At 43.0% G+C, this 121,896-nt stretch overlaps 2 protein-coding genes and 1 long non-coding RNA gene across 6 annotated transcripts; 2 read left to right on the top strand and 1 right to left on the bottom strand.

The window, feature by feature from the left end:
* The first annotated feature begins 249 nt into the window (after positions 1–249).
* Positions 250–4,704, top strand: LOC123363602. The gene is made up of 3 exons (XR_006576826.1): positions 250–330; positions 1,607–1,767; positions 4,596–4,704. It is a non-coding gene; the product is annotated as an uncharacterized LOC123363602 (long non-coding RNA).
* A 17,165-nt stretch (positions 4,705–21,869) lies between these two features.
* Positions 21,870–31,259, top strand: C1QL3 (complement C1q like 3). The gene is made up of 2 exons (XM_045005772.1): positions 21,870–22,881; positions 28,463–31,259. Exons 1-2 carry the CDS (start codon positions 22,294–22,296, stop codon positions 28,640–28,642), a joined length of 768 nt encoding a protein of 255 aa, XP_044861707.1. The 5' UTR covers positions 21,870–22,293; the 3' UTR covers positions 28,643–31,259.
* Positions 31,260–31,427: 168 nt separating this feature from the next.
* PTER (phosphotriesterase related) lies at positions 31,428–60,264 on the bottom strand. 4 transcript variants are annotated; one of them, XM_045005768.1, is made up of 5 exons: positions 60,186–60,262; positions 42,945–43,426; positions 40,209–40,474; positions 36,436–36,576; positions 31,428–32,295 (listed from the first exon to the last, which is right to left on the bottom strand). In XM_045005768.1, the coding sequence occupies exons 2-5, from the start codon at positions 43,374–43,376 to the stop codon at positions 32,085–32,087; spliced, it is 1,050 nt and encodes a 349-aa protein (XP_044861703.1). In that variant the 5' UTR covers positions 43,377–43,426; positions 60,186–60,262; the 3' UTR covers positions 31,428–32,084. The 4 variants fall into 4 exon arrangements, with proteins under 4 accessions (XP_044861703.1, XP_044861706.1, XP_044861705.1 ...); XM_045005771.1 differs by lacking the exon at positions 60,186–60,262 and adding an exon at positions 59,940–60,052; XM_045005770.1 differs by lacking the exon at positions 60,186–60,262 and adding an exon at positions 59,421–59,856.
* Positions 60,265–121,896: the final 61,632 nt, after the last annotated feature.

The raw sequence follows: 121,896 nt of genomic DNA, 5'->3' as shown, positions 1-121,896 counted from the left end.
AAGCTCCTTCACTGGAATTCTGTGGGGGTCATTTTGCCTTGCAATTTTGGGGATGGGACAGGAGGAAGGAACAGAGGAGTGGATTGGCATCTTTCTGCTAATAACATGCATCCATCTAGGGTACTTATATACCCCCCTCCCCCCCCCAACCAGTGTAGTCTCTGATCACCTCACAATCATCAATGTACTTGTAACACCCTTCACAATAGGCAAGTGCCATTATCCCCATGTGACTTGCTCAAAGTCACCCAGGAAGTCAGTCGCAAAGCAGGACACTGAACTCAAGTCTCCCATATCTTAGGTTAGGGCCCTGACCACACCCACCTCTTGGTAGGTCTAACCTAGGTTAGCCGATGATCTGGCCATGCCACAAGGTTTCCCAAGCTTTCACTGATGGGGAGGTTGACTGGAACTTAAAAACTCTGTGGGGATGAGGGGTGGGAAGAGGATTTATTTTTTTTTGGTGCATTTTGCTGGTGAGTGGTTGGGAAGAAGGAATGTTAGTTGATGAATTTTCTGCACAGACGTTAGTCCAGTAGAAATTCTGAATGAGTTTTTCAGATTTGTACAATGGCTACATGGGGATTTATTAAATTGCTCTGCTATAAATAGCAGTCCCTGTGGATTTCTATTCAGAAATATGAACGTATATTAGTGGTGCTTGAAGAGTGAATTAACTAGTGAGAATTTCCCTCCTTTGCTCTGCTTTCAAAGTCTTACCACCAGGGAGTCACAGAGATAACCCAGTCCTTCCCAGGGACTCCTTTGCCTCAGAGGTTCTTGGCCTTCCCATCACTGGATGATATGGGGCGAGGAGAACACATCCTTCCAAACAAGTCCTTGAAAATGCTGGGAGGTTCACCAAGCTGTTTCCTGATTTCCCTTCTCCAGTACATTTTTACAAGACAGGCAGTGATCTGGGCCCTAGAAATCAGGGCTAGCCATAGAAATTGGGGGAAGCCAGATATATTACCCACCTGCAAATGTTTAGTTTCTTCCTTGCCCTCTCCTCCTGCCAGTCACGTGACCTTCTTTTGTTCATTCTTTTGGAGAGAGGCTTCTTAAACTATGGGGGAGATTTTCAAAGGCACAGCAGGAAAGCCGGCACTCAATTCCTTTTGAAAGGCAACAGGAACTGCACGTCTTTGCACCTTTGAAAATCCTTTCCCAAATCAACCAGTATTAACCACAGTTTCAATGGGAGTTGGCTCAGGCCATAACTACAGCACTCAATCATCAGTAACTTGCAGTGTGTTCTCTCTACAGGGGGGTCGTGGTGAATACAGCCAGGGAAAGCAACCACACTTTTGCCCAGCTGCTGATCCTGAACTCCTGTGGAAAGACATCTGTGGAGTTAGGGAGAATGCGGCAACAATGCTTGCACTCCTTCCATCCACAATCTGCCTGATTTCCTTGCTCGTAACTGCTATTATTGGAGGGAATGATTTGGCCCATGCTTTTTAATTACCAGCAATTTGACCAGGCCCTCAGCTGGTGTAAGCTGGTGTAGCGCCATTGGAGCTCTACACCAACTGACACCATGTGAGGATCTAGCCTATTACTTGTAGCCACTAACTAATGGGGACAAAATTAACCTGTTTCACAGGAACTTGAAGGAACTCACAAAAACATCAGCTTCTACAGCGGAAAGGCCAGATCACAGACTGGCTTGAAGATTCTAACCAGTATCAGGCCATGTTCCAAGCAGACATAACTCTATGTGGATTAACACCACAGCACAACTTGGGAAAGGGCCATGGGTCTCAGGTAACTGTAGTCCACATTATTATGCTTCAACCACTGCCCATCAAGCTAAACAATCCTTGTTCCCTGCAGAGAGACTGTAGCTTATATTTGTCATGAAAACACAATGGCAAGAAATTCCATACAAGAGTGAGTGATGATAATTGGAAGTAATTTCAGCTGTGCAGACATACAAAAAAGGTAGACTTTAGTAATTCACTGCTTTTTATAGTATAAATAATCTCCTATAAAACAATTATTATAACTGCAGTCCAGTGATTTTTTTTTAATGTTACCTTAAATCAGTTGCAAACTGAGATAATCAGTTTCTAAGTCATCAACGACTTAGATGTTGGCATAGAAAGTACGCTTATTAAGTTTGCAGATGATACCAAACTGGGAGGGATTGCAACTGCTTTGGAGGACAGGGTCATAATTCAAAATGATCTGGACAAATTGGAGAAATGGTCTGAGGTAAACCGGATGAAGTTTAATAAAGACAAATGCAAAGTGCTCCACTTAGGAAGCAATCAGTTTCACACATACAGAATGGGAAGAGACTGTCTAGGAAAGGGTACGGCAGAAAGGGATCTAGGGGTTATAGTGGACCACAAGTTAAATATGAGTCAACAGTGTGATGCTGTTGCAAAAAAAGCAAACGTGATTCTGGGATGTATTAACAGGTGTGTTGTGAGCAAGACACGAGAAGTCATTCTTCCGCTCTACTCCACGCTGGTTAGGCCTCAACTGGAGTATTGTGTCCAGTTCTGGGCACCGCATTTCAAGAAAGATGTGGAGAAATTGGAGAGGGTCCAGAGCAACAAGAATGATTAAAGGTCTTGAGAACATGACCTATGAAGGAAGGCTGAAAGAATTGGGTTTGTTTAGTTTGGAAAAGAGAAGACTGAGAGGGGACATGATAGCAGTTTTCAGGTATCTAAAAGGGTGTCATCAAGAGGAGGGAGAAAACTTGTTCACCTTAGCCTCTAATGATAGAACAAGAAGCAATGGGCTTAAACTGCAGCAAGGGAGATTTAGGTTGGACATTAGAAAAAAGTTCCTAACTGTCAGGGTGGTTAAACACTGGAATAAATTGCCTAGGGAGGTTGTGGAATCTCTATCTCTGGAGATATTTAAGACTAGGTTAGATAAATGTCTATCAGGGATGGTCTAGACAGTATTTGGTCCTGCCATGAGGGCAGGGGACTGGACTCGATGACCTCTCGAGGTCCCTTCCAGTCCTAGAGTCTATGAATCTATGAATCTATGGGGTTATTATGAAAATTACACCTCTATTGTCCCTATAGAATCAGACTTTTTCAACCTTCTCTTCCACAAAAATCTCTTTTTAACAACAATCCTGGGTTATTAAGAATAGGCTAAATTCTGCTTGCCTTAATTGCCCACTGGGATGGGGCATATGAGGAAGGCAAACAGAATTTGGCCCAAGTTCTAAAACCAACGGCACAAATATTATGACTGGTATCTTTTAGGTAGTACAAGATTTTGATGTGTTTGAGGCACTAAAAAGAGATTAGCAGATGCTAGATGCCAGTACAGGAGCTTGATGTGTTACCAGGGCTTGCCTAGCATTTTCTGTTAGTCTTTAAGGTGCCACCGCACTCCCGGTTGTTTTTGTGGCTACCCCCTGATACTTGACACCTAGCATTTTTGACATTGTACGGACTGAGGAGTGATTGATAACAACAATAAAAAGTGTGATCATGTAAAAGTTACTTTAAAGGGACATTGCTGAGCAGTTCAGCTGAGATTTTGTGCCTCCCTCACAATTATGACAATATGGCTGCTGGAGAATACTTTCAAAATTCTAAGGGATCTACCTATTTATCTCGGTACTTACACAGGCCCTCCATGACCACAGTATCTGAATGTCTGATTGTGTTCTGTGTGGGAAATCCCCATTGAAGTAAATGGAATTATGCAGACAAAGCACATCTTGGGCCCTAATTTACTGACCTCTCGTCCTCTCTGGCCTCTCTGACTCCCACATTGCCCTTGTCCCTTCTCCCAAACCTCCCAAATGCAGCTGCCAAACGTTTTTTCCTTACCCAGCAATCTGAGCGCATTGCCCCACTCCTTGCATCCCATTCATAGATGCTGTATTAAGTTTAAACTTAAATGCCTCACCTTCACGACTCTCCACACCTTGGCCTGAGCCAGCAGCACCTCCTGTTTTACATCCTCTTTCTGCTCTGTAAAAGCACCAGCCTCAACACTCCATTCATCTCTTTCTCCTGTTCCTATCTCTAGGTATTTTGCCATGACGTGCCTACATATATGGTGACTTACAACCCCAGTTTGTCAAACCACCACTCTCTTGTTTAAATCCCTCCTCAAAACCTATTTCTTCCATGCCCATAAAAAGTGTTTATGGATGCAAAAACCCCATCATAAGCCAAAGTCTCCCCTGTCTTTATGTTGTATGGTGCTTCTCATCTTCTCCATGTCCGTCCTTTAGATTGTAAGGCATGGGTTCTCAAACTGGGGGTTGTGAGGTTTACATGGGGGGGTCACGAGCTGTCAGCCTCCACCCCAAACCCTGCTTTGTGTCCAGCATTTATAATGGTGTTAAATATATTAAAAAGTGTTTTTAATTTATAAGAGGGGGGTCGCACTCAGAGGCTTTTTATATGAAAGGAGTCACCGGTACAAAAGTTTGAGAACCACTGTTGTAAGGTCTTCCAGGCAGGGGATGTTCTGTGTGTATTTTATAGTGCCAGTGCTCAAATAATCTTTGAAAATTCACATCTGACTGAGATCTGAGTGTGTACATGTGCATGAGTTATTTATTGTTCATACCATTGTACCAGCTTGTTATGTTTCTCTTGCAGTTTGGCCAGCCAGCCAGCAGAAGGAGCACAAGTTAACATCAAAACCTTATTCATAGAGATGTACTGGCTTCATTGATGCCTTTTGTGCATGATGCTTTTTTTATGACACCACATACATAAACAAGGACAATACTTGTTTAAGAATCAAAGTAAACAGCAATATTTTCATAATAGACAAGAAGGTGGGGTGGGGGACGGGACATAGGAACATTTTTGGAGGGAGGTGAAACTTTTGAAGGGAATAAAAGAGAAAACCCCGGAAAAGGAAAAATAAAACACTTTTAAACTCCAAAAGACAATGCAGTGTCCCGTAAAGATTTGTACGAACATGTGGCTAGTGTGCATTCTTCTCTCAATCACTGCATATGTCCTCTTACTAATGTTACCAGGATAATGCCTGTTAATGTGAGTTTGCCTGAAATCTGCCAGGTTTACTCTAAATAAAATTTGCCAAACTGGTTTTGTGCTATAGTTTGTGAATGATCCCCCTTGATTGGACATTTTGGCGTGGCTAACATTTCTTTGTTTGCCTCTGTCTCAAAAATTGTTTTTTATTATTCTTTAGACTTTGTGCAGCACATCTTCATGGGTTATAGTAAATAAAAATAGGTTGCAATTAAGCAAACTTGTTAACAATTGTTATATCTAATTGTATTGGTTGTAGTGCACATGTCTGGCAAAGTTTCCAGAGAACATAAGGGCATGCTTGAGAGTGGAACTATAGTGGAACTTTTCCCTTAGCTGACATGCTAGCGGACTGTTTCGGGAGCAGCAAGACTAGGACGCAAGTGCCAGAAGTGCCATTTTGTGTTTTGTTTGTAGCAATATATTTATTTTGATTGGCACCCAACTGGGTTTTTCCCCAAAACGTTTGAAGAAAATTGATGAAGCTTGGTTTGAGTTAAACAAAAATTACCCTGAACATGGAACCATTCTTTAGCAGCACCACGGTTAAGGTGTTAACCAGGGTTTTGTTTCACAAGAGAAAATTAGAGCTCAGCAAAAGGACTCCAGTGAGAAAAGGTCCATGTGTCTCTTGCTCCTGTTTTTCCCCTAGCTGTAAACAAACAAACAAAAAAATCAGAAACTTTTGAATCTTTCAGAAATGCTCATCAAAAGACTTGCAATTTTCCCTACAAAGTCCACCCTGGCCCCTAACCTGTCCTACCAATTGACAATGCCAGTAGGCAAAGACTGATACCTTGGAATGCAGAGAGTATATCAAATTTGGCTTTCACTATAGAGAGGCAGTAGCTTCTCCATAATACCAGGAACAAAATCTTCTCAATACACAATTGAATAAAATCTGTAACTAGCATACTGTAATGGCTTTTGCATCCATCATGCTGCAAACATCTGTCAAACAGTAGTTTACTCATCATACAGTCTTTCTATAGGTTTCAGAGTGGTAGCTGTGTTAGTCTGTATCAGCAAAAACAACAAGGAGTCCCTGTGGCACCTTAGAGACTAACAAATTTATTTGGGCGTAGGCTTTTGTGGGCTAGAACCCACTTCATCAGATGCATGAAGTGAAAAATACAGGAGCAGGTATAAATACATGAAAGGATGGGGGTTGCTTTATCAAGTGTAGGGTCAGTTTAACAAGATAAGTCCATTAATAGCAGGATACCAAGGGAGGAAAAATAACTTTTGAAGTGGTAAGAGAGTGGCCCATTACAGACAGTTGACAAGAAGGTGTGAGTAACAGTAGGGAGAAATTAGTATTGGGGAAATCAAGTTTAGGTCTTGTAATGACCCAACCACTCCATTCAAAAACCAGTAGGAAAACACTTCAATCTCTCTGGTCACTCAATAACAGACCTAAAAGTGGCAATTCTTCAACAAAAAAACTTCAAATCCAGATTCCAACGTGAAGCTGCAGAACTGGAATTAATTTGCAAACTGGATGCCATCAGATTAGGCCTGAATAAAGACTGGGAGTGGCTTGGTCATTACAAAACCTAAACTTAATTTCCCCAATACTAATTTCTCCCTACTGTTACTCACACCTTCTTGTCAACTGTCTGTAATGGGCCACTCTCTTATCACTTCAAAAGTTATTTCTCCTCCCTTGGTATCCTGCTGTTAATTGATTTATCTCATTAGACTGACCTGACAGTTGGTAAAGCAACCCCCATCCTTTCATGTATTTATACCTGCTTCTGTATTTTTCACTTCATGCATCTGATGAAGTGGGTTCTAGCCCATGAAAGCTTATGCCCAAATAAATTTGTTAGTCTCTAAGGTGCCACAAGGACTCCTCATAGTCTTTCTATAGTGATTCCATATCCTTTTAATTACCCACTGAGAAATGACCTATCTTCTATTATTACAGAAATCCTCTCAACTGAACTAGAACCTCTAGAATTGCTTTCTTGAATGCTTATAAAAAATCCCACCAATGGCCAACAGATTTGCTGCATCTGTGGAGACCTCCAAATATAGCCGAGGTATTCTGAACTGTATGCATCAAAGTGATTTTCTTTTGGCCATTCAAAATCTTTCTTGGAAATGCAGCTTGCTTGGGACGGTTCTCATCTCATCACTGTCACAGCCTCTGCATCCATGCAATAATTCTGTAGACTCGTCTCTGCAAAAAAATATATATAAATTGTGTTTCACTAGCAAGCTGTCAAAAGCAACTTCTTTAACTTACTATGGCAGGCAAGGAACTGAATCAGCTTTATTCCCTTGCAACATTTTTGATATTCTGTTGGTGTGTCTAAGATTTTTTATGTCTCACCACATTGAAGTTTCCATCTTAGCAGTGAAATCACACTCACAGATTTTTACAGAAGGCAAAAATGTGCCCTCTTCTGCTGTCTGTAGTTCAGCTGAATATTTTAATCCCGTGTTTCTGGAATATTTCATCTCTTTGGATGCATTTGAAGAGGGCTTCGCTATATACTTGCACATTTATGATAAAGAGCATTTGAGATGCTTTGTAACAAGAATTTAAAAAAAACAAAACAAAAGAAAAACAGTGTAACCATGGAGGAAAGACAATAGAAAAAGTAAAACAAACCTAGTATTACCTCAGAGAAACAATGTGACAAGTATGAATAAGACAAACTAAACTGGTTACTACTACAGTGACAACAGGCAAGGAACAAACACTGATTACATTTTCAGAAAATCAAACACTAAGAAAATATTGGCAAAAATTGGGGTAAAATGGATATTAAAGCAGCTGATATATTTTTTAAATAAAGCTGCTGAACTGAATAATTCTTACGGAAAAGCACAGTAAAGAACTGAGGAAAAATGGAAATAAATCAGAATACATTTGGCTAAGTCACCTAGCTTCAAAAATTAGAGAATACAAACATTGTAAATACTCTAATCCAGACAAAATACCTAGGGGTAGAACCTCATCTGTTATAAACTGGGACTCAGCAGATTTGCACTAACTAGAAGGGGCCCCTAGAGGATAATCCAGTGCTGGCAGAGGGATGGACTAATTGATCATTTCCATCTCTGTGATTCAGGACGAACGACAATTAGAGCTGTGTAACCCACCAGCTCTCACTGCTAAATTATTTGAAATAAACTTTGTTCACATTCAGGTTACACTTGTGAACCAACCTGGAGTGGTTTGGCCAAGCATCGTTTGTGGCTGTCCATAGAGGTATTTCCATTTTCCCCTGGAGACCTACAAACCTTTTCAGGCTACTGGTCACGATGTACTACGTCTCTGGAGGTGGTTCTAGGGATAAGTCACAGGGTGTTTTTTCTGTGTGACTGGCAGAGCCTATCCCTTGTAGCAAGAGGGTGAATTCAGTTTGGCAGCAGCCACATTTGGCTCTGTTAAAAGAGAGGCTGCATTGTAAGTGAGGGATTTCCTTAGCTAACTAGAAAAAAATGTGAAAAACACCTTAACCCAGTCTTGGGCCTTTGCCTGTCTGACTTTGGCACATAGTCTCCTACACTTACTGTTTCTGTAATGTCTCTGGGACTTATTTGGCCTGACGTGTGTGTCTTCTAGCTTTACAAGGGGAAATTTATTTTTCCAGTATATTATCCAGTATATGATGTTATTATTATTGTATTATATTATCCAGTGTAATATTTTTGAAAGAGCCCTACACACTGCATGCCCTCTTAAATCCCTCAGTTAGTGGGAAGTTGTCTTGCTTAAACACAGAAGTTGCACTGAATTAACCAATTAGAAACCAGTTTAGTAAATTGGTGCATCCCCCTTGTGTAGATACTTAAATCAGCGAGTGCCTCATCTCAATTTAGCTGAAGTTAGGAAGGAATCTAGACTGATTTAGTTAGTACAATGCTTGTTTGCAAGGTGAAGCCTTAGTGTTAAACATTTTGCTTGACATAATTGTCTCCTAGTTTCATAAAGGGAGTTTCTTTGTGTCACCAGACTAACGCACCTATAATTTCTGACCAGGGGGCTCTGGAGAGAAGCTTTAGTACACAGCATGTTTTACCAGCTACAGTGTCTATTACTACACCTGTTGCACTCTCTCATGCTTTATGGTTTTATTTCGGTGAACAACAGACATATTTGGCTGTTCCTTTATACACAATGATCACTTTTGCATTGGCCAGTGGCACTGTCCCTCTTTTCCATGCTAGTTTCTATTAAATTCCATTTTCTGATGCTGAAGCTTCTATGGTCTGTTGCTTTGGAGAAAGGCAATTTTGATTCTGCAGCCCTGCCTATTATTTTTTTAAAACCTCGATTTGCTCATCTATGGTCCTGAGCTTATTTACGTGCCATGCGTTGGTCACATTCAGAAATTCTCTGGATACATGTTATCTACCTCCTACCTATTTGCCTACCTACCAAAATGGTCCCATCACCATAGAATCTGAGTGTCTCACAAACAATGCTGTATTTTTCTTCAGAGCAAGTCTGAAAGGTAGGAGGGTATTCCAGTGGAATCCTGCAAATTCACACACATTTAGAGGCAATAGCTATGAGGTTTGTAATAAACCATGATTGCAAGCATGGGATTTTGTGCTCCCACAGACTGATATATGTGTGTGACTGCATTGGCACCATTCCTGAATGTAGAGCCAGATCCTCAGCTGGTACAAATTTGGGTATCCCAGTTAGTGAATCTATGTCAGTTTATACCAGGTGAGGATCTGGCCTGTGCAATTGGCCAATCATGTGTGAACTGGACTGATGGGAAAGTTTGCACAATGCTTCACCAACTGGAAGGGTCTATTTCAAAATCAATGGGGAACGCTTTGGGTTTTCATGGCATCGCTGGAGAGTGAATACTGTTACACATGCAGCTGGCATTTCCCCCCCTAGACCAAGCATAGCATTTCTTTAACATGCCCAGTCTGCAAGAGCACAAGGCATGCCGCATACCCTAGGCTGTGGGTGTTACGTTAGAGCAGTGTGCCTTCCTTGCACCAGTGGGGAGGCCCATCCTACACATATCTTTAAGCTTTGAGAGCCTGCAAAAAAGCGCTAGCTCTAAAGCATAGCAGTAGGGAAGAGATATACTAATTACCTTGGGTAAAGATGCTCTAGGTCTTTGCCAGTTTTTATCAAAGCATAAAAAAGCAATTATTAAAATTAATGCAATTTACCATGTGTTATACTTCTAGCAAAGCTATTTTTGGCTAGGTTTGCCATCTGTCCCATTCAAAGAGCTCAGCCCCAGACTTTTGCTCTCTGTCCCACTTCCCACGTGTCCTTCAGAAACTATATTCCTGTTTAAAGCAACACTCAAGTAGTTTGGGCACAAAAGCTAAATTACCTGAAAATTGCTATAATCTGGTGAGGAAGGGCTTCTGCATTCCAAATACCGATTGAAAAAAAACAAAAAACCCTGACTGCCCCAAGAGACTTAAAAAAAAAACCCTCACAAAACTCCTAGCCAGAGTCTCAGTAAATTAAACCTTGCAATACTTTTGCATGGTGTGGAGGAAGCCATCCAGCCAGTGGAGGGAGCACAAGTTAACTAATACATCGTATTCAGAGAAATGTGGTGACACCGTCAGCTAGGCCTGACAAAACTGCAAAGCTGAGCTATTGTGCCATGCCTCAAAGAGTAGGTGACTTTAAGGGGGCTTCCTGATCCTAGGCTGCTCCCCTGGGCTGGAGTGCCCCTGGCGTAAATTAAACAGCACTGGCGGGGGCGGGGGCAGGCTGAGTTACGGCAGCCTTCTTGGAGTTCCCCACAGGCCCCAGTACTGCCCAGCATCTCACCAGTGCTGCACTGTAGGCCCAGCCCTGATACCCCCTTCTGCTCTTAGCCCCACCCCCCGTGCCTGTACCCTATGTTAGGGTGTGTGAGAAGATTCTAATGGCCTTACCTTGTTTTCCTCAATTTCTGTGCCAGGGAAATCACCTCCCAACCAGATCCAGGGCTTTTAGAGCCCTTTATGCCACTCTGGCTCTTTTGGGCAGTGTAAAGGGGTCAGAGCCTGGATAAGAAACTCACCTGAAGTGTTTTTAACCTATGAGTCTAGAACCCCAGGTTGATCCTACACATTTTTGTGTATAAAAGAATCCAAGCAAATCTGTATTTTACACTCTCTTCCAAATCTCCTGCCTCAGAGCAGGTGGAACAAAGTGTATTTATTTACCTTGTTGACTTGACTGGGGTTACGCCAATGGGCAAGAGGAGAATTTTCTTGCAGCATTTAGGGCCTGAGGCATTCAAGATAGGATAGCGTTTGTGAGTAAGTCTTTAGGAGACACTATAATGAGGAGAGGGTGGAAAGCAGGGGTGGAAGGAGATAAACAAGGTATTGCTGTTGACACTGGTGGTGGGTACCCCATGTGTCTCCTCCTCCTACTCCAGAGGTGGGAAAACTACAGCCCGTGGGACCGTCCTGCTTGGCCCTTGAGCGTCCAGCCAGGGAGGCTAGCCTCCGGCCCCTCCCCCGCTGTCCCCCCGCAGCCATGCTGCCACGCGGGCAGAGCCCTGGGCGGCTGAGCGGCACACTCCTGCTGAGCAGAGCGGCAGCGTGTGTAGCTCCGGCTGGGCGGCATGGCTGCCCGACATGCTGCTCTGAGCGGCATGGTAAGGGGGCCAGGGCCCGGGAGTTGGATAAGGGGTGAGGGGTCCCAAGGGCAGTCAGGGAGCAGTTGGATGGGGCGGAGGTTTGGGGGGGGGGTCGGTCAGGGGACAAGGAACAGGGGGGTTGAATAAGCGTGGGAGTCCCAGAAGGCCTGTCAGGGGGCGGAGGTGTGAATAGGGGTCAGGGAATGGGGAATGGGGGGGATTGGATAGGTGTGGGGTCCCAGAGGGCCTGTCAGGGGGCAGAGTGTGGATAGGAGTCGGGGCAGTGAGGGGACAAGGAGTGGGGGGGTTGGATGGGTCAAGGGTTCTGAGGGGGGCAGTCAGGGGACGGGAAGTGGGAGGAGGCAGATGGGGGTGGGGGCCAGGCTGTTTGGGGAGGCACAGCCTTCCCTACCCAGCCCTCCATACAGTATTGCAACCCCAATGTGGCCCTAGGGCCAAAAAGTTTGCCCACCCCGTCCTACTCCTATCTCAGTACTTCTCTCTATACTGAATCCTTTCCTCCATGCTTCAATTTTAATAAGAAACTTTCAGCTAGAGAGAAAAGGCCTGTTAAGTTTATCCCTGATGTACCTCAGCTGAAGTCAGTGGAGTTATCTGAAGGAAGAATTTGGACCAAGTTATCTTCAAAGCACCGATAATTCACCTTTGCCTGCAGTACTGCCCCATGCCCCAAAATACTAATGATTCCAGCGGCAGGCCGAATCTCTGCACTGTATTGTTCCTTGCTTGGCAACACCTCTCCAGTAAATAAGTTGCAATCATCACCACAACATCGTTCCTAGAAAATCTGCTTTCCAGAGCCAGCACACCTGGCAGTGACCTAAGCTCAAGACATCTCTGTCACAACTAGGGAAAGGTCATGGAAATCATCATAACCTCCCTACCGGATGGTAACTGTTTAGAGGTAATACATTTCCTTCCCCAAGGTTCACTTGTTTCTGGGCTGAGACTTACAGTTAACAAAGAAAACTGGCATTTATCAGAACTTGTATGATCAATGAAAATTCTGCCCGGTTCATGCTTTCTTTGGCACATGTTAAACTTGTCGAACAATTCTTGTCTGCTAAAGTTAGTTTAAGAATCACATTAGTGAGTTAAAGCTAATGACTTTGCAGCATTCAGGCCATATTCTGTTATTTACACCAGTGTAAAGCTGTTTCACTAATTGCTGGTGATAAGACAAGACCTTGTGGGCGTCTATTAGAGCAGTAGAGTGGCTCTTGTGTAAGTGGAAACAGAAACTGGTGCACTATCAAATAATTCAGTGATGTGACTTCACAGTCACACCAGTGTAACTGAAGGCAATCACAATAGTGTAGTATATTGTACGGCATGTTTTTGGTTATAAATAATACAAGACAAGGTGAGTAGCTATTTAAGATGACCACAATCCATAGCTTTCTGTTATGATTCAGGCAAAAACACTATGACTTAAAGCCATTGTATGAAGGGAAAATTCCAGTTGAGTATTTCCTGAATGAGGAGTATAATATAGAAACCTCATTGGCCAATCAGATGCCTCTTTTCATCCAGCTCATTTTGAAAGAGCGTGTTAAATGTATGTGCTATATTTTAATGGTGTATCTGCCAATCTTAGGTTACATCCAAGCACTTGTTTAGGGTTATGTGAGATGGATTGTTTTATGTGATGTGTTCAATGTACTTTGTTATATATTTATGTATTGGGATAAAAAGTCACAGTGCCAGCCATATGGTTAGTCAACATCATTTACCACCTTATGAGGAGAACACCCTTGCCATTTTTGCTAATGTAGAACTTGAAATTTCCACAGGGCACCAAAGGAAAGTCCCTTTAATAATTGGAATACTGTATGTCTCGACCTTTGAATTAAATAGGCCTGTTTCAAGAATAAGATGAGCCAAAGCATCTTTATATATTACTTTTGCCAAATAGAAAAAAATGATGAGAATGAACAGTTGTAAATGTACAGGTAGGTTAAGAATGTACACTATTTATCATAAAATGATGATGATGTTATCCCATATTCTAACTCCTTCTGCACTTTTTTTCTTTTTTGCTGCTTGTATGAATGTAAATCAAAATACAATTTAAAAAACAAAGAAAGACACAGAAGAAACCATCTACTATCAGGTAGTCTATTAATGTGATCCCAGAAAAATATAATGATGACAAACTAACACAATGATATTGTTGTGTGACTCGATGCTCGTTGGTGAAAAGTGAGGTCCTGAAAACATCCTAGTTAAATGAATATGGGATCAGTCCCTTTCAAGGGCAGAAGTTGTTTTTCAGCTGTGTTTATGTGGGTTTTGTCTGTGCATACAATACTGAATCCCCTCTGTACTTCATATTTGTCTATATTCCATGTAAGGACTTCCGATCCTGATTCTAATCTCATTTGCACTGAGATGTAACTGCACTGAGTTCAGCAGAGCTACTCCTGATTTTCTATCAATTAGTCCCTATGAATCCATATTGTAATGCAGAAAGACAGGGCCTGATCCTGCAGTGCATTGATCATGCTCGACTCTCATTGGACTCAGATGCTCAGTACCTTGAAGAATCGGGCCAAATGGCCACCGTACGGCTGAGCTGCACATCTTTATTTTCCAGGGGCTGTTTAGGTTCAAATACTGTCTGCTTGAATTTTTACAAATATTAGACAAACAAGTAGTTAGAAATAATTGCAATTTACGGAATAAATTACACCATTAGTGACTCTAAAATTAATAATCAAGGAACAACGGGGAGAATATATTGAGTAGGTGACAGAAAAGAAATAAACCTCTTGAGCAACTTGCCACTCTTAGGATTTTAATTTTGAGCTTCCACTCCCAGCTATCCATTCTTATTGCCCATCCATCAAACTCCTGATGACTATAAAGGACCATAGTATGCAGTATATCACTCCACAAGATTGCTAGGCTGGGATAACAATGGAGAGAGTCTTGCAGGTTTCGAGGAGGTAGAAGGAAACAGCAGATGACAGTATGGAGAAGCTTGTCTCTCCTTTTGCTTTTCCTTTTCCTCTGTTTAATTGTGCTGCCCTTCTAATCACCATTTCAAAGATACCCAAATTCTTACTCGTGATCAAATCATCTGAAAATCTCCCCTCAACTGCCTTTAACAACTGATATAACTTTTAATAGAAGTGCAGCATGATTTATCCCTCTGCTTATTCCTACAATTTTAGGTTTTTGGGTTTAATTTTAGTAGCATGTAAGAAGCATTTATCTTCAACTTACTATTTACAGAGTTATAAAAAATGTTGCAGTTGTTACTTTCACTGCTAGCAATATGGTACCACTTGAATTAATGCTGGCTGCAGAGAACTGGGAAATATCAGTATTATTTTTGTATGAATATTGTGCCTGTCTCTGTGTGTTTGTTTATTGGGTTATTGATGTGGAGTTTGATCAAAAGGGGGCTGTTAGGGAAGGCTACACAATGGTCCAGATAAGGGGGTCTCTGAAACACAGTAGCCAGGTTAATAGCTGTGAAGAGGTGACCTGCTCCACCCCAAACCTGGGGACACAGCTGTATTGCCAAGGCTGAGAACCTGGAGAGCAAAAGACACTGATCAGTTAAAAGGGCTGCCCTGCAGAAAGGGAGGACAGAAGATGTCAGCAGCTGCAGGAAGACACAGACTGCTTGAGAGTCAGGGGTTGCAGCAAGAAGGCTGTATCTTAATGTATCATGTCTAGCTAGGGGCCCACCCCAAAGAGAACTGGAGGCACAGGTCTGTCACTTTAAAGGGGGCACGTGGAGGACTAGAAAAGGGACTCAGCCGGGGCAGCCAGCCCAGGGACTGTGACACTGGCCTTAGGCAAAGAATACAACCATTGAACAGTCTAAGTGTTGCAGGAGCAATCATGCTATACAGAAAATGATTTAATAATTGGATGCATACTTGGAAGTGTGTTGTTTTTAAAACATACTTAATATGTTCACTGGTTTTAAAAATATTCCAGTGGCTCATTGTAATTTTCATGTGCCTCATGTCAACATTATATTGTACGCATTAGAGAGTTCTGGGTGGGAATTAAGAGGAGAATATAGCTTGTTGACTTCCATTTTAGAGTAAAAGCAGAGATGGAAGCAGTAGGAAAATGGTAAGTACAAATTTAAATGGGGAGGGGAGAGCTACAAGAACTGACTTTTATGTTTGCAATTAGCAATTTAATTTTTGCAATACATGAGCACAGCTGTGGTTATGAATGTTTATATATGGTTAGTTACTGATCTTTATGCTTGCAATTATCAAGTTATATGTGATCATTTAATATCCTTAAACTTGGCCAGCTAAATGTTCACTCTTTAACTTCTTATTTGATTAAGACTGATTTTATATGTGCAGTAATCATTTTATATCTGCAATAATTCATCAGTCAAAATACTATATACATGACTTGAATATAGATCTTTCAGTTTAAAAATTCTTCCCCCTCCTGAGTAACTAGTCATATTTTCTGATCTTTTCAGATTAAAAAGGAAGAGAGATGTTGAATTTATTTGCAATTTCCCCTCCCTGTCAGTTGAGTGACAGCCCTCTTTGAACTCAACCCTGATTTTGATTTGAAAACTGGTTGTAATCCTTTCAAGATTAAACTTAATTTTTGCAGATTATTCTGATATATACATTCTTCTGGTACCAAACCCACCCTGCTTGATGTGTCAAAGGTCATTTTTCATTGTGGTAAAATTTAATCTGGAGGATTTTTGACCACAAAAATGTGGCTCAAATCTTAGAAAATATCTTGACGACAGAAATGCTAAATTAAAAAGTTTAGGGGAAATGTTGGGCAGAGCACCAGGATTCCTAAACACAGAAACTGAGTACCTTTGGTATACAGAAAATCTAGTAAAGTTAAAAAATCCAGTGCACAACTTGCATCACTACAAATATATTATCCACTCAGGTGAGCTGATTACTGATTTTCCACCAACATTGAGCGAAACAGTTCTTTATCCACCAGATGATGCTGTTGAGTGGCACTGGGCCTTCCAGACTCAAGATACCACAAATCTGCCAGTGCTGAGATTTTACAGTGATGGGTGAAGCATAAGACTGTAGCAAGAATAGAATAGCCCAGAAAGCAGAACTCAGGTACCACGTGTGATAGCTTGTAGTGGTACCTCTAGGCCAACCATTCAGATGTGCTCCTTTCCCCTATTCACATTGTATTTCAAAGTACATATTTTGAACCCGGTTCATTGTTAGTGTAAGTGCGTGTAACCCTTTGGGACACCCCAGCACTGACTTTGACTCCTAACTTTAAGATTGAAATGTATCCCATTAAACCAGCAATTGAAAGATACAAACCAACACAACTTTATTTTTTTTCTTACCTAAAATGCTTTTTATGGTTTCTAAAGCATTATGTGTTAAAAATAATATCTGAACAAAAGAGAAGCAGCTGTGGACAAGGAAGAAAAGCTGTGGCTTCATAGGTGATTTCAAATATAATCATGGTGCTCAGTAGAACATCAAATCAACTCCTTGTTTGGCACATGCCTCATTCTTACTAACTCTACAGTGTGCAGGGCTGCCTTATTATCAGAACTTTTTCCTAGCATGGTCTTCTGGGCCTAAGACTTTACATTTAGCAACAAGGAGGCAGTTGTAGTCCTAAAGTAGCCAGTTTGTTGCTGGCCATATTTCCCTGTCTTCTAGCTAGTGAGTACCTAGTCTGTTTTCCCCTTTCTTGTTACCCAAGTGTTGGTATATCCTCACAAGGAGATGTAACATTCAGCTTATGCTTTACACCTTCGAGCCTCTATAGCAACGTTAACCAACCAGTCAGTAAGGAAAAGAGCTGTAGGTAGGTTGCTGCAAATGGCAGGAGCTGGGCGGGGGGAAGTCCAAGTTCAGGCACCAGCAGCAGTATCCTTGTGTGAACAGTAGGCATCTAATACCAAAACAGAGAGATGGGGGGAAGTGGTTAAAAAGGTGAACAAGGCCACAGGAGGTTGTAAAAATACTTAGACAAAGAAATGTAAGAACGAACACTGTTGTAAGGCTAGCAACATCCAATGTAGGTGTAATGGGCTAAATTAAACATGGGCTGTCAACCCAGACTTGTAGTCTTACCCTTGGAAGAGCAGCTAATAAAGTAAGCACTACTCAAGCCTTAACTACAGCATATCAGTGCTCAAAAGTACCACGCCAGGAACACACACGCCAAAGGATAAGTAAGCCAAACACATCTGATTTTTCACAGTGCCTTGACTTTGTTCTAGTCTCAGGTTGTTGGATCCTTCAGGGTAACGTTTGGCCCCTTTGGCTCAGTCTTACCGCTCTTATATGTGGGCATTTTTCTGTTAGAAAGGAAGGCTGGTCTTGTGGTTAAGGTACTGGGCTAGGGATTAGGCTCAGGAAAGGTGGGTTGAATGCCCCACTCTGCACAAAGTGGCTTTGTGCTCTTGGACAAGATTTCTCTGTGTCACCGCTGAAAAGTCGAGGTTAATAGCTCACAGACGTTCTGAGCACAAACGCCCTTATAATAGTTTGGAAGTAGTTCGGTACAGTGGTGAGGTGGGCTATACGAACAGATTATTTGCCATACTCAGTACTTTGTCTTGTTTGGGTTTTATTCATTGTCCCTCCTAATATGAAAAACTGCCCTTTGTCAACGGCTGTAGTTTGAAATCGGCCTGTTGCCTGACTCTTCAGTGCCTCTTCCCACCAAGCCTGAACTGGTCTCTCTCTGACTGTGGCCTGGTCTACACTACACGTTTAAACCGAATTTAGCAGCATTAAACTGATTTAACCCTGCATCCATCCACACAATGAGGCCCTTTATGTCGATATAAAGGGCTCTTTAAACCGATTTCTGTACTCCTCCCCGACGAGAGGAGTAGCGCTGAAATCGGTATTGCCATGTTGGATTAGGGTTAGTGTGGCCGCAAATCAACGGTATTGGCCTCCGGGTGGTATCCCACAGTGCACCATTGTGACTGCTCTGGAAAGCAATCTGAACTCGGATGCACTGGCGAGGTAGACAGGAAAAGCCCCGCAAATCTTTGAATTTCATTTCCTGTTTGCCCAGTGTGGAGCTCTGATCAGCACGGGTGACGATGCAGTCCCAAATCCAAAAAGAGCTCCAGCATGGACCGTACGGGAGATACTGGATCTGATCGCTGTATGGGGAGACAAATCTGTTCTATCAGAGCTCCATTACAGAAGACAAAATGACAAAGCATTTGAAAAAATCTCCAGGCTATGATAGACAGAGGCCACAGCACAGTGCTGTGTGACAAGCGTAACGGAAAGCCAAAGAATCAAATGGACGCTCATGGAGGGAGGGAGGGGGTACTGAGGACTCCAGCTATCCCACAGTCCCCGCAGTCTCTGAAAAGCATTTGCATTCTTGGCTGAGCTCCCAATCCAGGGAAAAAGAGCGTGAAATGATTGGCTGCCATTGCTTTCACGCAGGAAGGATTGAGTGATGACATTTACCCAGCATCACCCGCGACACTGTTTTTGCACCATCATGCATTGGGATCTCAACCCAGAATTCCAATGGGCAGGGGAGACTGCAGGAACTATGGGATAGCTACGGGATAGCTACCCACAGTGCAACGCTCCAGAAATCGACACTAGCCTTGGTACATGGACGCACACCACCAAATTAATGTGCTTAGTGTGGCCGCGTGCACTCGACTTTATACAATCTGTTTTACAAAACCGGTTTATGTAAAATCAGAATAATCCCGTAGTGTAGACATACCCTGTGATATCCCACCTTTGGGTGAACTGTTGCTGTGCCAAGCAGACCAGGAAGAGGACTTCAAAAACACGAGGAAAGACGACAGGAATCTGAGAGCTGAATTGGTATCAGAAAGCCTTGATTAGCAGGAAAGAAGAATGACAAACCTTTTCCGTTTGTATAATCTTTCGCCCTAATGGCTAGGGAGAAGCACTGATGGTTATGTGGACAATATTAAATGGGGGTGGTCAGTATAGACAAGGACAATGAGCATCAGCAACTGTGTAACCTAATAATAATAATGAAGCGATTTGAACCATTCCATTACTTGATAAACAGAGGACTAAATTCTGTCCTCAGCTACAACTGTGCAACCAACCCCTCCGGAGACCAGTAACATACCGAACACCCCGCCCCCTCCCAAACATGTTGTGGAAGTGCTGAGCTATGAGTAACTTTCTGGATGGAAGGATTGGGGCCTCTCTATATCCAGGGCTGTTCTAACCCAGAGGAAGGTGATCATTGTTATGTGCAATACTCTTTTACATATACGCACCAAGCTCACTGAATGGTCCCTGACGAACCACACATAGGCAGGATGAGCATTTAAGATGATCTATTCATTTATTCATTTATTTATTTTGCAGCCTGAGGCACTTGGTGTGGGGCTTTACAAGCAGCCCTGGTCATGATGCCACTGGGGCTGGGGAAGAATGAAGCTGAGGCTGCAGGGCCTGCAATAGTTTCCCACTGACCTATAGCTCCTACCAGAACTTTTCCTGGCGAGGAAGGCAAAGCAGACTTGTATAGCCTGTCCTTTGGGAGGAGGCCACTAAACAAGTGAGCTCAAGCTGACTTCCAAAGGGCCGGGGTGGAAGCTCATAGCTAAGGGAACTGACTAGCTTGTGTCTTTGCCAGATAAAGATTTTTTTTTTTAAAGTAGAACGGTGACAAAAAAACCGAAAAGGGGGAAATATTTACAAGGGCGGGAGGCGGCAGCTTTATCAGCAGCCTGCTGGGGAGATAAGCAGCCTGGCCGGCCCATCTCTGCACCGCTTGGACTCACTCGCTGCCTTCCAGTCTCCCAGGAAAGAGCAAAAGGAGCTGCTGACATTTCGGCTTAAAAGGAAGAATCGATGAATCTTTGTTTCCCACCGCCCGCCTGTTTGACCTTATTGTGTTGCGGAGTAGAAAAGAAAGAAAAGGGAAGGGGTGGGGGGAGGCGATCCGTGCTAACAAAATCCCAGACAAGATCGCAGCCCCGCTGATCGTGGCTGGAGATGGGATTATTTGGTTGTTGTCTTAGTTGCTGCCGGGGCTCATTTCGGATTCTCGCCCCGCTGTAACAAGTCACACGCTTTCCAGCTATCATCCCCGCATTGACAGGCAAATGTCACCCGCCTGTGATTGACGTCCATTGCTCCTGCATGCAGAAGTATGATTTGGGAATCAATTCTGCTTACTTGTTTAAAGGGCGCTTTGTGCAGCTTGTAGCTTTGTTAACTTGGTAACTTGCTTAACATCCTCTGTGGGGAGTTGGCCCCAGTGTGACATGCGGGCTGGGCTTTCACCTACCCACTCAGAGCAGAGGTGCCCACCAGCCCCCAGTGGGGAGAGGAGGGGAGAAAGGGACCCTGCCATCAAAACTTATTACCTGTCCCTGTTTCTACCCGGGACAGCCCCTTGCCTCGAGTCCTGGGGTAGGCTGATTTGCATGAGCGGGAGCCCTTTTCACAGGCTTGGTTCCTTAAAACTCCTTATTGTGAACCAAACGGGAGCTGGCTACAATGTGAAGCAGCCTTGGACAAGTCACCAAGTAGATCGTTTAATTTTAATTCCAAGAGCGAGGCATTTCCCACGAGCTAGTTCTAGGGGTGTCAGAAGGAACATGCCCGTGCTCTAAAATCCGTGGGAGCAGCTAATCTCCTTTCGCCTGAGCGGAGGGAGGTGTGGTTTCAAATAACTTTCACTCGGACAATCAGGTGAAGTGGGAAGCCTGGTCCTTGGATGAAAAGTGATATTTCCAATCCCGTGCTAATGTGGCGGGGGAGAGCTCGGGGACCCATTAACCAGGAGGTGGGGGTGACCTTTCCGTCCTAGCTCGGTGACCTGCCAGGTCTCCAGACCCTGCTCTTCCCCTCGGGCTGCTCCGGAGAGACTCTCGGCGCCAGGGAGTGCTCACGATTTCACTGTTCATCCGTTTGCAGGGAGGGAAAAATCCCCACACTGGCAGGGTGATGCCAAACTCGGTGTGAGTGGGAAGAGCGGAGCAGCTGCTGGAATGAGATGCCAAAGCAGCTCCCCTTTCCCCTGCGCTTTTGGGTGCCTATAAATTGCTTCGGCGCCTTCGTCAGCCTCCTCTTCTCCTGGCAGGTGGCAGGCGGGCAGGCTCCAGCGCTCACTCTGTCGGCGGCTCCGCACCCGGCCAGCAGCCCCGCAGAGCGCCCGCGGGTGCGCGTTGCAGGAAGGAAGCAGGAACCGGCGAGGAGGGGACCGGGCCGCCGCCGCGCGGGGGGATTTTTCCTGCGCTCGTGCAAGTTTCACCAGCCGGCGCTGCCTTGGGAGACTTGTTGTCGCTGCAGAAAAAAAGGAGGGGGGGGGCAGGAAAGCGGGGCGATCGCGAGGGGCGCGAAGAGGCCGGCGCGAGGGAAAGTTGATTCGAAGTGGCACCGTATGCAGAAAAAAAAAAGTCGATCGCCAGCAGGAGCATAAAAGTGTGAGCGGCTCCGGCGCGGGGCGGCAGCTCCCTGCGCGCTAGAGCAGCGGCAGCCACAGGTGCCCGGGGCTCAGACTTTGCCTTGCGGAGCGGCCGCGGGCGCTTCCCTCGCCGCAGGAGCGGAGCCGGGGGGCTCGGGCCCGTCGGGGTGTTTTCGGCTCTGAGGAGGTCCCCGCCAACCAGCAAGATTTTGTCCAAAAGCAGGCAGGAGGATCGCCCTGCGCTGAGCCGGCTGGTGGGCAGCAGGCGGCGGCTGATCGCGGCCGGCGCCCTGGGGGTGGTCATGGTGCTGCTGCTGGTCATCCTCATCCCGGTGCTGGTGAGCTCGGCCGGCACCTCGGCGCACTACGAGATGCTGGGCACCTGCCGCATGGTCTGCGACCCCTACGGCGGCACCAAGGCGCCCAGCACGGCGGCCACGCCCGACCGCGGCCTCATGCAGTCCCTGCCCACCTTCATCCAGGGGCCCAAGGGCGAGGCCGGCCGGCCGGGCAAGGCGGGGCCCCGCGGGCCGCCCGGGGAGCCGGGGCCGCCCGGGCCGGTGGGGCCCCCGGGGGAGAAGGGCGAGCCCGGGCGCCAGGGCCTGCCGGGTCCCCCCGGGGCGCCGGGGCTGAACGCGGCCGGGGCCATCAGCGCCGCCACCTACAGCACCGTGCCCAAGATCGCCTTCTACGCCGGCCTCAAGCGCCAGCACGAGGGCTACGAGGTGCTCAAGTTCGACGACGTGGTCACCAACCTGGGCAACCACTACGACCCCACCACGGGCAAGTTCACGTGCTCCATCCCCGGCATCTACTTCTTCACCTACCACGTGCTGATGCGGGGCGGCGACGGCACCAGCATGTGGGCAGATCTCTGCAAGAACAACCAGGTGAGCGGCCGGGGCCCGGGGCGGGGGGAGGCCCGGGGGCATCAGGGACGGGGTGGGAGTCCGTGGGCATCAGGGGCCCCGGCGGGAAGCCCGGGGGCACCAGGGGCCGGGGGAGTCCGGGGTTTGTATGGGGGGGGGAGCAGGGCAGACCGGGATCGGACATGGAGGGGGGCCCGAAGGCAGAGGAAGCAGATGTGGGGGATCCCGGAGAGGGGCGACGCGGGGAAGCACCGGCGGGAGAGGAGAGGAGAGGAGGGAGCGGGAGCCCGGGGAGAGGCGGGCCCGGGAGGGGGGAGAGGGGCACCCGGCGGGCGTGCAGGGGGTACGCAAGGGCAGGTCCCGGGGGAGGGGCGGTGTCGGGCCGCTGCGGGGAAAGGCCCCGAGAGGAGGCCTGGCGGGGAGGGGAGGACACGGGACTGGGGGCGTTAGGATCCAGGCGGCCCCGGGCTGGGCCTGTCCCGCCCCCTTAGGGCCGATGGGGAAACTCCCCCTTGGCTTCCGGGGAGGAGGCTCGGGCCCTGCGGTGACCTCGGGGGAAAGGGGATTATTACAACGTCCCTTCTCTCCCAGCGAGTCAATCCGGCTTTGCTCCGGGGGCCCTGCAGCGGGAGCAGGGCGGTGCCAAACCTGGGCTCCCTTTGCCCTCGTGTTCCCCACCCAGCCCGGCCGCCCCGGGCACGTCTGCCCAGGAACGGGGCGCGAGGGAGGCCGCCGCCCCGGCCCAGCGATGCTCTGTAACACCCCGTAGGGCGCTGAAGTGACCGCGCTTGCGGCGGAGTGAGCTGGAAACAGCCGGGGACAGCGCCGTGCACAGCCGAGAGACTCTGACGAGCACGTGGGGGAAGCGATTCCCTTCTGCGCTCCGCCCCCACCCCACCCCGGGGCGGCTGGGGCCGGGAATTGCTCCTCTCCCTGGGCAGCACGGCCTCAAAATGGGGGGGTCGTGGCGGGGAAGCAGATCTGAACTGTACCCTGGGGGGCTGCGATCAACCCCCACTGCCTGCACGGATGCTCCTCTCTCAAACGCCCAGCCCGGGAGGCACAGAAAGGCGGGGCCCGAGGGGGTGGCCGGAGAAGCCAGACGCCCTGAGAGTTTCTGTGAGAAGACACAGGGCAAGGGATTGGGGAGACGCGAAATACACGGGAAGCCGACGCGCAGTAAGAGTGTAATGGGAACAGGCCCCGCTGGGGAGGGGAAGCGCCCCCATCAGCAGGAGACCCGGCCACTTACTCATTCTGCTAAGAGCTAAGTAACCACGAGACAATTCGCATCTCCCGCGTGAAACATGCAATAAATAGAAACGACCGGACACGGTACCGGGGCGATAGGCTGGCAGCTAGGGGCTTTTAAGGCACTGTTGACAGAGCAGGTAATTTATTATTCTGGCATAATTCCCCTGTTAAAGAACTTTTATAACTAAGAACATTAATATTAGCTACAGCCTCCCCATTAGTACTTTCTTAGGTACAGAGAGAGCAAGAATTGTGGCTTTCTTCCAAAAATGTAACAGCCAAAGCAAACATGAAACAACCCTCGTTTTTAGGGCTCAGAGTCTGGGATTCGCCATCTTTTTCTCAGGAACACCGAAATATTCGACATAAGGAAAGCTCTTGAGATGTTACGGTATGCAATACAGGGAACTAATCCATTTGAATTAGTCTGAATGCTGCTACTGCCGAGTTTGTGGAAATGTTCCCTGTAACTTTGCACCTCTTTCCTGTCCGCCGAACGAACACACACACACACACACTATGCTACTATAGTTTCTAAATACTATTTATATGAACTAGCGCACAGGGAACCATACAAGCGTTACTACTGTCCTACAAGTCATTCAGTATAACTATAAACTGTTTCCTACCCCAGGACTATTCTGGGACTAGAAAGAGAACCGACACCGTACCTGAAAATTTCTATACCACTATGTAAAGAATTTCCCTCTAGTCAATTTAAAATGTTGCAAGGCTGATGCTGTCAGCTAACAGAAAGCGCACTCTGCAGCTTTGCTGCTCTCTGTGCAATAAGACCCTTGTCTAACCCATGTGCTGGGTTAGTCCATTATTTCTTGGCCTGACAGGGACAGGGATTGTTCTCATAAAGCTGAAATTTGGGATTCCATGTCACTATGCCATGGTCACTATTCCGTGTCGCTTTTCGGATTAAAGTCCCCTCCACCCCCCTTCTGAAAGGCACAAAAATTAAGCTTAAAAATGTTTAACACTCCTGTCCAGCGCAATCTCACTGTACCGTAACCAGACGCGAGCCGTTTCACTTAGGCACTGTGGTGAATGCAGGCGCACAGATGGAAGCATCAAAGGCCAGTAAATTAATCTGATATGCCACTTAACCTTTTGTTTATGGTTTCTCAGAAGTACTGTGGAATGGAGTTATGAGGACGTCAGCGGCAATTAATTAAATTAGCAAATGTCGACCATAAATACTGCGTCTGCAGCTGAGCCCGCACTATTAAAACAGTGTTAAATTGTAGTACAACCGCGCTGACTTCTTCCTATAAAAGCAATGCTGTGTATAGTCTATAGTGAGTCTACCGTATCTGCGATTAAATCATGAGCCTATATTTGGGTATTAAAACGTATTAAGTATTTCTCCCACTACCTGCTAGAAGTAAAATAAAATACCACTACAAAGTGAGGCATGCAATGAGAAAACCTAATTATAGATAGTAAATTGAGCCTGAGACTAACCGAAAAGATCCCAACAATTAATAAACTGCTTCAACCCCCTAGAATGACTACACAGACAGAGCTCACGCTGAATGAGAGTCTTGTGTACAAGGGATGTTAATTTTTTTCTTATCTTTATATGTAAGATGAGAAGTGGTGGTTAAGCTTAAATATCAGGACTCGGTTTATTTGAAATTAATTAGTAGTTTTAGTGCACGGGTGCCTTTTTAAAAGTGTGATTTATTCGTGAAACCCTGGTGGGTGATGCAATATGATAGTTAACTTCCTATGGTATTTGTGAAAAACCCTGGACATTATAAAATGAAATCGTTAAAAAGGGGTCTGAGTCCGCCCTAGATGGTGTTATATATTCAATAGTATTCTCTAAGGGGGGAAATTGCTATGGGGGAGAGGGCATGATTTATAGGAAAAATCATCCCAAAGCAATGTATATTAGGAAGCTCATGGTCTCCAGTGTAACACATTGCCTTCCTTAATAGTTATAGAGCTTAAACACAAGAAGTGCTGAGATCACATTGCAAACACATACCAGCTAAGCAATTTCAGTGTCCCAATGTACCTTTATAAAATGATGAGGTGGGCAGTCATGCAACTTATAAAATGGATACTACATTAATGGTTTAATTTTGAAATACATTTACACTCTTAGGGCAGTACACTTAGGAGTCTTCTGAGACTATTTTCATAGGCTTTAAAAAGAAATTACATTGGCTTTCCCAAACAAAAGAAGAAAAACCCTTAAGGGTAACACACTGGACTGTGGGACCAAGTTAATGCATTGACAGGGCTTTGCCGCTATACACAAATTAATACAATCTGTTAGATTATTTTTAGGTTCTCAATGTCTAAATCGTTCTCTCAGTACAGCCAATAAGTACTCCTAGAGTCTTAGCAATGAAATGTCCATTGCTGTAGCGAATGTTCGTCACCCATAACGTCTTCATAATGAACACCTTTAATGGTAAAGCCAATAGCACAAATAGTTTGTTATTGTACAGCAGATATACTTATTCATAACAACACAGGTATAAATATTAGATATATCCAATAAGTAAAATTTAATTGTGCCATGAATGGAATGTGTGGGTGGGTGGGGGTAGTAATTTAAACAATTCAATTTACCAATGTGCAGGGCATTAATTCCCTAGAAAAATCATTTTGTTTCACAGATATTAAAAAACAAACTAACTGTGGCCACATATTTATTCCCTCTTCCTCCATTTATAGTAGCAATAACAACCTCTATTTTCTATGGAGGAGTATTTCTGGAGTTAATGGCCCAAAGCCATCAATTCTGCCCTGATGGTCATTAATCCCTAAACAATGTCCCGTGCCTTGATAGTTATTGCTGCAATAATGGTCAAAACAGATCATCTCAATAAACAATTATACATGTGAACCAATGACTCCTATATTAATGTATTCCTTTAAATTTGCACATTGTTATGCAATTATAAACCTTGTAAGCTGGTCTCACCCCTGCTAGGTGATGCACAGAGAATTTTTGCTGCTTAAGCTTCATAATGAAATACCTTGAGATCTAGAGTGCTAAAGAGCCTTCCTTTTTAACATTTCAATATTAACGTGGGATCATGCCACATGAAAATTTAATCTGAAAACCTATCATTTAAACTTTAAAAGGGATGCATGGAAATTCTGGACTTATAGATCATTTTTTTTTCAATTCTGAAGATAAAAATCCCACGTATTGTAAGTCAAGTCATGCATTATTACTTACTTCTGGTTTGCAAAACCACTAAATCACTTACTGCTCTGTATAACTATTCTAGAATAGGGCCAAGCAACAAAGATGATGTGCTATACTAAAATAAATCACATACAAATCAGTTTAAATATTTTACAAAGCAGAACTAAATTATAGTTAAATGATTTGAAGGATTACCTTTACTTGAGAATGCGACATTATATTCGTAGCTCAAAACTGACATACAATTTGATATTGATTATAAATTCCTTTCAGTTTGCTAATAAATTCCTTTTTCTTTGCTAATTATGTCAAACTCAATTAGCAGCCAAACAGTAAGAAGGGAGAAATGTTTGCGTTAAAGTAGTATATTCAGTTTTTAAAAAAATCAAATATCTGAAAACTCCATAATTCATCTTAAAGTACATGCTGATGTAATTTTAAAATTTGTATCTTTTAGACTGTACAGGAGTTAAATGATTAAGTGAAATATGTGGCAATAACAAAATTTCCTACTTTGGATTGGATTGTTTACCCACTAGTATTTTTTTGTTCTTCAGCATTTCATTTAGATTTTGATTATTTATTCAGAGATAAATCAACTACAAGGGTTTAAAGTTCATTGGCAGCAAAATATTTTATTTCTGTGTTTTTGCAACACAATCTGGTAACTATTATGATCAGAACATTTCTGAAAAACTCTACCTTGATACCTGGGGGTGACAGTGATCTCATGTCAGTTAAATCAGGAGTAGTTCCACTGGAGTTAAGAGTTACATCAATCTAAAAGTGGAGTGAGCCCATAATCAGGTCCCTGGAGTCTAGCTATTTTTTTTTTTTTTGAGGGGCGGGGGGAAGTCCATACGAGCAAAATAGCTGGAGATGTGAGAGTGAGCAGTTTCGTATTACTCAAACAAGCCATGTGATAATGATTTGAGTTAAAGTATTTAGCCTACTTCCAGGAGAACTTGCTGCTACACTGTAAACCATTTCTAGCAACGGCAGAAATAGTGATGATATTATTAGGGGAAAGCTGAGAGGTGTATAGGCACCTTTAAAGTGGCACTGAATGTGTGCAATGCCTTCTTAGGCCATGTTTTAATTACACCATGCAGGAAGAATGTCCAAGTTTCGTAACCAAACATTTATGTTTGCTTTTGTTTTACATAGGTTCGAGCTAGTGCAATTGCTCAGGATGCTGATCAGAACTACGACTATGCCAGTAACAGCGTGGTTCTTCATTTGGAGCCAGGAGATGAAGTTTACATAAAATTAGATGGAGGAAAAGCACATGGAGGAAACAACAACAAATACAGCACATTTTCTGGATTTATTATTTATGCTGACTGATTATGAGTCAAAAACTAAGCTTGTTCTTCTAAGAGATGGATTCATGTGGCAAAAGCCAATGAATCAAGAATCCAGCGGATACTGACCGTGGGACACCTCAGTAGTGGGGGAAAATCAAATGCTACCTGACTCACATCTGTATGACACAAAGAAACCTTAGATTAAAAATATATATATATATTTAAAGCAAGTTAAACAGATGTGTGATCCACTACCGCCAAAGCAAATACTTCTTATTGTTAGTGTCGATGTGAATGAAGTCCTATATAGATCACAAATTTTTATAGGAAAATCTAAAGACACTGAATTATTTCTTCAGTATATATGATACTTCGATGTATTATGATCTTGCTGCTTTATCCATACGTCAGCTTTGGTTCTTGTGACTTACCCGCTAACTATGATGCTAGGAGTCCACTCATAGTGAGGAATGAGTTTACAATAAAAGGAAGAGGTAATTGAAATGCTTCTTCTCTCCAAAGGAATTGTTTGCCTTGTACTTTTGTTATCCTTCTATCTAGAACTAGAAACTAATAAGTTTAAGCCTTAACTCTTAATTTCCCTGCTTTGTGAGTGTAGGTCAGGCCACCTGTTTGTTTAGTTTAAATTTCCTTTCCCTCCCCTTAATTGTATTCTAAGAGAGACAGACAGAAGAAACAATTCAAAGAAAATATAAGAGATGATATAACAAACTGCCTATATTTGGACCAAATCCTGGGTCCACTGAAGCCAATTGCAAAACTCCGATTTGGCCTTTAATATGTAAACAAATTAGGCTCTTAATTTGTAAACATGTGTAAATACATATATTTAGACAATTTAACAAACCCATTCTTGATGGTTTGTTGTGTAAATACTATTTTAGCAAATCTAACATCCACACTCCCAGGCCAGGCCAGGCCAGAATAATTTTTTTGCTGCAATTAGTCTTCAGTGTAAATCTGTAGTTACTACTTTTGTTTAACAAAAGATTATTTATGACTTGACATACTACAAAGAGTCAACTGGAGTCATTACATAGAACATTGTGAGAAAACCACTGGCCAAAATCCTGCTCTGCTTATTTATGCAACCAGTCTTGCTGAAGTCAGTGTGGATACTTGCATGAGATTGGGATTTGGGCCCCATGTAATGATGTCATCACACAGTACCTGTTACAAGGTATTGCATTAATTTGTAGTATGGTGTGACTGAAATTAACAGATAAGCATATTACCAAATATGAAAACCAGTTATGCAAAGAGAGAAACAGATTTTCAAATGCAAAAAACTGTGTATTAAAACCTATTTTTCTTATCTATATCTATATCTATATATATCTCTATATCTCAAAAAGGCTTACTCAGTATAACAGACTAATGGCTTGGAGAATTACATTGTAAAAACATGCTTTTCAGTTATAGTTCTACAAAAACCTTTTACAATCAGTAATAGCAGCAATATCAGTAATACCTCTATAAAAAGGAATTTTATTTAGAAATTATGTTTTTGTTTTTTTAATTGCTCCCATGTCGATACTTGCAAGTTTAAGTCTAAAGCAAAATTATAGCAGGAATACATAACAGAACCTTTACAGCAGGGTCAAAATAATTACAGAGCTTCCTATTGTAATGCTGATGCAGTATAGATCTTAGGTTACATTCACGGCAGAATAAAAATACTATTTGTATAAATTGCTATGAAGTAGTGAGAAGCCAGACCTAGTTTTTCTGTTTTACATAATCTGCCACATGCAACCTTCTCTAATCTACCAAAGGAAGGGGACAAACTGAGATTTGTCATATACTAAAGTGTCAAATATCTGCCATAATTAAAGAAAAATATTTTCCCCTTTGATTTTTTGATAACTTTAAGATAGAGATTTTAAAGATAGAAAAATCCCCCTAAAAAGCATTTATTTACATGATTAAGGCATTTCTTACACAGACCATATCATTCGTCTGGTCTGTTCCTCCTTTGGACAGCTGTTCAATTAAAAAGACATGATGTGCCATCAGTCTATGCTCAATAAGAGAATCTCATATGTAACATATCTTGGTTCTCAAGAGGGAGAGTTGTGCTTCATAACTGCCTTTTTTTTCTGTTCCCTCATTATATCACATCAGTTTGGTTAAACATTACTAATCTCATTGTAAAAAAGACAACAACCCATATTCATGGGGTGTACTGATTATATGCAATATATTTTATAATGGACACATAGTTGACTTCACATCTACTCATATCACAACTGCTTTTATTGCAGAGGACCACCGCTACAGAGTGGTTGGCAGCAAAGCCTTGGAGATTTCTCATATAGGTATCAAATAACAAGGTTTCAAGCAAAAAATAATTTATAACTAGCAATGCACATTCACCAAGAAGTGACCAGGAATACTTCATTACCACAGGACATCAAAAGCTGGACACGTGAAAGAATAAGCTGTTGAAATGAGATTGCCATTGCTAACACACAATCTTTTCTTTGGATAAATAAATATCTACCCCTGTTTTGGTCTAGAGGAAAGACCAAATATTTAAATGAAAAACATATATAAGGCAAACATTTCTTTTTTGAATCATATCTTGACAAACTGATTTGTAAACTGATTAAATGATGGCCTTTGTTATAATTGTAACAACCCATTAAATTGTATTATGTAATATATTTGCACTTGTGGATTTTCATCTTTTCAACATCAAGCTGATTTGCATGACATTTCATATTTTCACTTGCAAGTTTCCAAAAGTTCAAATCAAAATTTAACATAATTAAAAAAAAAAGACTTCTAAAACATGAAGTTGGTAGTGGTCTACAAATTGCTTTATTAAAATCTATTTTCCATGTATTCTTTTACATTTTCATTTAAAAATAATCTCTACAAGTTGTTAATCATGAGAGATGCAGTACCTTTTTTGAAATCACGTTGTCTTCCTTCTGTTATTCTGTTTTCTGCAGTAGCTATTTAAAAATGCCATATTCTTTTTCAAGCATTAATTAAAGAACAGCAGGATAATTAACAGGATCATCAATATTACAAGGAACGTCAGATTGCTCCAGAGGGGGGCCATTTAACTGGAAACATTTTGAATTTCTTCAAGTAGTTAAGCTGATGCATCTTTAAAAAAATTATAATCCTGAATGATAACTAACCGTAGTATTAAATCTGCTCTTTGGAAGCAGATATTTCAATATTTACTTGGAAAGATTCTGTAGTTGTGCTCAAAACAAATAACTCATTCAGGACCAGATTATTAGAGGTAATCAGATGGAGATATAATACACAACATTTTTTGTTCTAATTAAAAAGGGAAGTGATTATCTGCTCTTTGAGGGGTCTTATGAACATCACACAAGTTTTCCTCAAAAGAACCTAGCTTTAAAATGACCACTCTATTGAAACAAATCTGAATTTTTCTCAGCAAGCTTCACATACAAGATGTGAATATCTAATCATGAGCCCTATTTAAAAGTCAGCCACTGTTTTGGGTTCTCGATCAATATCTTATCAATTATATTTTGGGGTATGCCTCTTGTTAGCATTTTAGGAACAATGTTTTTGAGGATATGTGAATATCCATGACCTCCATATTTCATCAATCGATTCTTAGTGTGCATATCATGAGCAATTACAATTCTGTCTTCATAGCCTTCATCAATTAACATCCGGATCCTGCATAAAAGTAAATACAAAGTATGTCTATCAGTTAAGAGTTCATACAATTCTGGAAGTAATACAGAAATAATTAGTATTTAAATATTTTACAGGGACATACCTCTAGTCTGTATTATAAATGAAATGAACTATTTCAGGGTCTTTAAAAGAAACAAGCAGACATGTTTCTCAAATATACACAAAAGATTAAACTCTCCTAGATCCACTTTAGAGAGAAGAAATCCCTTTGGAAGCAAGACAGTGTCACACATCTGGAACGATGGGTGGGGAAAATCCACTTTGCCAGGATTTATTACACTGTTTTGCAGTCCTACTCCATCAGTGGTAAAAATCATGGATTTCAACAGGAGTAGGCCCGGTCCACAAGACTAAACAATCACTTCCTACATACAGTGTTCTTCAAATGATCATTTAACAGGGTTAATTCTTGCCTCTAACCTAATACAAACCATTTCCACAACTGTAAGAGCTCAGTTGCATTTGCACACTTTTTTTGAGGGACTTCCACAAAGAAAGAACATGGTAATGCACAGGGATTAGATAATTTCCAACCATGGGTCTTTCAGCTGAAGAAGCAAATCTCCTGAAGGATTTTTGCTCACTCTAAACAGCCCTTCTTAACAATACTGGTTTATTATTCTGCAATCACACAGGGAAAAGCAAAACCACAGGTGTAAATGGCTGTAGCCCTGCTGAAGTCAATCAAGCTTCTGAGGATCTGACCCAGATTGTTGAAGTTTATTCACAGAATAAAGTATGGGTGGATTACACAAATATTAACATTTCTTTAGTGAATTTCCATCTGGAATAACTGGGCTACAGACATTTCAAGTCTTTCAGAGTCACCAATTTCCATGAAGACAGATAACATCCCACCCTCAGCAGGTTATCTATGGAGAAAGTCAATTAAATGGCTAGTCTAGCAGCAGCTGTCTTTGCTAGTGCTGAAAAATAAAAAGTAATGTCAGCAATATCACAGGTGTAAAGGGCTAATTCCACAGTCCCTGTAAACAGATTTTGCACAATCAGAGAGAGGGCCAAGTTGGGACACACGATAAGCAGGTGGCTAATGTCTTTCCCTCTGTGGGTGAAGTTTGACTGGTGGATCTACAAAGATCACCTCTTCTGTGGCAGTGCAGAAGCAGCTTCATGAACCTTCCTCCATCCTGCCAGACTCTTCCAGTCAGCAGAACCACTTTGGTTCCACTCCTTTCAGCGTGCTCCTTCCACGCTTGCAAAATGCGGAGGGGGGCATGATTTGCCCCCTAAGAGAACAAAGGTAGAATTCTGCTGGCTGATATACCCTAATGGTAAGCGCCTACTATATCTTAAGGTTGTTCAGCATGCTTCTCTGACAGCCTCTACTGGCACAGAAGTGACTGTCAATGTGTTTTGGCCAGGTGTAGGTCTTGCTGCGTTAAGAGGCGACAATGTTACCAAGAATCCTGAGCTCCCACTAGCTTGCAACATTAAAGTGGAAGAGATGAATATTAGCAAAACTGGTGTTTGTTCATTGCGTATCATTCACATAAACCTTTCGATTCTACCATTTTTATTAGCACTTTGCAATTTTGATTTTTCATTATTTGAGAGTGCTTTGATCCCAGACAAGGAACATTGTATTATTTTGTCATTAGCAATATGAAAGTTCTTACTGTCAGCTTGGGGCAGGGGAGGGCAGGATTTATACAGAAGATTGGTTATAGGAAGATATGTGCATGCAGCTGGGTACAAATCATAATCAGTCTAAATCTGGTAAATAAGGTATGTTTTGGGACTTAGTGCCAAATTGGAGGCTTTTCGTTAAATACACATGCTAACATTGTAAATACTGTAGGTCTGCCACAGTGCAAGTACGTCCTCCATCCCGAAACTACATGCCAGTGCCAGATTGTGTACTTGATAGAGGATAAGATGACAGTGGCTGGATCTGTAAATCAAAATTTAGTACTAACCAAACCACCAGATCAGAGCAAGGAAAACCAGATAAAAGAAAGAGTAGGTAAGATGTGCCATAACACCCCCCCAAACCAATGAATAAACAAAAATTTTGAAGGAGATTATGTCAGAGATAATGACTGGGTCAGTCTAAGATCCAGGCAGTCCCAGAAATACAACTTCCCCCACCCCATAACTTTCCTAAAAATTGACAATAAATCTACGTCTGTTCATTAAAAAATAATTTTCAACATACTCTTTGCATAAACCTATATTATATATACATACACATACGTATTTATAGCTGTATTTGTGTGACTAGACATATACACGTATGTAAATTAATTCATACGTAAGTACTGGATCTGAACATGAATATGCTTGAAAATGTTCTTCTCTTTGAATACTTGTACAAACAAATGTAGGGGTCAAGTTGATACGTATTACTTTTTGTGGAATACAAATCAAATGTCAGCCTATTAGGAATCTGCAGAAAAACAGGAGGCTGCCATTGTCATGATGTTTCAAACGTGAACACACTGAAAGTACAAAAAACAGTTTAATGGCATTTCCAACTCAAATACACACACACACACACACACAAAACCAGAACAAAAGGCAATCTTGTAGTATTTCTTTTTATAAAAAGCCTGCTGCCACACTCATTCAATGCCAGGGAGCTAAGAAGGAACAGCTGTGGCTGGGTGGAGGGTATATTATGGATGAGACAAAAAATATTACCATGATTAAGGACAGACACATTACCCGGGCCCAGTAGAGCAATCCTTTTGGATGCATAGCTCCCAGTGTTTTCAATAAGAGTTCTACATGCAAAACAACTGCAGCACTGGGTGAATGTTTTGCAAGCCTATGTTAGAAAGGCCAAGTGTGAAAAACTGTTGTTACAACAGAATACGATTTGAGATAGCGAGTGCAAGACTGAAAAGCAATATATATAGAGAGAAGATTTCCTATTGTGTAAAACCAGAGATCTTTCAGGCACAGAGAAAGTCAAGTGCAGAATCAGACAAATACTTGGCAGAAAGAAAAGAGATAACAGTCTGAAACCAGACAAGAGAGACTGTGCAGCCAATGTAACAGAGGCAGCCCAGGCAGAAAAGTAATGTCCACAATAGGAGTTAAAGCTAGAAAGATATTTCCTATATTTCATCAAATGATCAGGAATCGTAAAAACCTTCTCATCAAAAAGTGAGGAGAAAAAAGTGTTTCTGTCCCTGGGAGAAAGAGGGGATGGCATCTTGTGATGTAGCAATCTGCCACTCGATTAGGAATGACACTGCTGACAAGTAGACACAGGGGAACCCACTCCAAACACAGCAGGAAGCCCCAGCCTGGGCAGATGGTACCCACCTGAGACACATACCTCAGGGGTCTGTCTCTTTTGTAACCTCTGGCAACACTTATACAGTATGCTATGCTAATACATCTCATTGAACCAAACTGGTATTGGAGACACTGATTAGAAGGAGGGAAGAGAACAAGAAGAAGTGAACATGAAGATCATTAAAGAGTTTTGAAGAGAAAAGAATTTTATCCCTTGGATAGGGAATGTGGTGGTGGTGGGAGAAGTGATAGAGGGCCCAGCGGATAAACAGATCATGCTGCACAGTGGAAGCAAAGGGGCAAATGCACCTTTCATGTAAGCAGCTGCAGCTCCATTAAGGCCAGTGGTGAATTTGGGCCAAAGTCTTTTACCCATTTATCAGACATTACAATTAGACTAGACAATGGATAGTAATAACACCTAATACAGGGATGACTATAAACGAAGGCCACACCTTTATGTAATCACATTTAATCCCTCACTTTGGAGACCAGGATGCTAAAAAAAAGAGCAACCACTGTACATGGTGATATTCAACTATTATACATACCTAGCTAGGTAAGAGACAGGGCTATATTTATTGTACTAGATGGAAGTACCAGCAACAGTAAACTACCATCATTTAGCGTATTGGTATGAGCAGTGAGCAGGACCATTTTGTGATGCATTTGAAACCTGCATACCAATAATTTTCATTTTCAGTAGCTAGCAGTCAAGTATCAAAGGGGTAGCCGTGTTAGTCTGGATCTGTAAAACCAATATGTCTGTTAGTCTATAAGGTGCCACAGGACTCTGCTGCTTTTACAGTAGCTAGCAGTGTTATTGTTTACACTTCATTGCATTGCACTAGGTACCTTGCAATTCTTTCATTGTCACTTGGCATATCACTTTCGGGATGGAAGTGGTAATAAAGCAATTCTGTACCAAAGAGGTCATACTCTAAGTAGCATCCAAGTTTAGCAAACTCCAGCAGTTTCTTCTCATCAAATATAGTCCTGCAGAAAATACAAAGCACAGTGTAAATGTGCATAAACAAGTCATCATCATAACACATGTTGGAAATGGTTCCAGGGCACCATGTTATATGGACTAAAGCATTTAAATATATCACTGGGGGAAATCTTACTTCCAAGGAACTAAAATATTTGATCAGGTTCACTGAGAAATTGAGCTACTGTTTGAGAAATTTAAGTTGTTAAATAATAATAAACCAACATATTATTCAGTCTTTTCCCACATCATTTGGGGATTCCATGCCTGTTAAAATATGTTAACATGTAGCATAACAAGTGCAATTATAATGAACTTCAATGAGAAGAAAGAACCAAGACACACATGCTTGATATCAGAAACTGTCCTGTCACACTCATGAGGAAGGAAGGTTTTGCTGTTTGTTTTTTTTAAATTCAGAGGGATGTTTATTTAAAGCCAACAGACTACTTATGTGAACAAGGACTACTTGCCCAAAACAGAGGTATCAGATCAGGCACTACATATAGGGCTCATTTAGTCCATTACTGAAATACAGATATATTTTGGGGTCGTCTTCTTAGCATATGTGCAACATGCTTCAGGTAACATGTGACCAGGATTCATCACTGAATTTGGTCTGCTGGTTGGCTTCCCCGGCGAGGACTGGGTACTGATGGGGAGTGTGACGTGAATGCTGATCCACCCCCTTCCCTTTGGGGTAAAATGCTGCAAATGTTTAACACACAACACTACGCACTGGTTTAGGACTGAAAACCCTACCCAACAGAGACTAAAGATAAGGTAGGCAGAGTGTAACGGCTCATACTGGAATTTCACCAAGATTCCCTAAGTTAACATCCCTATTCTTGCAAAACAATGTAATGGCATCTTGAAGTAGTCAAGCCCACAACTAAAGCACAGCACATTGCTGGAGCACCAGTTCAGGGGGAAGGGTGACAATTGGTGAACTAACGACTTCTGGCATGCAAGCAAGTCCTCCTTCGAAATGTCCTCTCTGAAGACCTCCAAGTAGGTTCTTCCATCTGTGATAAATTCCTCTGAATGATGCATTGTAAATCTACTGATACACTCATAAGTGAACTTTCTGCATGGAGGAAGCTTTTTTGGGAGGGATAGGGAGAAGGGGGGAGGGGCAGAAGAGAAAACATTTAACAAAAAGCAAAAACAGAAAGTAAAACAACAATTTACTTTGCAAACAATGTGCTCTATTCCTTTATTATAAGCACAGATATTTGCATTTAAATAAGAATGTTCACCTACAGCTTCTCCTTCTTTTTGATGCCACAAAGTCATTTTTCTCAGTTTAATTACATCATAGTCTGTTGCTATGGAAATGACTGATGTCACAAATTCAATATTATTACTTAACAGCAGAATCAAGTAGGAGGAACAGATGGGCTGAGAAAGAGAAAACCCTTGTTCAGACAAGCCTGTCACCAGCAGGAGTCTCAGTATTGTCAACTGTAATTAATAAAAACAAATTATTTTTAAATACATTTCACAGTTTACACAAGATAAGAGCTGGGCTTTCGAAGTGCAGTGCAGAAGGAGGAGTGGCTTACAGTGCCAGCCCTGCATAGTCCAAGGGGCTGCAGTAGCCAAGAGAATGAAGTTAGTTCCAGCGCAATGCCAAATTTCATAGGAGTAATGTCACAGCCATGAAAAATTATTTAAAAACAATTGTTAGTGGTGGGCTCACAGGGGACTATATATGTTATGATTATTAACATATAAAGCATTATCCATTACATACCTTCATGACATATACACCATTGATACTGTAACAGTAGCCATGGGTACCAGTGAATGTTCACCCCGTCATGACAGGGCACCTTTGTAACCTTAATCCCTGATAGGTGACAGTGGCCAGGAAATAAAAAGTTGACTCTTCCCAGCCTTCCTGTGTATCACATTTTTATTACAGAGCCCTAAGATAGAATGTAATAAAAAGCTGTACTGGAAAACTTGATGTAACTAGCAGTATAGAATTAACCATTATAGTCCTTTCCTGACATCTAAATAGTACTGTTATGTGTTGAATGAAGATAGGCACAAAGTTTAACTCTACATGCAAACTTCTAAATTTAGGGGATCTGGATACTCCAGTATAGAGATGGGCCTAAGATGCTAAATTCACTTCTAGATGCTGAGCTGTATTTCAAAATTTGAGGTCATTCAGATCCTGTGTTCCGGTGATGGCCCATCCCCACCCCCAATGTAAGGATATAATAAATATCAGAACATGTCATGAGTTGTATCAATGGCTGTTCAGCTGATGCTGCACTTAGAACTTTGTGGCCCTGATTCTCCTCTTGCTTATACTGTTGGTTTTTTTTCCATCAGTGTAACTCTGTTCAATTAAATAGAATCACGTCTAATTCACACCAGTGTAAGTGAGAGGAGATGCAAGCACTGTTTAAAAACAATTTGTTTTGCTACATTCTATCGAAGTGGTTACAAAAGTCCCTGGCACTGCCCGTGAAAGTTGTTGAGCACTCTTGTATCCACAGATTAGGTGGTTAATATGTTTTTTAGAAAGTCCAAGAAATAAATCTACAGAAGATTAATCACATATTAATACATGAAGAGAGATTGTGTGATGTATATAATTGATTTTTTATTTATTTTTATAGCAATTTTAAAAATTAATCAAATGTACCCAAAATGTAGATGAATAATTTGGGGCTCTGGTCTATATACAAACAATCTGTACTTGAATTGCAATGTTGTGGAACATGTAGTCGACAGGAATCTTCAATAAATGTAACAGAGTTGGGTATAATTTATATGTCTATATTACACCCTTGATGGGGACAAACAATTGAATTGCTGAGAGTCATATGACCACAAATAGTTTCCATTATTCAGCAGCTAGCCACATTAATCAATACTTGGACATTTGCCAAACGATCACCAGTTACACAAGGTCACATAAACCTGCTGTGCACCAAATGGACTGTGTTTCTCAATTCAAGGAGCAGGATACTATCTCTTCCCCGCCAGGTCTGTGTTGTGCTTCTGTTTTTGTTTTAAAGGGGGCTAACATATCGCTCTCTGTAATAAGACAGGACCTATCTAAAATCTAACTGGGTTTTTTTAAGCTGTACTGCTTTAAATTGGTTGCAGAGTCTGAAGAACTTGGTTTGGGGTCTGATCCAGAGTCCAGTGGAGTCAAAGGAAGTCTTTCCATTGGCATCAATGAACCCTGAATCGGGTCCTTGGAAGCAACCTGATTTTTAAAAGGGACGAACACCTAGGAGCTCTCACTTAAATCAGTGGGACCTGCTGAATGTCCAGCACTTTTGAAAACAAGGCTACTTATTCAGGTGTCTACGTATCGACATAGGATCTGACTTTTTAAAATCTTGGCCAAGATTGCTTGTAGACTAGAAGCCTGATCCAGAACTTCTTGGATTTCGTAAGCATAAGCATTATTGTGTTCTTGAATTCTACATAAGCATTATTGTATTCTTGAAATCACTAACCACAAAGCAAGGCTTCTTGTAGTGATATCTGATCACTGGATAAACCCAACTGTTTGAAGCTGCCATGTAATTCCCAGAAATTCCACTATCTCCAGAGAACACATCCAGAAAAACCATAGACGTGATACCAGGATAGCGTATTAGGTTACCTGTCAAGGTGAGACATGACTGTTTTTGAGATATCCACCCCAGTTTCCTGCAGAATGCGAATAATCTGGAAAGGGGCATCACTATTCCTGCCAGGATGGATTATAATGGGGCAGCCCAGCTGTGACTGAGCATGCGCTGTTGCCTGCAGTACTTTGTTTTCACTCTCCATCAGAGGCCATGAGCAGCCAATTTCTCCTACAACACCACACTTGATGTTGGTTCCATCAGCTCCACTGAGTATCTCGTTGACGATAATGTCTGTAAGCTAACAAAAATAAAAAGGAAATCCGTTTGTTAATGATACTCTTTGTGTTGCAAAGTATCAGCTCTGGTCTACACGCAAAGTTGCACGGGGTCTAACTAATGGTGTGATTTTAAATCTGTTTAGACAAATATATCCACCTTTGTGTACACACTCTTACGCTGGTTTAAGCTTGGTTTACCCTGTGCCAAGTGCAACCTAAACCAATATAAGCCAGGTTTAAACCAATACCAGAGCGTCCACACAAAAGCTTGCACTGGCTTAACTAAGGGCTGGTCTACACCCAATATTTGTAATGATTTAAACCTATGCAATGTCTGTGCTTAAACAAGGCCTCAAGGTGAAAGTTAATAAATATCATATTAGTAGAGAAGGGACAAAACTGTACATTTTTTTAAAGTTTGGGGAAGATTCTAGTTGTCAAGACCTGAGGAGGAACCATCAGGCCAAATCCTGCTCTTAAATATGTCAGAGTAAATCTGAAGTAATTTCACTGACTTCCCGATTGTAACCAAGAATAAAATGTGGCCAACAATCTTTCAGGGTGAATTTTTTTAAAGCAGTCTGTAATTCTGCAGGCACAGATGATGACATGTAGACACCTGCAAATATGGTCAGGTAGTTAATCTTCTTGATGCCATTATTTGCCCCCACAAAAACAGGTGCACACTTGTGTGTGCAAAACTGAGGTTGAGGACTTTTAAATATCTGGCTCTGAATGTTTAATATGGAATCATGATTTCAGGGCACACTAACAATTAAGTAAACAAGGAGAGAAAAAGGTCTGGCAAGGCTAACTTACTGTATTAACCTAGAAGCTAGTACCTTAAAACTAGAACATCAGCAAACTCCATGTCAAGTTTATCTGTCATTCATTCTTACTCATTCTCTCCCCCAGACATGGACACATAACACAATGGGGTAGATCCTCAGCTGGTGTAAACTGAAGTTAATAGAGCTATGACAACTGAGACTAGCTGAGCATCTGCCCCAATACTTCTGCACTGTAATTGTAAACCTTCCAATTCATGGATACAACTGAGCAGTTAACAAGAATGGGTAATGGGCAACAGAATACAGTTCTTAGAATTCCTTATGGCTGTCTGAAGAATACCATTTGTGTTGCGATGTTCCCAACATGGAGCTTACCTAAATCTTGTCCAGTTTAAGCAATCATGGCACGGATTGCTGGAGACACTAAATCCCTTCCTCGCTTAACTACTGCTAGTGTCAAAACTTTCCATTTATTTAACTGTATCCTAACAAAAATGTCCATATCAATGTCTCTATGGAATCACTGATCATTTTTCATTGATCAGTCACTGCAGGCATCTACATTCAACCAGGTACCTGTCAACATCCTGAACTGATTAAGCATTGATGGAATGGACTGCAGACTACACTGCACTCTGAAGAACAGCTTGAAAGCTTGTCTCTCTCACTAACACAAGTCGGTCCAATACAAGATATTACCTCACCCACCTTGTCTTCAACACAGCTTCAACAACACTGCACACTGCACACACTGCGCTCTCTCAGTCACCAGTGGTCCATGGACCACAGTTAGAGAACTTTTACCCTATGGATCTATTCAAATTGGCCCACCTATTGAGAAATGGCACCAGTGCGAATGATTTCGGGCTGCTCTTCAGTTGACAAAAATGATTAAGGTCAATGATGCTAACCTCAGTGGAAGTATGCCAGTTAACACCTGCTGAGTATCTATCGCTGTGCTTTTAAGATTAATTTTACTCTTTTGTAAATACAGATGTTTTTAGTTTCAGCTCAGATCAGTACATTCACACTCTTTGGGCTGCACAGGTCTCTTCTGCCTTGGAGAGTTCCCCCTCCCTTCATCATATCAGCTTAAAAACAGCGGAGTGGATATTTATTATGGTGAGATGTAGGTATCCCAGCCATGCTCAGGACCCCATTGTCCTAGGCATGTACAAACACAGAGATGGTCCCTACTCAAAGACTTTAGTCAGACAAAGGGTAGGGAAAAAGGATATAACATACAGGCAGAGTAAACAGGGGGATGGGTTGCAAATAGCTTGTCAGTGCCACAATTATGTATTTACCTCCTTTTAAAAAACCTTTTGGGTGTTTAGTTGGGATGGATTAGCTGAAAAGAAGGACAAGGAAAGTAGAGGGGACATTAGACTATTTCCATCCCGATATTTTGTAAAAAGGAAGAATTTTCACAGCTGTGCCAGGATGCTGTACCCGTGGAGTCATTTTTCACTGTTAGGTCATAATAAAACTCTAAAAGAAAATGGAAATGCTGACAGATCAGAGTGGCAATACTGGGTGCAGATACGATTTACACAAACACAATTATCATTGTTTGCCCAGATTTTCAAGAAGAGTATATTTGGATTTTTATCAAGTTGTGCTTGACCTGTCACTGATCTCCTATCATCTGTACATTATCAGTTGGGCAGTATTTTACTATTCACTTGTTAGTACTTACCTGCTCCACTGACATAGCTTGTGTCTCGGAAGAATGAGTGGCATGCACATAAAACCCAGCCCCAGCAATAATGTGCACCCCGGTTTCCTCAGCAAGCTTCTTTAAAGTCTTTACATCTCGGCTGATACCCATGGTTGTGTTCTCCACTACAGTCCCACCACCTGCTGCCTTATAGTGTAATAGCTCTTCCTTTACAGCATCTGTTTCCTGACACAGAAGAAGGTTCTCTTTATGGCTGTAGGGATTCTGTTTAATCCAAAACAAGTTCTTCATCTCAATGGGCCCATCAGACAAAGCTTCTTGGCCTGAAGAAGGCGGGACATAACAGCAGGTGTAGTTCATTGTCAAGTGTTCATGGGTCATGGTGCAGCCAAGCTGACTTGGCTCCACAAGGCCCAACACGGTCTGCACTTTACCACCCAGGGAAGGCATTTTTCTTCTTATTTTAAAAGGAAAGAATCCAGATTCTAAACAAGCATTTGCTGGAAAAGAGGAAGGGAAATAAAACATGAAAAAAGTTGAATAAAAAGCAATAAAGCACCTATAAAATATAGGAATTTCATTCCCAATGCCAATGTAGATTGTTCCTTACAATATATTTTTAAACGCTTTGTCCAGTCTAGTTTTAAATGGAGTTTCCTTTACTCCCTTGTGGGAAACTATCCCACAGACTTCCCTAGCAGGATATTCAGCCTACATTTTCCTTTTGAACCGTTACTCCCAGTTATCCTCCCCCGGATCGCTCTTATTGTTAATATTTAGGACAGCTGTTTGGAAAGTGGGGGAAAAATCACAAACATGCTTTGCTTGCTTGTAAGGAAAAAAAAGATTAATAAGTGTCTTTGCACACTAATATCCTACAGGAACAGTGATAGACAGAACTTGTAAGGAGTGTTTCAAACAAGGAAAAGATAGCAGACTTGCCTACTAGCTCAGAAAGGGGGTGGCTCTCAAAAGAGCAAAGAGATGGTAGTAGGAAAGGCAGAAAAATGGAGTATGGTTGCTGGCACTGTTGTGCTGGCTGAAGTTATGTCTACACTACAAGCTAGGGGTGTGATTCCCAGCTCACGTAGACATATTTTCCTATCTCTCATCCCAGCTTGCATGCTAAAAACAGTAGGCACGGTAGCACAGGCAGCGACAGCACATGCTAGCAGCCCTGAGTTCAAACCCAGCTGAACTCAATGGGTATGTACTCTGGGCTTCTAGCATGCGGGCTGTGCTACCACAGCTCAACTATTTTTAGCGTGCTAGTGCAATGAGCGCTAACATGAGTACATCTACGCGAGCTGGAAATCACACCCCTAGCTCATAGTGTAGATGCAGCCTAAGTGAAGAAAGAGCTGTGTGATGGTGGGGAGAACCAATATGAAACAAGATCAGATACGTAGGCAGGGGCATAGATACGTAGGGACCTGAGGGCAAGGAAAATAAGTTTAGACTTAATGGAGCTGATAAAAGGGAACCCTAAACAATTCCTCTTTGACTTTGGCATTTACACCCATAGCAGTTATTGTAGTTCTATTTGGCCCAGTTCTTTCACTGTTTCTTCATTAGTCCATGTCCCCTCTAGACCCTTTTGTGGCTGTGAATTTCACCGAATATTTGCCAAAACCTTTCTGGTGTTCTGAGCCACTTTAGGCAAGGGCCTATGTAACCGGCAGAAAGCTGGACCTGACTTCTGCCGGAAGGACCCCTAGATTCTACAGCTGGCTGGAAATTCAATGGCAGATCCAAATACATTCCAGAATGGAATTTTTTATCAGATTACGTAGGGAAATGAAAAATGCAATTGGCACAACTATGTTTATTTTCTCGTTAACGTCAATTATTTAAAACTGTTCACGCACTTTCAGTTTTCAGGGTGGTGCAGATTTTCACATTGACAAAAAGCAGCAGCATTATAGAGGTTGTCAGGGGAAAAGCTGGAGGTTTTGTCAATTAGGCTGGAGGCAGTTGGGGCTTTTGGCACCAAACGTGTGGAAGGAGTTTTGGAGTTGGGATGGAGTCCACTAGTTGCGCTAGAGGAGAAAGGTGACATTTCCATTACTCACCCCCTGAGCCATCCAGTACCCCAGCAGCATTTCTACCATATTTAACACCCTGTCATGTCATTGTCTGACACTATTTGTGAGTTCTGACCCTTGTGTCCTAGTCCCTTTGCTCTTTGATTGTCATTTCTAGTATGGTGGTTGGCATAGGAAATAATGCTAAATTCAAAGTTAAATTTATATCAAGATATTTACAATGTAAAAAAATTCTCATTCCAGTTAAAGGAAAACATCACACTTTATTGTGGTAACACAATATCCCATTAAGACAAATGTTTCCTTTTTAATAGCAACCACTGTATGTTCATTTAGGATTCTCTGCTCCCCAGCAGCTGTCACATTTTGTCAGCTTGAGCCACCAGCTGAACATACTTGGCATCAAGGCTGAATATTACTTTCCATTTTAAAAAAAAATTATTATCCTCCAAGATTGAATATACCCTTTCCAAGCCCAGGAATATGCCTATGTTTGGACACCTTGTTTGCCCTACTGTGTGAAGATTTTGGGGGGACAATCTCCACCTATTTTAGTAACCTGAGGTCAAATTCTGATCTCAGTTACATTGGTGTAAATGTGGAATAATTCCATTGCAGTTCCTCTGGATTTACAGTAGTGTAACTGAGAGTGAAATTTGGCTCCTGAACAGCAGGAATTCCTACAGCAGAAATTCAGATCCAGTTCTACTTCTCCCAAGCCTCACTAGGAAAATATTGTTATCTGAGGTGATTAGACTAGCATTTCTTTTATATGGCTGAACCTACACTATTATTTTTCTTCAGCTAATTTTGATTAAACAATGTTATGTTATTCCTTTAGACATTAAATGGGCAGTGACTATGATATTCTTTAAGGCTACTACCTACAATTGCACCATGTCAGAGGTTTCCAATCTGTAAAAATGTCGCCTGAATCTCTACAGGTTAGAATTAGCAGCAACTCTCTCTCTCTCTCCCTCCCTCTCTCTCTTTTTAAGTTTACTTCCCGTATTAACACTAAACAAGGCTGACTACCCAGTTCAAGTTAGATCTGCCTGATGCTAGCTGCAAAGGCTTGAGGATATGTAGTTATAATTCCTAGTCAAATAAAATCATGAGTTATGAAACAAAATACATGTTTAATGATGTCCAGAGGATAGGACTAACTGGAGCACACATTATTGATTAAAGAGAGAAGTCTTTCTCTTTCTGTCTCCCTTTTAGTGAATAATATCATAAACATGGGTCTGTTACTGGTAAAAAATCTGCTCTTAGGGCTTTATGTTTAACTTTCTATCTATTAATGTGACAGAAGAACAAAGTCAAAAGGGCACTGAGCCCTAGATATCAAAGGAGTTAATAATATATAGATCTCTGATCTTTAGGGCTAAACAAAGTACGACAGTAACCCCATTTCATAGCAACAAAGAGCTACCCATAGTGTTCCAATCTAAGCATAAAATACCAGCTTCTACAGATTAGCGACTGACACTGTATAAAGAGTTTTCAGTGACTGTGGTTAATCTAGTTATGAAACTTGGCCAACTTTAAGAGACAGATATGGTTGATTTACTGTATTTGTGTGTCCTGTGTATAAGCAGACGCTGTATGAAAATCCCAATTAGAAAGGACTGTTCTGCTATGGATTTAAAGAGTAAATGCCAGCATAAGTGGTTGTGCTGTATGGTAGACTTAATATAAAACATTACTTGGGGACATTTCCATAACATGGGATTACAATAATAGTGCTCCAGGTGGGTCATTGTGTTGACTTGTTTGGACAGTACAGAGTCGCTTTGCTAAGACAGACTCCTAATTTATTAATATAATGAGCTGGTATTTGTCAAATAAAGTCACAAAGGATAAGATTTCGAAGGGGACTGCACTTGTGTGAATCATTAAAAGCAAAACACCTTTCTCTTTCGGTAATTGTAGTTGATTGTGATTAAAATCAAGTTGTCTGACATCATTAATTGAATGTTCTTGATTAGAGTTGGTGTTCTGTAGACCAGCCCACCATTTTGGAAAAGATTCAATGATCTGAGTGATTCTTGTCATTCCTATAGTCCAGGCAAAGAGAGTAAGATGATTGTCTTAAATATTTAGTCCTTTTCTTGCTGTTTTTTTCTTCCTACTAAAAAACTATTGTGGACATAGAGCAAGAACTGACAGGGATTTCAATGCATGACAGTCTCTGTTAGCAAGAGTCAGGCTAGCTGTAACCCTAATAACGCGAGATTTGTAGAAGCGAAGATTGTGTGAAGCGAGTGGGAAAGAACTGTGGGAGAAGTCATTGCAATCTTGTGTTGATAGGATTGTGTGAAGTGAGTGGGAAAGAACTGTGGGAGAAGTCATTGTGACCTTGTGTCGATAATAAGGAATGTAAATTGGCATCTAAATAGAAGTGAGAAAAATAAGATAACAAAATAGCCTATGTATAAACAAAATGCAGCTGTTGCTCATTATTGTAGGTAACAAAAAGTATAAATGCTTGTTGTAATTGTTTACTTGAAGAGAGACCTGCCTAGGACTGGGGCAACCCTGTGTCCTAGGGCACTCCCTCCCTCTATACAATTGTAAAGAGAAAATAAAGTATCTGACTCTGCTGCACCCAACCAAAAAGTGAGAACTAAGTTTTTCTCCAACACTATACTCTCGCATTCAACCTAAACCTGGCAGCATAACCAGGGATATTTACACTCCATATAAAACCATACTTTCAAATGATTTTTTTTGAACAGCTTCTTTTCAAAATGCACATTTTAGCCTGATGAAACTACCTTTTATAAATATGTTTGACCAAGTAATTATAATGTAATCAGGGATGGCCATAGGGAAAATAGTGCCATGGGTGAACTTGTATTTTGGCACCTCGGACCTGCTGTCTCCCTCGGTCCCCCACCCATTCCCTGGCCCCTGCAGGATTCTCACCCCCCAATTGCCCCAGGACCCCACTATCTCCTTGGGCTCCCCCCCATTGTGCCTGGCCCCACACCCCATCGCCTCTGGTCCCTGCTGCCTCCCCCAACCCCTCCCCATCGCCCCAGCTGCCTCCCCATCCATCCTCTCTGGGCTCCACTGCCTCTCTGGGCTATGTTCCCTTCCTCCTACCCGCCACTGCCCCAAGCTCCCTTGTGCAGCCTCGCACCCCAGGCCCACCCCGCTCCTTGCCTCTTGACCATGGCACCCCGGGTGGTTGTGCACCCATAAGGCTGGCCCTGAATATAATGGAAAAAGCAGCTCTTATGGTAAAACTAGATATTGCTAATTAATAATTATAAGGTGGTATTTTCCTGTTATTTTCTACATTTTTCTATTTTATTTTTACTCATGTTATATTACTCTGCAAAAGCAATTCTCATTGAATCAGGCTTTCTGCTTGCTTTCAGACAGCTATTTTGATATGTATGTAGATTTTCAAGATGAATTTTCTGCTGATTCCTTTCTGACACAGATACATTAATCTCAACTAATCTGGCCTGACCTCTGTGAAAACCCCTGTTTATGTGTGTGATCCACTTATAGCCTGTGGGTGCTATCTGCTTATTTCTGCCAGACAAAACCTAGAATTATCTGCTCCAATGTTGGATTCTTCTTGTAGCAGGGATTAATCTGTTGACTTTTAAGATTTTGTATTACTGCATATATGCAAACCTAAAAGAAATAAAAGTACAAGCTTCTATAGCACCTTTTGTCAGAGGCTCTATAATTACTTTACAAATTCACACTTTAAGTGAAGTATTCACATTTTAAGTGAGTTGTCCAAGATCATTCAGTGGGCTCTCTTCCTGCAAGATATAAGTAACTCTCATTGACGTCAGTTAATTGCTAGCTAAAGCCGTTTTAGAAACCCACAATCCTCAATTAAGAATTGTGGAAAATATAATTAATTTAATGTTCTGATTGAGGTGAGATCTTAATCACCATCCTGTTACCTTCTGTATTGACTTTCATAAATACCATAATTCTAGTATGCTATAATGATATACTCGCCTTGATAACACCTGATGGTACCATAGCTAATTCATATATATAAACTAACCCTACAAACAGCAATTAAGACCACAATCCAGCAAAGAGCATGTGCTTAACTTTAAACTGTTAGTAGTCCCAATGAAGTCACTGGGACCATTCAGAGACTTTAAGTTAAGCTTCTGCTTATGTGCTTTGCTGAATGGGGGCTTAATTAACTAAATCCATGTCTTATATACATACAGTTCATTTATGTGAAAACATGTTTCTTCTCTTAGGTAAGACAATGAGATTTATATACATGGTCATGCATAGTCTGAACATCAGTAAAAGTATTAATGAATGCAATCACAACCTGTACTTTTCTAGGGCTTGGCCTACACTACAGAGTTAGGTTGGCAGTTCATGTTGGCCTAACTATGTCAGTGTCTACACTACAGCTTTTCTCCCGCTGTTGTAAGTGCCCTACGACATAGTAACTGCACCTCCATGAGAGGCGTAGGGCTTATGCTGGTGTAGTTAGGGTGATGCAGTGTCTGTATAGACTGCACTACTTACATCAGATGTTGGCAAAAATCTTGTCAGTTTCACAGCTCCCTGCACCTGACTCAGCTTGGGCTGTCACTCTGGGGCAGATCGGGGACTCTCCCCCCGCAGATTCCCAGCTCCTGGTGGGCTGCTGCCAGACTCCCCTCTCCCTGCTAGGAGCTCTGCTGCCCCCCAGACTCCTGACTCCCAGTGAGCTGCTGCTCAGGCTTTCTGTTCTGAGCCCGGCTGCCAGGCGCTGAGAGCCCGGACTCCCAGTTCCCCACAGAGCTCTTAGAGTGTGGTTGCTCTGAGTAGAGACAATAACAACGTGAAATTGACAAGGGGGGGCTGCAGCTGTGAGACTCGTGTGGCTGTCAGTGCCCCACAATGCCCCTCTTCAGCCAGCGCAAGCACTCCTGGTACAGACGCGCTCCACTGGCCGGAGGGTAGTGTGGACATCAACAACTGATTGAATTACTGCGGTGGCTGTAGCTTGACCTAAATTAAGTGAGCCTAATTTTATAGTGTACATAACCCATAGCACTCCCTGCAAAGGAGTAACTTTCTTTCCTAGCTTGACCTGCCTTTCCAACTGACTGTAAGGACCCTCTTCTGCAGCCTGACTCATGATGAGTAGCGCTTACTCTCTTGACTTCAATGGGTCTACTCCCATGAGTATGTACTACTCAATGAGAACAGAGGATGAAGAATCTGATCCAAGTGTTGGCCAATGCTCAGGCGTTATTAAGGAATGTATATGTATTGTGACAGACCCAGGCCAGTGGGGTACAGGAGTCTGGCCGAGGGCAAATATACTGGTCACTGGATGAGTAGTTTTCTGTTCCCTGAGTGACCAGAGCAGGGGCTGCACTAGAGTAATCAGGAAACTGCTAGAACCAATTAAGGCAGACAGGCTGATTAGAACACCTGCAGCCAATCAAGGCAGGCTAATCAGGACACCTGGGTTTAAAAAGGTGCTCACTCCAGTCAGGTGAGGAGGAGCCAGAGGAGAGGAAGTGTGTGTGAGGAGCTGGGAGCAAGAGGCACAAGGAGCTGAGAGTGAGAGGGTGTGCTGCTGCTGGAGGACTGAGGAGTACAAGCATTATCAGACACCAGGAGGAAGGTCCTGTGGTGAGGATAAAGAAGGTGTTTGGAGGAGGCCATGGGGAAGTAGCCCAGGGAATTGTAGCTGTCATGCAGCTGTTACAGGAGGCACCATAGACAGCTGCAATCCACAGGGCCCTGGGCTGGAATCCGGAGTAGAGGGCGGGCCCGGGTTCCCCCCAAACCTCCCAATTCCTGATCACACACAGGAGAAGTTGACCCAGACTGTGGGGAAGATCACTGAGGTGAGCAAATCTGCCAATAAGTGCAGGACCCACCAAGGTAGAGGAGGAACTTTGTCACAGTATATAATCTCCGTAGCCTAAAATGAAAGTCATTTTAGTTACATTATATTACATTGTGAGATACACATACACGCAAAAAATACTGTGAAGAATGGAATTGGGTGATAGAATATTCAAGGGACTGCAGCTATTGACTTCTCAAGTTCTGACAAATATTCCAGGTTTTTTTGGCATGTTAGAAACCAGAATGGAAACAACTCTGAATAGAAGTGTCTGTCTTTTGAGGACTCAATTCTAAGGCTGGTTGGAACATTTTCAGAAAAATATCATTTCATCAAAGTTTTCATCAGGGGAGAGAGAGACATTCCCTCACACTCTGTAGCCTAGGGGTTAGAGCACTGGCCTGGGATGAGGGAGACCCTTGCTATGCCTGATTCAGAGTGATCTAGGATGAAAAATTCAACTCTGAATTAAGCGGAAGAGGGACTTGCACTTGAGTCTTCCACATCCCAGGCCAATGCCCTGACCACCAGGCCCATATCTCCCTCCACCCTTCTTCCTGAATTGAAAAGCTCAAGGGTCTGAAAATGGACATTTCAATACAAACATTTTTGCCAAAACATTCAAAATGTGTTGATTTTGTTCCAAATGCGGAATGAAAACAAATTTTGAAAGCCTGAAAGTTGCCACAAAACAGAACTGTCATCCTTTGGTCAGCTCTGCTCAATTCACTGTAGGTTTTCCCAACCTAGGTAAGAAAATTAGAGGACACTCCCTGAGTTCCCCATCCCCTACAATGGATGGAGTCCTCCAAGACAAACAGAGATACTTCCATTCCCTGAGCCCTAGTGTCGAAGAGGTCTGGGGAAGGAAATAGATAGATCTAAAAATCAAATATCTCCCAAGTGCCTCTTTGAGGTGGCACTAACAGCCATGGAACAACTTAAATGCTGATCTGAAGTCTGGGGTAAAGGATTCCTTCCCCATCCCAGCTTCCGCGGTTCTGCTGAGTACAGAGCCAGAAACAGCATTTGTGCCTCAGTGTAGAAAGCACTGAATTTCTGAAGGAAAACTGCTTCATAATATCATTCTAATCACTACCACTAATTAGAAAGAAGAGTAAATCACTAAAGAAACAAGTTGTGTTAAATAGAATGAAAAATAATAATTTAAAATCAAATTTTGCAGGAAGCTGCCAACTTGTCAAACTGAGGGAGCAAGCACAGGAAATGAATTAATCAGAGCTTTGCCAATATTATTAGGTTAGCTCTAATCTTTTTAAAAATACGTATAGTTACTAGTATAGCAGCTAAAATAATACGTCTTGAATGTGCACTTCCTACGTGTGCCAATGGCAGGCTGCATTTCCTGAATCCTAACTTGCTTCCAGAAAGCACCAGTAAAATGTCCACTCCCACTGAGAGAAAGAGAGAAGAGGCAAGCTCCGGTCCGGAGATATTGAAACAATGATGGGAATTTCTAAAAACTGTTTTGAAATTATTCTTTGTACTACGGTAGCACCTAAGAGCCCTCGTCATGGGCCAGAATCCTATTGTGCTGCGGTATAAACACAGAAATGATGGTCTCTAAAAATTAAATGAGTGTATACACATTTTGATAGAGCAACTATTATTTCTCTATATAACATGCAACTAAGGACGGCAGTTTTTCATTATCGTCTTGAAACAGCTACCTAGAGTTTATTATAGTAAACTCTAGGTGAACCTTTACAGCAATCGACTGTACAGTGCACAAAATATCATCCTCATGTTTAGTCTGCTATGAAACACTAGTGCAGTTGTTACTGGCCCTAGAGGTATGACTGAGTGCTATGGGACCCACTGGTAAAAAGACCAGGAATAAGTCCTTACCCAAGCAAAGCCTCCACTGAATACAACAGACATTTTGCCTCAATACCAATAGCAGGATTTGGACCTTTGTTGGTTTCCCATCTGGAACTTGCACTTCTGTCATTGTGTCGTTATAATACTCTTGTAATGAGAAGTCTGCCTAGGCTGGAACTGGTTGTTTCCTGTGGTAATCTCATATTGCTAAAACATAATAATTACATAAACATCGTCTCCACATGTCTGCAATCATTTTGACTTAGTAAGCACATTTTAACAGTACTAGCACAGAGTCTCTCTAGACTTGCACGGAAATAATTTTATTGTCATTACATTACAATGTGAGATTATAACAACACTAAATCCAGATTGCTGTGACAGAAAATGTATGAAATCTAATAGGCATGGCTCAGTAGCTATTTATTACATTTTAAAAAAAATCAATTCACTTTCTGTTTTAGAAATAAGGGTTGCCTTGTTCCACCATGAGCATTATAATAGAATCTTTCCTTACATAATCATACAAACACAAGAAATGTGACGTAACACAGGTTACGTATTTATTTACAAATAGAGGCAAATGCTTTAAAGGTCTGATCCTGCACCTAATGATTTCAGTGGAACAGGGAGAAGCCTAAATATTTAGAAACATTTCATACATGAATAATAAATTAACCTAATAGATTTCTGGAAGAATTTCAGAGACATGCATACTAGTTAGCCCTAACATCAAGCAGCAGTTTTGTAATACTATTTGTTCTCACTGTGTTACTGGCACTTTTAAAAATATCATATGTTGTATATACACAAATTATGCAGCCCACCCTTGCTGTAGGAAATTATACAAATAAAATGTAACAGCACAGAGAAGCGTGCTATTGTTTGCATTACTGCAGAGTCTAGCAGAATCAATGACTTTCTTGTAGCTAGGAGTATGTATCTGATATCATTTAATCACTCCTAAATATTTGGCTCAATACAGCAGAGTAATCTTAGAACATTAAGAAAATTCCTGAAGTTATCACACATCCCAATATCTATCTTAGAGTTTTATACGGCTGCCCATCACTGTAGTATCTGAGTGCCTTCCACATAAAATCAATAGCAACAGTGAAGTCCCTAGCAAACTTCATGGTCTTTCGTACTTTTCCTTTTTCAGGGTAACAAATCTTCTTGGGGTAGGGTTTGTGGTTTTGATTTTGTAATATACATTTTAATAATTCTCCCCGTTCCCTATTTCTTCCCCTCTGGTTAGTAAAGGTTTATTGGGTTGAAGACTGTGTCAGTATTGTGTCGTTTTTATGGCTGAAAGGCTTTCTCAAAGAGGAAGGTTTTGCAGCAGTTCCTAAGGATAAACTCTGGATTTGCCTGTTCTCTTCAGGAAGTTTGTTCTTTAGCCAGATCCCCTTCACCAACAGTGCTTTGGCCCCCAGCACTCACATGCCTCATCCTGGGCTGTGTCCCCCAGAAGAACACGGCTGTCACTGTGGTTCACAGATTAAAATTCAGTCTTTAATGTACCTAGAACTTTATCCATTTATTGCCTTGAAAATGGGGACCTGATGCTAACTGGTCATGCAAGCTTAATGCAGAGTTGAGCAGGATCCAGAGACATCACACCACTTTGATGAACAGGGATGTGTGACCTGAGCTAGCGAGGGTTAGGCAACCAGCAGGCTAAAGTGCTGGTTTAGGAGACCAAAACTGCACACAATACTCCAAATGAGGTCTCACCAACGCCTTATATAACGGGACTAGCACCTCCTTATCTCTACTAGAAATACCTCGCCTAATGCATCCCAAGACCGCATTAGCTTTTTTAGCGGCCACATCACATTGCCTACTCATAGTCATCCTACGATCAACCAGGACTCCTAGGTCCTTCTCCTCCTCCGTTACTTCCAACTGGTGCGTCCCCAGTTTATAACTAAAATTCTTGTTAGTCATCCCTAAATGCATAACCTTACACTTTTCACTATTGTATTTCATCCTGTTACTAATACTCCAGTTTACAAGGTCATCCAAATCTCCCTGGAGGATATCCCGATCCTTTTCCGAATTGGCAATACCTCCCAACTTTGTGTCATCCGCAAACTTTATCAGCCCACTCCTACTTTTGGTTCCGAGGTCAGCGATAAATAGATTGAATAAAATCGGACCCAAAACCGAACCTTGAGGAACTCCACTGGTAACCCCCCTCCAACCCGACAGATCACCCTTCAATACGACCCTCTGCAGTCTCCCCTTTAACCAGCTCTTTATCCACCTCTGGATTTTCATTTCGATCCCCATCTTTTCCAATTTAACCAGTAATTCCTCATGCGGTACCGTATCAAACGCCTTACTGAAATCAAGATATATTAGATCCACCGCATTTCCCTTGTCTAAAAAAATCTGTTACTTTCTCAAAGAAGGAGATCAGGTTGGTTTGGCACGATCTACCTTTCGTAAAACCATGCTGTAATTTGTCCCAGTTGCCATCGGCCTCAAGGTCCGTAACCACTCTCTCCTTTAAACATTTTTCCATGACTTTGCATACTACAGATGTTAAACTAACAGGCCTGTAGTTACCCGGGTCACTTTTTTCCCCTTCTTGAATATAGGAACTATATTAGCTAATCTCCAGTCAAATGGTACAACCCCCGAGTTTAGAGATTTATTAAAAATCATCGCTAACGGGCTTGCAATTTCACTCGCCAATTCCCTTAATATTCTAGGATGAAGATTATCCGGGCCCCCCGATTTACTTCCGTTAAGCTGTTCAAGTTTGGCTTCCACCTCAGATACCGTAATGTCTACCCCCATATCTTCATTCCCATCAGTCCCTCTATCACTATTCCTTAGCCCTTCATTAGCCTCATTAAAGACCGAGGCAAAATATTCATTCAGATATTGTGCCATGCCAAGATTATCCCTAATCTCCACTCCGTTTAAAGTTTTAAGCGGTCCCACTTCTTCCTTCTTGGTTTTCTTCCTATTTATATGGCTAAAAAACCTTTTGCTATTGGTTTTAATCCCCTTCGCTAGGTCCATCTCCACCCGGCTCTTTGCCTTTCTCACTGCTTCCCTACACCCTCTGACCTCAATAAGGTAGGTTTCTTTGCTGATCCCTCCCATTTTCCACTCCTTGTACGCTTTCTGTTTTTTCTTAATCACCCCTCTAAGACGCTTGCTCATCCAACTCTGTCTAAAACTGCTACCTACGAACCGTTTTCCCTTTCTCGGGATACATGCCTCTGACAGCTCCTGCAACTTCAACCTGAAATAACCCCAAGCGTCTTCCGCCTTTAAATCCCTAAATATGTTAGTCCAATCCACTTCCCTACATAGTTGCCTCAATTTAGTAAAGTTAGCCCTTTTGAAATCGTAAACCTTAGTCTCAGATGCAATTTTGTTTATCCTTCCATTTATTTTGAAACGAATTAGCTCATGATCACTCGAGCCCAGGTTGTCCCCTATAACTATTTCCTCAACAAGGTCCTCGTTACTTACCAAAAACAGATCTAAAATGGCATCCCCCCTCGGCTCAGCAACTACTTGATGAAGGAATTCATCAGCTATCACGTCTAGGAAAAGTTGAGCCCTATTATTATTACTAGCATTTGTTTCCCAATCTATATCCGGGAAGTTAAAATCTCCCATGATCATACAGTTCGTATTAGTATTTACCTCCTTAAAAACATTAAAGAGCTCTCTATCCATATCCAGGCTAGATCCCGGTGGTCTATAGCACACCCCAATCACTATCCCAGGGGACGCTCTAGTAGTTTTCTTCCCCAATGTGACCATTGCCCAAACAGACTCCGTATTATCCATTGCATTGCTAGTTATTTTGTTACTTTTCACCTCATTATTGACATACAATGCTACTCCCCCACCTTTACCTTTGTTTCGGTCTTTCCTAAACAGCACATACCCTTCCATACCTATACTCCAGTCATGGCTACCGTTCCACCATGTTTCGGTTATTCCTACGATATCCGGTTTCAATTCTCGGACCAGGAGCTCCAGTTCCTCCATTTTGTTACCTAAGCTTCTCGCATTGGTGAACAAACATCCTAATTTTTGCTGTTTGGCTTCTTTCACCCTTTTCACCAAACTTGGTAGGGACACAGTACTACCAGTATGACCTGTCGGTCTAGTATCCATCCCCCCCCATCCTTATACCTACCCATCCCCCTCTGGCTATATCTGTTGTTATACTGTTGTTCTCACTCTCAATGTATAAATTTGGCGTGGAGAGTACCTGGACCTCTCCCAATCGTCTCCCCCCAATGTCTAGTTTAAAGCTCTTTTAATCAGATGAGCCTGCCTCCCTCCTAGAATTCTACTTCCTTCGATCTAAGTTACACTTCAGCTACGTGAATAATGTAGCTGAAGTCGATGTATTTAGATCTACTCACCCACTGTCTTCACTGTGGTGTGTCGATGGCAGACACTCTCCTGTCGATTCCCCTTGGCTTCTTGTTGAGGTGGAGTACCGAAGGTGCCACTAGAGTGATCACCAGTCGATTTATCACATCTATACTAGACACGATAAATCAACCCCCACTGGATCGATCACTGTGGGAGTAGCAATAGGAGGAGTGATTTTTCACATGCTTATCTCTTGAGATTTGGCTGAGCTTGAAACTATGAGCAAGGAAAAATGGGGAAACTTTTTCCCCCCTCTCTTTAACCCTAAAGAGGTGGTACTCTGTTAGACCCCAACATCTGGGATCAACTGATAAAACCTGTCCCTCGTAGACTACAAAATACCGACCTTGTGTTCTGACTGGTATTTCATCTTGCCAGTAGGTAGGCAACCTATGGCACGCGTGCCAAAGGCGGCACGCGAGCTGATTTTCAGTGCCACTCACACTGCCCGGGTCCTGGCCATTGGTCTGCGGGGGCTCTGCGTTTTAATTTAATTTTAAATGAAGCTTCTTAAACATTTAAAAAACCTTATTTACTTTACATACAACAATAGTTTAGTTATATATTATAGACTTATAGAAAGAGACCTTCTAAAAATGTTAAAATGTATTACCGGCACGCGAAACGAAACCTTAAATTAGAGTGAATAAATGAAAACTCGGCACACCACTTCTGAAAAGTTGCCGACCCCTGCCTTATTGTATGGACACCATCTTAGTCCTAAATCAAAGGAGAAAAAATACTCATGTGGTCTGGAGACACCAATCCCCTAATAGTACACTACTCACTCAGTATTCTGTACCTCCAGTGTACTCTGGCTTTAGGTACCTTATGAGCAAGTGTCTCAACAGGTCTGGAAATTGATTGCTTTTTAACAACGAAGGAAGCAGTAATGCTAATTTCTATTGCATTGGGCACTAAATTTTGTTATAAATTAGCACTAGTCACCTTTATGAAATGTAATTAAGCATCTGAATGCCATTGTTGCCATTTCTGATTATAACAACAAAAGTGAATATGACAATGGTGACACTAGGGAGAACATTATGCCTGTTTAAGTCCCCAAATGCAAGAGAGGCGTTAATAATAATAACTGACATTTATGTAGTGTCTTTAATTCAGTGATCCCAAAGTACCTGACAGAATAATACAAAAATGCGTATTACAGGGATCACTTCATCCATCACTCAAATACAACCACCCCACAGGAAGAAGGCTGAAACCTTTTAACACCACAGAACAGATGAGGACAGAAAGTGAACTATGCCATATGTAACAAACTACTGGGGTAACTTTAGATAGGCAGAATACAATTGTCCAACAGAAATTCAGCCAAGGCTAAGATCCCTCCTCTTGCAAGAGGTGCCATGGGAATCTTTAATGACCACAAATAGCCAGAACCTTGCTTCTATCCAAAAGATGGTATCTTCAACAGCAGACTGCCCTAAAACCATGCTGGGATAGTCACTTAGTTAGCCCTAATAAGAGGAAGAACACTACTTCCCATAACACCTAAGGCTTCCTTTAAGAGCTTGCATTCATGTACCAACTAGGCCCAGCCCTCCTTACCTGAGCTCCCCACTGAGACGGCTATGTTGCTAGCCATGCATGTCAATAAGGGTTGAACATTATAATGTGGCCATTACTCATCACCTCCACTGCAGATTCCTTAGACTCTGAAGAACTGTCTTCTGCTTCCAAAGTAACCTTCTATAGGAAAGTTGGGAGATGCCCTCACCACTGTGGGAAGCTGGGAGCTACCAGATGCTACACTATCCATTAATGGTCTAGGCACACTCTATCGCAATATTGAGATTTTTTTTTTAAATTCCAGGCTATTTAATAGGACCCACAGAGCTTTCCCCTCTGCTCCTTGGCTTGCCATCTCCACATGGGAGGCACAGCAGGAATAATAATCCAGATTGTTGTATGCTGACTGTAATTTAACTGCTCTGGGGTTCTAGACTTAAACCCCTCATAGCACAATGGCCTTGCAAACCTGATGACAGCATTGACCATTAGCAGTGGTGACTTGCCCAGGTTATCAACCAGACTACTGCTCGACCTGGAACTCTAGGTTGTAAAAACTATCTATCTGCCTCTCTGTGCCAAAGCTGAATCACTACTAGAGAAGGGGCATTCCTTCCTGATGCTTGGCTGGACCGTGCTGCATGAGTAGCAAAGTGTCAAAACCCTAAGGACAGTGAGTCACTTTGATCACACAGTGCAGCAATTCCCTCTTATTGGTTTGACAATAATTCAACCACCGTTTCTCATTCGGTCACAAAACTGCTACCACCCCATTGTCATTGATTTCCTGGGCAGAGGGGTACGCACATATGCCAGCTCCCAGGTTGCAGCTAATACCCTTTTCAGTTCCTCAAACACCTATGTATTCCACTCTCCAACAGAGCTGGGTCTCTCCTGGCCAATTAGTTTTGGTTTGTGTGTTTGGCTTCTACTGCTCCAATCATTTCCAATCCTTCTGTGTGCTCCCACTAGTTCCCTTAAATGGTCTGTCTCTTAACACGGGAAAGTCCAACTGGCACACGCCTTCTTATGCCAGAAGAGGTATTTCCCGTTAGCCTGCCAGACGTGCCCAGTCCTTCTGTGTCCTCCTTAGCTTCCTCCCCCCAGTTAGAGCGATGGGTGTCACCACTACAGTGTCCCGAAGCGTGACACTGAAACCCACACGCAGCAATAAACTTCATGCAGGGAGCCGTTACTCTGCGGGCCGTGCTCCGGGCACAGGAGTGGGAGCAAACTCCTGATTGCTAAACTGACTCGCTGTGTGGGGCGGGACAAGCGGGCTAATTTACTGCCTCGCTCACACCATTTGTGGGGCAAAAAACTTACAAATCAAAACCCGAGCTCAGCCGGGATCCGACTGGGCGCCCAACGCCCGACACCGGAACCACCCGGGTCCGGGCCGCAGCACCGGCGGCCGAAGCTGTCCCGGGCCGCCCCCGCGCGGGCTGCATGTGGCTGGCCCCCGCGGGCGGGCGGGCGCGGCCACAGCTCCCGGGCCGGGACTTTGTGCGGGCCCGTGTAGTGTGGGCGCCCCGCTCCCTGGGGGGCGCTTCACCCTCCGCCGCCGCTTACCTCCGCGCAGCCTCCGGCGCCAGCCCGCCCGCCTTCCCGCCTTCCGTTCCGCCGGCCCGGCCCGGGGCGTGGCTTCCCCCTCCGCGCACCCGCCCCTCGGCTGGGGGCCCCGGCAGGGGCTGCTGCTGGCGGTGCTTGGAGGCCGCCAAGGCCGGGCGTCCCTCACCGCCCGCAGCCAGCCACGGGCTCCCTCCCTGCCCCCTGCAGGGTGCTCGCACTTCATGCGGCCCGGGCTCGTGGAGAGCCCGCTGCACTGGGCGCCCTGTAATGGCACTGCGCCCCCGGGGCCGCTGCTCCGCCCCTGGCTCATGTGCCTGCTGGCTGGGCCCTGTGGGGGGTGACGTTGTGGCTCTGCCTCTTCCTGGTGTGTCACCCACAGTCCGGTATGGTGCTACCAGCCTTGTGACAATGGGTTGCAGCGCCTTGCACGGCACGGGAATCGTAGACGTGTAGGTCTGGCAGGCATCACTCACTCATGCCCGTCACCCCAATTGGGGTATGGGCCGTGAGTTATATGGGCCCGTGGTGCCCGTGCTCCACCTATATTTAGGAACGTGGGCCTGGCTCCACCAATGTTTGGGCTTACCATGCTTTGGGGGCCCCACACTTCAGAGTACGCAGGTCCAAGGCAGCCTGGCCCTAGTCTGCCCTGCTCCACTACACCTTGGTAGCTCCTGGCGTTGATTGGGGGAGAGGGTGAAAGCCGAAAAGAGGCAGGGCGGGGGCTTGGAGGAAGGGCTGGAATGGGGGCAGGGAGGGGGAGTAGCAGGGGTGGGATGGGGCCAGGTTGCTCGCTGCTGCCGGAGCCAGGCCCTCAACTAAGCCCCCAGGCTGCCCTGGACCCCGCATCCCCCTGAATCACAGGGTCTCCCAAAGCGCGGGGCCTGGGGCAGTTGCACCGGTCCGTCCTATGGACAGGACGGTTCTGCTTGGGCCCATTCTGGGCACCACCAAAAATGATACAAACGTGGCACCCATGCTGGCCGGGACCTCCAGAGGTCTTCTAGTCCCATCCCCTGCACTCAAGGCAGGACTATGTAATAACTAAACCCTTCCTGGCAAGTGTTTGTCTTAAAAACTTTCAGTGAGGGAGATGCCACAACCTGCCTCTGTAATTTGTTCCAGTGCTTAACTACTCTGACAGGAAGTTTTTTCTAATCTGCAGCCTAAACCTCCCTTGGAATTTAAGCCCATTGCTTCTTGTCCTAGCTTCAGAGGTTACTTAAAACAATTTTTCTCCCTCCTCCATGTAAGAACCTTTTACGTACTTGAAAACTGTTATCATGTCCCCCCTTAGTCTTCTCTTTTCCAGACTAAACAGACGCAATTTTTTCAATCTTTCCTCATAGGTCATGTTTTCTAGACCTTTAACGGTTTTTGTTGCTCTCCTTTGGAAGGCAGGCCGCGGGAGTGACCTTCCAGACAAATGACCTATTGAAGTCCATTCCAGTCCTACATCTCTGTGATTCTATGATATGGCCTTGCTTCATAGATAATTTTCCTTAATTTTCACCTTTTCTGAAAGGTAATGAAGAAGCAAGTATATGGGGGAGGGAAAGCCCAGAAGGGGATGTTTTAAGGACATGGCTGGGAACAAGAGCTGGGCAGAGTTAGTAGAGAAAAAGAAAGGCTAGTTGTTGAATGATCTTTGAGAAAAAATACAGAGAGTAGGGCTGGCGCATAGTATCAGGAAGTAGCCATGTTAGTCTGTAGCCACAAAAACAAGGAGTCCGGTGACACCTTAAAAACTAACAGATTTATTTGGGCATAAGCTTTTGTGGCTAAAATACCTCACTTCTGCAGATGCATGGAGTGAAAGTTACAGATGCAGGCATTATATAATGACACATGAAGAGAAGGGAGTTACCTCCCAAATAGAGAACCAGTGTTGACAGGACCAATTCGATCAGGGTGGATGTAGACCACTCCCAATAATAGATGAGGAGGTGTCAATTCCAGGAGAGGCAAAGCTGCTTTTGTAATGAGCCTGCCATTCCCAGTCCCTATTCAAGCCCAAATTAATGGTGTTAAATTTGCAAATGAATTTTAGTTCTGCTGTTTTTCTTTGAAGTTAGTAATGTCTGTAGTGAATATAGACTGCTGCAGAGGAGGGAAAATCAGGAGGGCTTCCTTTTCACTGGCTGCCAACCATACATAGATAACATGGAGTTATGGTAAAATGGTCAAAAATACAAATACATTGGTAAAGGTGGGCTTCTTGAATGGTTTCTACTCTCAATGTCACTTGTTTTGATTTGCTGCAATTATGAAATCCAGAGAGTAATAGTTCTACAAAGATTAAGTGAAAACCTGAAAGCCTAGCATTTATAGTGCTTTGTATTTTAACATGTTCATATTGCTAGGCAATCGGTGTGGGAGAAATTATGTATGAGAACCATGTTAAAAATAGTCGTGCAGTGCTTGATGAGACTCTTTTCATTTATCATTGGCCATATTAAACCCGTTTTGAAGATTTGTGATGAATTTCACATAAGACCTGCACATCCACGCACCTTTGGCATTTTAGAATTATAAAGGCAGTATCAACACTTTTGTAGATTCAAAGTAAAACTTCATAAGAGCTGTATTTAAAAGCAGTCTTCACTATGTCCACAGCAAACTATTATATTGTAGTATTATTTTTATTTCCTTGTCTGCTGCAAAACAGTACTTGTAATCCTAAAACCATAGAGCTAGTTCATCCAAAGCAATGTTTAGTAAATAAATGGGGAAAACAACTCAGTATCCAGCGCTGTCTATACTTGTAATTCTGTATTCACAATTTAGATGGTATACAGCTTTCTGTAATGCTGTTGACTTTTGTTTCCTCTCCCCAGTCTGACAATCAGGCTATTAAAAATATTTGATTAGTTGCCAAATGTTATGCCACTTGAAACCAAATTCCAAAGAATTTTGAAGCATCAAAAAATCGGGTAGGTGATAAACCAACAGCCTGTGATAGCATGAGTTAAAGTTGTAACATGCACAAAAGATTTTGCATGAACTCCCTGTTTTAAAAAAAGACAAACTTATTTTTTCATTTTGGCGTAATTTTTAGAAACTCTGAGCTGAAGAAAATCTGGTAAGGCTAAAATCCTCCCCCACTCCTTATCAATCCCCTATTGGTGCAGAAGGCATCCTCCTGTTGAAGCCAATGTGCAGGATACGGTCCTCATTGTATTCAGGGCGCTGTTGTACCAGGTACATTATATAATCAGATGTGCAAACCAATGACATCTGAGTTGTAGGTATATTAGGAATCTTAGATTCACCATGGTTCTGCAGCACAAAGGGGCAGGCCTGTAAAATCCTATGCACAGGCAGGGCCGCCCAGAGGATTCCGGGGGCCCGGGGTCTTCGGCGGCGGGGGGCCCTTCCGTTCCGGGACCCGCCGCCAAAGTGCCCCGAAGACCCGTGGCGGGAGCCCCCCGCCGCCGAATTACCGCCGAAGCGGGACCCGCCGCTGAAGCGCAGCCCGGTCTTCGGCGGTAATTCGGTGGCGGGGGGGGGGTCCCCGCCGCGGGCCTTCGGGGCACTTCGGCGGCGGGTCCCGGAACAGAAAGGGCCCCCCGCCGCCGAAGACCGGGCTGCGCTTCGGCGGCGGCGGGTCCCGGTCCCGCTTCCCCCGCCCCGGCCCCAGCCTCAGCCTCAGCCTCTTACCCGAGCGCGTCTCCGGCGGGGCCCGAGCTCCGTCCCGCTCAGAGCCGTGTGGTGAGGGGGCGGGGCTGTGAGCTCCACGCCGAGCGGAGGCAGCTGCCCCGCCCCCTCCCCACGCCGCTCTGAGCGGGGCGGGGCTCAGGCCCCGTTGGAGCTCCCAGCCCCGCCCCCTCACCACGCGGATCGGATCGAGGCGGGGCTCAGGGGCTCGGCCAGAGACTCGGCGCTTGATGCGCTGAGGCTCCAGGAGAGGGGCGGAGGCGGGAGCCTCCGCTCTTCTCTTGGGGGCCCCTGCGGGGCCCGGGGCAAATTGCCCCGTTTGCCCCCCCCTCTGGGCGGCCCTGTGCACAGGGGCTTCACATTTTTTCTTGCAACTTGAACAGATCCAGTTGTCTCCATCATGACCTGGAGGGTAATGGTGTGCTGGGGTCATGGCCAGTTGGTCTACAGCTATGCAGATTTTATACAGTGGCTGTGACTGCTACTACAACACATGTAACAGTTGAGTTCCAGTGCTCCATGCCCAGAGAGCAAGCTCCATTCTCCTGCAGCCTATATGGAAAGCTTCTGCTCAAGGTTCAATTACCCACCCCAGGCTATACAAAAGAGTGCAAAATTCTCCCATGAAGACTGATCTGGGTTCCTGGACAGCAATGGTGTTAGCCAATAATCTACAGGAGAGTTGAAATCTAAAATTCACATGACTACAGAGATTCTTCTATCCAGTCTATAGCCTAGATATATTACCCAGTTCCAGTCACTTCAAGGAAATCAGATTTTGATATTAGGATCTTTCTGGCAGTCAGAATTAGTAAAATGACTGAAGACTCAAATCCGCAACCAGGAGTGTTCATCACAATGGAGTTATAGATCACTTGGGTTTTTTGCTATTTGCTATTTAATCCTTGCTCTTTATCCTTCAGGGATAGGAACAGTAATAACCAAAGGTCTTCAGTTATTATTCTATGTCAAAGCAAAGTGTAATTACAAATAGTATGTGTGCAAGTGCAACCACACACAAACATTTGCACATCTTTTTGAGCAGTGTCACCTCAGTACAAAGCTATTCATTGACCACACAAACAGCACACAACTATTCATTAACTGCAAGCATAAATGGATATCTCTGTGAAGAATGCTGAGCTACAATTTTCTGGGTGTAAGAAGTAGCACAATGTGGACTTGAGACAAAAAAAAGTAAAGACTTACTTGAATTTATAATCTGAATAATTTGATTATTTTTGAGGTAGTGGAGCAGAGAGAGTAACTATTTCAAAGCAGCAGACATTTTCTATTTTGCTCATCAAGGAAGCTTTAACAGTTCAACTCTAATACTGTCTTCTGATCTAAATGTTATTTCTCTTCTCTCATTTCATTTCATTTCATTCATTCTCATTTGAAATGTATAAACTGCATAAACTACACGAAAAATAATATAGAGAAAAATAAATTACCACTTTCATACTTTTGAATCAGTAGAGATCGTAGGATCAAGAGTCTATAGAATATATTTCCAGTTGTTGAACCTGATTTTCTGGCAAGTCCCCATCTGCTTTTTGTTCTGTCTGGCTGGGCAGGAAGCTATAAACCAGTAACTGAAGTGGTATCTCTCTTGCAGTTTTATTGATGATGATTAATATTTTTGGGAAAAGGGATTTGCAAGCCTTTGTGTGTTATGAAGAATTTGTCTTTATCATTTTCTGTTGTTTTTTTTAGAAGATTGTAAATGAGTATTCTCAGAGGTCCTTACACTTCTTGGATGCTAGCAGCAAATTAGTATTAGTGCAAATTCTCTTAGCTGACTTGGGAGTTATTTTTTGCAAGATGTGGATGTAAATCTGCTCCATCCTGGTGACAACGTACAACCACAGCCTTCCTTTAGGAACGGATGTAGGTTCACTAGTGCCATATGATCTTCAAGTGAAAGTGCCTTAGCACTGCCCTCTCATACTCCTGCTAAGATGAAGGAGAGAAAGAGAGGCATAAAGATCTTGAGGTAAGATTACTGTATTTGAAAATGGGATGACAGTGCAGCTTGCTTCAATTATAATGGGCCTCTACTACAGGACGACAACAGGTTTCTTAAATGAGAAATTCAGTATATTTTCAGTAAATCAAGATACACTATCCTATACAGAACCAAAATTATTGTTGTACCCCACTAAAACATATAGTTTCACTCACTATTGTCTCTTACATTGTTTTATAGTAGTAGGTGGAAGAATTTTGGAAAGTAACCTTTTTTTGCTTTTGTTGGTTTCTCAGGCACTGGGGCAACTTGACTTAATAGCATAAAACTAAAAGTTTTTTTCTATTAGTGATCAGAGAACACACAGTGAGAGGAAATAAATAGCAGTCACTTCAGCCTGCTCTTTTGGACATAATTCTTTAGATATACTCCAAGAACTGCACATAAATGAAATAAATTTGCTACTGTCTGTGCTTACAATTATCAACAAAGTTACAAATATCTTAACAGATTTTTGCATGGATGTAACTGGGAGCATCACTTGGACCCATTGTGTTTAAATTAACTGTAAAAGGGAATAAATCTTTTACAGTTACTTGCCACCTTTTAAACTTTGTATCTTTAATGAGAGAAACTGAGAACAAGAAAGCTCCTTAATGAGAGAAACTGAAATTGAGAAAGCCACCCCAAGAGCAGAACTAAAGCATAAAGGGAAGCTAAACTGGCCTTCTGGTGACTAAATCACTGGGCCAAATCATCTCTCCTTTTAAGTCAATTGCAAAACTCCCGCTACTTCTGTAGGAACAAGATATGTCCCTTGGGGCTTCAAACTACAATCCTTATTAAGGCAAAAAATCCTTTGAAGTCCATGGGATTGCATAGTTTAATAGAGGGCAGAATTTGGCTCAGTGTATTTTTTTGTTGGTTTGCTTTAATTTAAAGCATGTTAAATCTCATTCATTTAAGATGGTGCTTTATTAAATCCTAACACCATTTTAATCTAGAAAAAATACTGTAAGTAGCATGTTTCTATATTTAAAGCAAAAAGTTTCTTAGCAACATGGGGCTAGATCCTTCATGCATCATCCTGCAAACTAGACCCGTTGAAGTCTATGATCAGGATGAAGACTTCACTATATTCAGGACACTGTTGTATCAGGAACATTATTTAGTAGAACACACAATCTAATGGCACCTGAATACCATAAGTATTTTAGACACATCTGAAGTTAATATAAACATACACTATATTGCCCAAAATGGAACAGATGGTTCTGAATTTGGTTAATGCTAAATTAAATGAAGCTCAAGCTTTAAACAGAAGGCATTTCTACTTAATAAGAGTACCCTAAATTGTATTTTCATTATCCCAGATGCATTCAGGTGGGTCTTTGCTATACTACACTTTGCACTAAAGGCTTGTGCAAATGGCGAGTTAGCACAGCAAGCCAGGGTGTGAGTCTATAGCACACCAGCTTGCTGCATGCTAACTCAATAACCCACCGTGTGGAGCCTGCTACCATGCACTAAAATTTCCATAAAGCACTTTGATTTACATAGTGTGTTTGAAACAGCAGTATGTCAAAGCGTATTATGGAACCTTTAGTGCCCGTAGCAAGGTCCACATGGTGAGCTAGGGCATGGCAGGCTAGTGCATTGTTAATTCACATGTCTGGCTTGCAATGCACTAACTTGTCATGTAGATGATCCGTAAGATAACCCTATCCAGAGAGATACATAGAAAACAAATTTAGGAATTTATCATCATGTGATAACTTTAGTCAAATGTCTATGGGATAAAGTCTTGAACACCAGGTCTCCAGTCTTGAGCATTTTATCTGTGGTGGCCTTAGCCCCACCTACTGTGCATTGGTCTCTATTTTTTTTTTCACGAGTATAGTACTGTTTTTTCTCTTTGGCTTCTTGACCTCTCTTACTTTCATTTGCCCATTATTTTACCTGGTTCTCTAAGTAATAATAAGCATACATCTTTCCGGGCTACAGTGTCCAGCTTTTAAGTCATGCTCCATCTTCTTGGCTTTTGTTCTATGTCGTGGCTCATGAGACACAAGGTTCAAAAACTTTCTTTTAAAGGAATTAGGGATCTTACCTTCTCCAGTCTCACTCCTACTTTCCATTGAACCTTGATCATTCCCCCCTCCCATTTCCCCCCCAGTTTGGAATACACAGTTACATATCAACTGGCCTAGCAGACACTCTTAGGGTATGTCTACACTACAAGACTATTTCGAATCAACTTAATTCGAATTTGTGGAATCGACCTTATGAAGTCGAAGTTGTGTATCCACACTAAATACACTAGTTCGACTGTGCGAGTCCACAGTAACGGGGCCAGCGTCGACTTTGGAAGCGGTGCACTGTGGGAAGCTATCCCACAGTTCCCGCACTCCCCGCTGCCCATTGGAATTCTGGGATTTCCCCCCAATGCATGCTGGGGGTAAAAATGTGTCGAGGGTGGTTTTGGGTAACTGTCATCATTGAACCGTCAATCACGCCCTCCCTGCCTCCCTCCCTGAAAGCGCCTGCGGGCAATCTGTTCGTGCACTTTTCTGCTCAGTGACAGCGCGGGCGCCACAGCACTTTGAGCACGGATCCCGCTGCAGTTATGGCCGTTGTCAACTCCTCGCACCTTATCGTCCACCTCTTCCACAGTCAGCTGCTGAGAAATAGGGCTACTTTTCAATGGTGCTGCGAGCACTGGTGGACCATGGGGGACGTTTTACCAACATCAACGTCGGGTGGCCAGGCAAAGTTCATGACGTGCGTGTTTTCAGGAACTGTGGTCTGTTTAGATGCCTGCAGGAAGGTAGTTTCTTCCCGGACCACAAAATAAGTCTTGGGGATGTGCAGATGCCTATAGTGATCGTCGGGGACCCAGCCTACCCGCTAATGCCCTGGCTCGTGAAGCTCTGTGCAGGCGCCTTGCACAGCGACAAGGAACTCTTCAAGTACCAGCGAGCAGCGTGACCTGTGACTGTTCAGTTTCTTTACAGAGAAGCTGAACCTGCCCCTGTTTCTTTACCAAGTGACTGTTGACTAGCATCTGCAGTTACATACCCCGCCCACCCCGCTTCCCCAACTTCCAACACACGTTTAAAAATAAAATACATGTTCCACTGTAACTTTACAAAGGTTTCTTTATTGATGACTTTGCGTTACAGGGTTGAAACCGGGACACGGACTGTGCTGGGTAGGGTGTGCAGTGATGTAAAGACCGCCTGTAAACTCGAGGAATGACAGGCTCCTGCTCCCAGAGCGGTCTGCAGTGCCGGACTGGATGTTTCAATGGAGCCTGCCATCCCTCCTTTTTGGGACTCTGTGTGCAGGAGCTATGTGGCCTTTTGGTGGGGGAGGACGGATACAGATTCCTCTGCTGCGTGGCTCTGTGGTCCAGGACAGGGACCGTTGCATGAGATCTGTATCCCTCCTCCCCCGCTACAAAGTCACGTACCCCCCACCCACACAGAACCTGCAAACCACCTCCCATACCGACCAGGGTGCGTACTGACTGCAGTGTGTGTGTGACCTGCTGCTGATCCTGCCCCCATGTCTGTACCCTGGTAAAGGTGATTGTCCTGTCAAATTACCAACCCCCTTCCCCCCCTTCAAACACAGTCTCCTCTAAAAGAACATGACGGAAACAGTAATTAACAGAAAAGTATTTTTTATTATCAACTAGACAGTTAGGGGATGAAACTGGGATGGGGGCTTGGGTGAGGCGGGAAGGAAAGGACTTCTCAAAATTTAGGGTATGAGAGCTTTTCGGTACTTGAGCACTCTGCTGGGGTGCAGTGACAGTTTACACGGCCTCTGGCGCCCCTCCTTCTGGTTATTTTGGGTGAGGGTAATATGGGACTTTGTGGCGGGGGAGGGCGGTTGCAGATACACTGCAGGGGGGCTCTGTCCTCCTGCCTGAGGTCCTGCAGAACATGCACAAGGCGCAGGAGCATGTCCGTTTGCTCCCTCATTAGTCCAAGCAGTGTTTGAGTCACCTGCTTGTCTTCCTCACGCCACCTCTCCTCCCGTTCGCTGTGTGAGCGCTGGTACAGAGAGAGGGTCTCCCTCCACTGGCTCTGCTGGTCCGCCTCGTCTCGGGAGCACCCCATAAGTTCAGCGAACATCTCGTCCCGTGTCTTTTTCTTTCGCCGCCTAATCTTTGCCAGCCTCTGTGAGGGGGATGCTGTGGCGGGTCTGGAGACAGTAAAAGCTGTGTGATGGGATAAAGGGAGTGAATTCCTTGCAAAGATAAAGTTTTGCAAACAATGAACACAGTCTAGTCTGTCTCTGTGAATTCTGGGTTGAGATCCCAGTGCCTGATGGGGCAAAAACCATTTTCGCGGGTGGTTCTGGGTAAATGTCGTCAGTCATCCCTTCCTCCAGGAAAGCTACAGCAGACAATCATTTCAAGCCCGTTTTCCCTGGATTGCCCTGGCAGACGCCACAGCGTGGAAACCATGGAGCCTGTTTTGCCTTTTGTGCCTGTCACCATATGTGTACTAGATGCCGCTGACAGAGGCAGTCCAGCAGCGCTACACAGCAGCATGCTTTTGCTTTAGCATGACAGCAGAGATGGTTACCAGCCATACTGTACCATCTACCATACCATAAATTGGTAATAAGATGGGCATGGTTACCAGTCCTTTTGCACTGCACCATTTGCTGCTGTCATAAGTGCCCCTGGCTGCTCTTAGCCAGGGGCACAAAAGCCAAAATTGGGAATGACTCCCTGAGTCAATCCCTCCTTTTTGGTATCTAAAAATAGAATCAGTCCTGCCTAGAATATGGGCAAGTGTACTAGAGAACCACTGTATCAGAGAACCAGAGAGCACAGCTGCTCTGTGTCAGATCCTGCATAGATTATGAGCTGTATGCTATTCACAGGAGGTGCTCCTGGAACAACCCCACCTGTTCATTCCATTCTTCCCCTGCCTTCCTGGGCTACCATAGCATTGTCCCCCCACTTGTGTGATGAAGTAATAAAGAATGCAGGAATAAGACACAGTGACTTGTTAGTGAGAAATGAGTGGAAGGCAGCCTCCAGTTGCTATGATAGTCCAGATAGGACATTAAGGAGTGTGGAGGAGAGGAGCCCAGCATCCTGCTGCTAATCCAGGGGCAATTGAATCTTTTCTTGACGCATGAAGGGTGGGGGCTGATGAAGCTCAGCCCCCTGTTGCTATGATGACGATGGTTATCAGCCATACTGTACCATCTACCAGGAAAAATTAGGGCCAGGTGCCCTTGATCGACCTAACGGATGCTAGTCTGCATGGTTACCAGCCCTTTTGCACTGCCCCATGTGCCAATAGGCTGATGATGAGGACGGATACCAGCCATATTGCACCATCAGCCATCCATAGCGTGGGGGGAGCAAGGATGTTGGTGTTGAGTGCTGCACCATCGCGTCTATCTGCAGCATTCATTAAAGATAGGGTGACATGTAAAAGAGTCAAGAGAGGATTGTTTTCCCTTTCACTTCCGGGGGTGGGTGGGGGGCTGCGTAAATTGCAGAGCTATGCCCTGACCCACCGCGGACACTGTTTTTGACCCTAGAAGCATTTGGAGCTCAGCCAAGAATGCAAATCCTTTTCGGAGACAGCAGGAACTGTGGGATACCTTGCGTCCTCAGTCCCCCCTCCCTCCATGAGCGTCCATTTGATTCTTTGGGTTTCCGTTACGCTCGTCACGCAGCAGCGTGCTGAGTCTCTGCTATGCCGTCTGTCCGGAGATTTTTTAAAAATACTTTGGACCAGGCGTAACATTACAGTAATTCCCCTAATTAGATGCAGGAGTCTCCGAGCGAGATCACCCTGAGGACGGTCACTGAAGGAGATAGAGAGTGCATGCTGCGTGAAAGCCAGCACAAACCAGGGCCCTATGCAGCCGTGCTCGGGGAGGCAATGCTCCCTGAGTACCTCATGAAAGCCTCGCGCGGAAAAGTGTGCTACCACGGAGCACCCAATAAGGCAGCTCTCCCCAGGAACCTCCTGCGGAGGCTTTTCGATTACCTCCAGGAGAGCTTCATGGAGATCTCCCAGGATGATTTCTGTTCTATCCCCATATATAGAGAGACCTCCTTTTCACATACTTCAGATTCCTGTTATATTAAGAATAAAAGTTTACATGGTTAAAGCACTTACCGACTGCTCCTTCCCCTGATTCAGGATCCGGGTTAATGGCCGGGGACGGTTGGTAGGGGATCTCCGTGACGGTGATGAAGAGATCCTGGCTGTCGGGGAAACCAGCGTTGTAAGCGCTGTCGCCTGCCTCGTCCTCCACAAACCCTTCCTCATCTTCCCCGTCCGCGAACATCGCCGAGGAACTGGCTGTCGACACTGTCCCATTGTCAGAGTCCATGGTCGCTGGTGGGGTAGTGGTGGCAGTCTCCATAGCGTCCGTTTGCCGCTTTGATTTTTTGGTAGCCTTGTCTGGGGTCCTTGATTTTCACGCGGCGCTGCGTTGCATCCCGGTTGTATCCTCTGTCTCTCATGGCTTTGGAGACCTTCTCGTAGGTCTTTGCATTCCGTTTTTTGGAGCGCAGCTCCGAAAGCACAGACTCCTCGCCCCACACACCGATCAGATCCAAGAGTTCCCGGTCAGTCTATGCTGGGTCCCTCTTTCTATTCAGAGATTACATGAACTCCTCTGCTGGAGAGCTCTGCATCGCTGCCGGTGCTGCTGAGCTCGCCCCGATGTCCAACCACGAAATGAGATTCTAACTGTCCAGACAGGAAAAGGAATTCAAATTTTCCCGGGACTTTTCCTGTGTGGCTGGTCAGAGCATCCAAGCTCGGACTGCTGTCCAGAGCGTCAACAGAGTGGTGCAGTGTGGGATAGCTCCCGGAGCTACTAAGTTCGATTTGCATCCACACCTAGCCTAATTCGACATAGCCATGTCGAATTTAGCGCTACTCCCCTCGTCGGGGTGGACTACCGAATTCAAACTAAAGAGCCCTCTAGGTCGAATTAAATGGCTTCCTGGTGTGGATGGGTGCACGGTTAATTCGAATTAACGCTGCTAAATTCAAATTAAAGTCCTAGTGTGGACCAGGCCTTAGATTGTTATTGCTTCCCCATCCATAGCAATACACCTTTTTTCTTCCTCCTTTACTGAAAGAATACACGTGGATTATGCTCTTGGTAAACTTATTCAGCTTCAGGCTTATGTACATTAATAGAGAGTAGCATAGGCACCAACTTTTCCCAGCGCCGGTGGGTGCTTGCACCCCCCACCCTGGCCCCGCCCCAACTCCACCCTGCCCCGCCCCCATTCCAACCCCTTCCTCAAAGTCCCCACTCCAACTCTGCCCCCTCCCTGCCCCTATTCAACCCCTTCCCCAAATCCCCACCCCAGCCCTGCCTCTTCCCCGATGTGCCACGTTCCCCCTCCTCCCCCCTCCATTCCAGCACTTGTCACCACAAAACAGCTGTTTCACGGCGTGAAGCACTGGGGGGGGAAAGCGGCATGGTCAGGGAAGGAAGCGGAGGTGGAGATGAGCGGGGGCTGCCGGTGGGTGCAGAGCACCCACCAATTTTTCCCCATGGGTGCTCCAGTCCCGGAGCATCCACGGAGTTGGCACCTATGGAGAGTAGGGGTGTCAAGCAATTAAAAAAAATCGTGATTAATCACACTGTTAAACAATAATAGATTACCATTTATTTAAATATTTTTTGATGTTTTCTACATTTTCAAATATATTGATTTCAATTACAACACAGAATACAAAATATACAGTGCTCGCTTTATATTTATTTTTATTACAAGTATTTGCACTGTAAAAAACCAAAAGAAATAGTATTTTTCAATTCACCTAATACAAGTACTGTAGTGCAATGTCTTTATCATGAAAGTTGAAATTACAAATGTTGAATTATGTAAAAAAACCTCTGCATTCAAAAATAAAACAATGCAAAATGTTATAGCCTGCAAGTCCACTCAGTCCTACTTCTTCTTTAGCCAATCACTCAGACAAACAAGTTTGTTTACATTTGCAGGAGATAATGCTGCCCTCTTCTTGTTGACAATGTCACCTGAAAGTGAGAACAGGCGTTCGCCTGGCACTGTTGTAGCTGGCATCGCAAGATATTTATGTGCCAGATGTGTTAAAGATTCATATGTCCCTTCATGCTTCAACCACTGTTCGAGGGGACATGCCTCCATGCTGCTGATGGGTTCTGCTCAATAATAATCCAAAGCAGTGCAGACTGACACATGTTCATTTTCATTATCTGAGTCAGATGCCACCAGCAGAAGGTTGATTTTCTATTTTGGTAGTTCGGGTTCTGTAGTTTCTGCATCAGAGCGTTGTTCTTTTAAGTCTTCTGAAAGCATGCGCCACACCTCGTCCCTCTCAGATTTTGGAAGGCACTTCAGATTCTTAAACCTTGGGTCGAGTGCTGAAGCTATCTTTAGAAATCTCACATAGGTACCTTCTTTGCGTTTTATCAGATCTGCAGTGAAAGTGTTCTTAAAATGAACAACGTGCTGAATCATCATCCAAGACTACTATAACATGAAATATATGGCAGAATGTGGGTAAAACAGAGCAGGGGACACACAATTCTCCCCCAAGGAGTTTAGTCACAAATTTAATTAATACATTTTTTTTTAATGAGCGTCATCAGCATGGAAGCATGTCCTCTGGAATGGTGGCTGAAGCAGGAAGAGGCATATGAATGTTTAGCATATCTGGCATGTAAATACCTTGCAATGCCAGCTACAAAAGTGCCATGCAAATGCCTGGTGTCACTTTCTGGTGACATTGTAAATAAGAAGAGGGCAGCATTATCTCCTGTAAATGTAAACAAACTTGTTTGTCTTAGCAATTGGCAGAACAAGAAGTAGGACTGAGTGGACTTTTAAGCTCTGAAGTTTTATATTGTTTTGTTTTTGAGTGCAGTTATGTAACCAAACAAATCTACATTTGTATGTTGCACTTTCATGACAAAGAGATTGCACTACAGTACTTGGATGAGGTGAATTGAAAAATACTACTTCATTTGTTTATCATTTTTACAGTGCAAATATTTGTAACAAAAAATAATATACACTTTGATTTCAGTTACAACACAGAATACAATATATATGAAAATGTAGAAAAAAATCAAAAAATATTTAATAAATTTCAATTGGTCATCTATTGTTTAATAGTGTGATTAAAACTGCAATGTATCACGATTAATTTTTTAAATTGCAATAAATTTTTTTTGAGTTAATCGTCTGAGTTAACTGTGATTAATCAACAGCCTTATTAGAGATTGTTGCAGAAGTTGCACAGCACATTTAGATCTGTGAAATAAGCCTTCCATGAACAGTAATATGTAGCACATTTACTACACATTTAAAAACCCTGTGTTGAACAGAAAGATTTTATATTTAAAAATGTACCATTGATTTGAGAAAGCAGTGGCAGAAAGTTGCGATATGGCACCTAATTTCTTTAATTCCCTTCCCCCAAGGCCATGTCTTGATAACAAAGATTTTTCCAAGGAATCTCTCATTTGACCCCTTCCCTTTCAGACAGCATCAGAATTCTTTTCTGGGACATTCTCTCCCCCCACAAATCACATTTTTGGTTAAGAAAAATGCCAGGCTGGTGGCTCTGGAACTGGAAATGAATCTAACTATGAATCAGATTTCTGTTTAAGAAAAAGCAGCAAAGAGTCCTGTGGCACCTTATAGACTAACTGATGTATTGGAGCATGAGCTTTCATGGGTGAATACCCACTTTGTCAGATGCATGTGACATGCATCCAACGAAGTGGGTATTCACCCACGAAAGCTCATGCTCCAATACGTCTGTTAGTCTATAAGGTGCCACAGGACTCTTTGCTGCTTTTACAGATACAGACTAACACGGCTACCCCTCTGATACTGTTTAAGAAATAAACCTGCAAGTTTGTCTGTGCTGTGAGGAACCTGCCTTTATCTACAGTAATTGCTTTTCCCTAGCGGTGGCTAGGAAAGAGACTCTCCCCTGAGTTTCCCATGCCTCATCCCTGCTTGTGGCAGATTAGCTTTACAGCTGCCCCAACTCATTTAGGAGTCATTTTTCTTCCACCTAGAGGATATAATTATGCTGTATTCTGCCTGCAATTGACTCTCGCAGCCTCACTTTTGGCATTGTCCATTCAGCACTACTTAATGATCCTGATCCTGAACTCCCTTGGCACTGACCATAAGTTGGGTGGAGAAGGGGCAGAGTTTGAGACTGATTAATAGAAACAAAAGTGACTGCCCTTTCAATCAGACTAGAGTGAGCAATTTCTGCTGGCTTGCTCAATCTCTGATGCAGGTATAGTGTGCGTCATTTATAAACAAATGTTTACAACTGCTTATAGGAGAGAGAAACAGTTTTCAGAAGCCAAACAATACATCTCTCAATGGCTATAACACATTTTCTGGCAATTAATCAGCACAACTCCTGCTCTGAAAGAGAAGAAGAGAACTAGTGGGGAGAACAAGCAAAGTACCAGAAAATATATACTGAAGATGTTCATAGCAATGCTGCAGAGAATGGCTGTAGTAGTCATAGGAATCTTGAGGCTGTCTACAGTGGCTCCAAATGGGCTATTGCAGCAGCTGGAGATTGTTAAATGCAGTGTGCTCTGGACATACCCCTTCCCTGCCACACCCCAGCATAATCCCCAGCTGTAAAGGGACCAAAAGTCTAGCCTTGAAAGAAAAGATGTGCACTTACTGTATTGTGGAAGTACAGAAAGAACTGACAGGGATTTGTAGGGGATCTTAATGCATGACAGTCTCTGTTAGCAAGATTCAGGCTAGCTGTAACCCTAATAACGCGAGATTTGTAGAAGTGAGGATTGTGTGAGGCGAGTGGAAAAGAACTGTGTGAGAAGTTGTTGCGACCTTGCACTGATAAAATATGTAGACTGGCGTCTTTTTAGAAGTGAGAAAAACAAGATATCAGGATGACCTATGTATAAACAAAATGCAGCTGTTGCTTATTATTGTCTGTAACAAAAGTATAAATGCTGGCTGTAATTGTTTACCTGTTGAGAGACCTGTCTAGGAAGAGGAGACCCTATGTCCTAGCGCACTCTCTCCCTGTTGTAGCTGCTAAACAGAATAAAGTATCTGACCCTGCTGCACACAAACAAAAAAAGCGAGAACTGAGTTTTTCTCCGACAGTATTGGGACTGTTTTAGCTGAGAGGAAAAGGGGCTAACATTGATGGTTCATTAAAATAATCAGCTTGAGCCCATGCTAACAAACGAAAGGGATTTTCTTCTATTGAATGCTAAATTTAAAAGGACATGATAAACATAAAATCATGTCCAAAAACATTGTACCTACTACGGTTACAACTAATTCCTGAAATTATTATGGAGAAACAAGTATTTTCCTCTCTTTTCAGCTGACTCTATGCATTACACAGCACTTTGTATCATTAGTTAGCCCCTGATCCTGCCAGTGTCCCATGTGGGCAGCCCCCTGTTCCCATGTGGAGCCCCACTGATGCTAATCGTGCTCTGTAGGGCAAAGGGGCCTCTCCATCTAGAGTAATTTGCAGTATTAGTGGTGTTAGCCAGTTTTCCCTAGTTGTCTGTGTGGCTCTTTCACACAGCAAAGGGGAAATAAGGAGACTGTAAAACCACAGAAAAGCCAGGGGGACTTAAGTTGAAGGTGTAGTAACAAACTATCTTAACTGTTATTTTTAGGTGAGTAGATTACAAGATGAGAAAGATGAGATGGGTGAGGTAATATCTTTTATTGGACCAACTTCTGTTGGTGAGAGACAAGCTTTCAAGCTACACAGAGCTCTTCTTCAGGTCTGGGGAAGGTGCTCGAATGTCACAGCTAACTGTAAGGTGAAGCAAATTACTTAGGTTTTTATTCTTGGCCCTGGTCTACACTACGAGTTTAGGTCGAATTTAGTACGTCTACACTACGGGATTATTCCGAATTTACATAAACCGGTTTAGTAAAACAGATTGTATAAAATCGAGTGCACGCGGCCACACTAAGCACATTAATTCGGTGTGTGCGTCCACGGTCCGAGGCTAGCATCGATTTCTGGAGCGTTGCACTGTGGGTAGCTATTCCGTAGCTATCCCATAGTTCCCGCAGTCTCCCCCACCCCTTGGAATTCTGGGTTGAGATCCCAGTGCCTGATGGGGCAAAAATAATTGTTGCGGGTGGTTCTGGGTAAATGTCGTCAGTCACTCCTTCCTCTGGGAAAGCAACGGCAGACAATCATTTTGTGACCTTTTCCCCTGGATTGCCCTGGCAGACGCCATAGCGTGGCAACCATGGACCCTGTTTTGCCTTTTGTCACTGTCACCGTATTTGTACTAGATGCCGCGGACAGAGGTGATTCAGCAGCGCTACATAGCAGCATTCATTTGCTTTTGCATGACAGCAGAGATGGTTATCAGCCATTCTGTACCATCTGCTGCCATTGTAAATTAGCAATGAGATGACGGTTACCAGTCCTATTGCACTATACCTTCTGCTGCTGTCATAGGTGCCCCTGGCTGAGATCAGCCGGAGGCGCAAAAGACAAAAATGGGAATGACTCCCTGAGTCAATCCTTCCTTTATGGTATCTAAAAATAGAATCAGTCCTGCCTAGAATATGGGGCAAGTGTACTAGAGATCCAGTGTATCAGAGAACTAGAGAGCACAGCCGCTCCGTGTCAGATCATGCAGGAATGATGAGCTGCATGCCATTCACAGGGGGTGCTCCTGCAACAACCCCACCTGTTGCTTCCCTCCTCCCCTAGCCTTCCTGGGCTACCGTTGCAGTGTCCCCCCATTTGTGTGATGAAGTAATAAAGAATGCAGGAATAAGAAACAGTGACTTGTTAGTGAAATGAAATGAGGGGAAGGCAGCCTCCAGCTGCTATGATAGTCCAGACAGGACATTAAGCAGTGTGGGGGAAAGGAGCCCAGCATCCCGCTGCTATGATAGTCCAGGCAGTACAGAATCTTTTCTTTACACATGAAGGGTGGGGGCTGATGGAGCTCAGCCCCCTGTTGCTATGATGAAGACAGTTACCAGCCATTCGTTACCGTCAACTGGGAATGACCGGGAGGCCAGTCAGGAGCACTCATGGGCTGATGACGAGGACGGATAGCAGTCCTATTGCACTACACCATCTGCCACAAGGCTGATGATGACGACAGATATCAGCCATATTGTACCATCAGCCACCAAGGGGGGGGGCGAGGATGCTACAGTACAGTGCCGCAGCATCGCATCTACCAGCAGCATTCAGTACACATAGGGTGACATTTAAAAGACTCAAGAGACGATTTTTTTCCCTTTTCCTTCTGGGGGTGGGGGGTGGGGGTACATTGACGAGCTATGCCCTGAACCACTGCGGACAATGTGTTTGACCCTACAGGTATTGGGAGCTCAGCCAAGAATGCAAATGCTTTTCGGAGACTGCAGGAACTGTGGGATAGCTTGCGTCCTCAGTCCCCCCTCCCTCCCTCCATGAGCGTCCATTTGATTCTTTGGCTTTCCGTTACGCTTGTCACGCAGCAGCGTGCTGAGTCTCTGCTATGGCGTCTGTCTGGAGATTTTTTAAAAATACTTTGGACTTTCGTCTTCTGTAACGGAGCTCTGATAGAACAGATTTGCCTGCCCATACAGCAATCACATCCGTACGGTCCATGCTGGAGCTCTTTTTGGATTTTGTTTTCAGACTGCATCGCCAGCCGTGCTGATTGGAGCTTCACGCTGGGCAAACAGGAAATGATTTTCAAAAGTTCGCGGGGCTTTTCCTGTCTACCTGGCCAGTGCATCCGAGTTCAGATTGCTGTCCAGAGCGGTCAGTGGTGCACTGTGGGATACTGCCCGGAGGCCAATACCGTCGATTTGCGGCCACACTAACCCTAATCCGATATGGCAATACCGATATTAGCGCTACTCCTCTCGTTGGGGAGGAGTACAGAAACCGGTTTAAAGAGCCCTTTATATCGATATAAAGGGCCTCTTAGTGTGGACGGGTGTGGCGTTGAATTGGTTTAACGCTCCTAAAACTGGTTTAAACGCATAGTGTAGACCAGGCCTTAGATTGATTTAACCCCGCATCCATCCACACGACGAAGCCATTTTTGTCGACTTAAAGGGCTCTTAAAATCGATTTCTGTACTCCTCCCCGACGAGAGGATTAGTGCTGAAATCGACCCTGCTGGGTCAAATTTGGGATAGTGTGGATGCAATTCAACGGTATTGGCCTCCAGGAGTTATCCCAGAGTGCTCCATTGTGACCGCTCTGGACAGCACTGTCAACTCAGATGCACTGGCCAGGTAGACAGGAAAAACCCTGTGAACTTTTGAATTTAATTTCCTGTTTGGTCAGCGTAGCGAGCTGATAAGCACAGGTGACCATGCAGAGCTCATCAGCACAGGGGACCATGGAGTCCCAGAATCGCAAAAGAGCTCCAGCATGGACCGAATGGGAGGTACTGGATCTGATCGCTGTATGGGGAGATGAATCCATGCTATCCAAACTCCATTCCAAAAGATGAAATGCTGGAATATTTGAAAAAATCTCCAAGGGCATGAAGGACAGAGGTTATAACAGCGACCCACAGCAGTTCTGCGTGAAGCCTATCAAAGAACCAGAAAGGCAAACGGCCGCTCCAGGTCAGACCCCAGACACGCCGCTTCTATGATGAGCTACATGCCATTCTAAGGGGTGCCCCTACAACTATCCCACACCTGTGCTTCCCTCCTCTCCCACCCCTCAAGGGCTACCTTGGCAGTTATCCCCCCATTTGTGTGACGAATCAATAAAGAATGCTTGAATTTGAAACAACAATGGCTTTATTGCCTCTGCAAGCGGAGATCAAAGGAGGGAGGGGAGGGCGGTTGGCTTACAGGGAAGTAAAGTGAACCAAGGGGGTGGGTTTTCATCAAGGAGAAACAAACAGAACTTTCACACTGTAGCCTGGCCAGTCATGAAACTGGTTTTCAAAGTTTCTCTGATGCACAGTGCGCCCTGCTGTGCTCTTCTAACCACCCTGGTGTCTGGCTGCGTGTAACCAGCGACCATGCAATTTGCCTCAACCTCCCACCCCGCCATAAACATCTCCCCCTTACTCTCACAGATATTGTGGAGCACACAGCAAGCAATAATCACTATGGGAATATTGGTTTCGCTGAAGTCTAACCGAGTCAGTAAACTGCGCCAGTGCACTTTTAAACGTCCAAATGCACATTCTACCACCATTCTGCACTTGCTCAGCCTATAGTTGAACTGCTCCTTACTACTGTCCAGACTTCATGAGCCATGGGAGCAAGGGGTAGGCTGGGGTAGGTGCGACCGCGCGGTGCTGCCAACTGGGAGAGCAGCCTGAGGCAGAAGCTCTTAAAGAAACTTAAAGAAGAGAATGACCTGGAGTCATTCCCATTTTTGTCTAGGTGCCCCCGACCAACCTAACCGAGGTCAGCCAGGAGCACCCATGGGACGACGATAATGGTTAGCGGTTGTATTGCACCATCTGCCATCCGCAAGGCAAGGCAAGGGGATGCTGCTGTGTAGCACTGCAGTAGCGCATCTGCCAGCAGCATCCAGGAGACATACGGTGACAGTGAGCTGAGTGGGCTCCCTGTTTGCCATGGTATGTCATCTTCATGGGTAACCCATGAAAAAAGGCGAGAAACGATGTTTTGCCGTTGCTTTCACGGAGGGAAGGAGGGGGGCCTGATGACATGTACCCAGAACCACCCGCAACAATGTTTTTGCCCCATCAGGCATTGGGAGCTCAACCCAGAATTCCAATGGGTGGCGGAGACAGCGGGAACTGTGGGATAGCTACCACAGTGCAACACTCCGAAAGTCGACGCTAGCCTCGGTACTGTGGAGGCACAGCACCGACTTAATATGACTTAATGCGATTAGTGGGGACACACAAAATTGACTGTATAAAATCGATTTCTAAAAAATTGACTTCTGTAAAATCGACCTAATTTCATAGTGTAGACATACCCTTGGAGTACCTTCCCAGACCTGAAGAAGAGCTCCGTGTAAGCTTGAAAGCTTGTCTCTCTCACCAACAGAAGTTGGTCCAATAAAATATATTACCTCACCCACCTCATCTTTCACTAGTGCTTCTTAGTTGTACATCCAGATGAAGGAAGGCCAGGATAGCTCTCTTTTGGAAACAGTCTCCCTTTAAAGATTTGGCTGCTGTGTTATTTTGATTTATTGCCTTTGCTTACCTTGGGCAATATACCAACTCTGATGTTGCAATGTTTCTGTTATTAACAGGTGCTTTTACCTTATCTCTTGATAATAGATAAATCAAATAGGTTGCATTTTAAGAGTAAAGTAATGTGCTGGTCTGGCTATTAGATAAACTAGTTCAGTCATCGTTAAGGGAAGATAAGTATTCAATTGCCCAAAGAAATTCTGGATCTCTCACTTGCCATGTGGCTTGTTTACTCAATTACACCTGTGCAAGTTGGGTGTTAAAAGTCTACCTAATGAGAATTCTCTGCTCACTTGCACCAGTAGTGACAAAAGAAGTGAAGAATCTGGCCCTATTTCTCTAAGTGACACTTTCCTGAGCAAGACACAGTGGGGGAAATTCATCAGAGATAATATATGGATTTTTTATGTTTGGTTTTATTTTTGTTTCCTGTTTGAAAAATTATATTATTAACTTAATATAAATAAGTCCATTACTTGGGTGTCAGCTTGCTAGAAATATAGGACTCCAGAGCCAGATTCTGCTATCTTTACTCCTGATCAATAGTGCCTCCCCAATAAATCAATGGGACCACTTATGGAGTAAGGTCCAATGCAATAGGCTAGATTCTTGGGTCTAGACAGAATGTGCTTTCTGCAGGACCCTTGGTGGTAGCTTGCAAGGCTGTTCTAACTCCTACCTAGCAACAGTGGCTCTTGGGGGAATCTCCAAGAGGGCTCTGGAAATGCCTCCCTTCCATCAGCCTCTCCACTAACCCCAGGGGCTGGGAAAGCACAGCATACATTAGAAGGAACAACGTTATATTAAATATTAAACTTTATAGCAATAAGTAAATAAATAATTTTGTCAAATTGCAGCAATTTTGTGAGCAACTTTTAAAGCTGATTTGTACTTCATCTATGTTACCCGGGGTTCTTTCAACCTAAAGCTCTTGGTAACTTTTTGCTCTGTGCGAGGTGGTGTCAGGAAATAAATCAGGGGAGACACGGCCATCCGACCGATAGATGGCTGGCACAAACAGGACAACACAAGAGTGCTTTCACTTAAAGCTAAACTTTACTTAGTCTCAAGCACTTTCACACATCCACAACAGGTTAATAAAACACCCCCAACCCTTGATAATTATCAAAGCTGAGTGTGGCTCTCGAGTGACACAGCGGCAGGCTTCTGGTGGCCAAATCTTTTGTCTGCCGGTGGGGACCGCAAGATGTATCCAGAAGGAGAGTCCAAACAAGTCCCAAAAGAGTCCAACTACCTCAAACTTTTCCCCTATATTTATACATTAGTAATAGAATGACATATCCCTTAAAGAAAACTTGTTAAGTAAGCAGTTTCAATGGTCAAGCAAGAGGTCCTTCTGATTATTGATTAACCAGATGTGGGTTTTTCCAGAGTTTGCAGCTTTGAGGCCCCAATAGACATTCCCCGGACTCATCCTGCTCTCCTAAAATGCATGTATCAGAAACTTCAACACAATTCTTATCAGGAAAGACACGGGGTCAAGCTGCCCTTTCTGTGGCACCCAAAACCTCCTCCCCTCCTGCCTTGGTCAAACTGAGACTGCTGACTAGGCTGCTTTTAGCAATAAGCTATAGTGGTTTCAGGCACTTTACTGATTTGCCAAAATCTCCCCGTATAATCTAGACTGCCTGTTGCGTGAGTAACAAAGTAATATTAACCTGGATGTCATGAGCCTAAGAGAGATAATATACGTCATGACACCTACAAATAGATGTGAACACTAAAGGAATATATAAATATTAAGGAGCAAGAAGCCATAACACAACTTGAGAAACCCCATAATGAACTGGATAATAGTCAGAGGAACATTTAAAAAAGAAAATCTTCCAGCATATAAATAGGATGAGAACCAAGATAACAGAGCACAGGAGAGACTTACCAGGTGTTCCAAGCAAGTTAAAAAGTCTCTATGATCAATATTATGAAAAGCATCTGAGACATCTAACCAAATGAAGATGTGAAAATATCTGTAGTACTGTTTATACTCATATCCATTCTTCCACAGAAAGACCCTATTAAGTCAAGGTAAATTGTACCAAGTGCCTTAAAGTAGTGCCTGTCTGTTCTAATTTTATTGATCTAGCAAGCTGAGACTTAGTGTAATAGTGATTGTAGCACCCTATTAGGGATGAAACTGATAGGAAAATGCAATTGTCGCACACAGCTTTATTATTTTGATGCCAAAGAAATATTTTTCTTACACTATTGTTACTGGAAAGGGAGTCAGTGGCCCACTACCATTGTCTTCCAAATAGACAACACTTGTGAACCTTGGCTATAAATGTTGCAGTTTAAATGGAGTTCCTCTTTAAAATGCATTTGTCTGTCTGCAGACAGTAGGAGAATAAATTAGTTATGTTTAGTGCAGCGTTCTGACAATACCTTTTCAACAGCTCTGAAAATAGAGTCACTTCCACACTTTTATTAGTTTGTTACCATTCAGTACAACTTGTCATTTTGCTAAACTAGGTTTGGTGGCTTTTTCCTTCATACAATTTTGTGGGAATTTAGTGTTCATGAAAGATGCCTGATTAACAGCCCTGGAGATTTTACTCTATTTATCCACAGAATAGCTACGCTATGAGCAGTGACAGTTCAGTCTCTGTAACCGCTACCCCAGCAAGGAGACATAATGCTGACCTAAAGGGACCACCCTCATGGAGCATGAAGTTAGTCCAGAATTAGACTCATGTCTATGCAGTCCTTGTCCTCTCTGCAGAGACTGCCAAAAAGGCAACCAGTCAAATGCTAGTTGTAGTGATTAGAGCTGTAAATCCTGGACTCTGCTTCCTGTCTGCCACTGTCTCAGTTCATGACCTTGGGCAAGTCACTGAGTTTCTGTGCCTCAGTTTCTCCATCTATAAAAAGTATACTGCAATGCTTGGATGAAAGGAGCAATATAATGTAAGGTATTATTATTATAGGGTGGACATTTAGCCATCAATCCAGGAAAGCACAAACACACGAATTGTCCCACTGAAATTAATGGGCTACTTATGTGCTTAAAATATAAGCACTAGCTTAAGTGCTCTGCTGAACTGGGGCATTATTCATGGAGACCATTACATTTATTTTACGTAAGTCACTGAAAGCTATCAGATCGTAACAGCTCTTTGTTACAGCTGGGTTGGGTATGCCAGACTGAATAGCCCTTCAGTAATGCTCAGTCATTAAATATAAATTTATATATATTATATAAATATAATTTAGTAAAAAAGGACACCAGGGGTGGCTTCAGGCACCAGCGCTCCAAGCATGTGCCTGGGGTGGCAAGCCACGGGGGGCACCCTGCCGGTCCCTGCGAGGGCGGCAGTCAGACAGCCTTTGGCGGCGTTTCTGCGGGAGGGCTGCTGGTCCCATGGATTCGGCGGCAATTCGGCGGCGGGTACGCCGAAGTGATGGGACTGGTGGACCTCCCGCAGGCAAGCCGCCAAAGGCTGCCTGACTGACGTGCTTGGGGCGGCAAAAAAGCTAGAGCCGCCCCTGAAGGACACTATCAAATAATTTAGGCCTCAGATACAGCCTTATCATATAACTGTTTAGGCCAAAATTTTCAAAAATGGGAGCCTACAGTTAGACTTCGGAGGTGGGATTTTCAAACATGCCTGGGCGATTTAGGATTGTCTCAGTGACAATAGAATGTTGGTCCTAGTGTAAAAAGTACATCAGATTCTAAGGAACACATTTTCAAAATAATGAAATTGCAGTTGGCAAGTTTTGCTTTCTTTGTTTGCACCTACAGTTCAAGTGCACCCACAAATCTGAGCACTTGTACCTCTAGCAACTGGTTTCCAGGTGCAAATCAGTCAGAGGTACAAGCACTCACAACTGTACATGCAATTCATTTTGTAGTTGCAAAAAGACAGATTTTTCAAGCATAAACTAAACCTGGTAAAAGGGATATTGGCCTCTAATCTTGCTGAAAACTTACTTATTTTGTTTCTTACTTTAAAAAAAAATGTTTTTAACAACAAAAGCTACAGTTTTGGTGGGATACACAGACAGGAAGAATGTAGATGCCGTGGTGCATCTAAAAGGATATTTCAAAGAATGAAATAGTACAAAACTAGCTAACAGTAACACATACTACAATGCTGTGAGGCCACAACAATCATAACACTTAATATGTAAAGCAAAATATAAGTGCTAACTAATTCATCCTTTTAACACCCTGTCAAGTAGGCCCCATAAGTGTTGCTATTCCCATTTTAGAAATGGGGAAACAAAGACAGAGAAGTTGTCACATCCCTAGAGCTACAGAGGGAGTAAGGGTCAGAAACAGGATTGAAGTGGAGGAGTTCATGGCTCCCGGACCTATCCTTAGGCCACCCTTATCTTCTGCCTGATATTTAGGATTAAGTGGATTAGCTTGAATGAAAAGAAAGCAAGTAAAATATAAAGAAAATAATCATTCCCCCATTAGGAATCTAGGTATTTTTGACACTGTGAAAAACACATTTTTAGTATATTTTTTCATAAATAAGATGATTTTATTTGGACTAATATAAATGTAATATTCCGACTTCTGCATTATGCTTTGGTCTTTTAAACCAGTAGCTGAGAAAACACACTTCCTTTCTGTGCGTATCAAACCTGATCATAATAGGGAAAGATGATGGACCTAACTGACTTTGGTGGAGTAGGGGCTTGTCTACACTTGAAATGTTACAGCAGCAGAGTTCCCCAAGAGGCAGTAGCTAGGTTTGTATGGGGAGATTTTGGCAAACCAGTAAAGTGCCTGAAACCTCTATGGATTATTGCTAAAAGCAGCCTAATCAGCAGTCTCAGTTTGACCAAGGCAGGAGGGGAGGAGGTTTTGGGTGCCACAGAAATGGCAGCTTGACCCCGTGTCCTTCCTGATAAGAATTATGTTGAAGTTGCTGATACATTCATTTTAGGAGAGCAGGATGTGCCCCAGGAATATCTATTGGGGCCTCGAGGCTGCAAACTCTGGAAAAACCCACACCTGGTTAATCAATAATCAGAAGGAACCTCTTGCTTGACCACTGAAACTGCTTACTTAACAAGTTTTCTTAACAAGTCATTCTATTACTAATGCATAAATATAGGGGAAAAGTTTGAGGTAGTTGGACTCTTTTGGGACTTGTTTGGACTCTCCTTCTGGATACATCTTGCGGTCCCCACCGGCAGACAGAAGATTTGGCCACCGGAAGCCTGCCACTGTGTCACTCGAGAGCCACACTCAGCTTTGGTAATTATCAAGGGTTGGGAGTGTTTTACTAACCTGCTGCGGACGTGTGTAAGTGCTTGAGACTAAATAAAGTTTAGCTTTAAGTGAAAGCATTCTTGTGTTGTCCTGTTTGTGCCAGCCATCTATCGTTGGACGGCCGTGTCTCCCCTGATTTATTTCCTGACACCACCTCACATAGAGTAAAAGTTACCAAGAGCTTTGGGTTGAAAGAACCCCAGGTAACAGGTTGATGGAAGAATTGCACTGTCGACACTGGGGGTTAAGTCGGTGTTAACTACGTCTGTCAGGGGTGTGGATTTTTCACACCCCTGAGCAATGTAGCTATAACCGATGTAAGTTGCAAGTGTAGACAAGCCCTTACACAAGGAATGATTTGGGCCCTTTCTATCTTGTAGACATTTGATCTAAATGAGACTGAATTTATTTACTGGCATCACCTCGGTCCTTCCTATTCTCTGAATGGCACATCACACTCTAGTCTCCCAGTGGCTGTGATGCTTTAGTCTGGTTTTGGTTTTTGGGTTTAGTCTATGGGTGCTAGGGTGACCAGAAAGCAAGTGTGAAAAATCAGGACAGGGGGTGGGGAGTAATAGGAGCCTATATAAGAAAAAGACCCAAAGATCGTGACTGTCCCTATAAAATTGGGACATCTGGTCACCCTAGTGGGTGCTGAGTGGTGTTGGTGGCCTGTGAGCTACAGAAGGTCACAATTTTGAATGAGACATAGCCCTTGTCGACACTGAAGGCAGGATTCTCTGTTCTCCTAAGGTGACTTTGCACTGTCTAAGTGACCTTAAAGGAACCAGACAGGGCCAGTGGAGAATTTCTTGCTGGTGTAAAACAGGCAGGGATGGCTCTGCTGCCTTTTACACAAGCTGCACTCTGAACCCCAGTGTAAATAGCATGAGAGGGCATGTTGGGTGTGGATGAGACAATGGAGGGTCCTGGCAGGGAAGAGCTAAGCCAAATCTGATATTCCACTGTTGAAAGGGCTGATTGACCCTGAATCAGGAGAGTCATCACTGTCTGCCTTCAGCCACTACATGCTGCTATGTTAGAGCTGTGCGGGGATGCAGTGGAGGATCAGGGCCTGGGTGTTTAGCCACCAGTGAAGCTGCACTTGTGTAAATCCCTAGTGTAGGCACAACATACACCAGTGCAGTATGATTTATACAGTTTCTACTGGCATAAATTGTACTGCACCACTAGCTGCGCTAGGAGCTTGCCCTGGTGCAGTTTCACTGCTGGCGTACAAACTCACTGTAAGGCCTAATGTCCTGACTGCTTGTAAAGATGAAGATCTCAAGGGATCAAGCAAGTGTGCTAAGCTTGCTGGTCAAATTCTAGTTTATGTAGATTCATAGCTTCCAAGGCCAGAAGGGACCATTGTGTTCAGCTGGCCTGACCTCCTGTGTAACACAGAGAACTTCCCCCAAATAATCCCTAGAGAAGAGCTTTAAGAAAAATGTCCAGTCTTGATTTGAAAATTGTCAGTGATGGAGAATCCACGATGACCTTTGGTAAATTGCTTCAGTGATTAATTAGTAACTGGGGGGAAGCTACCGTATGCCTACCTAAAATTCTTCCTCATTTGGATAAGGTATTCTTAATTCACAGCCTTAAAGTATTAATTAGCATTCCTGTGCACTGTTAAACAGCTGCTGACGTCCAGTCCAGAGGTATCTACATTTCAGTAGTGGCCACATTATGTGGTAATTTGGAAATCAATTTGGCATCTTTCTGGATGAAAGAGGCTTCATAAAGGTAAGGCCATTTTTAGCATCTTAAAATGAAAATCTGGTGGGAAAAGAGGAGTGTTTTCTCTTACACGAGAGAGCGAACAATCAGATTTTATTTTTTTGCCATGTAGAAATTCAGACTATTAGTGGCTCAAATGCTAATTATTATATTTTTTCTTAAAGATCAGGTTTTCTCTATAGAATAAGAAGAGACATTTTTACTCTTATCCCTCCAGCTCGTTCTCACATGCTCTTTCTTTGTATGTCAGTGGTTTTTGTTTTTTCTCACAATAATCCTTTTCTTCATTCTCTTTTTATAAAAGTCTGAATTTCAGAGGTCTTAGCATTGGTGAAAGCTAACCGAGAGGATTTCCTAGATATATTGCATACAGATCAGGGGTTTAGTTCCTGGCCTCGTAACAGATTGAACATGAATAGTGTTTGCCGTTGGTAACTCCCCTGGCCCTGGGTATTTTTATCACTTTTTCTTCATATAATCTCTCCCCTCAAAGGTTCTCAAGCCAAGGAAACAGAAATAAAATATCTTTCATAGTCTAAGAATGGTTGATGTGGCCCATTGATAGCATTGCCTTTGGGCATGCACTGTGAGAGATTAAGTGAATTCTTGGACCTTGCCTCTTGTATGGCCAGCTCCCCAGCAGCAGGCAGTAATGAGGCCATATTAATAATCAGAGGTAGTTGCATATTGAAAGACATCTTCCACGAATTTTTGCTCATACTTTAACATGTTTTGACCAGGACCACATATGTTTTGTGCTCACTTTCGGAACACGTGTTTGTAATTGGACAGTTCTGCTGTGAATGTTCAGGGAGCATGATCTGGAGTATCACTAGAAGGTGCTGAATGCCCTCAATTTGCATAGAAAAATGGAAACTGAAGGTGCTCAGCTTGTTGCAGGATCAGGCCTAATACGTGAATTTCAAAGCTGTGAGCATAAGTATTAGAGCTGGACAGAAAATGTTCTTCTTTTTGACTGTGAATTCTGATTTTTGTCAAAAAAAAAAGAAAAAGAAAAGAAAAGGGAAAACGAAAGAGTATATTTCTGCAACAAAAACTCAAAATTTTCCATGGAAAACAAACACTTTTCATGGAGTTAATTTTTTTTCTTGAAAACAGCCTGGCACAAATTAGGCACTCGTTATGGACTTGATGTTGAAATTTTGGGGTAAGGTTCTATGGTCTGTATTATATGATCATATTGGTCACTTCTGGCCTTAAATTCCATGAATTATTTCGTATCACTCAGCTTCAATAATAATACTTTGCAGTTAGATAACACACTTTGCCTCTGTGTGCCTGTGTTTTCCCTCCCACCTTTGTCTGTCTTGTCAATTAGAGTGTAAACTCCTTGAGGCAAGAACTGTCTCTAACTATGTGTTCATATGGTGCCCAGCATAATGGTCCTCTAGGTGCTACTGTAATACAAATAATAAGTGACGTAAAGAAGAATGGGAAACAGAACCACACGACAGTTAAAACACAGAAGTGTTGCCTAATGTTAAGTGTCTCTGTTCTTGGGTGTACAAATTTAGACTCCCAAGGCTAATCTGCAGACACTCAACATGGCTGAAAAATCAAGCTTGTTAAAATTGTGCATCCAAAATTCATGGCATCCAATATTAGGGAGGGACTGTTCTTGAAGATTTTGTTCTAAGTGACTTACTCAAGGTCAGATAGGAAGTCTATGGCAGAGCCAAGAGTAAAACCTAGATCTTCTTACTCCTAATCCAATGCCGTATCTCCAAGACCATACATCTGAGAGCTATGGGAAAACAACTGCAAAGTCTTCACTCTGTTCAGTCAAAATTGTCCTCTGCTACAGCCTTCAGGCTCTGGTTCAGGAAGGCACTTAAGCATGTGCTTAAGTCTTTCCCTGTGCAGGATAGTACTTAAGCATATGCTTAACTTTAAGCACCTGCTAAAGTGCTGTCCTGAATAGCGATGCTTTCCTGAAATGGCGCCCCACCAGTGTTGCTCCTGAAATGTTGCTCAACTCTCAGAGAAGAGCTGCATATGCATTGCTCCTTTGTCATTTTGCTCGTGTCCTTTTGACGGGGTAGGCCAATTCTCTCTAGTTTCCTTCCTTATTTTCTTTCTCTGTGCCTCAGCCTAACCTCTATGAGAGCTTCACAGTGGACAATTACAATTCAAGTTTAACATTGCAAGGCACCTCTTCTATGGGATCAATTAAGGAGTGGAGATAGGATCATCTAAAGGAGACCCATCCAGTCTGTATCTCAGTTCAGGACCTCAAGAGGAGTGATTTAAAAACCAGGAAAATTGGTGGCTATTGTCATGGAATATTTTTCTAGCTGTGGAGGACAACACCAAACTATATTTGATATGATGAGCTACTTGAGACTCTTACTCACAGATGCTGACATTTGTTTTGAAGGAGCGTGTGTTTGCGCGGAGGGCTCTGCCAGTTTTGGGGGGAGCATATTTATACACTTTTTTCATATTTTAGTTATTGAATATGTGTCTACCATTGGTATCTTAACAATTGAATCATTTCCAGAATAGTAATGCACTACATAATTACGTCATCAAGAATTACAGTATATTTAAATCATTGCACTCACCTACAAACTGTCTTTACTAATGTCCCAGTTTAAAGACACTATGTCTCACTGTAGCTTTCTGGATGAAACTGTCAGCAACACTGTGGCTCACGTGCTGGCAGCCCCTATGTTTTTTCGGTGGGTGCTTGAGCCCGGAGCACCACAGAGTCAGCACCTATGCTCTCATTTGCCTTTTTTTCTGGAGAAACAAAAGGTGACTCTTAAAGAGAGTCTGTTGTAACAGCCCTAAACGTTACCAAGACTAAATTACACAGCAAGACTCTGTCATCTCTAATATCTAAAATCTGTGGCATCATTTTTCAGTGTCAAGCCATCATTTCTTCAAAAAGCTTCCCACATCTTTGTTAGGTTACAGATACGCTTTTATAATTTCTCCTAATAATAGTGTTCATGTTGACTAAGATCTGGTGAGGTCATGTGACTATTTTATTACTCATGTGAGTATTATTATTATACTCTTATTACTCTGCTTTTCTGTACTGGAATCTCAGCTATAGTAAGTCCAATCTCCATGATGTACTTTAGTAAATTTAATTTTAAAAAATTGTACTAAAATGAATTTAAAAATAGCAAGTTAGATTAAAAACTCATTATACTGTGTTTCTTTACCCTTAATTTTTGTCTAAAGGCACTCTCTTTCACATGTGTTTTGCATTACCACAAGGTATGCAGTTAAGCAAGCTGTTAACTGCGGAAGCTGGGTCTATGCCATTTGCAATTTAACAGCATTTGATATAACTGAATTTGACATTTATTGAGGTACAGTTCTACTAGTATCTTTAACTGGTAACACCTTTACCCTGTTACTGGACCTTCTTTTACCTAACAAAGATATGAAGATCTAAAAAAAGATATTTTTACATGGCTCTTCTATAGTGCTTTCTGTTCAAGGATTGCAAAGTGCTCTTCAAATATTGGTAATGTTAACGCTCCCCGTGAGGTGGGGTAGTCCTCCCACTTCACATATCGAGAAACTGAAACAGAGGGATTAAGGCCTACATCTTCAAATGTGGCCTCTAATGTGGAGAATCAATCCCTTGATCTCCGGCCTTCTTGTGCTATGCTGTTACAACAGGCTCTGCTTCCTCTTAACCAAGGAACATCTTGCTTGTTCCGTCTAGGAAACTGCACTGTAATCACCAAATCCCCAGCTGGTGTAAATGCTGCACCCTAAACCCTCAAATCAAATTCTTCTGATATTTTTTTTTTAGAAAAGAATACATATTTTGGACTCCTAAATATTTGTGGCTTTTTAAAAATAACCTTTATGCGATTAAAGATTTTTTTATAGTTGCATCAGAATAAATCCTCAACAATTATATGAGAATCAAAGAACAGAGCAACCAAGGATGATTTACATTTAAATTTCCAAAGCTGAAAATATTGTGATGCATGTTGTTGAACACACACTTTTAATACTGCAGAGAAATGCATTAGAACAGTATTGCAAATAGTATGTGGGACTGGTGATTAGATGGATAACATAGAAGCAGAGAATTAGCCACAGACCAGGTGTATCCACCATGTTCACTATTACATGTCTTCAGCTTGGAAGTATATAAACTTACATTCTGAAATGGGAATGCAAAGTGACATATAAATAGCTTTATTATCTCTCAGAAACATTTATTTTTAACTCGTAATTTGTTACTGTTCATTGCTTCAGCTTCATACAACCTCTGTAGTAAGGTTTGTAAAACCTATCTCCGCTCAGAGAGCATAACTTTAAAAAGAAAATTAATTATCCTTTACCACCAACAAGATTGGTTTCCTTAGTAAAACAACTATTTTGTATCCCTTTGCCTAACCTCTATTCCTCCTTCCTCTCTGGTGTCTGTTATCAGAGCATCCCATTTGCAGCCAGGAAAGCTGATGAGCAGTCCATGCGCTGGCATAGCATTGCTCAATTGCAGAATCTCCTGTCTAATGTTAAAAGTGGGTCCAGGCCTCCTTGGCTAGGGGCTGATTGCTGTAATATGCAGTCCTGTGTGCTGAGTGGACGGAGAGTGGGGATAATGGGAGAACAGATTAAGTGTGGGGGGAGAAAAATTCACCGAGGGAAAAGAAATGATGTGATGCTAAACGCCTCTTTTTCTGAAAACGAAGCATGTTACCTGCATGTGGTATATATATGTGGTATATGTTACCTAGCGTGGGTGCAGTGCTGCCATAGGCTGGATGGAATTCAGTGCTACTGCTATTTGTGATTATGTTGCTGGCTAGCCTGCAAAGAAGTTATAAGCCTTCTTACAACTGACAGGCCTGCTAATAGATACTTTTCTTTAGCTCAAATGATACAGCCCGGTGTTGTTCTGGCACCAAAAGTCCTGGATTCTTTACCCCAGGACATGTGTAGTTTAGCTTGTGACATTATTTATACTACATTATTTACACTGACATTATTTACTGGCTGAAATTTTTCACTGAAACATTTTTTAAAAAATTGATGAAAAAAAGCTTTTCAGTCAAAACATATTTTTGCAGAAACTTTTTATTTTGGTAGAAAATGTCTGTTTTTTTTAATCCCCCTGATGGCAAAATGAAAAATCTTCAATAAAATTTTTAGTTTTCAATCACTTTGTTTTGGTTCTTGAAAATCTTTCAGGCTTCAGGGAAAAGGGCTATTTTTGTTACATTTTCCTATGAAAAACAATTGGAATTTTTCAACAGCTTTAGTGTATGAAGCCAGAGACACGTTATCTTTTTGTTCTGTGTTTGTACAGCGCCTAGCACAATGGGGTCCTGGTCCATGACTGGGACTCCTAGGTGCTATGGTAATACAAACACTAATAATAATAATAATAATAATAATTCATAGTAAACACACCTACGCGTACATATACTCTTGGTCTGGAAGCTTCAGTGTGCTTCTTCATCCAAGTCTGCTTATACAGCCTATAGTACTGCTATGAAATTACACTGTACATTCAAATGAACTCATTATGATAATTACAATGAATACCAAAGCAATTAATAATGATTAACCACTTACATTAAATGTCACCCTCTATATCTGAATTACAAAAGGATTTCTGGTGATTACTTTGCTTGAAGAGAATCATCATGACCACAGAAAATTTTCAAGTGAATACTCCAAAGCTTAGTAATTAATTAGCATAGATCAAAAGGCCAGGAACAGAGGAGACAGCACTAGCACTTGGGGTTTTTCATTTATAGATGGCACTGGAGGCATGTGCTTCCTCAGTCTGTTTATTTTTTTTTGGAATCAAGATTAGAAGCAACATTCAAAAGATCATCCCTAGCTCTCAGACTAAGAAAATAGGGTGGAAAGACTTTTTGCCACATTAGGTTGCTGAAAGCTGAATCCAAAGCGAAAATAATTTTGTTTCACTTTTCCCTGTTCTTGTTGCTGACAGGTGGTGTTAAAAAGCGCTCTGCGTTGTATTAACAAGCTGCTGTCACACACATCCTTTCACCCATTCCTTTTGCAACTACCTGCAATGCTGATGGAGGCTCCAGTGTGTGCCTGTGTGTGTGTGTAGCTATCTATAGATAGACACATACACACACACTAATAACAGGGAGGGAAAACTGAGACAACGAGAGCCGTTTCTTATATCTAAGATCATCTAAAACAGGATAAAGCTTTGGTAGTGGGGCCAGAAGGGAGGTGAGTATGTGAGCATTCCCCAGTGAGAGAGAGTCTTTGATTTATTGTTGAGTCTCCAAGAATCAAATTGAAATGGGTCCCATTTTGCTTTTTGCAGGCCCTGGCATCACACCAGGTCCATCACCTTTCAAAGGGCTGAAGGAAAAAGAATGGCAAGTTCATTGCTCTGCACAGCAGTTCAATACATCTAACCACAAGATTATTGAAATTCTATTCTCTTTCTCTAGCATGATTGTGGAGTGAAGGAGGGACATGCAATTGCTGAATCTGGACTAAGATTGAATAGTTCTGATCAATGTAAATTATTTATCACTCATTGTCCATTTTATAGGCTTGATGGTATTTAGAATTATATTACCCAGCATCATAATGCTACTTTCACTACAGTTGCCAGTACAGAATGCCACTTGCTGAAGGGAAAGAGGAGGAAAATACAGCATCTGACTGACAGAGCGCTGAGCAGATGGACAGATGAGCTGATTGCATAGTTTAATCTTGGTCACTTACTGCACAGTGGCCTTTATGACGAAAGAAACACTTTTGTTTTGTTTTTCTCAGGGATGTAAACAAAGTGACACTAATCTGCCATGATTGAGATATCAGTTTGATTGGTTAGCAAGAATGAAGCAACCTTAACCAAAAGGGCAGTGCAGCTTGAGCTCTGCTGGTTGTTAGTCTTCAGTAACAACCCGATGTACAAGCCCTGAAGCGGTTCAAATCAGAGACTACCCATTGAGTGGTCTTCAGGGAGCCTGATTTGCATCTAATCCCACGGAGAGAAATATGTGTGAAAGCGGGAAGACTGGAGATCAGTGGAGGTGTCTTGCTCAGGATATTAATTAACATGCCTTCACTTTTGACTCGTGCTGCATGATAACTCTGTCCCCAAAGGTGTGCAGTATTCTACTGTGGCCACTACTGAAGGTATTCAAAAGTAGGAGAAATGATATTTTGCTGATTAGCTCCACAACTGTGACATCTCACAAACAGTAGAAATGTGTGTTCATGTAAAGGTCATTTACCTGGGTATAGGCGATAGCCTCTGGAGTGACCTAGCCATGAAAGCGTTCACGTCCCTTTACCAGGCACCTGAGAACTCCAGTCTTCTAAATGTGCTTTAGTTCTGATTTGCGTTTGTGGTAAGTAAAGGTTAGAATTTGGAACCTGCAAGGTTCATCCAAGTTTAGAGAGAGAACCCTGCAAGTGAGTGTGGTACAACAGGGCTTGCTGGGGACTGTACAGCAGTGACTGACATGCTATCAAGCATTTCCAAAAGTACTGTCTCCAAGACTCATCCTGTAGTGAAAACTCTTAGTCCAGGTGGGGATGGAGAGGAAAGTTCTGTGAAGTTCCTTTCCACCAAATCATTCAGTCATCAAAGGGAGGTGGAGGATTTGCTCCCCATTGCAGAAAAAGAGATCTGCACACAGACTGGGTGGGTTTGCAGGGCCTTCCAGGGCAGCCTCTGGGGCTACTCCACTCCCTGCTGGTATAGTTCCAATAGAGCTGCACTGCCTATTCCTGCTCCTATCCCCGGAGTTCTCCCCTCCCCCTCCGCTTAAGGGGGCCCACAATGCAGGAGGGCACCAAGTAAAAGTTAATCCTGCCTCCGGCTGATTACATTGACGCAGTTTGCCAAAGACATTGATATTTATCTCCATTGCCACTCCCAGCCATTGAAAAATCATGAGTTGGGCCCCCCCGAAACATGAGAATTTAAAAAAAATAATACATTTTGGGTTCTTTTCCTTTACCTGTTCATTTCTGAGCTTTTAGAGTGCCCTCAGATCCTGTCTCCAAGCTTTTCTCATCAGTCATGAGGGCTGGAAACTGACTTTTGCAGTTTGTTTATTTATTTAGTAATGAAAGCTGAGACTGTCACATAATCACATGACTCCAGGAGTTGGGCCTTTAAGCAAAAGGACCAAATCTAGCAAGACTCGTGATACTTTGGTGGCAACACTGGGATTAGGCATTTTAGAGGCTCCTTTATCACTACCATCTGCCCACCCCCAAACATACACACACTCCTGCACCAGCTCAGAGCTGCAGGCCCATTCCCAGCAAGGGTTCCCCTACCACATTAGCAGCCGTGGTCAAGCCAATAGAACCAGCTGGCCACCCTCCCTCTGCTCCCATATACACACAGTATTTAGGCAGTGGTCTGCCCTTGAAGGTTGGCCCTGCAGCAGCAGTGGTTGGAAGGTGCCGCATCAATGCAACCATGGGCTGGATTCCCCTGCCCACGAAGGCTGGTGTAGGAAGCATTTCTGGAGCGACAAAATGTGCAGCATTGACCCTGCCTGTCCCCTTTCAGAGGTCCCCACATCAACAGAGGGCTCTCTGCAGGGCCTGGGGTGGGGATCATAGTGCCACAGTGGCAGCTGGCCCCTTCTTTCCTCTCAGAGAGGGTGAAAGGATGCCTATGCACAGATAAGGACACAAACTCCCCTCCCCCTCCTCCCCTTTGCTTCATATACTCCTCTGCCAAGTGGGTATTAAATGTTCCCAGATCAGAATGTTAGTGCCTTCCACCCACTGTACATGTGGATATCTAACTGGACAGTGCCAGCCAGCCACTGTGACACCCACCCAAAGGTAGTGAACTACACTTTCAATGGGTTGCCAAACACTATGGTGTTTGTGGTGTCCTGCTCCAGGCTGAGCTTGTTTGGTCCATCTCTTATATAGCATGCATATTTATTTCATTGCTACTTGTGTTGCACAGCACGAAATGTCACCCAGCATGTGCCTGTCTCTTGTAATGGCTGCATTTTTGAAGAAACTTGCTTGTGCTCTCACACAGCCCCTTGCATGGCTTTGTTTGCATAATCAGACTCTACATTTGCACACCCTAGTAGGCATCTGTGTTCCTGAATTTGGCAGTTAGGTACTTGATTAATGCGTGCACACATCTGACTTTTATACAGCAAAAAACATTGCCATGGAAAATCGCAACTGTAATTTTAGAGGTTGCTTTTCTTATTATCTGAGAAGCGCTTGCATACGATGCTACTACAAAACCCTAAAATAGACATTATAGTTCTCACAAGCTAGTGAACACGGTGTGCATTCTACAGATGAACAGACAATTTGATCTACCAATGTTCTTGTCATAAGCATAAATTAACATTACCCCAAATCATTTCATAAACCATTTGGGCTATTTTTAATGACATGGTACTACTGCATTATGCTGTAATGCGGGGACCCAATTTGGGAGCACTTTAGGAACTTCTGCTCTCATGGCTGCTGGAACTTGAAACTAGAGCTGGTTGAGAATTTTTCGACAAAACATTTCCCCCCCCCCATCAGAAAATGATGATTCATCAAAACTTCTTGCAGAAATGTGGCCATTTCAGTGGCTTCCTACCTCCATGATGGAATTTGGAGAATGAGATTCAGAGCAGGCACTTGAACTTGGTCCTCACACATTCCAAGTAAGTGCTGTAGACACTGGGATATAGGCAGGTGGGGGTTATCTTTTTTTCATTAAAAATTTCAAAAGGTCTCAGTGTCATTCCAATGCAGAATGAAACCAAATGTCAAAACATCAAACTGGTTTCATAACAGATTTCTTGTTTTCTGGACAGCCCTAGCTGGACCACAATTCCTTGATAAACTGGGGCTAAGGGAAGGAAGTGCAGTGTTCCTGTCCTGTTGTCTTCTGTTGAGAGTGCTGGTAGAATGACTCTTTGGTACCACTTCTGTAGCCAGAGATATGTCGATTGTGGTAGGGGGTGGTGGAAGCAAATGTAGTTTCATATGACGACTTCCAAAACAAAAGTAGTGTAAAACAAAAGTGGTCAATCTGAATTGGGCTTTGTCTGGCAGCCAGGCTCATCCCAAAAGAGCCTATGCTATGGTTAGATTCTGGGGTTTTATCCACTGCTCTCATAAATGAACACACACACTTGTATGTTTGCAGTGTAGTGAAGGACTTGTGTTTGCATAATAATCTGTTTATTTAAGAGGCCATGTTAGTAAATCATAAACCAGAAAGCCCTGATTTATCCTACTGATGATAAATCTTGAGGCTAGATCCCTGGGATAGTGAGTGAGCAAAGGGTTTTGCATAATTCTTCCTGATTGGATTAGGAAACTGATAGGGGACCTAGTTCTTCTCTCATCAAAGTCAATAGCAAAACTTCCATTGCCTTTAGTGGGAACAGAAGTGGACCCATTATGCTGAAACTGAAAGGCTATGATATTTTGAGCTTGAGAGCTTTTTTTTCTTTTTGGTTTGGGTGGGATTTTTCTGTGGATTTGAATGGAAAGTTTCACCCTAGCTCTTCATTTCAAATGAAATGCTGTACAGTAAATACAGCAAGAACACTAATTAATGCCAAGATATAGCAGATGGTTGCGGAATTACCAATTAAATCCATAATTACAGTAAATTCATGTATTATGATTTTTATAAGAAATTATGAAATGACAGTATTGCCTGTCAATGAATTATTTCACCTGATCTGAAATTACTGTGAATACTCTAAAGCAAAACTATTTAAAGAGGATTAGAAGGATCTATTAGAATTCAAAGTAAACGATGACAAAATATAAGAACTGACATTTCCAACGTCTAATTGTGAAATCGCTCTGTGTTTGGGTTCAGTGAGATTCTTGTTAAGCTCATTAAAGTCCTGTAAGGGACCATCTCTCCATGTAGTGCTGATTGCATGAAGTCCCCGTGAGATGCAATCTGACTGCTAGCCCACGTCCTTACTGTCATGCAGGTCTATCAGTCATCCTCTGGATTTAGAGAGGGGTAAGACTTTCAGTGAGAATGAAGGAATGATTTCTTTCCCTTGATTGTCTGTAGAGATTTTTGCTAGACTATCCTCTTTGATAAAGGAAAGTAATCTCTGTGGATACTCTGAGGGAATGCCTACTGAGCAACACAACATGCAGAAGGTACCTACTGTGGAGTGTGTAGCAGTGAAAATGGAACATGGTGGGAATGTATAACACCCAACTGCTTTAAGTTATACTCTATGCACCTGATACATGAAGTACAGAGAAAGGGTTGAATTGCAAAGTTTGGATTTGGATACACACTTCTAAATTTGGATCTGTTTGGCTCTGGGATTTTGTTTCAGTCTTCACAGAAGTACGAGCTAGCCAGGATGTTCAGATGTAGATCTGAACTTCCCCAAATGTTAGTGGGATTCAGATCCTGGGTGCAGGCATGTATATTAGAGCTAGAGCCTTTTCCATGCCTTCATCATCTCTCACCTTGATTATTGCAATCTCTTCTTCCTGTCCTTTCTCTCTAAATCGTTTTCTTTACTCACCAACCAAAGGTTTTGGTCTATAACTAGATGGAAATGGTAGAATTGTCAATAATAATGCAGAAAAGGCAGGCATGTTCAATAGATATTTCTGTTCTGTATTTGGGAAAAAGCCAGATGATGACTTTAGTCCAGCAACTCAGAACAGTGGGAGGGGGTGAGGCGAGTAGTTAGGCAAATTTGCTGAGGTTTAATACCCGCAGAGAGCTACCACCACTTGGAGACAGTCTTGAATATACTGGTTCTCCAGGAAGGACTTATAGATAAATAATGGAGTTAACTGACACAGGGCCTTCTTTCTGATCCGCCGAATGGACAGGTCCTTTGGTCCAAGGGGGGACCCAATCCTTAGAGAAGGGTTGGAAAGACTTTGTCCCACCGAGGCCCCTTAAGGCTTGGGTTCTGATTCTGAGCTGAAGCTGTAGATGCATCAGGCAAGGTATTTCCAGCAGAGACAGGGAAGTGTTAGTACCATTATACAATGCACTGGTGAGACCTCACCTGGAGTACTGTGTGCAATTCCGGTCTCCCACGTTTAAGAAAGATGAATTCAAACATGTTGAGAGAAGGGTTATTAGGATGACCCGAGGAATGGAAAACCTACCTTATGAGAGGAGACTCAAAGATCTTGGCTTGTTTAGTCTAACCAAGCGAAGGCTGACGGGAGATATGATTTCTCTATGTAAATACATCAGAGCGATAGATACTAGGGAGGGAGAGGAGTTATATTAGCTAAGCGCCAATGTAGATAAAAGAACAAATGGCTATAAACTGGCCATCAAGATGTTTAGGCTCAAAATTAGGTGAAGGTTTCTAATCATCAGAGGAGTGAAGTTCTGGAACAGCCTTCCAAGGGAAGCAGTGGGGGCAAAAAAACTTAATTGGCTTCAAGTCTGAACTTGATAAGTTTATGGAGGAGATGGTGTGACAGGACTGTCTGCAATGGCAAGTGGCCCATCAGTGACATCCAGTAGCAAAAATCCCCAATGGCTGGAGATGGGACAGTAGATGGGGAGAGCTCTGAGTTACTACAGAAAATTCTTTCCCAGGTATCTGCCTGGTGGGTCTTGCCCACATACTCAGGATTTAAACTAGTGAAAATGGGGAAGTCTCTGTAACTTGAAGTCTTTAACCCATGATTTGAGGACTTCAATAACTCAGCCAGAGGTTAGGGGGTCTATTACAGGAGTGGGTGGGTGAGGTATTGTGGCCCGCAATGTGCAGGAGGTCAGACTAGATGATCACGATGATCCCTTCTGACCTTAAAGTCTATGAGTCAATGATGAACTTGTGATCACAGGAAAAAACCTCTGCATGGGGTTTGAAGGACTAATCATCAGCCAGAGCCCTTGTTGGAGTTAGGGGTGATCTCTGGTAATTTTATTGGCATGCATGTAGGCTCTTTTATGTAGTTTTTAATATGTTTTCTCTGTAATGCTTTTACCTTAAGAATAAATGTGTTCACTTAGAAACAGCTGTGTGGTAACTTAACTGTGGCAATTATAGTGTGTACTATCTCCGAGGAGGGAAGTGAAGCAGGCCTGCTTAGGCAGGCTGTCTTTTACTGTGGGCATCACAGTGTTGTCAGGGGACTGTGCAGCCTGGAAATACCCTGGTCAGGAGGGAGAGAGATGCCTATCTCCATCCAAGAGAGGTGATGGCTGAGGAGCTTGGAGTCTAGAGAGGGTGCCCTTGCTGGAACAAGAAGGGCAATATAGGTGGAGTTGCCCTGAACTGTGACAGAGATGACCCGGTTTATGATAGGGCTGTCAGCTTGACTTTGATCCTGGGCAAGATAATGGAATGGCTGATACAGGACTTGATTAATACAGAAATAAAGGAGGATAACAATTAATTCCAATCAACATGGGTTTATGAAAGATAGAGTTTGTCCAACTAACTTGATAGCTTCTTTTTGAAGTTTGTTTGATAAACGTAATAATGCTGTAGTAATATATTGACACTTCTAGAAGGTGTTTGACTTTGAATTGCATGACATTTTGATTAAGAAACTACAACAATACAAAATCAACATGGCACACATTAAATGGGTTAAATACTAGCTGACAGGTCTCAGAATGTAATTTTAAAGAGGGAATCATATTGAGTGGGCATGTTTCTAGTGGGGACCTTGGCCTTAAACTGTTTAACATTTTTATTAGTGACGTGGAAGAAAACATAAATTCATCACTGATAAAGTTTGCAGATGACACACAATCCGTGGGAGTGGTAAATAATGAAGCAGGCAGGTCACTGATTCAGAGCTAACCGGATCACTTGGTAAGTTGGGGGCAAGCAAACAGTGTGTTTTAATGCAGCCATATGTAAAGTTATATATCTAGGAATGAAAAATGTAATGGAGAACGCTATCCACCATCACACCCAAGTCTTTTTCAGATTCACTGCTTCCCAGAATAGTCAGCTGAATATGAATTCCTAGTATGGCACTGTGGCCAAAAGGGCGAATGTGATCCTTGGATGTATAAATGGGACTGTCGAGTGGCAGTAACTGGTGAGTCTGCTAGTGGAATACCATGTCCAGTTCTGGTGTCAACATTTCAAGAAGGATGTTGATAAACTGGAAAAGGTTCAGAGAAGAGACATGCGAATGAATAAAGGATTGGAAGGGTTTAGTTATACACTCAAGGAGCAGATTTGATTAGCTGGCACAGCTACATAGTACAATGAACCAAACCAGCAGCCACAGCTTCATTTGAAAAGAGTAAAGCTGAATGCAAGTTAAATTGAACAAGTGGATCTTTGTTAAACCCTGTGTGTTGCTCTGACCATGTGGTTGAGTTGCTTTCAGCTTCATTTAACTCCCCACATTCCCTATTCTACAGGTGTCCCCTCAATAGCAGTCCCTCCAGGGAACATGGGCACTCTTACTCCAGTTCCACTGATCTTGATACAGGCATGAAGTGGACTAAATTCTGGAATCAAGCATTTTTCCCCCCATTTTTTAAAATTGACTTTTGGTAAGTTCTGGTCTCCATTGCACTTCTCTCCAACCATACTGCGAGTAGACATTGTTGCTTTGTTGTGCTTTGTTATGGCTATTTGTTTGCCACGTTCCTCTAAAAAGGATATTACTTCAGCTCATGTACAATTGGCAGCCTTAAATACAAAGAATTTTGAAATCCTTGGGCCAGATCCTCACCTGAGGTTAATTCAGTTGAACTCTGCTGATTTATACCTCTGAGCATCTACCTCAAATAGAATAATTTTATCTTGAAACTATGTTACCCAGAGACTGTTTCACGGCTCTACTTGTATTAAGCGGCCATATATATATTCTCAGATATTTTCCTTTTTTGGGGTTGATGTATTTTTTCAGTCATTTTTCCCTTGTTTGTTTTTCCCCTTCCTTCCTATCAGTGTTTTTCTCCTTTGTTTGTATGTGATCTGTGTTTTTATGCTTCCTTTTAATTCCCTTTTTGACTCATTTCTCTGTACTTCCTGCAGAAAGCTTCTTTTTTTTTTAATTAGTAGGCAACATCCGACCATCTTTTTTGCACTCCTGGTTACCACAGCACTCCCTGCCAGAGTAGGCACAATAAGCTGCAGAGAAAAACAAATGTATTTCTTGCCAATGAGTTCTCTGAATCTATTCCAATTGCACAGACTGCAGGGGTTAATTTTCTTTCAGTCTTCTCTCAGGCAGGAGGCAGGCAACCACAAATGGGAATTTTCACATCATGCAGGGCCACCTTCCTCTTTAAAATCTCAGGAGCCAAAAGAATATGGAGTGAGGGCCTGACAGCACTTACCCATACTAGCAGCCTCATGAACAGGTTTGCAGGATCACACCCCAACTTGCCTTTATCCCTCCTACATCCTCCTGAATAAAATGAACCTCTTTCATACTGACCTTGAGCAAAGCTAGAACCAAATCACAGAAAACAATTAGCTGGTAAGAAGATTGATATTCTGTGACTTGGTTGCCATTTGACTGCAGGGTGTCTTTGGCGTTTAGCTTCTCTTACGTACTTTTCAGGCAGAGCTTCTCATAGTAATTGCCTCATCTATCAATTACAATGGCTGCCTTTTTGTCTAGGGGTGCAATCCTGCAGATGCTTACTATGGTGAGTAGTTGTGTTGCTTTCAAGGGCTTGGATTTCTGTCCTATTCTATGAAAGAAACAAGGGTGGAATTCTCATTTTGAATATCTGTACTTGCTCAGGGACCATAGAGTGAAATAATGGGTGTAAGGGGCTTGATAGTCTGGCTCAATTGGTCCAAGAAGCAGCAGATGAGAGGTCTTGTTTCCTGGATGCCTTTTGAGGCTGAATCCAGCAATTCTTCAAATAGTCAAGGCCCTTTCAAAGGGAGAGCTACCAGCTTACTTTTGAGGGTAAGTTACCCCCACCCCAGAGTGTAAGCAGGAAGCTAGATGGGCCTGGCCGAAGCACTTGTGGTTTTAACAGGCAATTTAAGTAAAGTAACCTATAGCAAAGAAGCATTCACTATTCTCGTGTTTTTAGGGAATATGGTATATGTGCTGCTTGAACGTCTGCAGTCCATTCCTGAGCTGGCCTGGACATGTGTGTAGAGTAAACACATTCCCTGTCAAACAGGCCAGTGAGCTTGATACTGCTAAACACCGCCTCACTTTTCCTGTCCTACACTGCCTTAGGTGAAATGACAGAATCTAGGGGAAGAGCCAAACTTTCAGCAGATGCAGCCACTGACTAATACTTATTCTGGATTCTGTCATGCACGATTCCTGGCTTTCTGCTAGAAGTAAGTAGTTTGTTTATATGTATATACAGTACATTTTTTCACTGAATCCTTGGCATCTAATGACTGACTAGATTCTGTCATGCTCTGAAGGGCTGGCAGGAAAAGGAAGATGTAGCAGGTTTTTCCTCATGTAACAAATGATTCCTGTATCAATTAATTGGGGTTTTTTTCTCTTGTGAGGATTTGTGACGTAAGGTTTTTTAAATGTAGGAAAATTCAGTCCTCCTGAGAAATCCAGTGGAGGAGAATTCCTAGATCTTTGGCTCTCATGCTGAATGAGAGGAAGAATACTCCCCTCCCACACACTTTCCAGGATCCCATTGGAAGAACAGAGACAGAGAATTTCCTTTGGGGGACTTGTGCAAATACATCCTTTAAAATGGGGCAAAAGAATGAAGCTGACTCATTTGGTGAGAGAGGCTCCTTGGCAGGAACACAGTTGCTTTGTGGGTGGAGAACAGACTGGATGAGGGCCTGATTGAGTGTAGGATCCTGCAACAGCACCACTAAGCAAACAGGTGATAAAAAGCCATCAGACAAGGACCTGGATTCACCTCTTTGGTCTCTGCATTTGGCTACTTGCCAGTGAATACCTGCTCACATAGCAGATCCTTCTCTCCACTTGAGAAAGGGACATTTACAAATGAGGGCAGAACAACAGTACTGTCCCAATGCATGTGGAATACTGTGTCTCTCTTTGATTTCAGTGTCTGTTGCCACTGGATCTCCTTACCCCTCGAGGAAAGCTCTGCTTCTTGGTGAGGAAGAGTACTCAGGCTCCATTCCTGAAACCAAGAGTCTGTTCTCATGGATCTGAGTTCAGGACTCGGGCTAAAGTTTTCACTCGGGAGGGAGGGCTGGGGAAAGAAGACTTAAAGGCACAAGAAGAAAATAAATCCCTTCCAAACAAGATCTGGCTTGGCTGGTTTGTGTCCTGAGGCAAGACAGGAGAACAGCCAGGAAGCCTGCAGAGAAAGGTAGATGAGAGGGAAGACTTATGAAGGCCACGAAAATGTTGTTCTGTGATGAGTGTCACCAGCCAACAAGACTTTAGCAAAAGGCTTAACTGCATTGGTAGCAACAATCCCAGAAGAGTAGCAGGTCTGGATGTGGGGTTGTATGAACAAACCTAATATTCCTTTGTTGCAACCTGAGTTCCTCCCCTTTGAAATGAGATACTGCTATATCTCCATGATAACTTTGGTGAGTTAGTTTTAAACCATATTATAAATTAGTGAGACAACTCACCAGCCTGTGTGGCAAATAAAGGTCCCCAAAGTGGCAGAATTTCAATCCCTTCCTGCAGAGATGGGTATTTTTCTCAAAACCAGAGCAGCACAACACAAATCAAACAGATAAACCAGGTCCCAGTGCCTGGGCCCTGTCTAGTCCTTTCCTCAGTCCAGGGCCTCTTGCAGTTCTTTTTCCCAACTGAGCCGCTCATGTTAGGCTTTGGTTTGAGGTCCAGACGACCTGAAGGCTGTTGCCTGATCCTTGCCCTTAGACCCATCACCTTGAAGGAATCAGTCACAGGTATGGCTAAGCCTGTATCCTCACCCTCTGACATGGGTATACTGGGAACCTCTTCAACTAAACAAAATCAGTGAGCTGGTGGGTAGAGATGGAGTCAAAACTCCTTCCCAAAGAGACACAAATATACAGGCATTGGTGCCATTGAGCTTGCACTCACGGTGGTCAACTGGAATTTTGCTACTGACTCTAATGAGAACAAGTTCAGATCCTAGATTTGCATTTTGATGGGGGAGAAAAGGGAATGAAAAATATTTGTAAAGTGAATGCGTCTGCTTGCTTTAGCATTCACAGAAAAGAGAGTGGATACGTTAGCATTCGTCCCATTAGACAGTGCTCAGGGAAATAACGATTCATTACTTCAGTCTCATATGCATTAATTGTACATTTTTTACATTAATTCATGATTAAAATGTGTAATCCCATTTAATCTGTCTAAGCTTTTGCCCAAACAAAAAAGGGAAGGCTTGTAACTAAGGGAGGGGAGAATTTATGTTGTGTGAGGGCACCAGTATGTCAGTGCTGGCAGTTTTTTCTTCTGAGCCTGACATGCCAACATCTGCCAACAGCATTTAAGTAATAAAATGCTGGCGTGAGTGACATAGTAGCAGGAAATGACATTATTGCCCACTGCCCATCTATGGATACTGAGAGGGGCCACATGTTAAAACATGACCTCCAGTACTGTGTGTGCATCCATTTGTCCTGTAAATCAAGTAATTGCCCACTTCAGTACCTCTTGTGTGTGCAGTTACCCAATAAATAATAGGAGATATACCTATCTCCTAGAACTGGAAGGGACCTTGAAAGGTCATTGAGTCCAGCCCCCTGCCTTCACTAGCAGGACCAAGTACTGATTTTTGCCCCAGATCCCTAAGTGGCCTCCTCAAGGATTGAACTCACAACCCTGGGTTTAGCAGGCCAATACTCAAATCACTGAGCTATCCCTCCCCCCTGAATTTCTGAGTGTAAAAGCCCTTTTGCAAACACTAACAGGTGCAAACATAAATGTTAGAGGCCATCTCTGGAAAACTGGCCTTTGCTGATACATACTCAGATTTAAAATACATCATAGCCTAAGTGTGGAAGATGTGTGAGCTCACGATTTAGCAAAGGAGCAGGGAGTACCCAGAGGCTTTACTCCCATTGAGCTTCTGACTCCTTGTGTGACCTAAGACTAGTCATTTGAAGGTGTTTTGCTCCTCGGCTAATCCAGCAAAAAACAAGATGTAATGGAAAACCAGATGCTGCATCAGAGCTGAGATTTGCTAGGTAAATATAGTCCTCTCAAATGGACAACAGTTTTCTTGTTTAAATATGCACCGACACCATCATTTTAGTTTGGAAGTGTCAGGTCAGTTACGATTCTTTGTGGGACAGGATTCTTTTCATGACAAGGGCTTTAAGCGAGTTCCTGAGAATGGAAGGAAAATACCAGCTCTAAGGCTTTGCCAAGCTACAAGTTTCATTTTCCAGTACTCACCTGTGAAAAATTCTGTGTTCACAAGTATTTGCAAATCTGATTCTGAGCAAAAGCTTGCTGTTTCTGTGAACAAACAACTTTTTGTAATAAAATAGTGAAATCCTATAAACCTGAGCCAAATAGTTAATTTTCATGACACTTCTGCAGACAAATATTTACCCTTCATTACAAAAACAAATCATCCTTATAACAGCAAAATGACAGTTGTCTGTGCATGCAAACTATTTTATTAGTTGACATGAAAATCATAAGGCAAGAATAAAAGATGGTTGCTAAAAAGATGGGTTTACTAGTGGTGTGCTTTACCCTACTTTCCTTGCAATGATACATTGATTTGTTATATTATGGATATCATTGACATGATAAAACTACAAGATAGTGGCTGCTTTCTCTTCCAACTGATATCCAGATAGTAACCAATGGGCAGAGTCCCCCATTTTATATTTTGACTGGGTGTATGTCTCATCACCACCAAAACTAAGTGTTTAACTGAGACCTTTGTCCCACTGAAGAATAATACCTGACTCACAGACCATTTTGTTATGTTAGCCATAGGAGACCATAACAGTATATCTGTGATCAGCCACAGCCAGTGACCAGAGTTTGGTGGCCACATCCTACTCAACATTTGTCCATGCTGTGGACACATGTCACAGTTGGAAATCTCTCATTGGGAGACTCTTGAGCCTGGAATGGGTGAGGTGATATAAACAAGGGACAAAGTGGATTGGCAGAAGCTTGCACAGTACAGACACAGGCTGCTGCCCTTGCGAACAGCCCCCTTATGTTCACACTCACTACATGTTCATGCACACAAAATTCACTTGCTAATGTGACAAAAATGAAAACTGACATTTGTCCTTACTTGATTCCAGCCGATTCTGATGAGTTTCTCATTAATGCAGCAAGTTTCCCTTACGCGACATAATCCACTTTAGAAAAGGTGCAGCTGCAGAAAGGTTAAATAGTAAGGGATTCTATATGCAAGCAACATTCATAGAAAATTACTATTTTCTAGTAAAATATTCTTAAAATGTTCACACTGTCTCCCCTCCTCCAATTTCTTTGAGTTATGTGTCATTGCCTCACAGTCAATAATGGTTCTTTTCCTGTGTCCCACACGAAGTAATTTTTCTTCTCCTGCGTCACAGATTTTCAATTCAGATTAAGCCTTGACGGTTATTTTGTGTCAGGAATTTTATTTTCTCAGAACTAAGCAATTTTTTTTGGCCACACACTATAACTGTAACTAACTATTTTTTCCCCATGATTGACTAGTAATGCTGCAATTCAGTCTCAGCATCCAGCTCTACATAAAAAGTTGGGGGAGGGGTGTATGTGGAAAATCTGAATTAAAATGACAAACTATCATTCAATCTGTGACCTCCTGTTGTTACACACTGTGTACAAATACCAAGCATGCTCTTGCATCTTATGTTTAGATTGAGCTATTTTATGTTGCTTTCCTCTTGCTACAATTTAGTTAATAGCTGGATTCAGTCACAAATCCACTAGTAAATAAACAAACACTTTGTAACAGATTACAGCATTCTCAATCCACAGGTTTTTAGACTCAGTCTATCAACCAATAAAACCAGCCAATATTGCATATTAACTTCTGTTATGTTCAAATGTTTTTATTGGCTAATAGAACTGCTTGTAATTTCACCATATACACTACCTACTCCTGGGTATACAGCATATAGCAAATAAATAAACTGTCCAAAAAAAGACATTTGTATTGAATGGTCACTGTTGGTTTCTTCTCATACTGCCCTCAGAGAGAGAAGCTGCCCTGGGAGATGAATGTGCCAGGATAAGTTATCTGAGGCTCATAAAATCTTTTTTAGAAGATTGAAATAAAGTCAGTGCTTGCAGAAGACAAATCAATTGTGACATTTCTGAATAGAGTGCGATGCATTTAATTAGCACAAGACATACTGGCAAATGCTGAATTACCCAATAAATCACTGAATGCTGGAACCCATACAGAGCTGGGAATCGGCTGTCTTGTGAGATGTGCAGCAAGTGATAATAGGGAGAGCTGGCCATTTCTCCCCATTTTCTGCTAAATTTCTTCCATTTTGACATTTGCACACCAGGCCTTTTTAATTAGTTCAAAGAATCAAAAGAGCTTCCCCCACCTAATCTAAAAAGCTGTTCAAAAATTGAATTGGCAGAAGACTGTAGCTTTTGTTGTTTGGTATGCTCCAGTTTTGTTTGAAGCCCTAAAAAGATGGTGGAAGTTTAGACTTGTGAGGATGGGGGAAATCTTAAACACGAGAAAAATATATGAGGCTCCTTACCAGTTACAGAACTGGGCCCTCTGACAGAAACTGACATTGGCCTCCCTCCCTCAGGGCCGCTTTGTGTGATATGCAGCAGCGAGTTCAGGTTCGTTGCACTCAAGTAGCAGCATGAGCAGAGGCTACATGTGAGAACATGGTTCAGCACTAGGCATATAAACGTGGAAATAAATCTCAAGCTCTTTGCCATCCACTCTCTTAGAGTAAAGAGTTCAGGACTGAGAACAGCAGCAGGGTTATGGTCAAGGCTGAGTATACATGGGCTCAAATGAAATCAAGATGCACTGTCAGCACGGCTATTACTCCTGCTGTGTGGCAGAAGTAATTTGGTAGCTGTTCAGCGACATGTTCATTAGTGTAGGATCAAGCTGTCTAAGTATTTACATGGGCCCCATCAATTTAGTATCTAAGCACCTCCTTTCATCTCACTTTGCTTTGCACCACTCCATGCAAGTGCTGTGCAGGCTCAAGTCTATTGTCATCAAAACATAGTATACCTGGCAACATGGATATTGTTGCTTCAGAGATTTTCCAAATTCACAGGGACAGAGCTAGGTCCCATTCACTTTCAATAAGACTTAAGGTAAAATTTTCAAAAATGCCTATGTGGTTTTGAAGCCTAAATACCATTATTCAAATGTGACTTATGCACTTGTCACTTTTGTAAATAGTACTTAGTCTCCTAAGTCACTTAAGTGCTTTTGAAAATGTTTATCCTTAATGTTTATATTTTCAAATGTCGTTTAACTACTAAATCAGCTTTTTAATTGCTACAACTTCAAAATATATTTGTTTAAATTATACAGTTTTGCCATTGCAGAAAATCTAAGCAATTTGCAGTTATCTTTAGGAGGTCTGTGAATCAAGTGAAAGAGACAGATAGTTGTACACCCATATTTGCCTGCAATTGCACATGCAGTTGGCTTCAATGACAGAAAATTGCATGTGCAGCTGTATGTGTGTATCTGTATGGATACTTTTGCACCCACAAGTGTGCCTCTGTTTTTTTAGAATATGTCATTTAAGTGCACAGTCAATGCACAGTCCTATAGTCTGCAGCCAGCATAGAGAGAATAAGCAGAATATATTAATTATATATTATAATTTTATCATATATAAAGCAGAATGTGGTCCTTTCTCAGGAAAAAATCCAGTATTTTTGCATGGAGCTAATATTTTATGTTAATTTGAATCACTAATTTTTCACCAATATATAAAATGAATACCATAACTAGTTTCAGTGATTAAGCCTAACCTCGCCGTTCCTTTTGGGTAAGTAGGAATATAGAGCACATAAGAATAAAGCATTTGCTAACTTATTTTATTCTTATAGGTAGTATATTCTCTTTTCAGTTTTGCACTGTGATATGTGTGTATTTTAAACTAGTAGTTGATGCATCCTGAGTTCAGGCTTTTTATATTATCTTCTTCACCACCCTCAGAAAATAGGTTAGCAGTGGGTTCTTCTTGGCTGATCCTTTGGTCCCTTCCTGCTGCTACCAATCCCTTTCCATCAAGGGATGTGCAGATCTGGGGATTGGTCCTGCTTTGAGCAGGGGGTTGGACTAGATGACCTCCTGAGGTCCCTTCCAACCCTGACATTCTATGATCTATGATCTTTTTCTGATGGTTACACAGCTTCCAAACTGGTGATCAGTTTTGGGAGATTGGTTTCTTGGGCTGTGATGGAAAGACAAATCTGATAAAATTGATAAAAAGGGAGTTTGCATTTCTATTTTATTTTTTAACATTGCCAAGCTCCAATTCTGCAGATGGAATTTAATTGTGGATGCTAATGAGTAATTAAACACCTCAGTAGATGATATGTGGACACAATCAAATACTCAGACAAATACCAGCATTTGTATTTTCAGTAAATTGCAGCAGAAAAATTAGAAGCCATTTCTTAAAATCAGATCCTAGTTTAAAAAAAACAAACACAAAACACGTACAGTTATCCTGGTGAGGTGTGCAAATGATATAAGACACACAAATGTTTCTATAACCTTTGCACTCCTTTAGGCCTAATCCCCTAAAGTGTCTTCTACCAGTAGGTGCTCAGTGGTCTGCAGGAATGAGTCCTACATCAGTAATTCTTACAAGTGGGCTTCATTCTGTTGAGGGAGCGGCCCACGTTTAAAACTCAATTAGGTATGAGGCAATAGAGTACACTTCCTTTTAAGCCATGAGTGGGACTCGTCTCCAATTTGCCTATTTATGAGGTGTAGTAAGGCCACAGAATTGAAAACAGAGGTAATTTGTATTCCACTTATTCTCTGTGTGGTTTTGCTAGTGCAGAATAACAAGAGGAATAGTAAAATTAGTCCTTCCCTAAAGATGATGTGAAAATTAACTATGGTAAAAGTACCGTTTGTCTATCAAGCTTCTTATACCTTGCCTATCTCCATGGTCTTTGAGCACCTACGAGCAAACCACAGACTCCTGGAACTGGAGACCCATTGCTATCCCCTGGCCCTTAATATGCTACAGGGAATTGTTTTCAGCAGCCAGATTAAGTGGTTGGTTAGAGAATCAAAAATTAGATTAGAAAAGGCTTTTTAGATAATATAAGAAAGTAAAATAAATGAAGTATCAGAGGGGTAGCTGTGTTAGTCTGGATCTGTAAAAGCAGCAAAGAGTCCTGTGGCACCTTATAGACGCCAATACGTCTGTTAGTCTATAAGGTGCCACAGGACTCTTTGCTGCTAAAATAAATGAATATTCTAAGCTCCTCTGGAACAATGGAACACTCAACAATAAGAGTAAAGCTCATTTGTTCAGGAGACAGAACTTTTGCTGGGAATGACCCCAGACCAGGAGTGGGCAAATTTTTTGGCCCCAGGGCCACATCTGGGTATGGAAATTGTATGGTGGGCCCTGAATGATCACGAAATTGGGGGTTGAGGTGTGGGAGGGCGTGAGGGCTCCAGCTGGGGGTGCGGCTCTGGGGTGGGGCTGGAGATGAAGGGTTGGGGATGCAGGAGGGTGCTCCAGGCTGGGACTGAGGGCAGGAGGGGGATCAGGGCTGGGACAGGGGGTTGGGGTATAGGGGGGGAGTCAGGGTTGCAGGCTCCAGGCATCGCTTACCTCAAGCAGCTTCCAGAAGCAGCGGCATGTCCCCCCTCCAGCTCCTACATGGAGGCGTGGCCAGGTGGCTCTGCACGCTGCCCCATCTGCAGGTGCTGCCCCCGGCCAATGGGAGCTGCAGGGGTGGCGCTTGGGGCAGGGGCAGCGTGTGGAGCCCCCTGGCTGCACCTACACATAGGAGCCAAAGAGGGGACATGCTGCTGCTTCTGGGACCTGTGCAGAGTGAGGCAAGCCCCGAACTTCGCTCCCCGACGGGAGCTTGAGAGCCAGATTAAAATGTCTGAAGGGCTGGATGCGGCCCCTGGGCTGTATTTTGCCCACCCCTGCCCCAGACTGTGAAATGAACTCTCCCAGGACCTAACAACCATCATAAACCCGATCACTTTCCACTCCAAGTGCAAGACACATTTCTTTGACCTTGCCTTCTCTAATATAAACACACAACAGGTGTATATTATATAATAGTCTACTGTGATGGTCTATACTATTCTGGTCATCACTTTTACAAGACTATGATAAATTTTGTACAAAGTATGCCTATTGAGATATCATTTGAAAACCCATAATCTGCTGAATATTGTTGTCCTGGTAACTTTGTATGTATCAAATTTGTGTGAGAAGTTATTAGATTCTACTATGTATCATTGTTATAACATGCTCCAAGGTTAAGAGAAGCAGGTCCAAATCAGTTTTTCAGAGATAAAGACACACTAGCACCCCAGACAGGGGTTAACTAGCGATCATCAGCTTAATCAGTTATCCTTCAGCAATGGGAAAGGATAAACAAATTTAATTGCATCACAAGAATGTTTCAACCCTTATATCCACAAGGGACTATGTCACATACATCCAATGGAGGGTAATCCTCAAAGAGGGGAGGGTGGTATAAGAGAGGGAGACAGAGAGATAGTGACCTCCAGCTCACCTATCCTCCTCCAATCTATCTGCTCATGACATCAACAAACACCTGAAGGATTCTGAACTAAGGGAAGGGTCCCTGGCTGAAAGGAAATCCAGTCTGTGAACTATTACAACTTGTGGTGAGAGAAAGATTCTTGCTTTAAATCTTATTAGCTTGTTAAAGTTTAGGAATTAGTTTGTGTTTTTATCTTTTTATTTTCTTTTGTAACCAGTCATGACTTTTATGCATTATCATTTGTAATCACTTAAGATCTATCTTTCTGTAGTTAATAAACTTATCTTACTGATTTATCTTAGCTAGTGTGTTTGGATTAAAATGTGTGGGAAACTCTATTTGGGATAACAGGGCTGGTGCATTATCATTTTCATTTCATGTAATGATGGACTTTCTATAAGCTTGCGTTGTCCAGTATGGTGCTGGACAGTACAAGACACACATTTCTGGGGGCAAGTCTGAAACTCAGAATTTGAGGGTGTTGCCTTGTATGTAATTGTAAACGAGCAGACTCACCCCTGCGGCGCCTCCTGCTGGTCTCTCAGGGAGTTAGCTCTTTTCCAGCTAGGAGCGCCCTCTGCAGGCCGGTGATCCACCTGTCCTCTTGGCCCCCCATGTCCCTCCCTGGACCCTGGTGCCCTTTTAACTGGGGTGCTGCCACCTGGCAGTACCCCACCAATCTGGGTCTTCCCTCCCTGGGGAACCCCAACCCACTATCCCCACTTTGCCTCAGTATATGGCCACTGCCCAGTCTCCATCTATCCCCCATTCACTGGGGCAGACTGCAGTATCAGCCATTCATCATAGGCAAAGGGGTTTGGACCTGCTGCCTCTGCCTACCCATGGGCTGCCCCTTTGCAACCCCAGTACCCAGCTGGCCTTACCCTAGGCCTGCAGCCTGAGGCTTTCCAGCTCCTCTTGCCTTCCCCCAGCCCTGCTCCACCTTAAGTACCCAGGTATGCTCCCTAGCAGCCAGGCCCTTCTCCCTCTACAGGCAGAGAGAAACTTTGCTCCTAGCATCCCTGGCCTTTTTATAAAGGCCAGCTGTGGCCTGATTAGGGCATGGCCCAGCTGCTGCTGCTTCCCCAATCAGCCCAGCTTTTAAGCCCTTCTTGCCCCAACCATAGCCCTCTCCTGGGCTGTTTTAAGCCCCAAAGGGCAGGAGTGGGTAACCCACCCCGCTACAGTAATTCATGAGTGACTGGTCAGAGTTTTCATGCTGGGAGTGAATTCACATGCTGATGACTGTGTGTGAGCAGAACCTGGAGAGGTGATTGCTCACCAGTAAAGCAGTGTGAGAGACATCCCAGGTTGAATTCCTGAGGGGACACCGCAGTTAAACAGTCCAGATTGTATCCTGGGGAATGTCACAACCGCACCCTACCAAAATCTCATCTGCACCTGTGTCTCCCTCTGGGAGAGAACAAACCACATGTGACAGATGTGTAGTCACATGGCTTAATGCACTACTGGAAGATGCTCAGGTACTACAGTGATAAAAGCAGTATAAAACCTATGCAAACAGAATAGAATATAAATGGACAGCTAACAGAAAAGCTCCCAGTTTGGGGTTTAACGCAGCCTCATGGTGTGGAGTTCTACTTTCCAAAGCCATCCTCACCACCTTCTCTTTCCAACTCAGCCACTCTTTTAACCCTTTCCATCAACCTCCAGGCTACTGTAACAAAATGCAGCCACATACACACCAACAAGACAGTCGTCAGCAAGGCCAAAGCCAGGACCCCTGGCACCAAAACCACAGCCTTCCACCACTGGATCTAAAGCCACCTGCATGAGCTCTTAGACAGCTGTATTTCTTTATGTAGATTTCTGAAATAGCTAAAAGGCGCCGGGCATGAAGTTTTGGGTGACCTGCCACTAAAATGTCATGCAGAATTATACAGGCCTCAGTCAGTCTCATCCATCAACAAAATCCAGCTGTAATTAAGTCATGAATAGCAAGCCAAACCTATTTCACTACAGATATTATCCCTTTGTACCTCCGCCATCTCCAGTGTCCCCAGAAAACCAGATGAGCCTTGCAGCATGTCTTTTGTTAGCAGATTTGCGCTATTTTGCACCAGAAGGAGGAGGGAATTTTGAAGTTAAGAGGGCCCTGCTGCACAAGGCACTGATAGCAGCCCTCTCTCAATTATACCTTGGGGACTTCAGGTTGAGCACCCCTGCTGACCCCAGCTGTGGCAATATAGCATGGGGTGGTGTCATGTGCTCTTGATAAGTCCCTCTGTTCACCAGGTGGGCAGCTGTCTTCAGTACCACTTCCAGATTTGAAATAGATTTAAGACTGAACCATGTAAAGTGCATTGCAGCAGTTTAAGCTTGAAGTAACAAATGTATGGATGACAGTAGTATGATCTGCAGCCAAAAAAAAAAAAAAGGCTGCAATCTTCTAGCCATGCATAAGTAGTATAAACCTTCCTGACCACAGCTGCTACTTGGTCTTATAACATTAGCTGTTGTGAGCAGTATGTGCTATATATCTTGAGTAAGCTCAAAGTATTTGCCCGAAACCAAATGTAGATATCTAAGCCACTGATGTTCAGGATCAGCTGGGTAGTTTAGGTTCCTAAGTCTGAGGCTGGGTTCTGATCACCTTTACAGCAGTATAAATCAGGTGTAACTCCACTCACATCAATGGAGTTATTCAGTTTTACAGCAGCGTAAATGAGATCAGAATCTGTCCTTTTGTTTGTAGCAGTGAGTGACTGTGTGTACAGATAACAGGGGGTGCAGATAATTGCAAGTGGAATTTTAGAGGCTGTTTTTGATTGTTTGCAGAATATTAAGCAAGGAGGGAGATATTTGCACCACATTGATTTTGGGCCAACCTCTCTTGAAGGACCTGATCGTACAAGGTGTTCCACAAAGAGCTGGAGTCTCCCCTGAATCAAAGAATCATAGAATTCAAGATCAGAGGGGACCATTATGATCATCTAGTCTGACCTCCTGCAAGATGCAGGCCACATAAGCCGATCCACCCACTCCTGAAATAATTCTCTCCCTTGACTCTGCTGTTGAATGCTCCAAATCATGATTTAAAGACTTCTAGTAGCAGATAATCCACCAGCAAGCGACCCCTGCCCCATGCTTCGGAGGAAGGCGAAAAACCTCCAGGGCCACTGCCAATCTACCCTGGAGGAAAATTCCTTCCCGACCCCAAATATGGCGATCAGCTGAACCCCGAGCATGCGGGCAAGACTCTCCAGCCAGACCCTCTGGAAAAAGGCTAACAATATCCTATCATTGACCCTTTGTACTAATTACCATTGTGGCATGTTATTGACCTATTGACTAAACCCGTTATACCATCCCCTCCATAAACTTATCTAGCTTAATCTTAAAGTCATGGAGGTCCTTCGCCCCCACTGTTTCCCTCGGTAGGCTGTTCCAGAATTGCACTCCTCTGATGGTTAGAAACCTTCGTCTAATTTCAAGCCTAAATTTCCTGACTGACAATTTATATCCGTTTGTCCTCGTGTCCACATTAGCACTGAGCTGAAATAATTCCTCTCCTTCCCTGGTATTTATCCCTCTGATATATTTAAAGAGTGCAATCATATCTCCTCTTATCCTTCTTTTGGTTAAGGAAAACAAACCGAGCTCCTCAAGTCTCCTTTCATATGACAGGCTTTCCATTCCTCGGATCATTCTAGTGGCCCTTCTTTGTACCCGTTCCAGTTTGAATTCATCCTTCTTAAACATGGGAGACCAAAACTGCACACAATACTCCAAATGAGGTCTCACCAACGCCTTATATAACGGGACTAGCACCTCCTTATCTCTACTAGAAATACCTCGCCTAATCCATCCCAAGACCGCATTAGCTTTTTTAGCGGCCACATCACATTGCCTACTCATAGTCATCCTACGATCAACCAGGACTCCTAGGTCCTTCTCCTCCTCCGTTACTTCCAACTGGTGGGTCTCCAGCTTATAACTAAAATTCTTGTTAGTCATCCCTAAATGCATAACCTTACACTTTTCACTATTGTATTTCATCCTGTTACTAATACTCCAGTTTACAAGGTCATCCAAATCTCCCTGGAGGATATCCCGATCCTTTTCCGAATTGGCAATACCTCCCAACTTTGTGTCATCCGCAAACTTTATCAGCCCACTCCTTCTTTTGGTTCCGAGGTCAGCGATAAATAGATTGAATAAAATCGGACCCAAAACCGAACCTTGAGGAACTCCACTGGTAACCCCCCTCCAACCCGACAGATCACCCTTCAATACGACCCTCTGCAGTCTCCCCTTTAACCAGCTCCTTATCCACCTCTGGATTTTCATTTCGATCCCCATCTTTTCCAATTTAACCAGTAATTCCTCATGCGGTACCGTATCAAACGCCTTACTGAAATCAAGATATATTAGATCCACCGCATTTCCCTTGTCTAAAAAATCTGTTACTTTCTCAAAGAAGGAGATCAGGTTGGTTTGGCACGATCTACCTTTTGTAAAACCATGCTGTAATTTGTCCCAGTTGCCATCGGCCTCAAGGTCCGTAACCACTCTCTCCTTTAAAATTTTTTCCATGACTTTGCATACTACAGATGTTAAACTAACAGGCCTGTAGTTACCTGGGTCACTTTTTTCCCCTTCTTGAATATAGGAACTATATTAGCTAATCTCCAGTCAAACAGTACACATCTCCATAATCATCAGAATCCTGAATTAGTTTTTATATCTGTAATGTTTTTATATTAACAAAGATAAGTGAAGTTTTAACTGATTCTATTAAGGCTTATTTATTTTATGTCCCCTATTTATTGCAGCTATAACATAGTCAGTACCTTTTTTCCTTTCCATTTCCAGCGTGGGTTGGCATTTGATAATATATATATTTTGGCTGAGAGGAGAGCAAGTTAACAGGCTCATGGCATTTTAATTATTTTATTGAAATAGCTTCGGCCCAGAATGCTTGTTGGAATTTACAAATGTGCGTTGATTTATATTTTTCTTTGTAAACCAGGCCCAAGAGGCTGACTAATTAGAATCATGACTCAAAGCTACAAGGGGTACTTATTGATTCAGAGCATGAAAAGACTAGAATGATCAAAAGCAAACATCCATCTCCCTCTTCATCTAAGGTTCAGGAGGTTAAGTACTGTTTGTCTCAAATCCCTGGCATTAGCTCCATCTTTGTAATGGAGAAGACAATTAACATCTATAGCCATTCAGTTTTAGCATGTACTGTATTATTTAGAAAAATGTGCTTTTCATAACTTAATTAAGCCACCCATGGTAAACTATTGCCGCATCCTTCTTCATTGGGTAGTATTTTGCTATTTCCTCCTGTCTACTTATTTAAAATAAAAATTCACAGCATATTAGCAGAAAAAATGCTGCAGCGTAAATACACAGTTTATGTGCTACAAGGCTAATTACATGCAACACAACAGAGTGCAAGTATACAGTGCAACACAAGTGATGATTTACTTGGGACCAAATTCTGGAGTGGCATCCATGCCCGGGTGATGCCCCGGTGAAGCAGAAATGCTCAAATGTTAATGCATTAATGCACTAGTCAGCGGAGAGTCCAGGCAGGGACATTCTATGTCCATTCTAGGGTGCAGAAAGGTTTCTACTTGGAATTAGCTTTCTAGTTGTTCAGGTGTAAAAAGGAGGGAAATTGGGTGTGTAGGGTCATGGCTAGCAAGTTCATGCACATGGTGAATCCGACGAAGTGGGTATTCACCCACAAAAGCTCATGCTCCAAAACGTCATAGTCTGTTAGTCTATGAGGTGCCACAGGACTCTTTGCTGCTTTTACAGATCCAGACTAACACGGCTACCCCTCTGATACAAAAGAACCAAGTTTCATTCTGGAGAAGAGTTGCAGGTTGTACTCACTACTGCCCTCCAGGCACTCCAGGAGCCAGCCACAGGCAACCAGTTTTAAAATAATCCATGAGCCTTTTCTGCTGTTAGGCAATACTGCATAATATAAACAAAACAAAGCCTTTACATCTTTAACTGTGCCTCACGCGTGTAACGAACCACACTGGCCCTTTGGGATTGATAAAGGAACACCTGGAAAGGCCTTCTTGTTAAAGTAAGCTAATTACCTTTCAAAAGGAAAGGAAGCACAGATTACTTTCAGTGACTTTTCATGACAGCCCTGCTATTCTTGTCTTGAGGTTGAACAATACCCAGTGTCACCACAGTCTGTCTGTGACACTCACCTGTAGGAAACAAGGGAATCTCAGTAATATTGCTTTGAGGGTCCAGTAATAAACTATTTCTAGTCAGTTTTTCAGAGTATTGCCAACAACCCTGTGCCTTCTGTGTCAGGCTGTGCCAAAATATTCATTACCAGGAGCTGGAAACATTCACACCCTCCCACACTTAGAGACTGAATTGAAGAAGTTTCATATTGCAGAGCTACTGAATGTAGTGACTATAAAAACAAAGAAAGCCTCACACAGGAGACTGGCTAATTCCGGGTTTGTTGTTTTTTCAATGGGATACAGAATCTTTCCCCTCTATATTGACATTTCAAACGTGGCTCAAGTAAGCAACGATTCCAAGTCGTTACTATCTGATGGCTGGGAGAAGTGGGTTGGTGGTTTCACTCCAGTTCCTACTGGCAAAGGATTCCCATGTCAGCCATCACCCTTATTGGCAATCTCAGCTAAGAGACTAAGGATTAAGGCCTTGAATCTGCAGGGTACTAAGCGCCCTCAACTTCTGTTGACTTCAGTGGGAGTTGAAGATGCTCAGTACTTCGTAGGATCGAGCCTTAAGTGAGCATGGACACTGAATTGTTCTCTCATCCTCATAGATTACTCTTCAAGATCAGGACTGAGGCCAATCAGTGCAGCAATAAGCAAGATCCTGAACTGTCACTGCCCTTGTCATCCCTAGAATATGGATCACCAGATCAACCCCAACAGAAGCCAAGAACCACTAACACTTTTCACACCCACTGAATTCATTTAAAAATGTGGAAAGGAAGTGTTGTCATGTGCTTAGCACAATGCTTTGGTCAGGATGTGGCCAATATTCTCTCCCTTTCAAAAACTCCTGCATTCCCACTTAGTCCACTAAGTTTTTGTACTACAATGACCAAAACCCGTGGGGTGCCTTTATATTTGTCCGTATAGTTTTATACTGTACCCATATGTGCCTTTAGATTGTAAACACCCTGCACAAGGTCTCTGCTGGTGTCTGACGATACCTATTGTAAAGCACTGCGCACAATTACATTGCTACATAAATAACTTCTCAGAAAAATGAATAATTGAAAAGGCACAGAAATTTTTTTCAGCCAACTGGCTGATATAATTTGC

The sequence above is a fragment of the Mauremys mutica genome, chromosome 2 (genome assembly GCF_020497125.1).
Source record: "Mauremys mutica isolate MM-2020 ecotype Southern chromosome 2, ASM2049712v1, whole genome shotgun sequence".
NCBI lineage: Eukaryota > Metazoa > Chordata > Testudines > Geoemydidae > Mauremys > Mauremys mutica.
The sequence above is the reverse complement of the archived record's forward strand: the minus strand, read 5'-3'. Positions and strand labels throughout refer to the sequence as shown.

Coding starts and splice junctions, on each gene's coding strand:
- C1QL3 (XM_045005772.1), top strand. CDS start 22,294: ATGGTGCTGCTGCTGGTCATCCTCATCCCGGTGCTGGTGAGCTCGGCC. Junction 22,882..28,462: donor ATCTCTGCAAGAACAACCAG/GTGAGCGGCCGG, acceptor TGTTTTACATAG/GTTCGAGCTAGTGCAATTGC.
- PTER (XM_045005768.1), bottom strand. CDS start 43,376: ATGCCTTCCCTGGGTGGTAAAGTGCAGACCGTGTTGGGCCTTGTGGAG. Junction 36,577..40,208: donor GTCATGTCTCACCTTGACAG/GTAACCTAATAC, acceptor TATTTTCTGCAG/GACTATATTTGATGAGAAGA. Junction 32,296..36,435: donor GACAATGAAAGAATTGCAAG/GTACCTAGTGCA, acceptor ACTTTTATGCAG/GATCCGGATGTTAATTGATG.